Source organism: Macaca thibetana, chromosome 8, assembly GCF_024542745.1.
Source record: "Macaca thibetana thibetana isolate TM-01 chromosome 8, ASM2454274v1, whole genome shotgun sequence".
Lineage (NCBI taxonomy): Eukaryota > Metazoa > Chordata > Mammalia > Primates > Cercopithecidae > Macaca > Macaca thibetana.
Window position 1 is genome coordinate 51,381,069 of NC_065585.1, and position 144,179 is coordinate 51,525,247.

General features: G+C 40.0%; 2 protein-coding genes and 1 pseudogene across 7 annotated transcripts; 1 reads left to right on the forward strand and 2 right to left on the reverse strand.

The window, feature by feature from the left end:
• Positions 1–13,767: 13,767 nt before the first annotated feature.
• Positions 13,768–21,998, forward strand: RBM12B (RNA binding motif protein 12B). Of its 5 annotated transcripts, XM_050800474.1 has the most exons (4): positions 13,768–13,947; positions 14,132–14,199; positions 17,428–17,476; positions 18,338–21,998. In XM_050800474.1, exon 4 carries the CDS (start codon positions 18,366–18,368, stop codon positions 21,369–21,371), a length of 3,006 nt encoding a protein of 1,001 aa, XP_050656431.1. In that variant the 5' UTR covers positions 13,768–13,947; positions 14,132–14,199; positions 17,428–17,476; positions 18,338–18,365; the 3' UTR covers positions 21,372–21,998. The 5 variants fall into 5 exon arrangements, with proteins under 5 accessions (XP_050656431.1, XP_050656432.1, XP_050656433.1 ...); XM_050800475.1 differs by lacking the exon at positions 14,132–14,199; XM_050800476.1 differs by lacking the exon at positions 13,768–13,947 and having other exon boundaries at positions 13,983–16,332.
• Positions 21,999–25,476: 3,478 nt separating this feature from the next.
• Positions 25,477–56,004, reverse strand: CIBAR1 (CBY1 interacting BAR domain containing 1). Of its 2 annotated transcripts, XM_050800622.1 has the most exons (9): positions 55,747–55,907; positions 54,959–55,193; positions 52,395–52,463; positions 51,069–51,170; positions 48,228–48,233; positions 45,849–45,953; positions 36,500–36,613; positions 28,504–28,623; positions 25,477–26,518 (listed from the first exon to the last, which is right to left on the reverse strand). In XM_050800622.1, the coding sequence occupies exons 1-9, from the start codon at positions 55,770–55,772 to the stop codon at positions 26,426–26,428; spliced, it is 870 nt and encodes a 289-aa protein (XP_050656579.1). In that variant the 5' UTR covers positions 55,773–55,907; the 3' UTR covers positions 25,477–26,425. The 2 variants fall into 2 exon arrangements, with proteins under 2 accessions (XP_050656579.1, XP_050656580.1); XM_050800623.1 differs by lacking the exon at positions 36,500–36,613 and having other exon boundaries at positions 55,747–56,004.
• Positions 56,005–104,666: 48,662 nt separating this feature from the next.
• On the reverse strand, positions 104,667–105,829 carry LOC126960656 (zinc finger protein 317-like; annotated as a pseudogene).
• Between the last annotated feature and the right edge of the window lie 38,350 nt (positions 105,830–144,179).

Below are 144,179 nucleotides of genomic sequence, written 5' to 3' on the forward strand. Positions count from 1 at the left end.
TCGTAAGTTGAAAATATCATAATTTGTCGAGTTATATTTACATCAGAATTTATTCAGACTAGGTAATTTTCACGTTAAAGGAAACATGACTTGTAGTTTAACAATTTGATGTCAAAAAAACCCACTGACTTAAAACCTAGTGAAGGATTACTATAGCTTAAGCACTGAAAAAATAAAAAATTTTTCCTGCCAGGTCTGAGCATAGGAAATCATGTATGTGAGACAAAGTAGGAAACGGAAGAAACCATGTTTGCTCATTCTGTTGCCAGCGGAATTTCACAAAGCCCCTGATTCAGTGACTGAACACAGTCCTCCAGAAGAATGCCCTGAAGACAGTAAGAGGATAGAGCACAGGTTTCCACAACTGTTGCTTGAATCACTTCATTTTCTAAAAAAACACGTTCAGTGATCCTAGCTCTTGCCTCTTTCTGTACGTAAGATAACGTCTGACAGGATTAAAGATTATGCCTCTGTAACCTATAATCAGATGTACTCTCCAACCAAAACTTTGATGAGATTTTGCTCCAGTGTAACTTCTGAGCATGTTTAGTGTAACTTTTGAGCACATGCAGAGCTCCATCCCTTGATAATAGAAACTGTGGGCAGAACCGCTGCTTTGGAGCAGTATAACATAAACTCTTTGAACGACTCCCCAGTGTTGCATTCCTCAGTAAGACTCCAAATAAAACTAACTTTGAGTCTTTAAAAGCCTTATTTTTTTCTTTAGTTGACATGTATATAAAATGAGATCACCTTTACACCTCTTGTGAATAAAAGAATCTAAGCCTGGTGCTGTGGCTCACGCCTCTAACCCTAACATTTTGGGAGGCCACCGCAGAAGGATTGTCTGAGCCCAGGAATTCAAGACCAGCCTGGGCAACATAGTGGGACTCCACCTCTACGAATAAAATTTATTTTAATTAGCTGGGTGGGTGGCACATGCCTATGGTCCAGGCTACTTGGAAGGCTGAGGCGGGAGAACCATTTCAGCCCAGGAGGTCAATGAGCCCAAAGGCTGCAATAAGCTGTGATCGTGCCACTGCACTCCAGCCTGGATGTCAGAGACCCTGTATCAAAAAAAAAAAAAAAAAAAAAAAAACTTGGACAAATATATGGAAACTTTTAGAGTTAGAGACCACTTGCGAGGCTAAGGTAGAAATCTAGAGTCTAAATTGGAGCCATGGAGGAAAGGAGAGGCAGGAGAGGATGAATAAAGGAGCTATTCAGGAAGAAGAATTATGAGAATTTTATGATTTGGACATAGGAAGTAAAGAAACAGAATCAAGGATAACTTACAGGTTTCTGATTTGGGTGGCTGGGTAGATGGCTGTGATATTAAAGGAAGATACCTGTGGCAGATAGCTTCTAAGCGAAAACTTATTGGATAAATAAAATTTTAAGGTAGAAATGAAAGTTATAGGAATATTTAACATGGTGGGGCGCTGGGGGGTGAAAAATAATAGAAATAATAGGTATTAATAGCTTGTTTTTGTTATCAAGCAAATGAGCTCTGTATCCAATGTGCGCACAGAAGCTAATACTATGTGGCACAAGCTTTTGAGGAAAAAAAGGCTTTATTTGCACAACTATTCAGCAAGGATATAGGAGTGCATTCAAATCTGTCTCCCTGATTTGGCGTCTGGGGTAAACTCATGGGCTTGGAAAGCCAAGGGAAAGGATTTATGAATGTGTCCTGGCAGGCTGATTGGAGGATTTAAATTTGACCATTTAGAAAAAGGTATGTAGAGGCCGATTTTAGGCCCGATCCTCCAGTCAAATGGACCCATCACTTTTGAAAGAGTTCCAAGTTCAGGTTCCAGTCACGTCCTGGTCTTCTTGGTTCCAAGGAAAGGATTCATTGGTTTTGGGTGCTGTTAGAGGTCCAAGCTTTTTCTATTGTACACGCCTGGGCTACATGACTTGCAGTTTTTGGCTCTGTTATATCTAAAAGGTAACACGATATTTTGTTATCAACAGGGTAGGCCCAGTTTGGGCTAGTCCCATGGAGACACTTTTAATGTGTCCGGTATTGCAATATCTCATTTGATCCTAAATTGGGACTGTTATCATCACCTTTAATTTACATGAAATAACCAAGGCTTTGAAAGTATAAGTGACTCTCTAAGGTCACACTTAATTCATGGTTCTAACCCTGTTAATTTGACACCAGAGCCCATACTTTTCTTCAGTTTGTTGTTGTTGTTGTTTTAAACTTTAATTTAGGTTCAGAAGTACATGTGCAGGTTTGTTATACAGGTAAATTGAGTGTCTCGGGGGCTTGGGGTACAGATTATTTCCTTACCCATGTGATAAGCATAGTACCCAATAGGTAGTTTTTTGATCTGTACTCTCCTTTCACCCTGCATCCTCGAGTAGCACCCAGTATCTATTGTTCCCTTCTTTGTGTCCATCTGTACCCAATGTTTAGCTCCAACTTATAAGTGAGAACACACAGTATTTTATTTTCTTTCCTGTGTTAGTTTGAGATAGGAGGTTGGCAGGACCGATTTCACAGGATAAGGTCATAAAGACCTGGCTGATAAAACAGGATAGGTAAAGAAGAGGACTGAAACCTGCTAAAACCAAGATGGTGACCAAAGCGACCTCTGGTCATCCTCACTGTTCATTATATGCTAATTATAATGTATTAGCATGCTAAAAGACACTCCCACCAGCACCATGACAGTTTGCCCATGCCATGCCCACTTAGAGAAGTTACCCTATATGGTCTAACAAGGGAGGACACTCTGTTCCAGGAACTCTCCACCTTTTTCCTGGAAAACTCATGAATAATCCATCCCTTGTTTAGCATATGATCAAGGAATAACCATAAATATACTCAGTCTAGCAGCCCATACCATTGCTCTGCCTATGAAATAGCCACTCTTTATTCCTTTACTTTCTTAACAAACTTGCTTTCACTTTATTCTGTCAGATTGCTCTTGAATTCCTTCCTGCACGAAGCTGAGAACCTACATGGCCACTCAGGCTGAACCCTAATTTTGAAGTTTGTTCTGTGACAAGTTCGCTTTGGATAATGCAGAGCCCACACTCTTAAGTCCTGTTTTTTATTGTTGCCTTTGAATCTCTGGATGTGCTTTTCTGGGCAGGAATAAAGAAAAGCTAAAGGCAAGTAAGTTCAAGACGAGATTAATGAATTAAAATATTACAAAGAAGGTGAAAAACAGAAGTGGAGGTTGTGCAGAAAGGGGAATTAGTGAGGTTCAGATCTTACAGCTGGGGTACTTTGTGTGGTGAACCCTGGGCTTATTCCCAATCTCCAGACACTTAGTGCCCTTTTGATTTGTTAACCTTTTGTGTGTAACTTGTTTTTTACTCACTTGAAGTCTTCAGGATGTTCCTCTCTGTGCCCCACCTTCTCATTTTTCTTAATTTTACAGTGATATATCTGGGCATGTTTCATTGTCATCTTTTGTGTGGAACACGTGTTGTAACGTTGCAATCCAGCAAAGAAACTCATGACCTTTAAGACTGGGAAATGATTTCTTCTATTAACTATTCCTTTGAAGACTTTCTCTCCATTTTTTTTTGCCTTTCAGACACCCTATTTTTCAGATACTAGACCTCATGGACTGTTCCTCTAATTTTCTCAGATTATTTTTCCATTTTTCTTTTTTCTTTTCTTTTTTTTGAGACGGAGTCTCACTCTGTTGCCCAGGCTGGAGTGCAGTGGCGTGATCTCGGCTCATTGCAAGCTCCGCCTCCTGGGTTCATACCATTCTTCTGCCTCAGCCTCCCGAGTAGCTGGGACTACAGGCACCTGTCACCACGCCCAGCTAATTTTTTTTTTTTTTGTATTTTTAGTAGAGATGGGGTTTCACTGTATTAGCCAGATGGTCTCGATCTCCTGACCTCGTGATCTGCCTGCCTCGGCCTCCCAAAGTGTTGGGATTACACGCATGAGCCACTGCGCCCAGCCTCTGTGTGTGTGTGTGTGTGTGTGTGTGTGTGTGTGTGTGTGTGTGAGAGAGAGAGAGAGAGAGAGAGAGAGAGAGAGAGACGGAGTTTTTTTGCTCTTGTTGCCCAGGCTGGAGTGCAATGGCACTATCTCGGCTCACCACAACCTCCGCCTCCTGGGTTCAAGTGATTCTCCTGCCTCAGCCTCCCGAGTAGCTGGGATTACAAGCATGTGCCACCATGCCCGGCTAATTTTGTTATTTTTAGTAGACACAGAGCTTCTCCATGTTTGTCAGGCTGGTCTCGAACTCCTGACCTCTGGTGATCCGCCCACCTCGGCCTCCCAAAGTGCAGGGATTACAGGCGTGAGCCACCAAGCTCAGGCTTCATTTTTCATTTTATTTTGTTTGATTCTACTTTCTGGAAGATTTTCATGAGCTTATCTGTCAAACATTGCATTGAACTTTTCATTTCTTCTATTATAAATTTAATTTCTAAGAGCTCTCATTTGTTTTCTGGCTATATCTTAATTATGGTATTTTTGAATTCTTCCATGCTGCAATATTTTATTTCCCGGAGTACATTACAAGTAGTGTTTTAAAGTTTTCCTCTGTTGTATAATCTGTTTCTTCAAAGTTCTGTTTTGTATAAAAGGCTTTCCTCCTAAATCTGGTGATCTTTTGCCATTTACACACGTACAAAAGTGGGTGGCCAGGCACAGTGGCTCATGCCTGTAATCCAGCACTTTGGGAGGCTGAAGCAGGTGGATCATCTGAGGCCAGGAGTTCGAGACAAGCCTGGCCAAAATGGTGAAACTCCGTCTCTACTAAAAATACGAAAATTAGCTGGGCGTGGTGGTGCATGCCTGTAATTCCAGCTACTCAGAAGGCTGAGGAAGGAGAATTGCTTGAACCCAGGAGGTGAGGGTCGCAGTGAACTGAGACTGCGCCATTGCACTTTAGAACCGGCAACAAGAGCGAAACTTTGTCTCAAAAAAAAAAAAAAAAAAGCTCTACAAAGACAGGAAGGGCTTGTTGACCAGGCTACAATGTGTAGAGTGACTTGCCTGGGTTGTTTCTTAGGGCACTCCCTCATTCTTCCTGTCCCCTTTCCCTATTCTATTGAGATGATCAAATTTCTCAGAAAGATTCTTCTCCTTGGAGATTTTAATCCTGGGTGTAATATTTAGAGGGTGTGAGTTTCACCGTTCACATGATGCCCTTCTTTTACATATATTAAATAGAATCCCCGTTTGCAAATGCACTGAGAATAAACTTTCAATCTTTTGTTGGAGTGGGAGAGAGACAGGTTTCTAGGTATTGGAAGGAAAGTGCTTTGAAAGTTGATGTTCAGTCACTTCTGTTTTCACTCCCCTCCACAAACAGAAGGTGTTATTGTCTCCTAAGCCTTTGAGGACTTCTCTGGTGCATGTAAGATAGCTTCTTAGCTCTTCCCACTGTTAATTTAGGATTCAGCTCTCTTGGATCCACAGAAGAAATGATCACCTATCCACTTGCTTCCTGCTTGCAAAGTTTTATTGCTGTTCCTCTTACCCTATTCTCTTTATTCTTGTTAGTTTTTGTCTTTTTAAAAGTTTCTTCTCTGTTATTTTATTAGAATTTCCGGAAGGAGTGGAGATAAATACCTGTGTTTAAACTGTCACATTAAACTGGAAGCCAAAATAACCTGTTAACCCCTCTTCATGAACATACTCTTACCACTCTCTAATCTATTCTCCATACCTCAGCTGGAGTACTCTTTTGAAATGCAAGTCCTAATATATCCTCTGCCTGCTGTTTTTCCAATGGAAAGATCAAAGTCCTTAACATGAACCCTAACCCTCAGCATGGTCTGACTTCTTCTTGCAGCCCTGCATTGTCCTGTGTGCCCCTGTGCTCTGTACCTGCACTGACCTTCTTTTCCTTCCCTGGATGCTGCCAAGCCTTTTCACTTCTCTGCCTGGACCACTCCCTCCCCTTCCCAGCAATTTCCTTTTATCTTTTTAACTCCTCCTTTCCAAGCAGCTCATTCATTACTTCTTCAGGGAACATCTCCCACCCTTCCTGACCAGGCCAGGCTCTCCTGTGAAATTCTTTCAGAGTACCATGGACTTCTCATCCATAGCACTTATCCCTGTAGTAAATTCACATTTAGTTGGGTAATTCTTTCATTAGTTTTACTTTTCGGAACTGTAGGCTTTGTGAAAGCAAGGATCGTGTGTGTGTGTGTGTATATGTGTGTGTTTTGGTCACCACTGCCTCCTCAGCATAGCACTGTGCTTGGCATATTGTAAGCATTTATTTCTGTCATTATTTTATTTTTATTTATTTTTGTATTTATTTTGAGAAAGGGTCTCTGTCACTCAGGCTGGAGTGCAGTGGCATGGACATAGCTCACTGTAGCCTCGGCCCCCTGGGCTCAAGCAATCCTCCCACTTCAGTCTCCTGGGTAGCTGAGACCACAGACAGGCACTAGCATGCCCACCTAATTTGTGTATTGTTTGTAGAGATGAGGTTTTGGCGCATTGCCTAGGCCTCAAACTCCTGGACTCAAGTGGTCCTCCTACCTCAGCCTCCCAAAGTGCTGGGATTACAAATGTGAGCCACCACCCCTGGCCAATTTTATTTTGTTTTCCTATTTTTTCTTAGAGATTGGGTCTCAGACTGTCACCCCGGATGGAGTACAGTGGTGCTGTCATAGCCTACTGAAGCCTTGAACATCTGGGCTCAAGCAATCTTCTGGCCCCAGCCTCCCAAGTAGTTGAGACTACATGTGTGCACCACCACACCTGGCTTTTTTATTTTTAAAATTTTTTGAGAAGCAGGGTTGGGGGTGTCTCACTATGTTGCCCAGGGCTCACCTAAAACTCTTGGGCTCAAACAAACCTCCTGCCTTAGCCTCCTAAGTAGTTGGGATTATTGGTGCAAGCCATCACACCTGTTTTACATTGTAAGCATTTAATACACATTTTTTGTAGTGGAAAAAATAAAATGTGTCTCATTTCTTTCCTTTAGTTTATTGTTGGCTTCCAAACCATGAGGGGAACTTGATGTTTTCTCCTCTCATTTCATCACAAGGAAGAGGATAGAGGGCCAATGTTGGTTTGGGTCCAGGACAACAGAGCCTCTGAAACTGCCTTTGCAAAGATTATGACAGTGAGAGAAATCTAACGTGGCTTCACCCCATCTTGCTTCTAGCCTCACAGGCTAGGGGTGCTCATTCCTGGGTGAAGGCCAAGCTAACTATGGGAGGAATTAGTTTCTAGTTTAACTTGAAAGCAAGGATGATAATAGCCCTTTCCTAAAACTAACCCCTCTTGCTCAGGGCCCAAAAATTGCCCTTGTGAAACTAATGAAAGGGCACAAGATTAAGATTATGGGAGGGGCCTGAATTTTGCTAAACTGTAGATGTAGTTTCTACAATCCCTTATTGCTCAGGAGTCATGTGGCCAGAGGTCACAAGATTTGTGACTTCCTCAATTGCTCCCATAGAAAACATCACTATTGTAAAACCTAAGATTGTTCTTTTGAGATATTTTTCAGACTGACCCCACCTGGATTCATGACTTATGACTCAATTGGTCCTATGCCTGCCCCCGCAACCCCTCCCCCACATAGAGGTGTACTCAGTGCAAGAGGATTGTTTTCCAGCCCTCTATGATTTCATCCCCAACCAATCAGCTGCACCCATTCCCTAATCCCCTGTCCACCAAACTATCCTTGAAAAACCCTAACCTCCAAACCTTTGGGGTGACTGATTTGAATAATAACTCCATCTCCCATATGGCCAGTCTTGCATAATAAACTCTTTCTTTACTGCAATCCCATGGTGTCAGTGAATTGGTTTCATCTGTGCAGTGGGCAGTAGAAACTTCTCAGGCGACCACATCTCTGACCACTGTCCTAAAGGACAGAAGATTTTTTGTGTCCATATGACTGGTCTTTGTGAGACAGAGTAGGAACAGGGCACAGTTTCAGCTCACCGTCACTTAGAGTACTCTTTCATGCATTCCCACTGATCACAAAATCCATACCACTATCACACTGCTAAGAGTCCTTTTACTTAAAGAATTCAAGGAACTGGCCTTAGGAGATAAGCAAGGTTGTGGAGTGCCCTACCTTGGGAAGGAATATTAAACAAATTATTTATAGCCTTGTTGCCTCAGGCCAATCTACCAGGTGGCCCATTACTCAAGCATTGCAACCAGTAATGCTGACCTGCATACCCTAATCCTGAAGACAATTCCCATGCTTTGCCTAATAAAAAAGCCCAACTGACTCTTTTCTTTGGAGAGTCGGTCAGGGAATTCTCTCCCTCTTATGCCTTGGCATAAGCTGTCCCTCTTATGCCTTGGCATAAGCTCCAATGAAACCTTGCCTGGGAAAACGTTTTTGGCCTCATATCAATCTCTATTGGATTGAGAGCCCAAGAACCTATTGCTGTTAACATTTGAGTTTACACTTTTTGGTTTTCTCCTTAAATTCTCTCTCTCTGTAGAGTTTGTTTTTAGAGCTTTAGGTCTTCCTCTTACTGCTTTCTTCTGTTTTATACACCTGGGATTGGATGGTACCCAGGCGGAAAGGAAGGCTAAGCAGAAGGACATCCTGTTTTACATGGGGTCTTGCCCTATTCACTAAATGGATTCACCTGAGATTTGTGATCCAAAGCTCCAGAAGTAAATCAAGAGATTTTATCCAGTATCCTTTCTACATACCTCCTTTCTGAACCTATAACATTGATAGAGTGTCAGTCAAGACCCCAGAGACAAGACTCCCATTTAACTCAGGCAAAAAATTACCCAAGTTGGAATTTGGAGGTCCTGTTCAGTTCTATCTACCACAAATCATTTGTTAATTCTGTTGAGTCTCTTGAATCTAACTTCTGTCACACACAACTGACCAGACCAAGCTCCTTTATTTGATCAGCAGTGTCCAAATCATGCTCCAATAATCCCTAGGAGTTTTGTAGTTGCATCTCTGAGGACCACTGCAGGGGACAAGTTGGCAAAGAGCATGAGGGACATCAGAGAAACATGCTATGTGACTTTCTTGGTGCTTTACTACGTGTCTTGCTTAATGTTTATATGTGTATGTGTGAGTGTGTGTATATGTGTGTATGTATGTGTGTACTAATTTTATCTACACAACAACCCTACTATTTTCATCTTCCTTTGATACATGAAGAAATTAAGGCACAGAGAGATTCAGCAACTAAAGTGATATAGCTGGCAAGTAGCAGAGTTAGGCTTGGAACTATGATATTCTGATTTCTGAGCCAGCTTTCTTGATTTCTACTTTATACTGGAGTTTACTGTGTACTGGGGATTGTGCTGAATGTTAATGATTTCATTCATTTTTCATGACTGCTCTGTACAGTGGGTACTATTGTCTTTACTCTTTCTCTTTTTGCTTTTTTTGTTTTTGTTTTTGAGACAGAGTCTTGCTCTGTCACCCAGGCTGGAGTGCAGTGGCATGATCTCGGCTCACCGCATCCTCTGCCTCCCGGGTTCAAGCAATTCTCCTGTCTCAGCCTCCTGAGTAGCCGGGACTGCAGACACGTGCCACCATGCCTGGCTAATTTTTTGTAGTTTTAGTAGAGACTGGGTTTCACCATATTAGCCAGGATGGTCTTCATCTCCTGACCTCATGATTCGCCCGCCTTGGCCTCCCAAAGTGCTGGGATTACAGGCATGAACCACTAAGCCTGGCCTTATCTTTACTCTTTCAATGAAGAAATATAAGGAATTTGTTCACAGTCATGGAGTGGCAGAGCTCTATTCACACTTGGGTCTGCCTGCCCTGAGAGCCCACTGTCTTAATCCCATTACACACACATCTTCCTGTGTGTAATGACTAGTGGATTGTGTGTGCTTTCTCCTCTGCTAGAATGTGAGCTCTTTGAGGAAAGAGGACAATACCTTTTTTATCTTTGTCTTTCGGGAGACTTAGCAAGGTTCTTCTTCTTCTATCTTTGTCTTTCAGGAGCCTTAGCAAGGTGGCGGTTGTTTTTGTTGTTCTTTCTTCTTCTCCTTCTCCTTCTTCCTCTCCTTCTCCCTCTCCCCCTCCCCCTCCTTCTTCTACCTCTTCTCCTCCTCCTCCTTCTTCTTCTTCTCCTCCTCCCCCTCCTCCTCTCCTCCTCCTCCCCCTCCTCCTCTCCTCCTCCTCCTCCTTCTTCTTCTTCTTCTGGAACTGTGGTACAGAGGACTTAGCAAGGTTCTTGACTCATAGTCAATGATGCTTAATAAATGCTAGATTTGTTACCTACACAGTGGGTGGATTTGTTAGCTTGGAAGGTGACAGTCCAATGACCACAACCAAGGAGGATTTAATGAGGGGATTTCATTACTTGCAACAAGTAAGGAGGACACTGGGGATAGTTCCTAAAGCAGTGCTTCTCCAAGCAACACTGAAAACAGTGCTTCTATTGGGCTGGTTAGCTCAGTCATTGTATGTACAGGTGGAGTAAAGGCAGCAAAGACACAATTGTCAATCATGCTTCTACATAAGTTGCATGTATAGAAAATGGTGAATAAGCTCTTCCCTGGGCGGGGATTTTAGCAGGGTAGTAAAGGGAGTTCACCAAAGTTCATCTTCAACTCAGGCATTTCTGGATCCGAACGGTTTTGGTTTTTGTTTTTCTGGGGCTGAGCTTCTTCCTAGAACTTTTTTGAAACAAAGAATGCAAGGTGAAACAGTTATAAGTGGGTACTTTTTCACAGTGCATACTCAAAACCCAGGACCTTGGGTTACAAATTGACTGGAAGTCAAGGTATGGAGGCTCTCAGAGTAGAAATCAAGGAATTAGTTGAGAAGATAAAGGTCCCAGAAGTTGAGAAGATTAAGGAACTCTGAGACCAAGTGATAAAAGGCTCTTCGTGTGGATGCTAAAGACCGAGGAAAGGCAACTGAAAACTCTCTGACACCAAAATTGTCCATGAAGGGTGGGTGGTGGTGCAGTGTGGCGAAACACCCGGAAGGCTAATTATCCAAGCAGAGTCACAGAATGGCCACAGCTCAGGGTGGTCACCATGTTTGGGGTCTAGTCTTCTGTTTTTCCATTTGAGAAACTTCATTTTCTCTCGATTCCCCAAAATGATTAGGTTTTCATGCTGACACACCAAAGGCATAAGAAACTGTTCAATAACCAGAATATCATGTGACTATGCTCAAATTACCTTGACCAGAATTTTCTTGTTCTGATTATAATGGTATGATCATCTAAGAAAGGCAAGGGGCAGACTAGAAAAGGCATTCAGGTGGAGTATGGTGGCTCACGCCTATAATCCCAGCATTTTGGGAGACAGAGGCAGGCAGATCACTTGAGGTCAGGAGTTCAAGACCAGCCTGGGCTACATGGCGAAACCTCGTCTCTACTGAAAATAGAGAAAAACTTAGCCAGGCATGGTGGCACATGCCTGTAATCTCAGATACTAATGAAGCTGAGGCACAAGAATCCTTTGAACCCAGTGTGCCAGGATTGTACCATTGTTCTCCAGCCTGGGTGACAGAGTGAGACTCTGTCTCAAAAACACCCAAAATGGACAGACATTCAATATAGTGTCCTCACTGGAGAAAGTCTGTGTGAATAGAAGGAGAGTGGTCAGCCCAGAACAATGAAGGAGGTCATGGGAGGCTGGCAACGCCTCTCAGAGCTTGCTCAGGGGACAGAGTCTGATCTGAGCACCCTTGCTCAGGTGAGTCCTGTAGTAAGTGGTCATTAAATGACAGCTGTTATTTTTGTTAAGATGAGTGAGGATGTCTCCAGGGAGTCTTAACTGAGAATCACCTTTTGAGATTAGGTAACTCATGTTCTATTTCTTAGAGTATTGCTTCTGTATTCTTGTTTGAAGGAGTCTGCCTCTGAGGACAGAGTCCTCTTTCTGTGCAATACAGAATAATGGCTTCTGCAGGCAAACAAGTAGGGTTCAATTTTGCCTGGCTTTTTGTGCAAGCTATGTAATCCTCCATGCCTCAGTTTCCCTTATCTGTAAAACAGGAATAATAATAGTACCTACCTCCAAAAGTAGTTGTAAGAATAAATTGAGATCATGCATATGTCCTGCAACATAATAAACTCTCAATAAATGTTAACTTTTTTTTTTTCTTTTTGAGACAGAGCTTTGCTCTTGTCACCCAGGCTGAAGTGCAGTGGCATGGTCTCAGCTCACTGCAACCTCCTCCTCCTGGGTTCAAGAGATTCTCCTTCCTCAGCCTCCTGAGTAGCTGGGATTACAGGTGCCCGCCACCATACCCAGCTAATTTTTGTAATGTTAGTAGAGACAGGGTTTCACCATGTTGGCCAGGCTGGTCTCGAACTCCTGAACTCAAGTGATTCGCCTACCTCTGCCTCCCAAAATGCTGGGATTACAGGCGTGAGTCACCATGCCTGGCCAATAAATGTTAACTTTTAAGGTCATGTTCCTGAGACTGCAAGGCCAGGACCAAACTATGGATTACCAAAGTAAATGATATCTAGTCAATGAGCCTAGCTCTTCAGAGTGACATCCTCTGCTTCTCTATAGATCACCTTGACATTTCAAACAAGTCACAAATACTTATAATAGTCTCACTTATTTACATATATCTGAGACATACATATTTACTGAACGTTTCCCACAACCCTACTAGTAGTATCCCCATTTTACAGATGAGGAAACTGAGGCACAGAGAGGATAATTTGTCCAGTGAGTAAAAGATGGCTCTCATTTGTGTTAACCATCTTTTTATTTTCTTATTAAACTACCTCTTCTTTCTTATAATCTTATCATTCAAGAATGGGTATTTTGCAGTGAGAAAGGGATCCACAACTCATTTTTTCTGTCATCTGTAACAATGTTTTTAAAATGTACTTTCTGCTTAACGAGCTTTGAATCCACCCACAAACGCACCAAGTAGCTATATAACGTGGTGGACAACTTTGTTATTTGCAATTGATAAAACCAAACACAAGGTTGTTCACCAGCTATTACGTAGCAGGCATCACAGAGTATACCTGTAATAGTGATTTTTCATTACTGAAATTTCAGTACTGGCTCATCTGTTCTCTTGTTTCAAAAATCCAGAAGATGGGAACACATTTATAAAGACACTTTACAAGGTTATTAATATCTATAAAACCGACTAAGCATGCATTTATTAAGCCCCCAGGTGTTGGGATTGTACTTGGCGAACATCTAAGGCAGTAAAATTACCTTTTCTGTGGTATTCTACGGTCTACAGGAGCTTTTTTATTTTTATGTTTTGAGATGGAGTCTCACTCTTTTGACCAGGCTGGAGTGCAGCGGTGCGATCTCGGCTCACTGCAGCCTCCATCTCTCGGGTTCAAGGGATTCTCCTGCCTCAGCCTCCCGGGCAGCTGGGATTACAGGCGCCCGCCACCATGCCAGGCTAATTTTTTTTTTTTTTTTAATTTTTAGTAGAGACGGGGGTTTCGCCCTGTTGGCCAGGCTGGTCTCGAACTACCGACCGCAAGTAATCCGCCCGCTTCGGCCTCCCAAAGTGCTGGGATTACGGACGTGAGCCACCGCGCCCGGCCACAGGAGCTTTTTAGAAGATGCTTTACGCCACACAGTAATGCAACACTGAAAAGACAAGTCGCCTTTTCTCTGCTTTTGCATCTCTTTCCTTAACTTCTGGAAATCTTGAATTTCCACAGTTGTCTACCGAAGATTCTCAGTACATCTACCATCTGAGCCTTGACTGTGTCTCCGAATTTCTCCTGTTGCAAATCGAGGTCCCTGGACTGGGCACAATCTGGGCATGCGCAGAAGCTCAGCCAACTCGGGGCTCCGCCTCCCCTCCTCTAGCAAGGGGAAGCGGGTGAGCGGCAGCGCGCGTGCGCAAGCGTGGTGGTGGGATACGCCTGGAGAGCGCATGGGCAGAGAAACCTTACGTCCGTTTGTCCGGACCGGAGGGGCAGTGGGCGCCATCTTCTTCTAGGCTCACTGAGGGCTCTACGTGTTCTGGGGAGGCTGCTGCGACGAGGAGTGCCCTCAGCCTCCGGCCTTGTGTGTCCGACTCGGCAGCAGTGGTGTGTGTTTATTGCCAAGTGCGAAGCAGTTCCCCTCGGGGCGCCGGGGGTGGGGAGGGCTGGGCGACCAAGCCGGAAGAACCGGGAAAGGCGGGACCGGCGGCCGCGCCAGTATCTAGCGTAGCTCCTGCCGTTAGGGCACCCTCTTTTCTTGCTAAAACACCGACTCTCCCTTTCCCGTCAGCTTCCATGTGGTGGTGTATGTGCGCTTCCCAGGGATCTTGAGAGTGAAGATCTCGAAGGATTTCATAGGTATTTCTTTTTCTTTGCTATGTCATCGTAGTTAGTAGTGGCAGAAAAGCGCTGCAGGCCCGGCTCGTTAGGCTTGAGAAGGGCAAGTGTTTTCAGTTAGATTTGGGGGCAGTTCACCCTCTGGCGAGGTAGGGTGGAATGTTTGCCCTTGAGACGGCGTAACGGAAAGGCACAGAGGTTGGGCGGTCCAGGTTAATTTGAAGGCTGATTTTGGCTGAAAGTCTGGCAACAACATCGGATCCCACGTAGCAACTTTGGCCTGGCGCGAAAGAAGGAAGCTCTGACCCCTGGGAGTTATGGACAAAGGCTTTGGGCTGTAGAATCGATGCCTTCGGATGATTCCCGTTTGAGGATGTTGGGAGAAATCCTGTGCCGTGTGGATTCGTCTTCATTTACAGTTCTTCTTAGGGACTATGGCTCTCATTGGTCATTCCTTTGGTTTTTATTTTAAACATCTACATTATAAAAGGTGGATCATCATAAAGAATAATTGTGGGTTGGTGTAGATTATTTTCTCCAGGGGAAACTCACGTTTAGAGTGCGAATATGCTACATCATGACTTTGGGCTTTACGAATTAGTCGCAAAGAGTTAAAAAAATTCTCTCTCTCACCATATCTGGAAAATGACTTTTTCTTCGCTAGTTAAAAATCAAATGGATCTAATGAGATATTACTTATTCAAATTCTGCCTCCCTCCCCTTTCCCTCTCTGTATCCCGTTAAATCTTGATTAGAAGATACACATTACATATTGTTTAGCTATAATGATGATTAAGTGGGATGAATCGTATAAAAATAGAAGTTATTTAAAATGCGCTTTTAATTTCACTGACTTAAGTGACCTTTTAGGGACCCACTTTCTTTTCATAGAAATTTTAACAGATTATTGTCTTCAAATGAACACAAAGGCACGAAAATACTTTTTGCATTCATAACTAGAAAAATGCAAAATTTTAATTGCAGACTAGGGTAATTTTCGTGTTTTGCTTTCTGTAATTTAGTGTGTTAAGAGCTGAATTTCTGGAGAATTTGCTTAAGGAAATAGCATGTTGGAACCACAGAAGTGCCCATTTTGAGAGCTGGTCTTTTATAGTTGGTCTCCAAGGTGTGATACTGTGGAGGCATAAATGGTACATTACCCTACTGTCTCGGGGCAGAGAAGTTTAAGCATTAGTTGTGTTTAACTGTGGCAAATGAGAGTAAGCTTTTTAAATAGTCTGCTTGAATTGGAATTCATGAGATTTGTGCTCATGAAACTACTTAGTTAAAAGATCTTACTAGAGATTTTTTTGAATTTGAGATATAATTATTCCTTGAAATGTCTCTAATTTCTCTTGTAGATGAATTTATGTTCCCAGGGTAAATCCCTTTAAATTTTTTTAAAAAGCTTAGGAGAGACAAGAATATGTATATCTTACGGTGCTTTCTAAAATATCTTAACAGTAAAAGAGTAGCTAAGCCAATTTGCATAGGAGGGAGTCTTGGGACTTTAATATGGATAAGCATTCCAGAAGCCATTTATAGTTTTTGTTGAAGTGTTTGTATGGATATTGGTTTGTTGAAGAAAATAGGCTTTTTTTGGGTTGTTACTGTGCAAATACTTGAATAGCAAACCTCATTAATATTTTTCAGATGTAGAATGTGTGAAGTAATTTGATGTCTTTGCTAGTTTAGCTTCTAGTTAATCTATGGACCCTTTTTAAAGGAAAACAAACAGACCTCAGTGAATGTATCTTCAGACCCCCACTTTGGGGAACAGTGGTACTTAAGTGTAAGTACTGGATTCTTGATTAATGCAACATTTATTTGTACATTAAAAACATGTAAATTACGCCAGGCGCAGTGGATCATACCTGTAAATCCTAGCACTGTGGGAGGCTGAGGCAAGCTAGTTGCTTGAGCCCATGAGTTCCCTACCAGCCTGGGCAACATGGTGAAACCCTGGCTCTACAAAAAATACAAAAATTAGCCGGGTGTGGTGGTGCACACCTGTAGTCCCAGCTACTTGGGAGGCTGAGGTGGGAGGATTGCCTGAGCCTGGGTAAGTCTAGGCTGTAGTGAGCCAAGATCGCACCACTGCACTCCAGCCTGGGTAGCAGAGCGAGAGAGACCCTGTCTCCTCCACCAAAAAAAGTGAGTGTAAATTATAATTATTATTTTGGCAAGTCTTCGTGAAATAGTTTGGGTATCCCTGAAAGTATTAAACACAGACTTCTTTAAAAAAAAATACATTGAGATTTTCAGTAAACTGGTAATCCCAGTATTCCAGGTAATTTTTACTTTTACTTTCTACATCATCATTTGGGTTTCCTTAGTAGAGTGAAGAATAGTTGTTTGAAATGGAAATCTGCTATTGGCATTACTAATAAGATAAATAGCATTTTCTGTTTGGCTGAGAAGAATTTTACCAGTTAACTATTTTTGCAGCATAAGGAGTGCTATTGAGATTTTTAACTTTAGGGATATTGTAGTATTTGCCTTAATTATACTGGTATTATGAAATTTGGTTCTGTGCTCAGACGTGTGAGCTGTTTATGTAGACCTTTAAATTGTATCCAAACAGTAGCCCATAGGTTTGGATTTATTGTTATAAAAATTGATTTTTGAATTTCAGGCTTTGCTGTTTTATTCATTTATTGTATAATTTTGAATGGTTGCCTTAATTTGATTTGGTCTTATGTTTTGAAAGGAAGGAGAACAGCACGAGAGTTGGATATAAATATGTACTAGGTATTTGAATTTTCATGTGGCAAAATGATTGAAGGTCTTTTTTTTTTAACTTTTGGTATTGAGATTTTACTTGTAGAACAGTTTTTTGAAGTAGATGTAAAACTTGTGTACAGCAAAATGTATAGACCATAAGGATAGAATTCAGTAAACCTTGATAAATTTATACACCCATGTAACTACTACTGCATTCAAAATATATAACATTTCCATCACTCCTTTTTTTCATGCTACTTCCAATCAAGGAGCAGTTGTTCAATTTTCAGCAAGTTTTAAATTTTTAAATAATTTTTATGTCTATTTGAATATTGTATCTCCTTTTTGCAGAAGGATGATTAATTTCCCCTTGGAACAAAATACCATTTTGTAACACCTGTAATTGTGGTTCCTTATACTGCTTCACTTTTGATAGGTAATTCTGAAATGGATATCCTAATCTGGCGTTGTTTAAGATAAATTACAGGGTTCGAGGATTAATTATATTTCATTTTCTTTCCACAGTTAAGTTGCTTTTACAGAATTAACAGGTCTCCAAGAAATTGTAAAAAAGGTAAGATATCCAGAGTTTAAGGCTTTTTACAGAGGCTTGACAAAAAACATGTGAAGTAGAATAGTACATCTAGGTACCCATGGCTTCTGTTCCCTTTTTTTTTTTAAAGACAGGGCCTCACTCTGTCACCCAGGCTGGAGTGCAGTGGCACAGTTGCAACCCATTGTATCCTGAAAATTTCAAATTGGGCTCAGGCAGTCTTCCTGCCTCAGCCTCCTGAGTAGCTGGGACTACAGGTGCATGCCACCCTGCCTGGCTAATTTTTTCTTTTTAGAGACAGGCTCTCGCTCTGTTGCCGAGGCTGGTCTTGAACTCCTGGCCTCAAGCGATCCTCTTGCCTTGGCCTTCCAAAGCCTGGAATTATAGGCGTGAGCCATCATGCTGGCCCTGGCTGTTGTTCTCTGTGTCTGGCCAGTGGTAGGCAATTTATTATCATGAGCAGAAATTACATACTAACCATAGATGACTTCTAAATATGTAAAATTCATTGCAGTTGATAAAATAATCTACAAAGCTGTCATGTTTCAGTAGAAGATAAGATTCTAAATGAGTCTGAAAGTAGTTTGGTCTTCTTGTGAAGCAGCATTTGGCAGACTTACAAAGGAAGATTTGATATTTTTGATGTTCCTATTGTATAGAATAGGTGATACGAAATGTTTCTTCAAGGTAGTTGGTTTATTTGTATTTTTAGATGGGAGAAAGTTTTCTTTAATAATTAGATATCAGTATTTTTGTGAACTTGTATCTTGTTTTCATTTATAAATGTTGAAGGAAGCAGGAGCCAGGTAATTACTAAGCTTAGTTTGGGCTAAGGTACTTCAAAAATAAGACTTGCTATTATGTGTACCTTTTTGTCTGCAGGTCATTATTGCTGTGGTTTGAACTCAGCATGGCTGTAGTCATCCGTTTACTGGGGCTTCCTTTTATTGCGGGGCCTGTGGATATTCGTCACTTCTTCACGGGATTGACTATTCCTGATGGAGGAGTGCATATAATTGGAGGGGAAATTGGGGAGGCTTTTATTATTTTTGCAACAGATGAAGATGCAAGACGTGCCATAAGTCGTTCAGGAGGGTTTATCAAGGATTCATCTGTAGAGCTCTTTCTTAGTAGCAAGGCAGAAATGCAGAAGACTATAGAAATGAAAAGAACTGATCGTGTAGGAAGAGGGCGTCCAGGATCTGGGACTTCAGGGGTTGGCAGCCTATCTAATTTTATTGAGTCTGTTAAGGAAGAAGCAAGTAATTCTGGATATGGCTCTTCAATTAATCAAGATGCTGGGTTTCATACTAATGGTACAGGACATGGTAATTTAAGGCCAAGAAAGACAAGGCCATTGAAGGCCGAGAATCCTTTCTTGTTTCTACGAGGTTTGCCTTACCTAGTAAATGAAGATGATGTACGTGTCTTTTTCTCTGGTTTGTGCGTGGATGGAGTAATTTTCTTAAAACATCATGATGGCCGAAATAATGGTGATGCCATAGTAAAATTTGCTTCATGTGTTGATGCTTCAGGAGGTCTTAAATGTCATAGAAGTTTTATGGGTTCAAGATTTATAGAAGTAATGCAAGGATCAGAACAACAGTGGATTGAGTTTGGTGGTAATGCAGTTAAGGAGGGTGACATTCTTAGGAGATCTGAAGAACATTCTCCACCAAGAGGAATTAATGATAGACATTTTCGAAAACGGTCTCATTCAAAATCTCCCAGAAGAACACGTTCTCGTTCCCCTCTTGGATTTTATGTACACCTAAAAAATCTGTCCCTCAGTATTGATGAAAGAGATTTAAGAAATTTCTTTAGAGGTACTGATCTGACTGATGAACAGATTAGGTTTTTATATAAAGATGAAAACAGAACAAGATATGCCTTTGTGATGTTCAAGACTCTGAAAGACTATAATACTGCTCTGAGTTTACATAAAACTGTTTTACAGTATCGTCCAGTTCATATTGATCCAATTTCTAGAAAACAAATGTTGAAGTTCATTGCACGTTATGAAAAGAAGAGATCAGGGTCACTAGAGAGAGATAGGCCTGGACATGTTTCACAAAAATACTCTCAAGAAGGTAACTCTGGCCAGAAGCTGTGCATCTATATAAGAAATTTTCCATTTGATGTTACAAAAGTTGAAGTGCAGAAGTTCTTTGCAGACTTTCTTCTTGCTGAGGATGACATTTACTTGCTTTATGATGACAAAGGTGTTGGTCTGGGAGAAGCATTAGTGAAATTTAAATCAGAAGAACAGGCCATGAAAGCTGAACGTTTAAACCGACGAAGATTCTTAGGGACAGAGGTATTATTAAGACTTATATCTGAGGCACAAATGCAGGAGTTTGGTGTAAATTTTTCCTTGATGTCCAGTGAAAAAATGCAAGCTCGCTCAGAGTCACGTGAGCGAGGTGACCATTCTCATTTATTTGACTCAAAAGACCCACCAATATACTCAGTTGGTGCCTTTGAAAACTTTAGACATCAGCTAGAGGACTTGAGGCAACTGGATAACTTCAAGCATCCCCAGAGGGATTTCCGGCAGCCTGACAGGCACCCTCCAGAAGACTTCCGACACTCCTCAGAGGACTTTAGGTTCCCCCCAGAGGACTTCAGGCACTCCCCAGAGGACTTCAGGCGACCTCGGGAGGAAGACTTCAGGCGGCCTTCTGAGGAGGACTTCAGGCGTCCTTGGGAGGAAGATTTCAGGCGCCCTCCGGAGGATGACTTCAGGCACCCTAGGGAGGAGGACTGGAGGAGGCCCCTTGAGGAGGATTGGAGGCGGCCGCCGGAGGAGGATTTCAGGCGGTCTCCCACGGAGGACTTCAGGCAGCTTCCCGAGGAGGACTTCAGGCAACCCCCTGAGGAGGACTTCAGGTGGCTCCCAGAGGAAGATTTCAGGCAGCCACCTGAGGAGGACTGGAGACGGCCCCCAGAGGAGGACTTTAGGCGGCCTCTTCAGGGAGAATGGAGGCGACCACCCGAGGATGACTTCAGGCGGCCCCCAGAGGAGGATTTCAGGCATTCCCCTGAGGAGGACTTCAGGCAGTCACCCCAGGAGCATTTCCGGAGGCCACCTCAGGAGCATTTCCGTCGGCCACCCGCAGAGCATTTCCGGAGACCACCTCCAGAGCATTTTAGGCGGCCTCCCCCAGAGCACTTCCGGCGGCCACCCCCAGAGCATTTCAGGCGCCCACCCCCAGAACATTTCAGGCGCCCACCCCCAGAGCACTTCCGGAGACCGCCCCAGGAGCATTTCAGGCGGCCGCCTCAGGAGCATTTCAGGCGCTCCCGAGAGGAAGATTTCAGGCACCCACCAGATGAAGACTTCAGGGGCCCTCCTGATGAAGACTTTAGGCACCCTCCTGATGAGGACTTCAGGAGCCCCCAGGAGGAAGATTTTAGATGCCCTTCTGATGAAGACTTCAGGCAGCTCCCAGAGGAAGACCTTAGGGAAGCTCCGGAGGAGGACCCTAGACTTCCTGACAATTTTAGACCTCCTGGTGAGGATTTTAGGAGCCCGCCTGATGATTTTAGAAGTCACCGCCCTTTTGTGAATTTTGGTCGTCCAGAAGGTGGCAAGTTTGATTTTGGAAAGCATAATATGGGAAGTTTTCCTGAGGGGAGATTTATGCCTGATCCAAAGATAAACTGTGGTTCAGGTAGAGTAACTCCTATTAAGATAATGAATCTTCCATTTAAAGCTAATGTTAATGAAATTTTAGACTTTTTCCATGGTTACAGAATCATACCTGATTCAGTTTCAATACAGTATAATGAGCAAGGCTTACCTACAGGGGAAGCCATTGTTGCTATGATAAACTATAACGAAGCTATGGCTGCTATTAAAGATCTAAACGATAGGCCAGTTGGGCCCCGAAAAGTTAAGTTAACTTTGCTGTAGAGAGAGAGCATTTCTAAATTCAGTTATCTTCCTTGCAGTATTGATGGAGTAAAATACATTTGTTTTAAAAAGTGTGGTTTTTTTTTTATAAATTATCTAATGAAATATTTTATTTTTGACCTGTGAATAGAACAAATGTAAATAGTAGAATGTGAATCTGGTTTTCTTTTGCTTGCAAATTGCCATTAATTTTTTTTTCTAATTTAAAATTACATATGCTGTTTTTTCCTTTGATGGGGAGAAAGAACTAATTCCCTGAGTTCATTCATTTTTGTTGATGTCATGGGTAAGCTTCAAGACTTATTGAAGTAGAGTTGTATTTGGGGAAGATACATTTTATATTCACTTTTTTTTCCCCATTCTGTAGTCTACATCGTTTACTCAAACTGTATAAGGAAATAGTGACTGTTCAGGTTTGGCATTTTCATTGCTACTTGCCTGCAGAATTAATGCCCTCTTCCTTGTCTGAGATATTACTGTGTTAAGTGTCCTGTTAATTATAAATAGTTCAAAATGGATAGACTGTCAACTTGAAATTTACTTATGTAAAAAGCTTAGGTGATTCTTAGGGTTTCCATGTTCATAACTTTACAAAGTTTTATAACAATAAAATTGCAACTTAATAGAACAACTAATTAACTTGTATTTGTATAAAAAGAAAAAAGAATTGCAGCTTGATACTGTGAAGTTTTTCAGTAACTTCATTAAACCATATTTATGATGGGAGGGACCAGACATTCTATAGTAATAATGTATAGTGCTGTGTATAATTCCATGGTTTCTTCAACATCTTATCAACCAAATACGATTAATACAACATACGCAAAAGACAGTAAAATAAGAATCTAATTATAGGTGCAAGAGGACTCAGGCTTATGCTGGGAAGAATCTGACAAATGGTATAGTTTTCCTAGGAAGAATTTACTGATGAGTCACATAACTTGCATGTAATATTAGGTTCTCATTTTTTAGCTTCAAAACTTTGTGTCCATGCAAAGACTCCGTAACTGTTAAGACTTGTGTGGTTGAATTTTGACTTCTTTGATATTCAGCATTTAGTGCATACATTTTGCAAATAGGGAATTTGATTTTCTGTACCCATAATATTATTTATGGCTAACATTTATTAGGCACTTACTATGTGCTAGGCACTGTAAGCACTTTACATGCATAATCTCAGTATTCCCTATGAGTACAGGGTTAATTATTTACCTCTGTTTCACAAATGAGATAATGAAGTGGGAGGTTAAGCAACTTGTTTGAAGTCACAGGTAATAAATCATGGGGCCAGTTTTAACCCAGACAGACCACTGACTCCAGTTCATGCTTTTACTGCCTCACTTTTTTAAGTGGTATTTTTAATTAGGAAGACCATGCTAAAGATACTTTCAAGGATAAGTGATATATTTTCTCACTTCAGTTGTTGGTTTAAAATTAGCATAAAAAGGTAAAACCAGCATGCTCAAACATTGAGCTCAAACATTGACATTATTAATAAAACCCGAGTGACTTTAAAAGTTTCTTTCTATCCAGGGTTTCTCTTGGGATACGCACATTGTATATTACTGGCTTATATTTCACAATTGCTCATTTTATTCAACATGATTGACTCTGGTTGGCCTTTTATAATTTTCATGAAACATAATTTTCCTCAGTTCTGTAATCCAGATTTTCCCCATTGAGTAAATAAGAATACAATTGAATTTGCATAGGGTAATTTAGACATTTAATAGGATATTGCATAGGTAGAATACTTTGTCAGTACTTAGTTACTACCTATATGTATTTTTGTGTTACTTTTCAGTGATTTAAATCTAACAAATCTGCTTAAATTTGTTTTAGTGAATATCCTGCTCACTATGGAATGAATAAACAGGTAAATTTGATACAAAAAAGCACCGCAGTATGATTCTTTAAGCTTGTAAGTAGCTAAGATAACATTAAATTGTTTGGAATATCCAAACCAAGCACAATAAAGAAAGTAGAAAGAAATATTTTTAATTGAGCAGAGATTGTATAGATGGTTCATTTGGTCACCCATCTTGAATATATGGAAAGTTAAAAAGTACTTCTCAAATACAAAGGAATAAAGCTAAGATGAAGCTTAACGTGAGGAATTACTTACTGTGGAACTGCTTTTCAAACTAGGCTGAGGTGGGATGGTGGTGGTAGTTAAGAGGCCAGCTATAGTAAACATAAGCTTTGTAGTTTTATTATTTTAAGAGCCAGAGTCTTGTTGTGTTGGCCAGGCTGGAGTGCAGTGGTCTGATAATGGTTCACTGCAGCTTCCAACTCCTGGGCTCAAGCTGTCTTCCTGCCTCAGCCTCCTGAGAGCTGGGACTACAGGTGTGTGCCATCTTGTCTGGCTAACTTTTTTTTTATTTGTAGAGACGGTCTCACTGTGTTGCCCAGGCTGTTCTCAAATTTCTGGCCTCCTGGCCTCAAGTAATCCTCCCTCCTTGGTCTCCCAGAATGTGTTGGGATTACAGGTGTGAGCCACTGTGCCCAGCCTTGTATTTTGATTTTTAAATTATGTGAATATTTCATTTTACTCCATAATATATCCGGGCTTAATATTTTTAAACTTCATTATAAAACGTTTATTACAGAAGTGGTGTCTTCTAGTTAGGAGCCATCTTTGCACATCTCTCTCCAACTCTGCCTTTAGTGATATGTCGATAACAAATTGGCCATGACAGGAGTATTTTACACCATGGAAATTGATAAATGCAGCAAATCAAGGAATTCCCCTTCCGTTGTCCCCTCAGAGAGCCAGCTTCCCAGCACCTCATCAATTTCAAATATAAAAAAAGAACAGTAAATTTTCATGTACACATCACTCAGCTTCAGTAATTGTCATCTCATAGCCAGTTTTTCCTCTCCTATCCTCAAGGTATACCAGGTACACTGGAGGTGTATTCTCTAGTCTGATATCCAGTGGCATTTGTCTTAAACATTTTTGTCTAGAAAGTATCTAAAAAAATGTAGATCATGTCTAGAAAGTCAATCCAACAACCAAGAGATAGGTAAAAATCATATTAGGAATGCATTTCTATTAATTTACTGATATCACTGTTAAGAGCAGTGGTTCTTGATCCATATGTCACCTGTTAAGTAGTGACCTTGCTGCCTCTGTTTTTGCAGTAAATAATAGCTGTTGTTTATTGAGGTGTATTAGAAACTATATGATGTATAATTATGTATGAATTAACTATCATTTAATTCTGATAATCCTAGTAAATGTACTACAGGTCGAGTATTCCTGATCTGGAAATTTGAAATTTCAAATGCTCCAAAAATTGCAAGCTTTTTGAGCGCCAACATGATGTTCAAAGAAAATGCTCATTGCAGCATTTAAGATTTCAGATTTTTGGGTTAGGAATGTTGAGCTGGTATAATGCAAATACTCCAAAATCTGAAGAAATCCAAAGTCTTAAATACTTCTGGTCCCAAGCACTTCAGATAAAGGATACTCAATTTGTATTCCTATTTTGGAGATAAGAGATGGAGACTTACAGGCTGGGTTGGTTGGATTGGTTGCCTGTTTTTTGTTGTTGTTGCAGTGGGAAGCTAGGAATGGTTTTTTACATTTTTAAGTGTACTTAAGTCTTAAATGGTTACATAAGTACCCGTATAATAGTCTTGAATTTGCCTCAACCCACCAAGAGTAAAAATGTTTACTATCTGGCCCTTTAAGAAGTTTGCCAACCTAGGTCTGGTCTAAATAATGAAAATTTTACATTAATGAAGGTATTTTCATGGATAGTATTCCTTTTGTTCTTAGAATATTTCTCTGAGGTAGGCAGAATGTATGTTTTATTCTAGAATTATTGGTTTATGCAGTTTTAACTTTACAAATAAAGCAAATCATGCTCAAGAGAAGTTGCTATTTAGTAAACAGCAAAATAAATATAATAACTGTTTTCCCCCGAACTACAACCAAATTTAAATACTAAGTGAGGAAGCAGTAAATATCCAATGATAATCTTGAGTTTCTTAATATCAATTTATTTAGGGTTTTAAAAAAAGTACTGAAATAACTTTGTCACTTAGGACTATTCTCAGGAAAGAGTGCTTTGTTAAGAGCCATGAATGACAAAGTCAAAAGCTTTCTAGAAATCTTTATTTTTCTGTTATGAATAATTGCATTTTCTAATTATCCCAAATGATTTTATAAATTCCCTTTTATATGCCTGCCTGGGATCCATGAAATAAAAGTATAATTCCTTACCAAAAGAGAAGCATCAGAGACACTGAAAGGCTCCAATTGTTTTATATTTTCAGAAATAAAAGTGATTGTATACCCTTTTATTAACTGCATGGTAGCTTGGCAAAATTTTTATAGAATTTTTAATGATTTATGGTGTTCTGTGATGAGGCAACATTCCACTAAATTAGCCTTCCAAAAGTTGCAGTATCATGTATAAGTATGACAGTTTTGTTTTAAAACCAGAGTCAGATTGAATGTGGCTTTTTTTACAGCTGAAATGTATGCCTTATGTGTATTCATAACACATTGATATCTTAGTGTCACATTATCTTTATTCTTTGATTATACTCTTGAAAAGTAAATTTACTTATCAAATGATAAAGTTTTAAGGGAAAGTAAAAAAAAAATATTTTTTCTTAAGGCTTCATGGAATAGAATTACATGTAATCAGAATGACTACATAGGACCCTTTTCTGGTAATGAAAGCATGGAGTCTTAACCAAAAAGCTAAGCAGAATTGTTAGATCTTTTGGTTTCTGTCATAATGTACTATTGGAACTTCAAGTAGATATAGTACATTAATATGAAATACTTTGAAATACACCATCTTTGAAAAAAAAGGTACTTACACAAAAATCACCTAACACTAGTTAGGATGTTGAAATGACTGGTATGTAATATTTTTAAAGCCTTCATTTTTGGTCAGCATAAGTTTCCTTTAATTATTTTTCTGTTTCCAGTTGGACTTCACTTTGAGGCTTAGCATATCAAAGTGAGTATAAAGTTCTATAGTTTAGTCATTGTGGATTCCATGTCATTTATGATGAAAATGGAAATGTGTAGTTTACTTAAGAAAATTTTCTTCTTCTGTAACATCTAACTCTTCATCCTCATCATCATCTGCTTGTTGATCCTTTCTTAGTCGACAAGTGGATACCTGTTAAAAGTCAACACACTTTTTAAAATAAAAATACTAACTTAAAAAAATTTTACATGCTTGGTATCTTTTTATGCTATTAAAGGGCACACAACAAATATTTCAAAAAAAAGTCCATGTCATAATTTTTAGTAGTGACAATTCCCTATGAATTTTAAGGTCAGAGGCCAGTTTTTTCATTCATATTTTTTTTTGAATAAAAATGTGTAATTAGCCATTTGATTTTAGTTGGATAGCCATCAATACTTCAGAAACACTACTTTAAAAGTATAGACTTAGTATATTATGAATGTTAAAAATAAATTTTGGGTCACAAAAACAGCATTTGAGAATCATAAAATGGATGGCAAAAATAGAAGGATATTTCAGCTAGGCAGTGGGACAGAAATACTGATGTAAAAGTAGTGTGATTTAAATGGAATGAGTTGAGAATCTGAACTCACCAGTTTTAAGTTGCCTGACTGCTGCCACATAGGGCATGTTGCTTAAAACTTCTCTGAGAGTGATTGTATCTAACCCAGAGGACATTTGGGAATGTCTAGAGACACTGTTGTTTGTCACTACTGGGGCTGTGTGTTTATGTGTGCTGCTGGCATGTTGTGGGTAGAGGCTGGGATGCTAATATCTGCCTAATATTGTCACAATATACAGGACAGTATTCCATCCCCTTCTTCCTTCCTGGTGGGCCCAATTATTTGTCCCAAAGTCAGCAGTGTTGAGGTTGAGAAACCTGGGATAATGCATTCTAAAGTGCTATACAAGTGTTAGCTAAGGTAACATTATTAGTTGTAGTCAAAACCTTTTTTTTTTTTTTTTTGAGACGGAGTCTCGCTCTGTTGCTTAGGCTGGAGTGCAGTGGCCCAATCTCGGCTCACTGCAACCTCCGCCTCCCAGGTTCACGCCCTTCTCTCGCCTCAGCCTCCCGAGTAGCTGGGACTACAGGTGCCTGTCATCATGCCCAGCTAATTTTTTTTTTGCATTTTTAATAGAGATGGGGTTTCACTGTGTTAGCCAGGATTGTCTCGATCTCCTGACCTCGTGATCCAGCCACCTCGGCTTCCCAAAGTGCTGGGATTGCAGGCGTGAGCCACTGTGCCCGGCAAAACTTTATATGGACTATAAAAGTAAATTTATAGAATTTATGTTCAAAGCACTTAATGCTGGAATAATAAAAATATAATTGGGTTGGGGGAGAGATACATATAAAACAAAATAAATGCTTAGAGGAGAATCAAATGAAAATAGAAGGTATGAAATTTACCTAAAAGTTGTATTTTGAAAATAGTTTGTTGAGTTGCATATTCTGAAAGCTAGATATGAAAAGGGCATAGCTCTCTAGATGAGGGTTTGGCAAGTTGTGGCCCAGCCAGCCTCCTGCTTTTGTAAATAGAATTTTATTAGAACACAGTCATACTGCTTTATGTGTTACTTATAGTTGTTATTTATAGTTGTTGGGGTAGAAACCATATGGCCCACAAAGCCTAAGATACTTAGTCTCCACATCTTACAGAAAAAGTTTGTCAGCCCCTGCTCTAGATACTGGGAAACTCAGGCTTTCTGGATGTAGACAAAAATGATTTCTGTGTTCAGTAAAAGCCATTTTTTGGTATAATTTGGTATTTAACTTTATAATTTAATCAGATCCACTAAGTCTTGATAGTGAGATTTAAACCTAAGTTTGACTTCAGAATCTATGCTCTTCATATTATAGAAGATAACACATCTGCATGAGCATTCTTCTGTCTTTTCCACTTCTGCTCTGAAGTGTTACGTTTTAGAGAGTAATATGTAATTACAGTATAAAAGATACTTAAGAAATAACAGAGCTGCAACTTAGTGCAATCTTCTGTCATTATAGAAGAGGAAATAGGTCCAGGGGAAGGTAAATTACCTGAGGTGGTATGACTGAGGGGAAACATTTTTAGAACTCAACAATTCCAAAGGCAGCAGCTCAAATTCCTTTAAGAGTATGGTTTCTTGCTCACCTGTCCTGTTCCAGATACACACTTAGCTGACAGTGATCTCTGAAGAGGTGACTTTGAATTTGCTCGTACAATATCTAAACGAGATGAATAATCTGGTGCATACAGAGAATTTCGGAAAACCTATTATAATGATAAAATAGCATTATAAAGTAGATGCTAAACAAAAGACAGTCAAATTAAGTTCCTTAGTTTTTTGTTTTTTTTTAAAACAACTGCCCCCAAATGGACAAAATTCCAATTATTGTAAATGTAAAAGAAAAAACAAAAATAAGCTAGAAAGATAAAAGCTAAAAATTCTATTTGAACTATGCAAGATGATGATAGATATTAAACAGTAATTAGTCATGAAACAAGCATTTAAATGCTTTTGCCAGGAGAACTGCAAAAGTTGAGACCTTCCAAGAGCATGCAGGCTAGTAGGGAGGCTGCGACTCATACCTTTGAATCCTTCTGTTCTGCATATGGTCAACTCCTACCAATTTAACTCTGCAGTACTGCTATGAAAATTACATAAGACTAAATTGGAACCACTATAATGTATGGATTCCAACCTTACTAGGGTCTGGAATGCCATGACTTGTCAGTTCTCTTTCCTTAAGGCACTATTTCCAAATGTTACCACTCTCAAGCCTTTCTAGCTCCATCTTTTCTACCCTATCCCCACTACTACTCTAATAGACTAATTAGGTAAGGTTATCAGATATGAATCTCTTCAACTTTCCTCCTTTCCCTTCTCTCTTTTTAAAAATACCATTCTCATTTATTTCCAATGTGCATTTTTTCCTTTAACCAAAACTTCAAACCCAACCAGCAAACAAAAGCTTCTGTTGTCCACAGGTTCCCTCTCCTAGAAAACAAGCTCAAAACCAGTCTCTCTTTTTTTTTTTTTTTTAAGTTATCTCAAGGTATAACTTCTTAAACTTTCTAGAATATTCGACTTCATCTCCATTTTTTTTTTAATTTCTATTTATTTATCAACAAACTACAATTGAGCTTTTCACCTTCCACTAAAATTGCTCTTGCTCACATCACCAAGGTCTTTTTTTCCTTTTCATCCTCACTGACCCCTTCCTGAAACTTAAATGCTACCAAGCTCTTTCATTGTCCTAGTTTCTCTATTTCTTTACATCTCTTTTTCTACTACTTACACCTAAAATATTTTTAAAGGGTTTCCGTTAGGCCACTTTTTATATATAAAAACAATGCTGCTGTGCACAGTGGCTCATGCCTATAATCCCAGCGCTTTGGGAGGCCAAGGCAGGAGGATCACTTGAGCCTAGGAGTTTGAGACCAGCCTGAGCAACATGGCGAAACTCCATCTCTCCAAACAATTAAAAAAGCAGTCAGCCAGGGGTGGTGGTGCATGCCTGTAGTCCCAGCTACTTGGGAGGCTGAGGCAGGAGAATCACTTGAGCCTGGGAGGCAGAGGTTGCAGTGAGCCAAGATCACACCACTGCACTCCAGCCTGGGCAACAGAGCGAGACCCTGTCTCAAAGTTTCTCTGCAAGATCTTATCTACACTGTTAATGACTACCCTTCAACTAATCCCCTGACAAGCACACCCTGTGATAGCTGTATTCATGCTCCCAATTATCTCCTGCTCTAGACCAGCACTGTCCAGTAGAACTTTCTGAGATGATGGAAATGCTTGCTGTTCTGTACTGTACAAAAACGTAGCCACTGGCCATGTGTGGCTACTAAGTACTTGAAATGTGGTTCATATGGCTGAGGAGCTGAATTTTTAAATTGAACTTTAAATAGTTATATATGCCTAATGGCTACTGAACAGTGTAGCTCTAGATTAGCTATTACAATAAAAGACATTATCTTTTACCTAGAAGACCAAGCTATAAGCCTGGGCATTCTCTCTAAAATTCTCACCTGACACTTTGGGAGGCTGACGCAGGTGGATCGCTTGAGCCCTAGGAGTTCAAGACCAGCCTGGGCAACGTGGCGAAATTCCATCTCTACAAAAAATACGAAAATTAGCCAGGCATAGTGGGACGTGCCTGTAATTCCAGCTACTTGGGAAGCCGAGGTGGGAGGATCACCTAAGCTCAGAGGTCAAGGCTGCAGTGAGCCATGATTGTGCCACTGCACGCCAGCATGGGCAATAGGATGAGACCCTGTCTCAAAAAAAAAATTTATATAAAACTTACAGATTTTCTCACCTGAGGCACTTCTCTTTTATTGACTCTACATACCATGCCTTTATAGCTTACTTTTTATTTAAGGCCAAAATATGTTATTGCTGTCTTTTTTTAGACAGGGACCCCTCTGTCACTCAGGCTGAAATGCAGTAGTGCAGTCATAGCTCACTGTAGCCTCGAACTCCTGGGCTCAAGTGATTCTCCTGCTTCAGCTTCCTGAGTAGTTGGGGCCACAGGTGTACTTTGGCTAATTTTTTCATTTTTTGTGCAGACAGTGTCTTGCTATGTTGCCCAGGCTGTCTCAAACTCCTGGCCACAAACCTCCTGCTTCAGCCTCCTGTAATGCTGAGATTACAAGTGTGAGCCACCATGCTTGGCCTCTTTCTCTATTCTAAAACTTTCTGTGACTCTTGACTGTAAATGCAGAACCTAAGTTATACTATGCCTTTGCAATGCTGGTTCCTTAGCCTAGAATTACAGCAAACTGTCCTTCAAGAATTACTTGTCCTTCAAGAACAATGTAAAACGCCATCTTTCTTCTACATTCCCCTATTGTCTGAGTAGCTCCTACTGTTCATACTCTCAAGTATGGCTTTTAACTCAGTGTTTTGTAATCGATTATGTATCTGTCTCAAGTTCTCTCTTAAGCAAGGGAGCCCTGTTTTATCTATGCATCTCCCCCCTGGCAAATAGAAGATGTTAATTAAATTCACTTTTGCCAAATGAATGATGTTAACCGTTAAGTTGCAAACATAGTTAACATCATTCATTTGGCAAAAGTGAATTTAATTAACATCTTCTATGGGGGGGAAAAGGAGACCCAAATTAGGGGATGGCTATACATTCCTTTAAATCTCAGAGAACTGCAGGACACGGAAGGAATCAAGGATAAAACATAGGAGGTAAGACTTGTGTTTTAAAGTAATTCAGGGATGCTAATTAGGTAAACAGGTTACCAAGGACCAAATTCAATTTTGGTGCCAGACATGGACCACTGACATCCTGGTATGATATAAAAATGCAATGACTTGGGCCAGGTGCGGTGGCTCACGCCTGCAGTCCCAGCACTTTGGGAGGCTGAGGCGGGCGGATCATGAGGTCAGGAGATCGAGACCATCTTGGCTAACATGTTGAAACCCTGTCTCTACTAAAAATACAAAAAATTAGCTGGGCGAGATGGTGGGTGCCTGTAGTCCCAGCTACTTGGGAGGCTGAAGCAGGAGAATGGCGTGCACCCGGGAGGCGGAGGTTGCAGTGAGCCGAGATCATGCCACTGCACTCCAACCTGGGCAACAGAGTGAGACTCCATCTCCAAAAAAAAACAAAAAAGCAAAGACTCATTAAACAACTGGTATTTGGAGGAGAAACATTTTTCTTAAAAACATTCCTTTAACTTTTCTAGCAAAGATGGAATTTAAAGTGGGAAATGGAAAACAGTATGTAACCCTTGGAATACAAGTCTATACCAGTTAAATATTTATTAAAATTAACATTTTACTCCAATTTATTGGCAATAATGCATTTTCCAACATGGTCCAGTATTTCTTCTAAGAGCAGTTCTCAAGATCTGAATGTGCTCTGAAGTTAATACAGAGGTGACCTGACAATACTTTTTTTTTTTTTTTTTTTTTTTTTTTTCCGTGAGATGGAGTCTCACCCTTTCACCCAGGCTGGAGTGCAATGGCGCGATCTTGGCTCACTGCAACCTCTGCCTCCCAGGGTCAAGTGATTCTTCGGTCTCAGCCTCCCAAGTAGTTGGGATCACAGGCACGTGCCACCATGCCTGGCTAATTTTTTATATCTTTAGTAGAGACAGAGTTTCACCATGTTGGCCAGGATGGTCTCGAACTCCTGACCTCATGATCCGCCTGCCTCAGCCTCCCAAAGTGCTGGGATTACAGGCCTGAGCCACCGCACCTGGCCGACAGTATTTTTTTGTGAAAAACAATTAAGATGGTTTGTGATACAACTAGAGGAGCCTAACTACAAAACACTGGCTGCAGCTGGAATACATCTCAGCAGTTCTCACAAAGCATGGACTATCTGGAAGAATAGCAAGTTATTTCTCAGTCTTTTTCTGCATGTTTTCTTTGCTTCTTTCCAAGAAACCTTGTATTTACAGGATCCTTCCTCTTGGTAGGTACCTGTTTGATACTGTATCAGTTACATGAATTAGTTACTTCCCCTGGTCCCACAATTCTCTCCAGACTGTTCTCTCCACAATTGCTATATGGCATAATAATAAATAGTTTATGCCCGTGGTTCATTGAACATGTGCTCGTGCCCTATACTGTGCTGTTTTGCTTTTGTTTTTTTCCATGACATGCCATGATTCTCAACTGTATTGTTTTAAATACACTGTTCTTTCTTCACAACAGTCCTGCCTCAGGACCTTTGTATATCTATCTATGCCCTCTCCCTGAAAGTTTTTGCCAGGTACCCTCCCATGCATCTCTCAAGATTCTAAGAGATCACTCTGATTCTCCAGACTATTTGTAACCCTCCATTACACACAGCACACTTTTTTTTTCCCCTTTATAGGACTGGTCATATTATTAAAAAATCGTTAGTTATTTTTTTGCATGTCGAATTCCCTGGTAGATTTAAAGTTACTGCTTTGACAACTTGGACTGTTTCTAACTTAGAATGCTAAATCCTTCACACTTAGAATGGTGCTTGGCGCATATGAGGTGCTCAATAAATAGTTGTTGAACAAACACGACATGAGGTAAGTACTACAGTATCTCCATTTTAGAAAGGAGGAAGCTGAAGAGCGAGTAAGTTAACTTGCTCAGTATTACTTCACTAGAAAGTAGGGGAGTTGATATTAAAAAAAAAATCTACCACATATTCCTGAGACCTTTAGTTTTACATAGAGCTCTTTTCCCACAAACTACTTAGATGGCTGATTAAGAGTAGTGGTAAGTTATAAAGGAAGTGGTGTAACAAAAAAATACCTAGGGCCTCTGGGATAAGAAGGAAAACCTTGGGGACTGAAGGGCTTGAAGGAACTTTAAGGTCAGTTAACAAATGGCATGTCAAAGGTATTATACAAAGAAGAATGAAAATACTTATAAAGTGGACTACAGTCTTGAAGAAGAATTGGGGGATCACTTTTGAACCTGCCACTAAATGCAGTGTTATTTCTTGCAGGAAATGATTAATGTTACTCAGCAAGAACCATACTTCTGGAAGTCTAATGTAGAGAGGATTAAAGCATAATGGGCCTTGTAGTCAGACTTCCGGATCAGACTTTCAGCTCTGCTACTTAGTAGCTATGAGATCTCTGGGAAGTTTCTTAACTTCACTATGCTTCCGTTTTCTCATCCACAGAAATCAGAAATAAGTACTTTCATCAAAGTTGTTGAGAGGATTAAAATAATATAGTTAAAATGCAAAGATCAATAGCTGACTCAATGTAATATGTAAACATTTGCTATTTTATTATTTTATAAATGACAGATGAAAGCTTGATAGTCAATTTTTTTTGGGGGGGGGATGGAGTTTCTGTTGCCAGGCTGGAGTGCAATGGCGTGATCTTGGCTCACTGCAACCTCCGACTCTTGGATTCAAGCGATTCTCTTGCCTCAGCCTCCCAAGTAGCTGGGATTACAGGCGTGTGCCACCAAGCCTGGCTAATTTTTGAGACGGGGTTTCACCACGTTGACCAGGATGGTCTCAATATCATGACCACGTGATCCGCCTGCCTCGGCCTCCCAAAGTATTGGGATTACAGGCATGAGCCACCGTGCCCGCCCTTTTTATTTTTGGAGATGGAGTCTCACTCTGTCACCCAGGCTGGAGTGCAGTGGCACAATATGAGCTAACTGCAACCTCCGCCTCCCGGGTTCAAGTGATTCTCTTGCCTCAGCCTCCCAAGTAGCTGGGATTATAGGTGCCCACCACCATGCCCAGCTAATTTTTGTATTTTTAGTAGAGACGGGGTTTCAGCATGGTGGCCAGACTGGTCTTGAACTCCTGACTTCAGGTGATCCACCCGCCTTGGGCTCCCCAAGTGCTGGGATTGCAGGCGTGAGCCACTGCGCCTGGCCTTCATAATCAAGTTTTAAAAGCAGGACATGAAAAGGCGTGAAAGTTAAGAAACCTTAGCTGTAGTGTTTGGAAGTAACACTTGGGAAGTCATTACTGACAAATAGAGAAATATAAATATGTATATATAACTGATATAAAACAAATTAGATTTTGACATTAGAAACATATATACACATACTGTAATATGTACTTTCTTCATTTTATTTAACCTATATTCTGGTTTTAAGTTTCCTGAAGCCCATGGAGTAATGGGACGGGAAAGCTCAGAGGATCTCTTTATTGATAGTTAAGATACAAATAAAAATTAGGCCAGGCGCAGTGACTCACGCCTGTGATCCCAGCACTTTGGGAGGCCAAGGCGGGCAGATTACGAGGTCAGGAGTTCGAAAGCAGCCTGGCCAATATGGTGAAACCCCATCTCTACTAAAAATAGAAAAATTAGCCGGGCGTGGTGGCAGGCACCTGTAATCCCGGCTACTAGGGAGGCTGAGGCAGAAGAATCACTTGAACCTGGGAGGTGGAGGTTGCAGTGAGCCGAGATCGCACCACTGCACTCCAGACTAGGTGACAGAGCAAGACTCCGTCTTGGAGGCAGGGGGAAGATACAAAAAAAAATTGGGGGGAATCTTCAAATTTGTTAAGTGGTAGACACTTCCATATTTTATTAATACAGAATTCTTGGTATATGTTGGGATTACATGGCTTTTTTCACTTCTGTATTAGAGATGAGATGGGGAAAGTATGTCTTGAACAGTTTACTTCAGCATAAATACTTTCGTACCTTTATTTTTTCCTTTTGGAAGGTAAGAGGGTTGGATATTTACAGAATTGCTCATTGAGGACCAGGCTTTGATATTTACTTGCTCTAATGTTAGTTGGCCAATCAGAATTATCTGCATTTAACTAAAACCATCAGCATAAAGCAAGCTTACATAACCTACATTTATTTCATAGCTTAGTGATTACATTACATAGTCAGAATCCTGATTCTGCTATTTACTAGCTAAGTGGCCACAAATAAGTTATTTAAATCCTCTTGGCCTGTTTCTGTAGTTGTAAAATGAGAGTTACAGCAGCACCTACCACCTAAGATTTTGAGGTTTGAATGAGAAAATGCATGTAAAGCTTTGGGTATTGTGCATGATGTAAACACTCAAATGTTACTGAAGTCACTAAATGTTAGTTATTTTTTAGCACACTTCAGTGGGCTTATATCACCAGTCAAAATGATACACAGTATTTTATTTAATGGCTTTATGTAAATTGTATTTTACTAGCTATTAATAAATTAACTCCTGGAACTTTTGCCATGGTTAATTTGAAAAGTTGAAAATAAATGGAAAATCATAAAAATTCATCTGTTTTGGATTATACATAATAACCACTGTAGTGTTCAAATTTAAGATATTAATCATGGCTGGGCGTGGTGGTTCATGCCTGTAATCCCAGCACTTTGGGAGGCCGAGGTGGGCGCATCACTTGAGATCAGGAGTTCAAGACCAGCCTGGCCAACATGGTGAAACCCCATCTCTACTAAAAATACAAAAATTAGCTGGGCATGGTGGTGGGCACCTGTAACCCAAGCTAGTTGGGAGGCTGAGGCAGGAGAATTGCTTAAACCCACAAGGCGGAAGTTGCAGTGAGCTGAGATCACACTACTGCACTCCTACCTGGGCAACAGAGTGAGACTCTGTCTCAAAAAAAAAAATATACTAATCACATACAAACTAATGTTCTTTTTTAAATATTTCCACATTAAAAGAAGAACTGAGCTTAGATAGATATAGTCCTACCTCTAAATCTTCATCTTCATCAATGTTTTGTATATTCTGGTAGGCAGCAGTGTAGACCTCTAAAGCTTTGCCGTGAAATAACATTTCGATTGTGATAAATTCAGAAAATATAGTCTAAAAAAAAACAAAGAATTGAATTTAAACAATGATTTAAATTTCTTTATGAATATAGTAACTTTATTCCTCACTATAGTCTTGGTACTTTATAAAATACAGAAGTATCTGTTTTTCTACAGGGCAAATAAAGTACAAAAGATAACTGAAAGAGAAACAGTTGTGAAGACCTTTTGCTGCCAAACCTTCAAATTATACAAAGTATTTCCTTTATCACCATTCACTTCCATCTTATTTTTTATTTTAGTTAGTTCTCTTTATACTTAGTAACTGACATTTATAATAACAGAAGATCTGACTAAAATGTATGCTACTGTATACTTTTAATACCATATGCTTATTATTAGAGCAGTTCAGTTATGAAGCTGGTGTTTTAGCAATTCCAACTGATGTTTAAACAGTAGAACATTTTTTCAACAGGAATTATGTTCCACACTATATGCTACTTGTATTCTCTAAACATAAAGGAGTTACTTGGTAGTAATGACACTCCTGCCACTGATGATAATACCATATATTTGCATAGAGCGTTCCAGTTTACAGATATTGACTTGCCCAGTGTTGCTCACAGATAAGACTCTTTAGACACAGATCTGATTCTAAGGCTATAAGGTTATAGCTCATTTAAGGTTTTTCTGCTATTGCCCACTGAACTGTGCTGTTCTTGCCGGAATCAATAATTTCCTTCACAGATAAACTGTGCAGGTAACCTCTATATAAGCATGATGGAAACTTATGACAAGGAAGATCATGAACAAAAAGTATGAGTGAAGATGTGCATGTTGATCTAAGCAGGGGGTGAGGTAATCAGTGGATAGGGAAAAGATGGAAACCAGGCAAGTTTTTAATAAACATGATCGTATCATCTTGTTAATTATAACAAAATAAGCAATGTAGAGAGAACTGGGCTGAATAAGAACAAGGCAGAAAATACTCAAGCATGGATTATATTAGAAGGCTAGTCAAATACACATTTCCCTTCATCCCTGCTCTCCTAAGATAACCCAGAAAAGAGTGGTCATATACTTTGGAGACAGCCATATAGATAATTATCAGTGGCCTGTGATTCTTCCCTCCAGCCCCATTCTTTCCTAGATGATTAGAAAAACACTTAAGGGAGCATTAAGAGGCTTTGATTGCTACTCAGTGATATATGTCATTCTAACTGAGAGGAAAGGGCCTAGGTTAAAAAAGAGACTTGTAACTATAATTCACAATCACCCTTATTGTCACTTCATGTAAGTTAGAGAGGGCTCAGGTATACCAGGCTGGCAACTGACTGATAAACGGCCTTATGCTAAAATACAATTTTGGATTTCATATTAAAGTATCTCCAGATACCCAGGAATACTTTAGAGGAGGAATGGCTTCTGACCAGGGCTGGGATCTACTCTTAGTTGTTAGTGTCCTTATGATAGTTGCAAACCAGAAAGGAGTCAGGTTTTCTTGAGTGTGGAAACTCCTAGAGGGAAAACTGAACTAAGAGTTGATGACAAGCCAAAACACCCATTTTTAATGCTCAAGAAATAAACTAGTCAGGCACAATGGCATGTGCCTATAATCCCAGCTACTTGGCAGGCTGAGGCAGGAGGTTCCCTTGGGTCCAGGTGCCCCAGACTAGCTTGGCAACATTTGGAGACTTCTGTCTCAACAAGAACAACAAAGTCAACTAGCTAAATTGGATGTAGTGACTAACAGTAAAGCCTCTATCTTGTTTGATTAACAAAGATCTTTGACGAAAAGGTTTTAAGAACATTTTGGCAAAGAGGAAATGACAGCTCTCCAGAGTATAGGATATAAAGGATGTCAGGAGAACTGTCTACCCATTTGAAAATTAAAGTTATATATCCATGTCATAACACTGCAAAACACAGCTGCCAGCTCAATATTTAATGTTTAAAATATGTTAAAAATCAAGAAAGTATAAGCAATACTTATATAACCTAGGGGATGAAAACCTTTCTAAGCATGACACCAAGGAAGAAACCAAAAATAAGACAGATAGATCTGGCAATAAAAAGAAAAGAGGTGGCAAAAACACTGTAAGCAGTAAAATGAGAAAAGACATTTGCAACATACTTTCTCTTTCATTTGAAGGGCTAATTGTCTCAATATAAATAATTTTTAGAAATTAGTAAGAAATTCCAACATCCAACAGAAATATAGGTTAAGGAAAAATATAATTTACTAAAGAAATGTATTGCTAAATATATTTAAAAAGCTCAGCAGTAATAATGCAAATGATACTGATTTTTTACCTATCGTCCTATTAAAAATACTGCAACTTATGGTGTCAACACTGTCATATAAAACAAACAAAAAACACATCAGGTGCAGTGGCTCATGCCTGTAATCCCAGCACTTTGGGAGGCCGAGGCAGGTGGATCACCTGAGGTCAGCAGTTCTAGACTACCCTGGCCAACATGGTGAAACCCCATCTACTAAAAATACAAAAATTAGCTGGGCATGGTGGTACACGCCTGTAATCCCAGCTACTCGGGAGGCTGAGGCAGGAGAATCACTTGAATCCAGGAGGCAGAGGTTGCAGTAAGCCAAGATCATGCCACCATACTACAGCCTGTGTGACAGAGCGAGACTCCGTCTCAAAACAACAACAAAAAAACCAAACAAACTCATCATTGTACCTGTGCTTATGCAAGGTTTAGTAGGAATGTAAACTGGTTTAACCTTTGTGGACAGAAGTTTTAAAAATATATATTAACATTAAAAGTGTATGCTCTGAAGGAGGAGCTCCACATCTGGTAATTTATCTCAAGAGAATAACTGGGCTAGCAGTTAAGGCTGCTGTTTAACGATGTGTAATGATGCAGTGACAACTACAATTGCAAAAATAACCTAGACATTCACCAATGAGGACTGGTTAAATGAACTAGTATAACCATACTGCAGAGTATCATAAAGATAACAAAAAATAATATGGATCTGTTTCTTGGCATAAATATATCCATAAGTTTTAAGAAGAGATGCTATATATACGGTGGTCCCATTAATGTATAACTGTCAGGGCTAAAAATAGTACCTTCCTCATAATGATGTTTTGAGGAATTAATGAGTTTATTCATGCAAAATGCTTAGAATGGTACCTGGCACACAGTGTTTAAGAAATGTTTGTTATTGTTATTACCATGTCTCTGTATATATGCATAGGAAAAATCTGGAAGGGTAAAATAAAAAATGGTGAATATTTTTGGGTGGTAAGACTAAATTTTTCTCTATAATTTTATGGATAAGTTTTACGATTTATATTTATAATAAAAATAAAGCTATAAAAAATTAATTATGATGTTTCTTGCTTATGTCAGCTACTTCACTACATACTGAGTTCCTATCCCCATTTGTTACAGGAGTAACTCCTGGTTAAGTACCTTTTTTGTAATTGTGAAATTCCCTTGACATTCATCATGTACTGATGACTTTTCCTAATACATGGAAACAAATGGGATTGTGATTTTTCTCTCATTTTGTACACTAAGTTCTATAACAGCCCATTTCAGAGAGACACTCTGCAAAGTTCCTATGAAAAGTCTGTCAAAAATGTATTACTTTGCTGTTTAATTCCAATACCAAAATTCAAATGGACTTATCAATTAAACTCACCTCAAACACAGTAATGCACACGGAGTTATGAGTAGTGCTCACTACTGCCAATCATTTCTGCTTCCAGAGTGGTTAAAGGAGCCACAAACTCTGCCCCTTACCAGAAGCAGTAGCCTGGTAACAGGTAAGAATAGGAATGTTCTGTCTGTTTCTCCCCAAATTAAGAGTGGTACCAATAATCTGGCTTTTCCAAGTATTCTTCTCACAGAAATGTTTATGAGACATGCTAAGATCAACATGGCAATATGTGAATATTGTTATTAGAAATAAGGGGGCCAGCCAGGCATGGTAGCTCACGCCTGTAATCCCAGCACCTGGGGAGGTCAAGGTGGGAGGATTGCTTGAGCCCAGGAGTTCGAGACCAGCCTGGGCAACATAGGGAGACACCAGCTCTTTAAAAAAAAACAAAAACAAAAAAAGGAGCTGTAATGTAACCCTTTTGACTGATCTTTGAGGCAACCTTGTGAGATTTCTACATCCCTCTTTATCATAAAAGATCCCAAATGTGGCCTTACTTGGAAAGGAAGCAATTTGACAGTAATGAGGAATGATGTGCAGAATGGAGACTGAGAACCCTAACAGACTCTGGTATTGATAATCTGGTGCTCATGTTTCTGGGAGTTTGCTAGGGTTATGGGAGGTTGCATTTAAATTGTAGGTTGTTGCAGAAAACAAAATTTATATGTGGAAAATCCAATTTATCTCAATTTATTAAATTTATCTCAATTTAACGAATCTACTAAAAAACTATTAGAACTAATAATCAAGTTTGGCAAGGTTGTAAGACATAAGTCAGTATGCAAAAATCAACTGTCTTTCTATACATTTGTGACAAGCAATCTGAAAATGAAATTAGGAAAACAAACCCATTTACGATAGCAACAGGAAGTATAAAATAGGAAGAAGTTTAACAAAAGATATGCACAATTTATATTCTGAAAACTACAAATAGTGCTTAAAGAAATTAAAGAATATTAAAATAAATGGAAAAACATCCCATGTTCATGGACAGGAAGAATTACTCTTAAGATGTCAATACTCCTCAAATTAATCTACATATTTGATATAATCCTTTTTTTTTTTTTTTTGAGGCGGAGTTTCACTCTTGTTGCCCAGGCTGGAGTGCAATGGCACGATCTCGGCTCACCACAACCTCCGCCTCCCAGGCTCAAGCAATTCTCCTGCCTCGGCCTCCCCAGTAAGCTGGGATTATAGGCATGCGCCACCACGCCCAGCTAATTTTTTGTATTTTTGGTAGAGACGAGGTTTCTCCATGTTGGTCAGGCTGGTCTCGAACTCCTGACCTCAGGTGATCCACCCGCCTCGGCCTCCCAAAGTGCTGGGATTACAGGCGTGAGCCACTGCGCCCGGCCTCGATATAATCCTTATAAGAACCCGAACTGACTTCTTTGTAGAAATTGACAAACTGATTCTAAGATTCATACAGGATTGCAACAGATCCACAATAGCCATATCAATTTTAAAAAATCTGAAGAAAGTACGAAGACTCACATTACCTGATTTAAAAACATACCATAAAGCAATGTTAGGACAGTGTGGTACTGGCATAAGGATAGACACATAGATTAATGAAAAGGAACAGGAGCCCAGAAGTAAAACCACGTCAACTGATTTTCAACAAAGATGCCATGACCATTCAATTGAGGAAAGAATAGTCTCTTCAACAAATGGTGCTGCAACAACTAGACAGTCACATGCAAAATAATGATATTTAACGTTTACAAAATTTAACCATATATAAAAATTAATTCAAATGGATCAAAGACATATAAGAGCTGCAACTATAAAACTGTTAGAGAACATAGGAATAAATATTCATGACCTTGGATTTGGCAGTGGATTCTTAGTTATAACATCAAAGCACAAGTAAGAAGAGAGAGAAATTGGATTTCATCAAAATTAAAAACTTGTGCTTCAAAGACACTATCAAGAAAGTGACAAAGCAACCCACAGAATGGGAAAAACTGCAGATTATCTGATAAGGGACTTCTATCTAGAATATATAAAAATCTCTCACAACTCAGAAATAAGACAATCCAGTTAAAATAAGGGTAAAGGAGCCGGGCATGGTGGCTCACGCCTGTAATCGCAGAGCTTTGGGAGGTGGAGGTGCACAGATCACCTGAGATCAGGAGTTCACGACCAGCCTGGCCAACATGGCAAAACCCCATCTCTACTAAAAATACAAAAATTAGCCAGGCGTGGTGGTACATGCCTGTAATCCCAGCTACTTGGGAGGCTGAGGCAGCAGAATCACTTGAATCTGGGAGGTGGCGGTTGCAGTGACCTGAGATCGCGCCACTGCACTCCAGCCTGGGCGACAGAGTGAGACTCCGTCTCAAAAAAAAAAAAAAAAAAAAAAAAGAGAAAAAAAGGGTAAAGGATCTCAATAGCCATTTGTTCAAGGCAGATATACACAGATGGCCAAAAAGCATCATCAGGCAAGGCACAGTGACTCACGCCTGTAAATGCCAGCACTTTGGGAGGCTGAAGTGGGAGGATCACTTGAGACCAGGAGTTCAAAACCAGCCTGGGCAACATAGTGAGATCTTGTCTCTATTTTAAAAAAAGAAAAAAAAAGCATCATCATGGAATGCAAGTCAAAACTATAATGAGATGACTATTACAATGAAACTACTACTTCAAACCCACTAGGAGGGCTGATGAATAGCAAGTACTGAGGATGCAGAGAAGTTGTAACCCTCATATACTGCTGGTGGGCAAACACAATGGTGCGTTCACTTTAGAAAATAGTCTGGCACTTCCTCAAATGCTTAAGCATCAAGTTACCAATAATTCAGCAATTCCACTCCTGGGTATATATCCAAAAGAAATGAAAATGTATGTTTACATAAAGACTTGTACGTAAATGTTTATATTAGTATTCACAATAGCCAAAAGGTGGAAACAACTGAAATGTCCTTGAAATGAGTAAACAAAATGTAGTATATCCATACAATGGAATATCAGTTGGTCAAAAAAAGGAATGAAGTACTGATACATCCTACAACATGGATATGCCTTGAAAGCAGGCTAAGTGAAAGAAGCCAGTCACAGAAGTCAATGTATTTGATGATTCCATTCTATGAAATGTGCAGAATAGCTCGATCCATAGAGATGAAGATTAGTGGTGGTTGCTCAGGGTTGGGAAGCAGATGGGGGCAAAAGCTAAACTGTACAAGGTTGAAGTGATGACAATGTTCTAACATGGAGTGGAGAGACATACATACATACATACTATATCTATCTATCTATCTATCTATCTATCTATCTATCTATCTATCTATCTATCTGTAGATATATATATATCTGTGTATACACTCAAAACCAGAGTTGCACAGTGAATTATAGCTCAGTGTTTTTAAAGTGTAGGTTTCTTCCTGTCTTTTTAAAATTTTCTTCTGTGACCAAGAGACTTCCTGAAATCAAGAGACTTCCCTCTTTTGGGGGCGTAATAGAGAAAAGCTTAGAAGCTCTTTTCTTCTCTGTGCACCCTCCACCGTACAGCACCTTACTACCATCTCCTATTGCTTCAGGAAATCCCAGGTAGCAGGAATTGTAGCTGGGAATGCTGCACTTTCTCTGTGGGGTTTGGTACTCTGTAATGCTCAGGGAATTAAAACCAGCATCCAGGCAGAACACAGAAGTGAGCCCAAAGATCAGAGTAGAGACAAATTTCCATGTGTAAATGAAAAATTTGCAGGTCTGAGGAACAGTGATGGAGCAAGGAATCAGTTTCCCATCACTAAAGAAGCCTTTACCCAACAGTGGAATCAGGCATAGCTCACAAGTCTCCATTCCCATTTTTCAGGTTAAGGTTAATTAATTATCTTAATAATTCTCCTTCCTCCCTCAGTTTAAGAGGGGATGTCAGCAATTATAAAACTTTATACCCCGACCATACTCTCCTAGCTTGGTAAAGGAATTTGTCTCGGGACAGCCCCCTGAGATGTTCTTCTGTGGGTAGCAATCTACTATTACACAGAAGAGTACAGAGCCTGTGACTAAATTGAGAAGCTCAGAGATCCTTTGAAACTATGACAGGAAATTAAAGAAAATAAAAGATGTAAATGAATACTGTTTCATGGATTTCAGAGATAAATAATATAATTAAGTGGCAGATAATGCTTATTTTATTGAAAGAATATAGCTTATGAAGGAAGATTTGTCAATAGTAGCAAAACAAATATTTAAAGCTTGTTACAGGAAAATCTTCAGTGAGCCAAAAAGAGCCTTAGATGAGTTTTAAAGTCTGTAAGATGGTCATAAGAGGTCCTTCAAGTGTTTCCATGATGGTTATCAAAAAGACCTGCTGAATTTCATGATCCCCAAGAAGTTTCAAATCTACAAATGTGTTAGAATAAGGCAATTCTTGTGATTTTGTTGACTAAGATACCATATCATAGTAGATGCAAATTTATGTGGTTGGCTACTATTACCCTGTTTACTTACTTGATAATATGTAGTTACTACAAAGTATTAAGCTATAAAAATTAATGACTGTATTATAACAGAAATCACACATAAAAAATTGGTTTATAGCTCCTATTTCTGGCTATTGTACTTTGGGTAAAATATTTATGTCTCTGCTTAATTTCTTTTTTTTTTTGAGTCAGAGTCTCACTCTGTCACCCAGGCTGGAATGCAGTGGCATGCTCTTCTTAGCTCACTGCAACCTCCACCTCCTGGGTTCAAGCGATTCTCCTGCCTCAGCCTCCTGGGTAGCTGGGATTACAGGTGCATGCCATCATGCCTAATTTTTTTATTTTTAGTAGAGATGGAGTTTCGCCATGTTGGCCAGGCTGGTCTCAAACTCCTGACCTGAAGTGATCTGCCCGCCTTAGCTTCCCAAAGTGCTGGGATTACAGGTGTGAGCCACTGTGCCTGGCTGCTTAATTTTTTAATAACACCACCTCATCCTCACGGAGTTGCTGTGAAGACTGCAAGAATTTATGTCAAGTGCCTGTTGTAGCGCCTGGTATATAAAAACACAATAAATGTTAGTTCCCCTTGATTAAATAGTATTTGTTATAAAAAGCTGAATATCTGGCTACTGTTTGGAAATGTTGGTCTTTTATATACCACTGTTTCCATTTTTTTAAAAAAAAACCCACGATATATTTTATTTATAATATTTTTTGCTTTTTCTGTTTTCTTTTTGTTGTTGTTGGGGGGTGGGGTGGGCAGGGTCTGACTCTGTTGCCCAGGCTGGAACGCAGGGAGTGCAGTGGCGCAGTCATGGTTCACTGCTGCTTTAACCTCCCCAGGCTCAGTTGATCCTCCTGCCTCAGCCCCCTAAGAAGCTGGGTCTACAAGCATGTGCCACCACACCTGGCTAGTTTTTTGTAGAGATGCGGTTTTTCCATGTTGCCCAGGCTCGTCCCAAACTCCTGGCCTCCATTGATCCACCCGCCTAGGCTCCCAAAGTGCTAGGATTACAGGCATGAGCCACTGTGCTTGGCCCCTTATTTATCATATTTTCTTTATAAGGGGTATTTATGGGCTAAAAAATTTAGAGTAATTTAAATTTTTCATGAGTTTAAAGTAAAAAATAAGGTTAAAAACACATTTTGAACCCTAACAGTTACTTTATTACCTTTATATCCTTCATTTTCTGCCTTTCAAAGTTGTTAATAGTTTCCTCCAGATGACGACTTGTTCGGCTAGCATCCATTGCAGCTCTCTGTAATTCCGTTTCTGCCTACAAAAGTATTCCCCAACCAAAGATATAAAAAAATCAAATGAGAATTCATTCAGTTGAGCTTACTGGTAAATTCTACCATTGTGCAGTACTGGCTTTTTGGCATAACAGTGTAAATTGTTAATATTATATTTTACCATATATAATAAAATGATCTATGTAAGCACATGCAGAATAAAAAACTTTATTTAGTGACATGATTCACGATCTAGAAAAAAAAACCCCAAGGACAAAAACTACCCCCAAATCCTTCCCTTTCTGTCTACAAAATCATTTTTTTTTCCCAGACATCCTTGGATAACCTACTGTAAAACCATGTCCCATATTTTCTACTGCTTCCCTATTTCACTACCTGTGCCATTTATCAAAAATTATTTTTCTTTTGTCTCTCTCTCCCCGTTAGCCATTTCTCCCCTGAAAAGGACTTATGACTTAGTAAAGATTATTTCAATTCTCTCAATTACAGATTATCTCTTATTTTTTTTTTTGAGATAGAGTTTTGCTCTTGTTGCCCAGGCTAGAGTGCAGTGGCGCAATCTCGGCTCACTGCAACCTCCGCCTCCTGGATTCAAGCAATTCTTCTTACTCAGCCTCCTGAGTAGCTAGGATTATAGGCGCATGCCACCATGCCCAGCTAATTTTGTGTATTTTTAGAAGAGATGGGGTTTCATCACGTTGAACTCCTGACCTCAGATGATCCACCTGCCTCAGCCTCCCAAAGTGCAGGGATTACAAGTGTAAGCCACCGTGCCCAGCCTATTATCTCTTACTCTTTATGCTTATCTCATAGGACTATTGTATGGATTACATGAAATCATCTTTGGAAAGGACTAAGGAGAGTGGCACACAGCAGAGAGACCTACAGCTATGACAAGTTCTACCACTGAGAGTTTGATTTTTAAAATGTACAACATTGAGGTATTTTGGGTTAGCAGGTATATAACCAAGACTCTTTCTACCTTGCTTGCTTCTACTTGTTCTCCAAATGCGTTAATATTCCTAACTCTATAATATCCTCATCAGGTGGAATATAATATACACTACAAAATATTTCAGCATGGGATTTCTACTTGTAGATTCTTCTTTACAAGACAACCATGTTACACTGCTTCTATTTAGTTAATGCTTATTACAAAAAAAAATACACTAGTAACTAATGAATTAGATGGCAAGTCTAACACATTTGGACATGTACTCATAATATCTGATCTGTACTGTCCAATCAGTATGGTGGCCACTAGCCATATGGGGCTATTTTCATTAAAACTAATTAAAATTAAATAAAAAATTAAAAACTAGCTCCAAAGTTACTCTAGTTGTATTTCAAGAACTCAATAGCCATATACAGCCAGTGGCTATAGTACTGTCAAGTGCAGAATATTTCTAATCTAATTGTGTATCTCTCTTTAAGCACCTCCTCTGCTAGAACAAAAGTTGCCCAAAAATATTTAAGATTTTTTCTTAAACAGTAACACAGAAATTTAAAAAGGCACAGCCCAATTTTCGGATTAAATTCTTCCTAACAAAGTTTTGTTTCTTGTGCTAATATTATATTTACTCAAAAGTCACATATATCATCATTTAATAATTAATCATAGAAAAAGTTTGCATTTGTTGTCAAAGTTCTGTGATAAGTAATACCGTGACATTTAGCTTTTGCTTTCTTTTTCAAGAAAATGTATAAATTGAAACAAGTAAAAGGGTTTACTATAAGGATCCATTTCTTGACACACCACTCTATTACCCACCTGTGACTGAAATTTTTCATAAAGGAAAAAATACATTTCAAAGAGAGTGTAACAATTCTTTCAATAAATTTATATACCCATAGAATTATAAACACTTACAATTAGGTTATATATTAATTGTAACCATATATCAATTATGGTTACTTTTGTAATTAGGTTCATTCAACTACACATTTTCAAGATACTAAGTACTTAAAATTATATTCATTTATACCTCTCTGTATTTGTATATACATTTACCATATGGCTGCAGAGTTTTTAAAAATCATACAAACTTTCAACTTATTCATAACCAGGAATCAAAAACAATTCTCTATATTTCTGTGTTTGAGATTCTTTAAACTACAACTTCATTACAGGAAATTCAAAGATAAAATAGAGCTCCTCTGAAGACTTACTACTATGAAAAAAAATTTATTATGAGTAAAACAGTTACTTGATACACGTTATCCTTGTGCTAGTGAGAATATTCAAGCAGACTAATTCCTAATACTGTTTATTACACCTGACTGATGCAGCTCTTTACTTGTGACTACTTCCTTTTGACTCATGTCTTTACCCTCCTCATTTATTGATATTTTCATTTTAAAATTTAGAAGGCTAAGTAGAGTTGGCTAAATCAGGAAAGCATGGGGAAACAGAAGCCATAGCTGGGATATGTGTAGCTTCACCTTCTATCACCCTCCAGCAACTACTATTTATTTCTGAAAGTCTCAAATCCCTTTACTTGAGCATAGCAACTCACCCAAAGTAACACATCCATTTTTAGCAAAGAGAATATAGATTTCTAATATTTCTTCTTTTCACTGAAAATTCTTCAAAATTCTATAATTCAAAATTCCAACTTGAATAGGAAATGCTTTGGATTAAAATACTAAGACACAACTCCATGAATAAAGATACTGGTATATTAAATAGAATTAGTTAACAGTTTAAAATGATTTTTAAAAGGGTAAGCCAGATTGGTATTTGTCACACTGCATTACAGGAAGCTCGTTTAGAAGTCACCCGGAGTCCTACTTTGGGGGTGAGCAGGCAGAGCCCTGGAATTCTTCTTTTCCCTATCCTCTCTATCAGAGTGACTCTATCTTTTCTTACATACCAAACTTAAACATACTTCTACATAGATGAATTTTAAGAGTTTATCCTGGGAAATATTCCATGATACTATGATTGAATATTTGTATATTTATATTGACTACATTTGTATGTGGATTGTCCTTCATGTTTTGGTCTCAGGTTGTCAAAATACACAAGTTGCAGATCTTACCCAGTGAGCACATTGATTCACCTGTGGCAATAACCTCTTAGGTAGTATTTATTTCCCCACCATGTGAACCCACAGACCTGCTTCATCTGTGCTCTAAGATTATCTCCCTTCCCCAGCAGTTTACAGCACAGCATCCAAGTCAGAAAAATGTTTGTCTTAGGAATAGATTCGTTTCTGTGTTTAGTGTAGATACCAGTACTCCTGATTCAATCTTGCCAACTACTCAGGATTCCAGATGTCTTCATATATCACCACCTCCCCCACTCCAGGCCACAAAGAACAAAACAAAACAAAAAATTTTGATCCCTAGCTTAATTCTTAAACACTGGTGAATCCCCCCGCCCCACCCCACAGCCTCTGCCTTGATCTCTAGTTATCAGTCATAAATTTTCCAGCATTCTCTGGTTTGTCTGACTTGCTTAAAAAACAGATTCTATCATCTCCGTTTGCAGATCTTATGCCACTATGACCATCTAGATGTTTCTGTCCCAGTCTCCAGTAGGCACTCCACTCCCAGCCCTATGGCTGCCCATTTTTGTTTAGTACAAAGTTGGGCTTCTGTACCTTTGGTCCAAAGGAAGAAGGACCAAGCAATTGGTGCAGCCCCAAATCGCTGCTCAAGGGACTCCCCTCAGGAATGGAGGTGTTCTGGAACCTCAAATGCTCTCAAAGAGCCACTCCTCATGTGGTTTCTGGCTGAGCTGGGCAGTAACAACCTTAAGGAAGTAGGAAGGAGACACATAGAAGAAGGAATGGAAAAAAGAGGCAGTAGGGATGTTAGTGCTTTCTTTTTCTGTTTTTCTTTTTTTTTTTTTTTGAGACAGAGTCTCGCTTTGTTTTCCAGGCTGCAGTGCAGTGGTGTGATCTCAGCTCACCACAACCTCCATCTCCCAGTTCAAGTGATTCTCTTGCCTCAGCCTCCCAAGTAGCTGGGACTACAGGCACATGCTACCATGCCTGGCTAATTTTTGTATTTTTAGTAGAGACGGGGTTTCACTATGTTGGCCAGGATGGTCTCGGAACTCCTGACCTCATGATCTGCCCGCCTCGGCCTCCCAAAGTGCTGGGATTACAAGCGTAAGCCAATGCGCTCGGCCAGATGTTAGTGCTTTCTACACAGTCCTACCTATCTTAGTTGCTGGCAGTTAGGCACTATTTTGTATGCTTTTGTTTAGTAATGAACAAGGCACATTGTAGTTTAAGAAATAGTCATGTTTAACAGAAGAAACTTATTACAGTAGACAGTCGTATCTAGGTTTGTGTCCAACTTGGATCTTAATTTTACTCTTAAGTCTCCCTCCTGAGGTTAACTGGCTAGAAGTCATGATTTCACATAGTTGTTTTATTTCTTTTTTTTTTTTTTTTTTTTTTTGAGATGAGTCTGGCTCTGTCGCCCAGGCTGGAGTGCAGTGGCGCAATCTCGGCTCACTGCAAGCTCTGCCTCCTGGGTTCACGCCATTCTCCTGCCTCAGCCTCCCGAGTAGTTATGACTACAGGCGCCCGCCACCTAGCCCGGCTAATTTTTTGTATTTTTAGCAGAGATGGCGTTTCACTGTGTTAGCCAGGATAGTCTCGATCTCCTGACCTTGTGATCTGCCTGCCTCGGCCTCCCAAAGTGCTGGGATTACAGGGGTGAGCCACCATGCCTGGCCCACATAATTGTTTTATTTCTAAAAGATGAAGGAAATTAAATGGGAAAATTTTCTTTCCTTTTCTCAAAACAGGGCATAGAGGACACTGATATATTAGGATTAATGATAGATCTTTAAGTTAATTGTAGAATTAATATTTAGTCATCACCATGTGAAAATAAAATTCAGAAATCTGAATTTACTCTTTATACAAACATCTGAATTTTTTGTTTGTTCGTTTGCAAAGTCTACTGTGTAAAACAATATAAGGGGATTTGAATTAGGTGGTGTAACCTCTTTAAAATTAGCCAATTTCTATACTGAGAATTCCTAAATGCATTTCTTTTCAATCTTTATATTCAAATTCTCTACTCATTTAAAAGTAAAAATGCACAATTTCTATATACATTTACTTTTGTACTCCATACCTTAAACATTTTTTTAAAGACCCAAATTCAAAGGATACAATAACATGTCGATCAGATGGGTTTCGCTGACGTGTTCTTTCTAACTGAGTTAATTGCTTAGCTTCTCGATTCCTTGCTGTGAATGTTGCCTTGAGGTCATCCTGCAAATTGACATTTTTTTGTTAGTAAAAATGTCTGACTTAAGAAAATTCACACACTCTGTTTTAAGAATGGAAGAATACTTCTTGTGTGATCCTGGTACCATTACCACAGGAATTACAAGTATTACATAATTAGTGTCTATGTATATGAGAATGTGTTTAATATTCTCTCAAAATAATGACACAATTTCAGTGCAAAACTATTAACCATAATAGATATACGTATATAAATGTGTAATTTTGATGATGGTAGTGGTTACATGGGTATAAACATTTGTCAAAACTCAATGATCACTTAAAATGGAAGAATTTTATTGCACATAAATCAGGGGCTCCCAACTCCCAGGTGTATTAGGAACTGGGCCAGCACAGCAGGTGAGCGGTGGGCGAGCTAGTATTAAGGCCTGAGCTCTGCCTCTTGTTAGATCGGGGCAGCATTAGATGCTCATAGGAGTGCAAACCCTATTGTGAACTAAAGAAAAATTGTCTTCCACAAAACCGGTCCCTGGTGCCAAAAAGGTTGGGGACTGCTGATGTAAATTACACTTCAATAAAGTTAGTTTTAAAAATAGAACTCTCTCACACATTTTAAAAGTCTAAATGCTATCACCTGCTTTAAACAAAAACTTATATTCATATAGTAAAGCAATTTCTGTCCATATATTTTTCATGATTATAATTATTTTAAAGTTTCCATAATAATGTCTGTTGTCTATGTTGCTACAGTATACTTAATAAGCTCACTAAAAATATTTCATTATTCTTAAAGAGCTAAGGGATCTTTCAGAGTAAAAAGAATGACTATATACTAGTTTGTATTTTTTTTTTTTTTTTTTTTTTTTTTTGAGACAGTCTCGCACTGTCGCCAGGCAGTGCTAAGATAGTGCAGTGGCACTATCTTAGCTCACTGCAACCTCTGCCTCCCGGGTTCAAGCGATTTTCTTGCCTCAGCCTCCTGAGTAGCCAGGATTACAGGTGCACGTCACCATGCCCAGCTAATTTTTTGGTATTTTTAGTAGAGACAGGGTTCCACTATGTTGGCCAGGATGGTCTCAAACTCCTGACCTCATGATCCGCCCTCCTCGGCCTCCCCAAGTGCTGAGATTACAGGTGTGAGTCACCACTCCTGGCCACTACTTTGTATTTCTTATTAAAAAAACAATTGGAAACCTCATACTCTTTGCCAGAGTAACTCATAGTAAGTGAGAAAATGGATTTACTTACCCGTTTCATTTTCACAATGGTCCCATAAGCTTTTAAGGGTTCAACCACTTTGGCTTCAAGTCTTTCAACCTATTGAAAATTATTAAAATTTTAAATTAGAATGTTTAACCTTTTAGCCTATAAATAAAAGGCTAATCACTAGAAATTAATAAGACTCAGAATCTAAACTCAAACACATTAAAAACTGTTAAGCTGCACAGTAATAGTAAAAGTAGAAAAGCATCTGATAAGCAAAATGACAAGAAAATGTCTCAGGTTTCCCAGGAGCTCATCCTGGCCACATCATCATCTTAGGATTACTTTGTTACCTTAAAGTAGTAGTTTAAGTGTGTTAAGAAAGCTCAAATTTTAATACAGCTAACATTTTCAGTGTGTTCAGCACAGTACTGGATACTTTAGGTATATTATCTCTGAACTATAATAGCTCAACTTTTCAGAAAAGAAAATCAAAGCTGAAAGACAGAGCATCTTGGAAACATTTAAAGCAATATAACCTTCAAAAGCAAAAAAGCTTAGAGATCACTGTATTTGCTGCATTTTTTTTTTCTGAGAAGCCATTTGTGAATTATCAAAGCCTACAGAACAAGATAAATGGTCTGAGTTGCTGAGCTGTCAAACTGTATGTCTCATCTCTGTTTCATTTAGAATTAAATAGTGTTTCTTAAATGTTATAGTTATGTTTTTAAATCACATTTTGAGTAATTACTTCTTTTACAAGTAGCACTAGTGGAAGGCACTGAAGAGACAGATTTGTTTTTAAGTTAAGTATTTAAATACAGCATAAGAAAAATAACTCTTGGACATTAAAATTTTTTCTCTCAAGATAGGTGACATGTATTCAATTGCTTAAAATGAACATGTAATATTTTAATCGCAGGAAAAGGGCTTTTTAATGATACATATTTATATAATTGACAAATACACTTAATTTCATATTGATTTTTCTTTAGTTTCTGTAAACAAAATGTATATGACTGTTTCATTTTAAAATGTTAGGAAAATAAAAATCAACTTCCCATTAAGTATTCAAATATTAGAAATCCTAAAATCATGGATATTCAGGACAGTTTGGTTTACACCATTTCTTATAATCCATACTGATTATTCAGCTTAAGGATTACCTAAGTCTTATTTCTGTTCTCCTTTTTGTTGCCTACCTTTTTGTCATTGTTCATTAGGACCTCCACCATTTGGTAAGCAAGGGAAATAAAAGGAGAACAAATGCAAATCAATTCACTTTGCTATTTGATAAATAGCATAAAGGTTTTCTACAAAGGGGCACTGAAATTATTGGCTAAAATAAGATTTTAGGATTACCTGTGAATATAAATTATCTTTGAAACATTAAGTTCCCAGTTAGATGTAACTGAGAGTTACTTGTTTATAACAGAAGAAGTTTCATGACAAGAACTCAACATTTTTCTAAAAGTACCTCCAAACATTACTCTTCAAATTTGTATGGATAGCAATGATGAGTTCAATTTTTTTTTATACTCATTCTATTTTTTGAAAATTGAAATTTCCATTTTAGGTTCTGATGAGAAAAGTACAAAAAAGCAACGCATTTCTAAATGGGCAACTTCTGATAAGTTCACCTATGTTGTGAAACTGAAAATAAATACAAGTAAAAGAGCTCATTAAGTATTTAAAGGAAAAAAATGGGCTTTTAGAAAGAAAACAATCACAAGGATACCTCTCCTGCTACCCAGAGCAAAAAGTCCACACGGTGTCTCAGTATTGGTTTGCTTTCATGATACAATTCATAGCATTTTGTTGTTGTTGTTAGTAAACCATTGGTCAATTTTCCAGTTGGATGCAGCAATGATCTCTTGCCCATTTATTAATAATTTATCCATCCACATTACCATTCCCAACATTTCTATCTCTAGTCATTCTTTAATATGTACTTACGTGCCACACAAGACATTAAGTTATGCTTATTTTCCTCCCCCTGCGTACTATTCCCACTACCCCCAGTAAACAGCCACCCCTTGGCCAAAAGTTGGCAAATAAAGTGGGGAAATTCAAGACTTCAAGATTCCCTAAAATTTAGCTTGAAAACGGTAAAATAAAACACAGAAAGCTTTTTTTTTTTTTTTTTTTTTTTTGAGACAGAGTCTTGCTCTGCCGCCCAGGCTGGAGTGCAGTGGCCTGATCTCGGCTCACTGCGAGCTCTGCCTCCCGGGTTCACGCCATTCTCCTGCTTCAGCCTCCCAAGTAGCTGGGACTACAGGAGCCCCGCAACCTCGCCCGGCTAATTTTTTTGTAGTTTTAGTAGAGACAGGGTTTCATCGTGTTAGCCAGGATGGTCTCGATCTTCTGACCTCGTGATCTGCCCGCCTCGGCCTCCCAAAGTGCTGGGATTACAGGCGTGAACCACCGCGCCCGGCCGAAAGCTTCTCTTTAATAGATTCACACAGTGTTATAGACATGAAAATGTAGGTTTTATCAAGTTTGTATCCACCTCTGCAGTTAGGTAGATTACAAGTGAAAGTTCCCACGGTTCCTTCATCCACTACTTCATGGCTCATTCATAACAATGACACTGTGATCTCACGCCATACCTCTGCTTGTCGATAATCCTGAAGTTTGGCAAACTCATCAGCAAAGTTCATCAGGCCCAGCTTTAAATGTGGGGTCTCTGTAGCAGCATACGCGTTGATTTCATTCACCAGGAGGTCGGCTTTGTCTCTCAGCCTGGCAGTTTTCCGCACATAGGCAGCGAAGATTTGGCACAGTTCTCCAAAATGCTTCTCCACATTTGAGACAGCTGTTTGCAGTTGTTTCGTTTGAGCGTTCCTAGAGAAAAAGGTGACACAAAAGGCAAAACACTCTGGTTAGAGATGAGAAGGCTTCACGTTAACGTAACATGCAAACATTCCCCGGGCATTCTGCAGCTTTGAAGGCACAAACCCACCAACGATCCACCGTCTCCCGGCGCGGACTGCTCTCCATGGGGTCCTGACCTCACTATCCGGACAGTGTAGGCACAGGAAGAGGCACAGGAAGAGGCCCAGGCCGGGTGGGCCTGGCCTTAACTGGGGAGGTGGCAGCTCCGCGCAGCGCGGCCTGGGAGCCCGGCTGCCTCCAAGGCTTCTGCACTGCCCGCGGCAGTGTGGGGACCCGAGACCCGGAGGCGTGGGTGGGTGGCAGCCGGCCGGGCCCCGGGCTCCCCTTCGCCGCCGGCGCTCGCTGCAGCCCAGGGAATTAGGCCCCAGGCCACAGCGGGGACCGTGCAGCCTGCCGCCCAGGGTCGGAATTCGGCGCAGAGGCCCCACGGACAGAGGCTCCACTTCCCTCACCCCAGCCCTCCAGTGTGGGCGGCCCTGGGCAGCTGGGCTCGGGCTGTTACCGGTTTTCCAGGGTGCGCCTCATCATGCTGCCTCGCGCACGGCAGGGGACCTTGCGGGGGCCCAAGGACGGGGACTCCAAGGCGCCTGGGCGCGCGCTGGGGCGCAAGCAGCCGCCGGGAGCCGGAGAGCCCGCCCCTTGCGCCGCCGCGCCAGCCCGGGCGTTTCTATGGAAACGGGGTGCGCGCCCCCGCGGTCAATGCCCGAGGCAGCCTGAGCGCTGCTGGGGCTCGGAAAGCGCAAAGCAGCGAGGGACCGAGAGGGGTGATGGCGCGCCCACCCCTGGGACCGAGAGGGGTGATGGCGCGCCCACCCCTGCAGAGCCGCCTGCGCGGTCGTCCCGCGCGTCCCTGCCGGCGAAGCCTGTGGGAAGCACCGCGGGGCTGCGGCTCCTCCATCCTCTCTAACAGCCGCGCTTACCAGACACCCAGCCTCCTCCGAGCAGGGGAGAAAAGACGCCGGTCCGCCGGGAACTAGGAGGGAGACGTGAAACCAGAGGCCCGGGGGCCCCGTCTCCGCCTGTGCGACTTGTAGTCTCGTACCAGACGCGTCCACTTCGCTGTTTAATCTGAAAACGTGGGCTCTTGAGAGCTGCCCTTGGAAGGAGCGGTGCTTACTGCCTCACCTTTAACTTTTCATTTATTCAGCAAATACGTATCAAGTTCCGACTTCGCGGAAGAGATTGTGTTAGACACTGGGAATAACAGAAACATAATTAAGAAGCAGGGGTCCCGGACCTGAAGGGCCTGAGCGTCGGATGAGGAGGCAACGCTTACACCGAACCTGTGCTGAGATAAATAACGAACAGTTCTGGCTCTCAGGGTTGGCCTGGGGCAACAAAAATTCAAAAAGACTAAAACCCCAAACAAACAGGACGCTCTCCTTTGTCCTTTGAACGCCTCTGTCCTTTTGACCCTCCCGGCCTTCTCGTGTGCTGCTTTTCCCAGTAAACACTGCAAGGACTCCATTCAGACTTTATTTATTTATATATATTTTTGAGATGGAGTCTCGCTCTTTTGACCAGACTGGAGTGTAGTGGCACAATCTTGGCTCACTGGAACCTCCACCTCCTGGGTTCAAGCGATTCTGCTGCCTCAGCCTCCCGAATAGCTGGGATTACAGGCGTGCACCACTATGCTGGCCTAATTTTTTGTATTTTTGGTAGATACGGGGTTGCGCCATGTTAGCCAGGCAGGTCTTGAACTCTTGGCTTCAAGTGATCTGCCCCCCTTCAGCCTCCCAAAGTGCTGGGATTACAGGCGTGAGCCTCAATTCAGACTTTATCTGCTTCGAGAAACCTCTCTGGGATCCTCCCACACTTCGCTTTTTCAGGCAACGTTAGGGCCTGGTCCTAACGCTTTGGGACGGGGCCCTAATACTGTCTGGAGGAGCGAAGTGCAAAGTGTTGGAATGCTAAAACAGTACACTTTGTTGATTTTGTACTGTCTCCTATACTCTAGACTTTGAGCCCTTTGAGACAGAGGAAATGTGATTTTGGTCTCGTATTCCTCACTGCCGTGTGCTGCTGATTAAAAGTTTTTATTTTGGACAAATAGATGTCCGCCGTCCTTTGTTTTCAACTTCCCCTATTCGCTTGTGTTACAATGTGTACCTCTCTTTGCTCCTTGCCTTCACTCAGCATGTTATTGGTTGGATGCCTGGTGTGTTCCAGGTATTATGCTCGGCTTTGAGGTTGGCACAGTAACCTAAGATCAGAATAGTCTATGCTTTTAGAGAGCTCACAGTCATGTGGCAGGGATAGAAGCTAATCAAACAAAGATGTGTAAAATTGCCACTGAGGTATGTGCTACTGTATCCACTTCTGCGGTGTAACAAATCACCACAAAACTTAGTGACTTTTTACGATTGTTTGGCTAGCTTGGGATTCTTAGTGGGCTGGGTGGTTCTTTTACCTTGGTTCTGCTCAGCAGGGCTCTTACTCACCTTTCTGGTCAGCTGGCGGGTGGATGATCTAGGGGGACTGACTCCTGTGTCATGGCATTGGCAGGTCGTCAGCAGGGGCCACATGTTTCTCATTGTCTAGCATGTCAGTCAAGCTTCTTTCCATGTTTTCAGAGTTCCAAAACAGTGGAGCAGGACAAGTCAACTGCCCAAGTGCCTTTCAAGTCTCTGCCTGTGTTATGTTTGCTGATACCCTATTGGCAGATGCAAGCCACGTGGCCTAGACTGGCGGGATCAGAGTAAGAGGGAAGTGGAAATGCTATGGATGGTGTGGTTGCTAGAGGAATTGGTGGCTACTTTTCCAGGCTACTATTAGGGGAAACTACATGGCAGCAATTGAGCGTATACTTAATATAGAGCTTTAGTTTGAACTTGTCAGGGAAGGACTTCATTGAGAAAGTGACATTTGAGCTGAGATCCAAATAGGAAGGAGTCAACTAGGTGAAGAGGGAATGAAAAACAGTCCCAAGAGAAGGACAGTATGGGCAGTTTGCCCGCTTGCCTCTCCCAGCCCCATTCCCATCCCTACCCAGAATTTCATATCTCAGAAAATGGTACTATTGTCCAGCTGATTGTTAAGTCAAAAACCTAGGAGTTACCCTTTCTTTTCTCCAGCCACATGGGCAATTCCTATCTGTTCCATCTCCAAAATATATCCTGAATCATTCCTTCTTCATTTTTTTCTACATCCCCATAATCCAAGCTACGACCACCAGTCATCCTTACTGCAATCCTCCCTTACTAGTCTCCCCATGTCCACTGTTAAACATTGCAGTGTGAAATCAAACGTGTAAATCAGATGATGTCAACCCTCCAAAGCCTCTCAGTGTGCTTCAAATAAAAATTTAAATCTTATTCTGGCTGTTAAGGCTTTATCTCATTTCTGTTTACCCATCTACCTTCTCTTGCTGCCCCACTGTCCCATAGACACATGTCATATATATGTATATATATATCTACACACGCACACATATATATGTGTGTATATATACACATACATATATATACACATATATATACACACATATATATAAGCTTCTCTCTCTGTGTCTATCTGTAGATGAACTTATCTCAGAGTTAGTTCTGTGTTTGTAATTCTCTCTGCCTGGAATGCTCCTTCTTCAAGTCTTCACATGGATGGCCCCTTTGTATAAAATGGTGCTTAAAAAGCACCTATGAGTGGAGCTTTCTCTGATGATCAAATGATTCTATCACCCTGTTTTGTTTCCTTTGAAGCACATGTCACGTCCTGAACTTAACCTATTTATTTACATGCTATTTCTGTCTTCTCCCATCCATGTACTAACCAGGTTGGACCCCACTTAGCTTCCAAGATCAGGCATGTTCAGGTATGGCCGTAGATCTATTTCTGTCTTCTGTGACTAGAATATATTCTCCATGAAACTAGCCATGTTGTTACCTGTTCACTTTATATTCCCAGTACCACCCCAGTGCTTGACTCATAGTAGAAATTCAATAATTAGTTGAGTTTATCAAAGAATAAATACATAAATGAGTGAAAACCCCATGACAGGGAACACAGTATGTGTGAGGACATGGAAGAAAGCTGATCAGGGTGGAGTGGAGGAGATGGCATCATGTTCTGTCTGAGATTTAGTTGGAGGGGTAGTTGGGGACCAGGTCGTATAGGGTATTTTGGCCATGCTAAGGAATTTAGAGATTGGTTCTTTTATTAGTCAAGGTTCTTTAGAGAAACAGAACCAATAGTCTGTGTTTGTAAATATAATATGATATAATATAATAATATATAATATATTGTATAATTTTATTATATAATAAAATTACATTGTGTAATATAATATACAATTATATAATATATATAATTACTCCATAATTACTTGAGTAATTATGGAGGCTGAGAAGTCCCCAAATCTGCAGTTCACAAGCTGGAGACCCAGGGGAGCCAATATGTCATTTCAGTTCAAGTCCAAAGGCTGGAGAACCAGAAGAGCTGATGTTTTATTTCCCATCTGAAAGCAAGCAGGGTGGAGACCCAAGGAGAACAGGTGACTGAGTCCTACAGGGAAGGCTAGAAAAGATGACAAGTAGCAGTCTGTCATCAAGCAGTCTGGTGGGAGCTGTTTCCTCCTACTGAGACTTTTTCCTATTCAGGCCTTCGATTGACTGGATGAGGCCTGCCAACATTAGGGAGGGCATTCTCCTTTATGCAAATGTTAGTGTCATCCATAAACACCCTCACAGACACATGCAGAATTATGTTTGGTGGAATGCCTGGGCACCTGTGGCTCAGTCATAATCACACATAAAATTAACCATCACAGTCATTGTCTGTGTATCAATGTGAAGCTATTGATGTGTTAAAGCAAGTTATTTATTGTGTAGCTTTTTTTTTTTTTTTTTGAGATGGAGTTTCGCTCTTGTTGCCCAGGTTGGAGTGCAATGATGCAATCTCAGCTCACTGCAGCGTCCTTCTCCTGGGTTCAAGCAATTCTCCTGCCTCAGCCCCCTGAGTAGCTGGGATTACAGGCATGTGCCACCATGCCCGGCTAATTTGTATTTTTAGTGGAGATGGGTTTCTCCATGTTGGTCAGGCTGGTGAGAAGCTCCTGACCTCAGGTGGGAGGTCTATTGTGTAACTCTTAAAGGTGTTAGCAAATGCTTGGTAAATGGTGTCATAATTGTTGAACAGACGCATATTGAATTATCCCTCTTCAATCTGCACTCAATATATGGAAATGAAAGTGCTCAAGGAAACTTCCTCCTGAGATATGGGCTGTTGATCTTACTCTTCTGTCAGCAGATACCTAAAAAACATGCATTAACACAATTGTTCTCAATTCTTTTTACTACTTGGAGGCATGCTCTTTCTTACAGGCTACACTTTTTCCAGGGACACATTATCTCATCAAATAGGAGCTGGGGGCCTGGGAGGACAAGTGCCTTGGCCAGGGTTGTGAGATTAGATAGCAGAAGAGCTGGAACTGAATCTTTGTCTTCTTTCTTCAGTGTTTTTTCCAGAGTACCAGGATCTCTTTCTCTCTTAAAAGTGATTTATTTTTATTTTTTATTTTTGCAAATCAAAGCCACAATGCAATACCACCTTACTCCTGCAAGAATGGCCATAATAAAAAAAAAATCGAAAAATAATAGATGTTGGCGTGGATGTGGTGAAGAGAGAACACTTTTACACTGCTGATGGGAATGTAAACTAGTACAACCACTGTGGAAAACAGTGTGGAGGTTCCTTAAAGAACTAGAGGTAGATCTACCACTTGATCCAGCAATCCCACTCCTGGTTATCTACCCAGAGGAAAAGAAGTCATTATACAAAAAAGATACTTGAACATACATGTTTATAGCAGCACAATTCACAATTGCAAAAATATGGAACCAGCCCAAATGTCCATCAGTCAATGAGTGGATAAAGAAAATGTGTATATATACCATGGAATATGAGTGAATTATACTTAGCCATAGAAAGGAACAAAATAATGGCATTTGCAGCAACCTGGATGGAATTGGAGACCATTATTCTAAGTGAAGTAACTCAGCAATAGAAATCCAAACATCAGATGTTCTCACTCACATGTAGCAGCTACGCTATGAGGTCACAAAAGCATAATAATGATACAATGGACTTTGGGGACTCGGGGGAAAAATTGGGAGGGGGAGGCGAGGAATAAAAGACTACACATTGGGCACAGTGTACATTGCTCAGATGATGGGTGCACCAGAATCTTAGAAATTACCACTAAAGAACTTATTCATGTAACCAAACACTGCCTGTTCCCCAAACACCTATTGAAATAGAAAATTAAATAAAATACAAAAAAGTGATTTTTTTTTTTGCAAAGATCGTAAACACATTGAAACATTTGAATGTCATTCCATATTTGGAAGAAGGAGAGTGTGTGTCATAGGATCCATCTATCACTGATTATAGCATTTCAAAATCTCTGGAAATTGTTGTTCCAGGTTAGAAGCATTATAAGGTCTGACTTTTCTGAACTACTATGTGATATTTATTTATTGTGAAAACAGCATAGTATTATTTTGTATAACATTGAATGAACTCCAATTTATTTAGCATGTTTTAAGGGGGGTCTAGTGGAGGCAGAGAGTTGCATTAGCTTTATTTACATATTTATTCAGCATTACTTGCTGAGAACTTGCCACGTACTAGGTGCTGAATTTAACATTTCTGAACTCATTTCTCAGAGCAATGTGGAAGGAGACACTATAAAGGCAACTGGCTAATTTTGTTGAATTCGTTTTCCAGTCTTATTTCATCAGCAATTTAGAGATGATGATGTAGTTTAAACTAGATTATTTTTATTTAAAGTATATTGTTATTTTGCTAATTGGAGTTTCCTCCTTCCCTTCTCCAGTTCTGTTTTAGAAAGAAGAAAGATGTTAAGTGACCAATCATGGTATATTGTATTTATTTGTTAAAAGTAGATTTGTGCCTAACAATATAGCTCCAGATGCAGCTGTTCCATGTTAAGTAGCTTAAACAAATTGTTTTAACGATGATATATATAAATCAAATTTTTTTTTTCCAACAAAAGATTGAGTGTGTATTTATTTACATGCTCTTAAAAGGTTCAGCATTTGAGGAATGTCGGGACTCCCTCTAGTGGTAAATTTAATACTTAAAGTTACTTGGTCAAGCACTGGAAGACAAAGGGAATAGAGTGAAATTGCCCTGGACTACCATCTCTTTTATGACCAGTTTTTAAGTAGAAATCACCTATTACTGGTTTTCTTCTTAGTATAATAGGGAGGGAGTACAATTAAGTAATTAAGCACAAGGGCTTTGATGGGCTCTGATGTCTAATATCTGGATTTAAAGTCTGACTCCACCACTCTCTCAAGCATTAGCAAGAATTACTTGCAGGACATGTTAAAACACAGTTTTCAAGGCCCCAGCCCTGGAGTTTCTCATTCAGGAGGTCTGAGGTGAGGATCAAGAACATGCCTTTATAACAAATTCTCAGTTGATACTGAACCTGCTGGTCCCTACCACACCTTGGGAACCACTGACCTAGACTCCTGGAGTGCCTCACATTCCTCAGGGGTTAGCTCTGGGGTTGTGAAGATTAAGCGGAGTATTAGATGTTAAGTGCTTAGTATGGTACCTGAAATAGTAAGTGGTCCACAAAGGTTAGCACCTACTAATACCACAGATTTGTCAGTCTTTCTCTAAGTTGGAGAATTCAAAAAGGGAGAACTTTGTAATAATATTGTTGTTGAGCTAACATTGTTAGCTAAGTTATATCAGCAGTCTTATCATTAAAGTCTTTGTGCCTAACACTACATAAGCACCGTTAATATACCTATTGCATCAGTCTAATTATTAATATATTCATCTTTTTGTGAATTGATTAGAAAAATTGATACAAAACAAAAGAAAAAACACACATGGGAGGGTATGTTAAGGAGACATAGGAGTCAATTAAAAGAGCTCTGGATGGCCAAAGCTCCAACAATTTGAACAAGAAAATAAAGTAGTAATGGATAGTAACCCAAAGTAAAAAATTTAATATTCTTGAGTCCATGCTGAGATTAAATTAATGAATGAATGGAGAAGAAGAGACAAATCTCCCACAGAATAATTCCAAATAATTTATGTAGCTTCTCCATCCTCAAGGAGGTGGAGTAAAAGTCCTGTCTCCTTAAGTGTGGGCTGCACATAGTGACCTCTTTCCAAACAGCACAGTATGGAAGGAGGAAAAAAAAGTAATTTTCCTGTAGAGAAACATGACAAACACTACCTCAGCCAGGTGATCAAGGTCAGTATCAACAGCTATGGGTTATGTTCCTAGTATGTACCCTTTTTATGACATGATGGAAATAGTGTCTTACACCTGTGGTTTTCCACCTCCAAATCCATGACCCCAGTGTAATTTTGAGAAAAATGTCAGATAAATTCCAATAGGGTGAGATTTTACAAAATACTTGACTAGTACACCTCAAAACTGTCAAGGTCATCAAAAACAAGGATAATTTGAGAGACCATTATAGTTAAGAGGAACCTAAGGAGACATAAACTTCTATTAAGTGTAATGTGGCAACCCAGAACAGAAAATGAGCATCAGGTAAAAACTAAAGAAATCCGAATAAAATATGGAGAAAAATAAAGTAAAACCTTTTTTCTTTTAATTAATTAATTGATTTCGAGACAGGGTCTCATTCTGTCACCCAGGCTGGTGTGTAGTGGCATGGTCATGGCTCATTGCAGCCTCTACCTCCTGGCCCCAAGTGATCCTCCCACCTCAACCCTCCAAGTACTAGGACCACAGGCAAGTATCACCACACCTGGCTAATTTTTTGTTTAATTTTTTAATTTTTTTGAGACACAGTCTTACTCTGTTGCCCAGGCTGGAGTGAAGTGGCACCATCTCAGCTCACTGTGACCTCTGCCTCCTGGGTTCAAGCAATTCTTGTGCCTCAGCCTCCTGAGTAGCTGAGACTACAGGTGCACACCACCATGCCTGGCTAATTTTTGTATTTTTAGTAGAGACAGGGTTTCACCATGTTGGCCAGGCTGGTCTCGAACTCCTGACCTCAGGAGATCTGCCAGCCTCGGCCTCCCAAAGTGTTGGGATTACAGACGTGAGCCACCATGCCCGGTAATTTTAAAAAATTTTTATAGAGATATCTCCCTATGTTGCCCAGGCTGGTCTCAAACTCCGCAGCTCAAGTGATCCTCCTGTGTCGGCCCCCCCAGAGTGCTGGGATTATAGGTGTGAGCTACAGCACCTAGCCTTTTTGTCTTTTAGAAAAAATATTGATACATGATCATTATTAGAAGTTTCGTTAACTAGCCGGGCGAGGTGGCGGGCTCCTGTAGTCCCAGCTACTCGGGAGGCTGAGGCAGGAGAATGGCGGGAACCCGGGAGGCGGAGCTTGCAGTGAGCTGAGATCTGGCCACTGCACTCCAGCCTGGGTGACAGAATGAGACTCCGTCTCAAAAAAAAAAAAAAAAAAGAAGTTTCGTTAATACTGAGAAGCATAATATAGGAAAAAATACCAATATTTTCATTATAAAATGTCAATATTAGGTGAACATTTTTCTAGATCTATCTATTTATCTGGAAGGTCTTTACCTTATAAGGTAGAACTTATATATACATAAGTTATATGTATGTTATATACGTGTATTTATAATGAGAGGAGTATATAAATAAATAAAAAGACAAAAAGCTTTACTTTTTTGTTTCTCCATATTTTATTCAAATTTCCGTATATATATATGGAAATCTGAATACAATTCAGATAAAATTCTGATAAGATATATCTTCCCATGAAGATCACTTGAGCCCAGGAGTTTGAGACCAGCCTAGGCAACATAGGGAGATCTCATCTCTACAAAATAAAAGAGACAGCCAGGTGTGGTGGCACTTGCGTGTTTTCCTAGCTACGTGGAGGGCTGAGGTGGGAGGCTCACTTGGGCCCAGGAGGTCAAGGCTGCAATGAGCCATGATTGTGCAGTAAGTTAGATATATGTAAGTTACACACACATATGTATACATATAAAACATGTATAGATATGTTATATATAATATATATGTTACACACATATTTCTTCCCATCTACTTTACATATATATAACTTATATCTATATAAGTTATATAGTTATATATAGGTTATACAAGTTATGTAGTTATATTTAGAGTAGACAGGAAGATCTTATAAAAATAGGATTATAAAAATAGAATTTTTGTGTTTGATTTCTAAATTTACTTTGGGGTTTTAAAATGTTTTCACATTATGAAATATATCAAACATACAGAAAATAACAGACACCTATACATTCACTGGGGAGATTTTACTGTATTTGTTTCAGAATTTTAATAATCAAAAGTTCTCATGATAAAAAGTAGTCTTCGGACCAGTAGATTTTTCTCATGATAATCACTATCTTCAAGATGGTGTGTATTCTTTCCATGTCTACTTTTATACTTCTCCTTTATATATATGTATGCATTCATGATGTATACATATATATTTGTTTTTAAACTTTATATAATTGGTATAATATTTCATATATCTTTTTGAAATTTACTTTCTTAACACAACATTATATCTTAGAGATTGATCCATGTTGTTACATTTAGTGTTGTATAGATTTCTGTCCTATGAATAATTCACAATTTCTTCTGATGGGTATCAGTTGTTTCCAATTTTTTCTATTGTCAAATATGCTGCAATGCATATGTGCTTGATTTTCTCTAGAGAATCTATATAGAAATGGCTGGTCTTTTCATGTTGTTTGTAATAAGTTTTGCAGAACAGGAGTTTTCGTTTTTCTTTTTTATCTTTTGAGATGGAGTTTCACTCTTTTTGCCCAGGCTGGAGTGCAATGGCACCATCTCAGCTCACTGCAACCTCTGCCTCCCAATTTCAAGTGATTCTTCTGCCTCAGCCTCCCGAGTAGCTGGGATTACAGGTGCATGCCACCATGCCCAGCTAATTTTGTATCTTTTTTTTTTTTTTTTTCAGTATCAACAGGGTTTCGCTATGTTGGCCAGGCTGGTCTTGAACTCCTGATCTCAGGTGATCCACCTGCCTCGGCCTCCCAAAGTGCTGGGATTACAGGCATGAGTCACTGCGACCAGCCTAGGAGTTTTCAATTTTGGATTTTTAATCTAGCTGGAAATTTATTTTTGTATATACTGCGAGGTAAGGGTCTAACTTTATCTTTTTCCATATGGGTAGTCATTTGTGCCAAATTTGTTTATTGAATTATTTATTCCCATACCAACTAATTTTTATTACTACTATTGTGATATACCAAATTTCTAGACATAGGTTGACCTTTTTCTAGGCATTCTTTTACTGGCCTATTTGTCTATTGCTGTGCCAATAATGACCCATTTTAAGTAGGGATATTCTGAATAGATCAAGTTACTTGAAACCATGAGAAACTTGTTTATAGATTTGTAAGATAAATCACTTTGGCTTTAACTTGAATAAATCTTTTAATGGATGCAAACATAATTTATTTTCCTAATCTACTTTTTTGTATAGCTTTATTGAGACATAATTACCTACTACATATTTCACATTTAAAATGTACAATTTAATCATTTTTTGTATATTCACAGAATTGTGCAACCATCACCACAATCAATTTTAGAATGTTTTCAACACCCCAAAAAGAAACTGCGCCCGTTAGCAGTCACTTCCTATTTCCCTCCAGACCTCCCAGTTCTAGGCAATCAGTAATCTCCTTTCTGTCTTTGTAGATTTACCTCTTCTGCATGTCACACAAGTGGAATCATAAAATATGTGGTCACTTGTGATTGATATCTTTTTCTGAGCATAATGTTTTGAAGGTTCATTCATGTCATAATGTGTTTTAATACTTCATTCTTATCACTGAATAATATTCTGTTGTATGAATATTCTGGATTTGATTTATCCATTCATCAGTTGATAGATATTTGGCTTTTTTATATTTTTTAGCTATTATGAATAATGCTGCTATGAGTATTTGTGTATCACACGTTTTTGTATGGACATATGTTTGCATTTCTCTTGGATATACACTTAAGAGTGAAATTACTTTGGTTGGTTATTTACTATTGGGGGAGAAAAACAAAAAAAAAATAAAAAAGTAAAATTGCTGTATCTTATGGTAATACTATGTTTAATCTTTTGAGGAACTTCTAGACTGTGAAGTGGTGCAGCCACTTCACTTTTCTTTTTCTTTCTTTTCTTTTTTTTTTTTTGAGATGGAGTCTCACGCTGTCTCCCAGGCTGGAGTGCAGTGGCGTGACCTTGGCTCACTGCAATCTCCGCCTCCCAGGTTCAAATGATTCTCCTTCCTCAGCCTCCTGAGTAGCTGGGATTACAGGTGCCCACCACCACACCCGGCTAATTTTTTTATTTTTATTAGAAACGGGGTTTCGCCATGTTGGTCAGGCTGGTCTCGAACTCCTGACCTCAGGGTATCTGCCTGCCTCAGCCTCCCAAAGTGCTGGTATTACAGGCGTGAGTCACCGCACCTGGCTACCACTTCACTTTTCAAAATAGCTGTACCATTTTACATTACAGTGCTCTAATAGCAGCAATATATCAGAGTTCCAATTTCCTTTTTTCCTGTTACTTTTATCTATGTTTTTATATAGAAACTATATAGTTATGTATTGTTTTATATAGAAACATACAGTTATGTATTGTTTCTGTATCCAGTTTGATAATCTTTGCCTTTAATTGGTGTGTTTAGGCCATTTACCTTTTTGTTTGTTTGTTTGTTTGTTTTTTGAGACAGGGTCTTGTTATGTTGCTCAGGCTGGTCTCAAAACTCTTGGTCTCAAGTGATCCTCCTGCCTCAGCCTCCCAAAGTGTTGGGATTACAAGCATTAGCCACCACACCCAGCCTAGACCATTTATATTTAATGTAATAATGGATCTAGTAATATTAAAATCTACCGTCTTTCTAGTTGTTTTTAAAATTATATTCCATGTATAATTTGTTGAAAGACCTAGGTCTTACTGCCTCTTGATGTTTTTGTTAATGTCCTGCGTCAGGCTTACTCTGTGTAATTGGAATTTATTCTATGCCTATAATGGGAGATGTCTTCTGGCTCCAATTCAGCATGTGCCCATGGGAAATGATTACCACAAGGGATTGCTCTATCATAGTGGCAGTCAACTCTGAATGCATATTCATTATCTGAAGGGCTTTTAAAAAATGCCAATGCCTGTATCCTACCAATAAAAATTATACTTTATCTGGATTGTATCCTAGCAATTGATAATTTTAAAAGCTTCCCAGATGATTCTAGTGTGCAACTAGATTGTAGCCTCTGGGCAGATCATGAGTGAGAAGCAGAAAATTCTACTGTCATGGGTTTTCCTTGCTGTTTCTCTGAGCTGCTTACTTACTACTTTTTCTCACTTCTCTCAAAGTTTGGGGGAATTCCTGGGATTTAGTTGAACTTAAGATTTTCTTCATAACCATTCCTTGGAAGAAGGTATGGGGATTATGATCCTGTCTTGGCTGAAACTTTTCAGTCTATGACATAATTTAGTATCTCTTACTGTGTTGATTTTTTATTGTGGTTTTTGGTTAGTTTTTTACAACCTTTATTTTGTTAGATGTTGGAAGGAAAGGATTCTGTGATCTAACTTTATTCTATCATCTTTATCTGAAATTCTTTAAACTTTTTATTGTGTTATACTCCTTTCTCTAATCCTCACAATAACCTGATGAAGTTGCTGCTACAACTACTATTATTATTGTTATTATTATTTTTTTGAGACGGAGTCTCGCTCTGTCGCCCGGGCTGGAGTGCAGTGGCACAATCTCGGCTCACTGCAAGCTCTGCCTCCCGGGTTCACGCCATTCTCTTGCCTCAGCCTCCCGAGTAGCTGGGACTATGCGCCCGCCACCATGCCCGGCTCATTTTTTTTTTTTTTTTTTTTTTTTGTATTTTTAGTAGAGACGAGGTTTCACCATGTTAGCCACGATGGTCTCGATTTCCTGACCTCGTGATCCGCCCGCCTGGGCCTCCCAAAGTGCTGGGATTACAGGCGTCAGCCACCGGGCCCAGCCACAGCTGCTACTATTACTAGTAGTTACGGATTTTTCATTGTACAGATTCCTGTTTTCTCATTTGCAAAAAGGAGACAGTAATGGTGCCTGTCTCATGTGTGGATGTGAAGATGAAATGAAATAATGTGTGTAAGACATTTTTCATAATGCCTAGAACATAACCAGTGCTCAGTGAATGTTAACTAAGTAATTCTTCCATGTAAGGGCAGAGTATCTGTGTTCTACACATGGCCCATTAGTTTTATGTACTGGTCACACTAATTTTAAAAAAGGATAAAATTAGATATAAAAATTATTTTTTTCTGAGAAAAACGTAAAAATAAGCTACTCTATTTTGGTTCATTTTATAAGTTTTTTTTTTTTTTTCTGTGCTTTGGACTAGAAGATTATTTTTCTCAATTAGAAAAACATGTATTAGCAATCAACTGTATTTTACATTTTAGCTTCATTGTTCTACCCACATTTGTTTTTTCTTTATTTTCAATGTTGGTATGAGTTTTCTCTTTTTCTGAGTTTTTAGAGATTTTCAAGTGAGCAGTTGAATTTTTACTTAATCAGTGTATGACAACCAATTGCAATGATTATTCTTTCCGATGCTCCAATTATCCAACAGTTGGCTGGTGGGAGCCCATCGAGCTGGCACTGGTGTTGACACATTTCCAGTTTTCTTAAATTTGTCCTGTGTTCTGGTACAAGATGTGTCAGGCTCACCTTGTAACTTTTCTGCTCAAGAATTGAAATCAGCCAGTTCTCTAAGGAACAGCTAGACATCATTTTAAACTGAAAACTCCAAATTCCTTATTGATCTATTCTCTCAAGATTATTTTGGGAATAGCTAGCTTGCTGAGTAGCGTTGAAAGCATCCATTTTGACTGCTAGCTGCACTGGTCACTGAAACAATATGTGTATCTTTTTCGCAATAGAATATCACAGTAAGAAAAAACTGAGATAAATCTATAGCTCATTGGGCCGTTATACTTTTGACCTAAGGTAGCGAAATTCTGAAATTGTCTTTGTGAGATAATACATTTTTCTTCTGCTGGAGACACTTTCATGCACTTTAACATATAGAATTAGCCTAATGAGAAGAAGGCAATGTTTCTTCATATCACCAGTTTTTACAAATACTTCTCATTCTGGTAGTTAGAGAATCTAATAAATACAGTGTTTACAAATACCGTGAAGTAAGAAGTTTAGTAATTTATTGGAATATGTCTAGATCCGCTAACTGAAGCATTTACATAATTTTCAGAAACATTTCCTTTTTAATCCAGATGATGTTATATAAAAATATATTTCCTCATTTTTAAAAATGACAGTGTACTTCAAACTTTTATTTTCTTAAAAAATTTTCCCACATATCTGTTGCTTTGTAATTACTATAAAAGTTATAATACTTAGACCGGGTGCAGTGGCTCACACCTGTAATCGCAGCCCTTTGGGAGGCTGAGGCGCGTGGATCACCTGAGGTCAGGAGTTCGAGACCAGCCTGGCCAACATGGCGAAACCCAGTCTCAACTGCAAACACAAAAATTAGCTAGGCGTGATGGCAGGTGCCCATAATCCCAGCTACTCCAGGGGTCGAGGCAGGAGAATCTCCTGAACCTAGGAGGTGGAGATTGCAGTGAGCTGAGATTGCACCATTGGACTCCAGCCTGAGGGACAAGAGTGAGACTTCATCTCAAAAAAAAAAAAGTTGTAATATTTAAAAAAAAACCCTGAGAGGTGTAGAACCAGTGTTCTACATAATTCTCCTCTGTAGCACTGATCACAATTCTAAGTAAATACTTGATTGGTAATGAGCACTGCTTGTGCCTGTCACTCTCTAAGATTGTAGATTGCATCTCTGCATATGTGACTGCACTGTTCACCACCAGATGCCCAGGACTTAGGACACTTTTTTTTCCCCCTTTATCAACTTTTAGTTAGATTCTGGAGGTACATGTGCAGGTTTGTTACAATGTTATATCGCATGATGCTGAGGTTTGGAGTATGACTGAACCCCTTACCCAGGTAGCTAGTATAGTACCCAATAAGTAGTTTTTCAACCCTTTTCTCTCCTCCCTCCTTCCTTCTTCCTTCTTGTAGTCTCCAGTGTCTTTTTTTTTTTTTTTTTTTTTTTGAGACAGGGTCTTGCTTTTTTGTCCAGGGTGGAGTGCAGTTGTGCGATTATAGCTCATTGCAGTCTTGAACTCCTGGGCTCAACCAATCCTACCGCCTCAACTTCCCCAGTAGCTGGGACTGTAGGCTGGTGCTTCCAAACCTAGCTAATTTTTGTATTCTTTGTGGAGATGGGGTCTTATTATGTTGCTCAGGCTGGTCTCAAACTCCTGACCTCAAGTAATCCTTCTGTCTCAGCTTTGCAAAGTGTTGGGATTACAGGCATGAGCCACTGTGCCCAGGACTGGGCAGTTCTTATATGTAATAGATGGTCAATAAATTTTTGCTGAATACATAATATTTGCTAAAATATAAAAACTCAGAAAAAGAGAAAACTCATACCAACATTGAAAATCAAGAAAAAATGAATGTGGGTAGAACGATGAAGCTAAAATGTAAAATACAGTTGATTGCTAATACAGTTTTTCTAGTTGAGAAAGATAATCTTCTAGTCCAATCCAATTTGTAATTTGCCTCTTAAATTTATGCTTTCAAACTAGCAGATAATTAAATTGATGCAGTCCATTTTAGTGGTAATATTTGTTGTTGTAATTTGCCTTTTACATTTTGAAAACACTGTTCCAAATTGATATCGGTTAAATGTTCACTTTTTCCTCCCCTGTAGCATTTGTAAGGTTTGGTTTTATGCAATTAACTTTTAAAACCATCCAAAAGTTATTTTATTGTAAGTTGGGAGGGAACACTGTTATATGATATCTCTAAATGGTAATTTCCCCCAGTACCGTTGGTTTAGTAATATATCCCTTCCCTGATAATTCGGGGCCCCATGTATAATTTCTTTCCATCCCATTAGTCTCACAGATGGGTCTCTAAAGTATAGACCTAGAAATAAGATGAAAATCCTCAATCACAAAAGTGTTTTTGACTCTATCCTGATCTTCATTTTTGCACACTTTGCTCCAGGAATGCTGGAGTTGTTAGAAACAGTGGAAATAGGCACTGAACTTCTGGTCACTTTGGACACCCAGCTAGCTCTGTGTTGTCAGGTCTGCCTTGAGAAAAGTTTTCATTTTTTAAATAGATACTATTCTGGCATTCCTTCTCTGGGAATTGCATTCAACAGCAGATAACAGGGATGCAAGTGCCTTAGACAAGATCAAAATTTATTTTTCTCTCACATCAAAGATTTACAGAGGTAGGCATTGCCTCTTTTACGGAGTCTCCACAGAGTTATCTAGAATGTAGACTTCTTTCTGTTTTGCAGTGAGATACCATTACATATAGAATTCTGGTTTCCACCAATTTTTGGAAAAGCTAAGAGCAAAAAGGGTGTTCCCTAAAGGTCTGTCCCATTTTAAAGGAGACTTTTAAAAGTCTCACACAACCTCAGCTTACATATCCTTGGCCAAAATTAGCCACGTGGTCACACTTGGCTGCAAGGAAAGCTAGGAAATGTGGTCTTTTATCAGAGAACATTGTTTATCTGAATAAAATTGGGGTCCTATTAATAAAGAAGAAGAGGAGAATGAATCTGACATGGACAATAGTATTTTCTGGTGCACCTACCAATTTGTAGATTCCTTAAACAGGCTTCCTGCTTCTCGAAGTATGGTAAATGCCATGATGGGGGTGTCTTCGTCTGTCTTCTGTTGTTGTAATATAGTATCTGATGCTGGGTATTTTATAATGAAGAGAAACTTATTTCTCACCGTTCTGGAGGCTAAGAAGTTCAAGAGCAAGTGCTGGCATCTGATAAGGGCCTTCTTGCTGTATCATCCTATGGTGGAAGGTGAGAGAATGGTAGAGAAAGAGAAAAAGGGACTGAACTTGCCCTCTTGTAATGAACCCACTCCTGTGATAACGAACCCAATCCTGACATAATGACATCAATCCATTCATAAGCATCGTGCTCCCTCCATGTCCCAAACACTTCCCATCAAGCCCCACCTCCCAACACCATCATATTGGAGATCAAGTTTTTAACACATGAACTTTGAGGGACACATTCAAACCATAGCAAGGGCACAGAAAGATGGCAGGTAACTGAAAGTGGATACACTGAAAGATATGGGAAATCAGCAAATCCACTTTCAGCTAGCAGGCTGTTGGATTCTGTATCCTGTCCTTGTGTACAAAATATCCAAGAGTCTTCATTATGTAGACTCAAACTCAGCCACTATGACATGGATTCTTCGGCTCTGTCGTTATTGCTGTTTGATGATAAAAGACATCTAGAGAATTAGTACACCTTCCTATTTGTGTGATAGACATTGGTGAATTCTGAATTCATGCTCCTATAAGCTCTTACAATGGATACATACCCCACTGTCAGCAACGAGCTAGTCAGTGCCTACATGGACATTTTTAAAAGAAGTATTGAACAATTTTATTTAAGTTTCTTTACAGAATGTATACACATAAAATGAGATTGTGTATAATAGACAAGGCTACTTAGAGATCATATTCTTTTTTTTTTTTTCTTTGAGACAGGGTCTCACTGTGTCTCCCAGGTTGGAGTGTAGTGGAGATCATGGCTCACTGCAGCCCTGACCTCCTGGGCTCAAGCGGTCTTCACACCTCAGCCTCCCCAGTAGCTGATCCTACAGGTGTACACCACCACCACTCCCAGCTAATTTTTGTAGAGATGGGATTTTGCCATGTTGCCCAGGCTGGCTTTGAACTTCTGCACTCAAGGGATCCACCCACCTTGGCCTCCCAAAGTGTTAGGATTATAGGTCTGAGCCACCTTGCCAGGTCAGAGATCATATATTGAAGGTCAGCATGAAACGAATTCTTCCACCATCACATCCCCTTTCCACAACTTTGGAGGAGTCTCCTCTGCTTGACTTTCCCAAAGTTGCCTATTGTCAACGTCCTTGATCTTCTGGACTTCACGCCCAGATTATTTCATTGTGAGTCATTCCACTGACCACTGCTATGTGGCTTACCAGCTCTGGCTCTTTGGTCTGCCCTGTTAACACTCTCTTCTGCACAATATCCTGGTACCTCAAAGAACTGCCAAATGGGCAACTTGGCTACTCTACCAGCCACTGTGTTATTATGATCATTTTTTTACATTAATATTTCATTTCTATTGGCTAGAATTTTTTAAAAAATTTTTAAATTAAATTATTTTTTTTTTGAGATAGGATCTCACTCTGTCATCTAGACTGGAGTGCAGTGGTGCCATCACAGTTTGCTACAGGCTTGACCTCCCAGGCTCAATCAATTCTCTCATCTCAGCCTCCTGAGTGACTGGGACTACAGGCACTTGCCACTATGCCCAGCTAATTTTTGTATATATGTGTTTTTCTTTGGAGGGATGTGGTTTTACCATATGTGTGTGTGTGTGTGTATGTATGTATGTGTCTGTCTATCTATGTATCTATGTATCTATCTATGTATCTATGTATCTATCTATCTATCTATCTATCTATTATCTATCTATCTATCTATCTATCTATCTATCTATCTATCTATTTATTTTTAGAGATGGGGTCTCACTATATTACCAGGCTGTTCTTGAACTCCTGAGTTCAAGTGATCCTCTGCCTCCCAAAGCTCTGGGATTACAGGTGTGAGCCACCTTGCTTTACCCGCTCTCTCATATTTTAATTCACATTTCTTTGAATCGTAGTGAAGTTGAGCATCTTTTAAAATACGTGATTTCTGGTTCCTTTTAAAAACATTTTATTTGGAAATAATTTCAAACTTAGCAAAAGCTGCAAGTATAAAAAACAGTACAAGGAACATACACCCTTTACCATGGTTCCTGAATTGCTAATATTTTACCCCACTTGCTTTATCATTTGCTCTCTCTGTGTATGCATGCATAGCTCTGTGTGTGTGTGTGTGTGTGTGTGTGTGTGTGTGTGGTGTGTATAATTTTTACTGAACCATTTGAAGGTTACAAATATTATAGTCCTTTACTCCTAAGTATTTCCATGTGTATTTTATAAGAAAAGGAATATTCTTGTATAACCTCAATGAAGCTATCAATTTTATAAGTTTACATTGGTATAAGACTTTTAAAATATACTTTTTCTTTTTTTGGATGAATATATCTCATCTAAAATGCAATACTTTAATCTACCGTTCATATCCCAATTTTGTTCACTGACCTAATAATGTTCTTGATAGCATTTTTCCCCTCCAGCAAAAAATCCAGTCTAGGGTAAGTTATTGCATTTGTCATGTCTCTTCAGCCTCTTTTAATATGAAACATTTTCATAGCCTTCCTTTGTCTTTTATGTTGTTGATATTTTATAAAAATATAGTTTGTATCCTCCCCAACTGACTTTCTAATAAATAAATTTCTGTGGTAGAATTTTCATCATTTTGTCCTTGTCTGATGTTTTCTCACAACAAGTTGGAGTTACGCATTCTTGGCCAGCATTCTGCATAGTTAATGTTGTGCCATTCTCAGGATATCACATCTGGAGGCACGTGTTGTCCATCTCTCCATTATTGGTAATGGTAATCATTCTTTTTTTTTTTTTTCTTGAGACAGAGTCTTGCTCTTTTGCCTAGGATGGAGTGCAGTGGTGCGATCTTGGCTCACTGCAACCTCCATCTCCTGGGTTCAAACAATCCTCCCACCTCAGCCACCCAAGTAGCTGGGATTACAAGCATGTGCCACCCCACCTTGCTAATTTTTGTATCTTTTTAGTAGAGGTGGGATTTCACCATGTTGGCCAGGCTCGTCTCAAACTCCTGGCTTCAAGTGATCCTCCCGCCTTGACCTCCCAAAGTGCTGGGATTACAGGGGTGAGTCACCATACCTGGTCCTGGCCAATAGTTCTATTGATGATTGTAACAGTCTTATGTCAAGTTTCTAATGAGCTTGTCCTAAATGGCAGATATATGTGAAGTTCTAGGTTGAAAGATGAGTAAGATAATTTCTATGTTAATGAGATTATAGCCCAGAGATGAAGCAAAAATGTAACAGAAAAATGACAATAGCATTGTTGAGTGCTGTAATAGAAGCACGGACAATGAAGTAACTAAATCTACCCTCAGGAGTAACTCTAGCCAGGGATGTTGAGGAAGCTTCACAGGAACAAATCATTCATGAATAGGGACCATGTTTATAGATGTTTTATCCTACATGGCACTTTGCCTTATGCTCATTAACTAAGCATTGAATAAATGAATGAAAATAAAAGTCTATGTGCCCCAAATAAAACTGATGTCAAAATATGGCATGTAGATTATTTAATTTTATCTCTCTTTTTGGCTTACCATTGATGACAGAATCTTACTCCTTTAAATGTTTTGAACACTAAGAAAATATATTTACATGCTGAGAGAAAATGCTCATAGTAAATTATGTATATAAATGTGGTATATAAGTTTATGATATAAGCTTTTCTAATACAGTTTTATATTCATTAGAGACCTTGATTATGAAATTGAAGTACGTACAGAATCATAGATCTTAATGTAGAAAACAATTTCAGGAGTGCATCCACTCCAATTCCTTCTCTTGGAGCAGAGGCCAATTTTACAGATGAGGCCTTGAGGCTCAGAAAAGTTTAATGCCTCAACCAGATCAAGGCTATGTGGTCATCTAGGACTCTATAACCCTGATTCAATGCCAAGCCTCTTCCTGGCAATAATTGGTACTCAATCCGTATTTGCGGAGTGAATGATACTCTTTCCTCCTAGTGTATTGTGATTTCCACTATCCATGCTGAACTTTTAGGAAGCTTTAGGAACTTTTAGGAAGTCACAGCTAATCCTCTAAGCCATATACTGAAGTTCCAATTTCTATTGCTGTGAATCATGTAAAATAGCTCTGTCTGAGATGCTGGCAAGGTTGTGGAGAAAGGGAACACTTATACACTGCTGGTGGGAATGTAAATTAGCTCAGCCACTGTGGAAAGCAGTCTGGAGATTTCTCAAAGAACTTAAAATGGAACTACCATTTGACTCAGCAATCCCATTACTGGGTGTACACCCAAAGGAATGGAAATCATTCTACCATAAAGACACACGCACACGAATGTTCATTGCAGCACTATTCACAATAGCAAAGACATAGAATCAACCTAGATGCCCATCAGTGGTGGACTGGATAAAGAAACTGTGGTACATATACACCACGGAATACTACACAGCCATAAAAACGAATGAAATAATGTCTTTTTCAGCAACACGGATGGTGGTGGAGGTCATTATCCTAAGCAAATTAATGCAGAAACTAAAAACCAAATGCTTCATGTTCTCGCTTATAAGTGGGAGCTAAACATGGACACAAAGAAAGGGACAATAGACACCAGGGCCTACCTGAGGATGGAGAATAGGAGGAGGGTAAGGATGGAAAACCAGCTATTGGGTACTATGCTGATTACCTGGCTGATAAAATTATCTGTACCCCAAACCTCTGTAACACACAATTTACCCATGTAACAAACCTGCACATGTACCTGCTGAACCTACAATAAAACTTGAAAAGAAAAAAAACAATAACTGTCTGAGAGAACTATAACATGAACCATGATTGTAGTTATACATTTTATAGTAGTCATATTACAAAAAAGAGTCAAATTAATTTTGCTAATACATTTTAGCTAATAAATATATCAAAAATGTTAGCATTTCAAAATGTAAGCAATATAAAATTATCGAGATATTTTATATTATTTTTTCATACTGTCTTATGAATTTCGTGTGTATTTTACAGCCCATTTCAATTTTGACTATCCAAATTTCAAGTGCTAATATCTGCACGTGGCTACTGGCTACTGCATGGTCCAATATTCAGCATGTATAATGGACAGTGCAGATACAGAATGACCCTTGATAATCCGTCATCTTTGTGCTTGTCATTATTCAATATCAAATACCATAAGGCAAATGACCCAGAGAAGGGTTTCCTCTCTCCACCTGACTGTGACATAATCTCAGGGATGTGGGTACAAATCTTTACTTCGAACTGCAGAATTTTGGAGATGGATGAGACAACATAGTAGTACTTTAATAAAAACATGCACATATAACTACTTGCTTCTCATGCTTATGGCATCAACAACTAGTTGTGATGTTTTCAAAATTAGATCATGGATAATATGTTTATCTGAATTGACTTCCATATCTCTTATATAGATTGATATAATACAACTTCAAAATAAAATTGCTCACTCCTAGATTTGAGTAGGGGAAGAAGAAAGGTAGCTTTGGTGAAAATGACATTCAGATTTTTTTTTTTTTTTTTTTGAGACGGAGTGTCACATTGTCCCCCAGGCTACAGTGCAATGGCGTGATCTCAGCTCACCGCAACCTCCACCTTCCAGGTTCATGCGATTCTCCTGCCTCAGCCTCCCGAGTAGCTGGGATTACAGGTGCATGCCACCATGCCCAGCTAATTTTTTGTAGTTTTAGTAGAGACGGGGTTTCCCTATGTTGGCCAGACTGGTCTCGAACTCCTGACCTTGTGATCCGCCCACCTTGGCCTCCCAAAGTGCTGGGATTACAAGTGTGAGCCATCACACCCAGCCTGACATTCAGAGTGTAAATTCTTTTTAAATATGTCAATAGGGAACATTTTTCTTGGCTGCTATAAAAGGTAGAAGCCTTTAATAAGATAACGTTTTAAATTAGTGGGTAAAGACAATATAATTAAGAAATTATCTTGGGACAACTGAGCACTCATATGTGGAACTGTAAAATAATAAAATTGGATCTTACATTTTCTTCTATACCAACATAGTGCCATGTGGAACTAGAACATTTTTTCTCATACATTGTTGGAGGGGTATGCAAAATTGGAGGGAATCTTGGCAATATTGATGAGACTTGTATGCTTGCAATTTTATGAATTTATTCAACATGCATATTTGACTGACTCATGCCTGTAATCCTAAGACTTTAGGAGGCTGAGGTGGGCGGATCGCTTGGGGCCAGAAGTTTGAGACCAGACTGGGTAACATAGTGTGACCTTTTCTCCACAGAAAAAAAAAAAAAAAAAAAAAAAGCCAGGCATGGTGGTGCCCATTGAGCACTATCCAAATTTGAAGTGTTCAATATCCGTGTGTGGCTATTGTATGGTTCAATATTCAGGAGACTGAGGTAGGAGGATCACTTGAGTCCAGGGATTCAAGGATGAAGTGAATTGTGATTGCCTCACTGCACTTCAGCCTGGGTGACGGAAGGAGACCCCATCTCTTTTTTCGTTTTTTGTGATGGGGTCTCCCTCTTTCACCTAGGCTGGAGTGCAGTGGCACGATCTTGGCTCCCTGCAATCTCTGCCTCCTGGGCTCTAGAAATCCTCCCACCTCAGCCTCCTGAGTAGCTGGGACTACAGGTGCGAGCCACCATGCCCTGCTAATTTTTATATTTTCAGTAGAGACAGGGTTTCACCATGTTGGCCAGGCTGGTCTGGAACTCCTGGACTCAAGTAATCTGCACACTTCGGCCTCTCGAAGTGTTGGGATTACACGCATAAGGCACCGTGCCCTGCCAAGACCCCATCTCTGAAAAAAACAATAAAACATATATATTCATACATGTGAACACAGAAATATGTAAAATGTAATTCACTGTAGCAAATAGTTACAATAATAAAAAACTGGAAAACAATGAAAACGTCTGTCATTATAGGATTGGCTAAATAAATCATGATACATCCATATAGTATCTTACTATATATTCCTTTAAAAATGAGACCTCTCTAATGTCCTGACATAAAATTTACTTTAAGATATATTGTTAAGACAGGCTGGGCGCGGTGGCTCACGCCTGTAATCCCAGCACTTTGGGAGGCCCAGGTGGGCGGATCACGAGGTCAGGAGATTAAGACATAATCTCAGGGTTGTGGGTACAAACCTTTACATAGAACTGCAGAATTTTGCAGATGGATGGGACAACATAGTAGTACTTTAATGAAAACATATGCATATAACTACTTGCTTCTCATGTTTATGGTATCAACAACTAGTTGTGATGTTTTCAAAATTAGATCATGGATAATACGTTTATCTAAATTGATTTCCATATCCCTTATGTGCCACCCCTGGATAACACGGTGAAACCCCGTCTCTACTAAAAATAAAAAAAAATTAGCCATGCCTGATGGCGGGCACCTGTAGTCCCAGTACTCGGGAGGCTGAGGCAGGAGAAGAGTGTGAACCCAGGAGGCGGAGCTTGCAGTGAGCTGACATCGTGCCACTGCACTCTAGCCTGGGCAACAGAGCGAAACTCCGTCTCAAAAAAAAAAAAAAAAGATATATTGTTAAGACAGAAAAACATGACACATGATCTAGATTAGGAGTTGGCAAACAATCCAACTGCTGCCTGTTTTTGTAAATAAAGGTTTATTGGAACACAGCCTCTTCTCTGACATATTGTCCATGGTTGATTTTGTGTATGATGGCTGAGTTGAGTAGTCGCTGTAGAGATCATACGGGCTGAAAACCAGAAAATAGTTACTATTAGGCCCTTTACAAGATATTGTGCTTGGCCCTGTATGCTACTATCTGCGTTATACAACTTTTACTAGTTTTAGAAGAATAGGAAATAATTGCAAACTACATACACCATTTTGCAATTGTAAACGTGAAAATATTCTTAATGGTGTGTTTGTTGAAATGCCCTGCCTTTAAGAAACTTGGCATAAAGATCATCAAGGATAAATATAAACATGATTTTTAATATGATCCATTCCATTTTCCTATGAAAATGATCATATTATAGATTCATTCTTGCCAAGAAAAGCAATTATGAAGATGGAAAAATTAATCAACCAATTCATTATTTTGTATACAAAGTACTGATTTGAAGTTTGAAGTTTTAAAAATTTTTTTTGTTTTCCTGAACTCACTAAAACAACTGCCTGGTCTTGCTCGAGACAAGGTGGCAGTGTAGTAAGAGTTACTAGTTAGCTGGGTAATGAACATCACAAGGTCTCAGAGTGTGAAGGCTGGACACAATGCTCATTAAAGCCCAGTGCTAGCCTACCATTGGATTATTCTGTGGATTCAATAAACTCTGGCCTTCTTGTTACTGTGTTGTCAGCAGACTCACTTGGCTTTCAGTGCATTGCCGGGCCTTTGAAGGGGATGGTACTGCGCCTAGTCAGGGATAGTCTGAAGTTTGCCGGTTGCTCTCTCTGGACACTAAGATGGTGACTGCAATGACAAGTTCACTCAGTTCAGGCTCCCCTTTTTAATAATAGACTGTTTTACCTGAGATTTCAGAGATGTCAAAATGATTTATTGAGAAAAATTGTATTCACATTGTGGAAATGAGTTATACTTAGATAACTAGGTGATGTAAGTATTAAAAAATATAAAACAAGGTTATGTTAATATCCAGCCATACAGTGGGGGTGGTGCTGGATTAACAGGAAAAATCCTCTTCAATGTGGTTGCTCTTGTGGGGCTACTTAGCTAGGTTCTCCTCTGGCCCAAGGCTCCTCTGCTTTTCTTCTGAAGTTATCCCAGCTTTGGCCAGTCTGGTTGTTCTGACAGACCCATAAACATTTTCTTTCTTCTTCCATAAAACACTTTTATATTTCTTTGGACCCCCACACAAAAGAGAGCCATTGTCATCTCCCTGATATCTTACCCAGGATTTCCTCTGACTCTCATTTCTTTGTATTTGCTGAGTTCTGATCTTGCGTACCTGCTGCTGACAGTCTGGCCTCTGTTTGCATGGTCCCAGCCCCTCATTGATATCCCATCTCTCAGTGTTTAGTCATGCCTGGTTGAAACCAAACCAAACCAATCTTTGTTAATGCCTATAATCACAAACATGGTCCTTGCAGAACTGAGGACATCTCAGCCAATAATCACGCTAATAAATCTTCCCCATCATGAGCTCCCTACACTGCTCTATGTCTCCGAGACACACTGTGTTGTTTCTTGGTTCTGCTTCATGCTGTTGCCATGCTTGACTGTACCCTGCACTCTCTACCTGGGAACACCTCTTATCCCAGCTCAGTTGTCTCTGACTCTCCTGGAGAGATTTACACTCTGTCCTTTTCAATCCTCGTTTTGTTCTTAAATCTATTACTGTTCATTGTATTGAAAGGCTTCATTTTTGAGCTTGGCTTGCTCCTTGATTACAAATTGTGCATTAGTCATTTTGTATACCAGGTGCCTTGTACACCAGTCACAGAATACGTCTTTGACACGAGGTTGTTGAATGAATGTGCTGTCCTTTAAAATTTCTGGCAATCTGAAGAGTTGAAGTTTCTACAAATGTCAAGGAAATTATGACAGCAAATTTATTCTCTACCAAATATTTGTTAAGTACCTACTATGTGCCAGACTCTGATAAACTGCTTGGCACACGTCCGTGAATAAAACAAAGATCTCTGTACTCTTGGAGTGATGAATGCAGGCAAAGAATAATAGATATAATAAATAATTCAATTCTATAGTATATTAGAAGGAAAGAGGTGCTACAACAAAAGGAAAATAATGAGGAGCGCTGTATCATGGTGGGCAATTTTGAGTCCCCCCATTGTTGCTTTCTAAGTACAGTATCCAGTAAAATCCAACAGTTGAGCCAAACAGTGTAAGCACTTTCTGAGCTCATTTAATTCTCATACTAGTCATAATAGCCACACGGGATAGATATTAATCGTACTGTTCTCATTATACAGATTAGGAAATGAAGAGAAGAGAGATTCAGCAACTTGACCAAGGTCACATATGGTACAACTGGGATTTGAACCCAGGCAGTCTGATCTAAAAGTTCAGGTTCTTAATTAGTGTTAATCGGCACCCGAATATCTATGGGAGGTGATAAATTCCCCAAATTCTTCACATCACTTAAAAAATTTAATGAAAAAATTAATGAAATATCACCTTGATATTTACAATATCCAGTGAAAACACACTGTGATATTAATGAAATATCACTCGATATTTATAATACCCAGTGTTCACAATTTGTGATATTGACAACATGTCGCTCTGATATACACACGGTGATATTGGCGATACATTGCTCCCTTGCTCTGATATTTGTAATTATGCACAGTGTTTACATGCAGTGATATTGATGGTATTATCGCTCTGGTATTTGTAACTACATGCAGTGTTTACACACCGTGATATTGCTGACATATCGCTCTGATATTTGAATTACACGCAGTGTTTACACACTGTGATACTGACGATATATTGCTCTGATATTTGTAATTACATGCAGTGTTTACACACTGTGATACTGACAATATATTGCTCTGATACTTGTAATTACACACAGTGTTTACACATTGCGGTGCAGTGTTTACACACTGTGATACTGACGATATATTGCTCTGATATTTGTAATTACACGCAGTGTTTATACACTGTGATACTGACAATATATTGCTCTGATACTTGTAATTACACACAGTGTTTACACATTGCGGTACTGACAACATATCGCTCTGATATTTGTAATTTCTCACAGTGTGTAAACACTGTGATACTGATGACATATTGCTCTGATATTTGTAAATACACGCAGTGTTTACACACTGTGATACTGATGACATATCGCTCCGATATTTGTAATTATTCACAGTGTTTACACACTGTGATACTGGTGATATATCGCTCTGATATTTGTAGTTATGTGCAGTGTTTACACACTGTGATATTGGTGACATATTGCTCTGATACTTGTAATTATGTGCAGTGCTTACACACTGTGATATTGCTGACGTATTGCTCTGATATTTGTAATTACACGCAGTGTTTACACACTGTGATATTGGTGATGTATCGCTCTATTTGTAATTATGTGCAGCATTTACACACTGTGATATTCAAGACATATCTCTCTGATATTTGTAATTATGCACAGTGTTTACACACTATGATATTCACGACATATCGCTCTGATATTTGTAATATGCAGTGTTTGCACACTGATATTCATGACATATCGCTATATTTGAAATTACATGCAGTGTTTACACACTGTGATACTGACGACATATCGCTCCGATATTTGTAATTATGCACGGTGTCTACACACTGTGATATTCACGACATATTGCTCTGATACTTGTAATTATGCGCAGTGTTTACACACTGTGATATTCATGACATATCACTCTGATATTTGTAATTACGTGCAGTGTTTACACACTGCGATACTGGCGATGTATCGCTTTGATATTTGTAATTACGTGCAGTGTTTACACACTGTGATACTGATGACATATCGCTCCGATATTTGTAATTACGCGCAGTGTTTACGCACTATGATACTGATGATATATCGCTCTGATATTTGTAATTTGCGCAGTGTTTATGCACTGTAATACTGGCGATATATTGCTCTGATATTTGTAATTACGTGCAGTGTTTACACACTGTGATACTGACAACATATCGCTCTGATATATGTAATCATGCACAGTGTTTACACACTGTGATACTGGCGATATATAGCTCTGATATTTGTAATTACATGCAGTAACACTGCGATACGACATATCGCTCTGATATTTGTAATCACGCACAGTGTTTACACACTGTGATACTGATGACATATCGCTCTGATATTTGTAATTTGTGCAGTGTTTATGCACTGTGATACTAGCGATATCTTGCTCTGATATTTGTAATTAAGCACAGTGTTTACACACTGATATTTTTGACATATAGCTCTGATATTTATAATATACAATGTTTACACACTGTGATATTGATGACATATCGCTCTGATATTTGTAATTACACGTAGTGTTTACACACTGTGATATAAATGAAATATCACTCTGATATTTATAATATCCAGTGCTTATGCACAGTATTTACAGACTGTGATATTAATGGAATATTGCTCTAATATTTATAATTTCCAGGGTTTACACACAGAGTTTACACACTGTGATATTAATGGAATATCACTCTGTTATTTATAATATCCAGGGTTGACACGCAGTGTTGACACACTGTGATGTTAATTAAATATCGCTCTGATAATTATAATAGCCAGAGTTTACACACAGTGTTTACACAATGTGATATTAATGAAATATCACTCAGATAATTATAATATCGAGTGTTTACACACTGTGACATTAACGAACTATCTCTCTAATGATAGTTATCATATCACAGTGTTTACAAAGAGTGTTTACTCACTGTGATATTAATGAATTATCTGTCTGATGATGGTAATGATATCACAGTGTTTACACAGAGAGTTGACACACTGTGATATGATAAATATCAGAGCGATATTTCATAAATATCACAGTGTTTACACAGAGAGTTTACACACGGTGATATTAACACAATATTGCTGTGATATTTATCATATCACAGTGTGTACACTGTATATTTGTATGTACATATCACAGTGTGTATACACTGTGATATTAATGAAATATTGCTCCAATAGCACAGTGTGTACACATTGTGATATTAATGAAATATCACTCTGATATTCATTATTTCACACGGGTTACACAGAGTGTACACACTGTGATAATAATTAATGAAATATAACTGATAATCATCATCTGTCTACATGCTGGGATATGAATGAAATGTCGCTATGATATTCATCATATCACAGTGTGCACACAGAGTGTACACAGACTCAAAATATCAGTCTGATAATCATCACATCACAGTGTGTACACAGACTCAAAATATTGCTCTGATAATCATCATATCACAGTGTGCACACAGAGTGTACACAGACTCAGAATATCAGTCTGATAATCATCATGTCAAAGTGTGTACACATCGTGATATTAATGAAGTATCACAGCGTGTACACACAGTGTGAATGAAATATCGCTCAAATATTCATCATATCATAGTGTTTACACACTGTGATATTAAAGAAATATCGCTCTGATATTCATCATATCATAGTGTGTACAGCGAGTGTGTACACACTGTGATATTAATGAAACATGACTCGTATATTCATCATATCACAGTGTTTTTATACTGTGATATTAATAAAATATCCTTCTGATATTCATGTCATGTCACAGTGTTTATGCACTGTGATACTAATGAAATGTTGCTCCAATAGTCATATCATCTCACAGTGTTAACACGGAGTGTTTACAAACTGTGATATGAATGAAAGAAATTCTCTTGGATGTTTATCAATCATCTCACGGTGTTTACACAGAGTGTTTACTCACTGTGATATGAATGAAAGAAGTATCGCTTGGATGTTTATCAATCATCTCACAGTATTTACACAGAGTGTTTACTCACTGTGATATGAAAGAAAGAAATATCACTTGGATGTTCATCAGTCATCTCACAGTGTTTACACGGAGTGTTTACTCACTGTGATATGAATGAAAGAAATATTGGTCGGGTGCTTATCAATTATCTCACAGTGATATTAGCAGGAATATAAAAGATATGCTAAATAATATCACAGTGGGTGTACACCCTGTATCTATCCAAGATACTCTGGATAATATCACCAGGTTTACACACAGGGTGGGCACCCACTGTGATATTAGCAAAAGTATCTATTCAGTATATTCTGACAAATATCACACACTCTGTGTGTACACCCACTGTGATATTAGCAGGAGTATCTATCCGAGATATTCTGACTGATATCACCAGGTGTACACACAGGGTGGACACTCACTGTGTTATTAGCAGGAGTATCAGTGCAAGATATTCTGAATAATATCACCCAGTTTAAACCCAGGGTGAACACCCACTGTGATATTAGCAGGAGTATCTATCCAAGATATTCTGACTAATATCAGTGGGTGTACACCTTGTGTGTACACACTGTGTGATGTTAGCAAAAATATCTATCCAAGATATTCTGAATAATATCACAGGGTTTACACACAGGGTTTACACCAACTGTGGTATTAGCAGGAATATCAAAGATATTCTAAATAATATCACAGGGTGTACACCCACTGTGTTATGAGCAGGAATGTCAAAGATATATCCTGCATAATATCATAGGGTGTGCAACCACTACGATATTAGCAGGAATATCAGTTTTCTGCATAATATCACAGTGGGTGTGCAAACGCTGTGATATTAGCAGGAATATAGACTCTATATTCTGCATAATATCATCTGGTGTACACACAGGGTGTACACCCTTTGTGATATTAGCAGGAATATTGAAGATATATTCTTTACACACTGGGTGTGCACAACCAATGTGATATTAACAGAAGTATCAAATATATATTCTGCATAATATCACAGAATGTACACCCACAGTGATATTAGCAGGAATATTGAACGTATATTCTGTGTAATACCACCCAGTGTACAACCACTGTGACATTAGCAGAAATATCGAAGATATATTCTGCATAAAATCATGGGGTGTACATCCACTGTGACATCAGCAGGAATATCGAAGATATATTCTGAATAATACCACATGCTATACACCCACTGCGATATTAGCAGGAATATGGATGATACATTCTGCACAATATCACAGGGTGTACATCCACTATGATATTAGCAAGAATATTGAAAATATATTCTACATAATACCACCGGGTGTACACACAGGGTGTACATCCACTGTCCTATTAGCAGGAATATCAAAGACATGTTCTGCCTAATATCAAAGGGTGTACACCCACTGTAATATAAGCAGGAATATCAGAAATATATTCTGCATAATATCATGGGGTGTACACCCACTGTGATGTTAACAGGAATATCAGAGATGTATTCTGCATAATATCACAGGGTGTGCACCCACTATAATCTTAGCAGGAATATCGAAGATACATTCTGCATGATATCACAAGGTGTACACACAGGGTGTATACCTACTCTGCTATTAGCAGGAATATTGAAGATATATTCTGCATAACATCACAGGGTGTACACAAGCTGTGATATTAGCAGGAATATGGAAAATACATTCTGCATAATATCATAGGGTGCACACACAGGATGTACACCGACTGTGATATCAGCAGGAATATCAAAGATACATTCTGCATAATATCACATGGTGTACACCCACTATAATACTGGCAGGAATACTGAAGACATATTCTGGATAACATCACAGGGGGTACACCCAAGGTGATGTTAGCATGAATATCGAAGAGATATTCTGCATAATATCATAGGGTGCACACACACTGTGTACACTCACTGTGATATTAGCAGGAATATCAAAGATATATTCTGTAAACTCACTGTGATATTAGCAGAAATATCAAAAATATATTCTGCAAATATCACAGGATGTACATCCATTGTGATATTAGCAGGAATATTGAAGATCTATCCTTCATAATATCACAGGGTATACACCCACTGTGATATTAGCAGGAATATCAGAGATGTATTCTGCATAATATCATAGGGCGCACACCCACTGTGATGTTAGCAGGAATATTGAAGATATATTCCAAAGAGAGGAGGGTATAATGAATTCCAAAGGGAGGAGGGATAATGAGTCATGTTTGACCCCCACTTTTCATCATGGCCTGAACTAGTTTTTCAGGTTAACTTTGGAACGCCCTTGGCCAAAAGGAGGGGTTCATTTAGATGGTTGGGGTGCTTAGAGTTTTACTGTTTGTTTACATTGGCTAGCGTGTTTCTTGACTATTCAATTTGTTCCAAGAGGCACATCTATTGGCAGGTTCTTTCAACCTGAGAAAGCTCATTAAAAAAAAATGCGAAGATCTGTTGGCAGGATCCTGAACCCCTGGAAGATCTGTCTGGATGCATTCTTCTCCAGGAGGTGAGTAAAGGTGAGATACAAACTGATTGCTCTTGGGAGAGGGAAAAAAGGTTTTATTTACTGCAATAAGGTCTTAGTTTCCAACCACTCTATGGAACCCCTGGTCCTGGTGGCCTGGGCATAACTAGATGGGAACAGGAAGAGTATCATCCTATGAGCCTTAAGGAGTAGCTGACTACCCTCCATCTTTCCCTTAGTTCCTGGTCCAGAAACTGTTTGTCTATCACAAAGTTCCTCAACCTGGGAACTGTTGACAGTTCAGATAATTCTTCGTGGGGCCTGCTATTCTATATATTGTAAGACATTGGCTGGGTGCACCTTTAATCCCAGCATTTTGGGAGGCTAAAGTAGGAGTATTACTTGAGCCCAGGAGTTTGAGATCAACCTGGGCACCATAGCAAGACCCTGTCTCTGTTAAATAGTAAAATGATACATTATAAAATTATAAAACTGTACATTGTAGGACATTTAGCAGCACCTGTGGCCTCAACCCATTAGCAATCCCCTTTTACCTCCCCAGTGTCAGGTCGTGGATACCAAAGAAGTCTCCAGACATTGCCAATGTCCCCCCTTGGGGCAAAGTTGGCCACGGATGAGAGCCACTGATCTACCATGACCCAGAACAGTCAAGGAAAGGAAAATGCAGGGAGAAGTGAGGGGAAGACCCTGGCTGTCTTACAGCCCAGAACAGAGTGGACCTAAGATACTGGCCTCTAGTTAAGAGAGTTTTTTCATGAAGAATGAGGCCTTAGGTCCAGAGTAGAAGAAACACCAAAGCACATTTGCTGAATAAACAGATAAACATTTTTAGGTTGATCTCAAAACTCCAGAAGACAAGAAACCTTGTCTGTTCTTTATTATTTTTTAAGGATGGAGTCTCGCTCTGTTGCCCAGACTGGGGTGCAGTGGCATGATCTCAGCTCATTGCAGGCTCTGCCTCCTGGGTTCAAGCAATACTCCTGCCTCAGTCTCCCACGTGGCTGGGATTACAGGCACACACCACCACACCCAATTAAGTTTTGCATTTTTAGTAGAGATGGGGTTTCACCATGTTGGCCCGGCTGGTCTCAAGCTGCTGAGCTCAAGTGATCCACCCGCCTCAGTCTCCCAAAGTGCTGGGATTACAGGCATGAGCCACCATACCTGGCTGAAACCTTGTTTGTTCTTGATATCTGCTTTTGTCCCTGATGCTACTGTGTGGAAGATTTTAAGTAAATATTTGCTAAATTGAATATTCATTCTGTGTTCAGTATGTTAGGCCATTACCCTAAGCATTTTACACGTGTTAACTCTGTTAATCTTCACAACCACCTGTGTGGCATTGTATTAGGCCATTCTTGCTATGAATAAATATCTGAAACAAAGTAATTTATAAGAAAAGAGGTTTAATTGGTGCATGGTTCTGCAGACTTGGTGGGAATCCTGGTGCTGGCATCTGCTTGGATTCTGGGGAGACCACAGGAAGCTTTTATTCATGGCAGAAGGTGAAGGGGGAGCAGGCACGGCTCCTGGTGAAAGCAGGAACAAAAGAGGGTTGGGGGAGGTGCCACACATTTTCAAACAACCAGATCTTGAGACTCACTATTGTAAGGACAGCACCAAACCATAAGGGACCATCTGCCCCCATGACCTAAACGCCTCTCACCAGGTCCCACCTCCAACATTGGGGATTACATTTCAACATGAGATTTAGAAGGGACACAAATCTAAACTGGATGGGGTGGGTCCCACTATTATCTCCATTTTGCAAAAAGGGAAATAGCAACACAGAATGATTCATGGAAATCACTGACTTGTCACTATATTATCTAAAAAATGTCCACTTACTGATTTTTAAGGTAAGACTGTCCCATAAATTCTGCTTTGTGGACTGTTTGATGGAAAGATACGTGTCTTTCCTCCTGCTGACCTCCCATCTTCTTGGAGGAGTTCTGTACTCCTTAGGTCTGGTGCAGAAAGTAAGTTCCAGCAGCATGTAGGGTGCAATTCCTTCTACCAGCTGAAACACTGAGGAATATGTCTGCATGAAGTTGGCTGAGTCTCCGTGGCCTTTATTTAGGGATGTGGAGTCTCCCACTCCCTAGTTGTATCAACTGACCAAACTCAACTCTATCCAGGATAGTGTATTAGCCCGTTCCCACACTGCTAATAAAGACATACCCATGACTGGGTAATTTATAAAGAAAAAGAGGTTTAATGGACTCATAGTTCCACATGGCAGGGGAGGCTTCACAATCATGGTAGAAAGCAAAGGAGGAGCAAAGCCACATCTTACATGACTGCAGGGAAGAGAGTGTGTGCAGAGGAACCGCCCTTTATAAAACTATCAGATCTCTTGAGACTTATTTACTATCACAAGGACAACATGGGAAAAACTCACCCTCAAGATTCAATTACCTCCCACTTGGTCCCTTCCACTACACATGGGGATTATGGAACCTACAGTTCAAGATGAGATTTGAGTGGGGACACAGCCAAATCATATCAGACAGGACCATCTCCTAACCACCGTAAATCCCACTCCAAATATGGAAGACCAGCCCAAGAAGAGAAACACAGGAACAAAGGCTACTGTCCTCCAATTCTGGGTCATACTATTCTGCAGAAAAGAGGAGACTTCTGTCAATCAACCAGATAGGATACCATCTGTGGACAACTCCTATCTCCAACACTTCCAAGCAAATATCTGCTTAGGATCTTCCACACAGTAGCATCTGCCAAAAGATATATATAAAATAGAAGGTCTAATGTCTCTAAAAACAAATGGATGGTGGCCCTCAGGTGTCTTGAAAATGCTGTGCTTTCACCTGCATGCCTTGACACCTGAAGGGGCAGAAGCCTGGGGCTGCTGAGTAGCGCTGGCAGGGTTTGCTCTGTACCAGTCATAAAGAGAAACAGAGATAATCAGTGAGATTTATGGTTTCGAGGCCTTTTAAACATGAGCTGTTTATTCCTAGGATCTGAGTATCTTTATAAAGAATTTCAATCTCATGAAAGAAGGTGCTTTGGTCTGCTGGCATGATTTCGTGTTCAGCATCCCAGAATCATAAACCAAATTTTCTTCCACCTGTGTGCAATGTGCAATGTTCTGTTTCCATCTCTAGAATGCTCCATGTGGCTCTTTCCATGTGTAGTTTCCAGTGAAACATGAAGGACTCTAATTGAGCGCCTGCCCACATCTCTGCAGCTCTACACCTTCCACTAAGGACACAATAAGACCTCCGCAGTGAGAGGCTCCACAGAGTACTACGTTGGTGGTGAGAAAAGGATTGGGGGAGAGGGGAGGAGAAGAGCAGGGAAGGGAAACCAGTGGTTGGAAATCAGGCTTTGATTCTTTACAGGAAAACATGGTTATGGCTGTTCAATAATGGAATGAGCCACTGGGAGAAGTGTGATCCTCTCCCATTGGTTGCCTGGAGAAGGATTGGGAAAAATTATTATTATTATTTATATTAATTGTTAACATAAAGGTGCATGAGGAAATTTTGGGGGGTTCACTATTTTATTTTCAGATGGAGTCTTTTTATGTTGCCCAGGCTGGTCTTGAGTTCATGAGCTCAAGTGATCCTCCCACTTCAGCCTCCTGAGTAGCTGGGATTATAGGCACACACTATTGTGCCTGGCTAATGGTTCACAATCTTGATTTTCGTAATGGCTTCATGGGTGTATACATAGGCTGAAATTTATCAGGTTGTATACTTAAAAAATGTGAATTTCCCACATGTTAATCACATCTCAATAAAGCTGTTCCCCTTACTTAGATTCTTGCAATAATACACTGGCCTTGTGGCCAACTGTAGAAAAGAATGGCCACTGTGTCTTTTCTTAACTGTATCCAAGCCCCATCCATGTAACTGAGGGCCCTTTCACCTTGGGCTCACCCATGATTGCACTGGCTGATGGGGTGTAGGCAAACCCAATACAAGCTCTGTTGGAACTCTCCAGCAATGTGTTAACAGGTCTTACCTGGATGGCTGGGGGATGAGACCTTGAGTGAAGAACAATAAACTCCATCCTACCTAGAAACTGACTGCAGAAGCCAGTCAAGAGAACTCTCAGGCCAAGCACAGCATAAAATATCAACCAACAAACCCTAAATAAATGGTGGTGGGGTGTTGTTGTTATCTGAGAGACAGGGTTTTGCCATGTTGCCCAGGCTGGTCTTGAACTTCTGGACTCAAGTGATCCTCACGCCTGGCCTCCAAAAGTGGTGGGATTATAGGCATGAGCCACTGAGTCCAGTCTGTTTTAAACCACTATGTTTAGAGTGGCTGTGAAACAAAAGCTCATAGAAACAGGACCCTTCATCCCATTCCCCAATTGGGAACCAGTTACTTTGGTCAACTGCAAATTTCATCAAATGTCAATTGATTTCCATCAACTTCCAACTAACACTTACATTGAAACTGACAGACTAACATATTGATATATGTGTGTGGGCTGGGCACAGTGGCCCAGCACTTTGGGAGGCTGAGGTGGGAGGATTGCTTGAGCCCAGGAGTTTGAAACTAGCCTGGGCAACATAACAAGACCCTATCTCTATAAAAGTAAAACACAGAATTAGTCAGGCATGGTGGCGTGTGCCTATAGTCCAAGTACTTGAAAGGCTGAGGTTGGAGGATTGCTTAAGCCCAGGAGGTTGAGGTTGCAGAGAGCTATGATCATGCCACTACACTCCAATCTGAGTGACAGAATGAGACTGTCTTTAAAAAAAAAAAAGAAAAAGGATATGTGTGTGTTCTACAATCTGTCCCATATTACCCTTCAAGCCTGCCTCCTACTCCAAAGATTGTCTTTTATCTGCAGAATGTAACATACTGTCATTTTTTTCTGTGCCTTTGCACTCTGGATTAGCATGCTTATTTGATTCTACTCCTGAACTCTTAGTAAGCCTTCTACACTTAGCTTGCATCATCTCTTCTATTTAGATTTTCTTTATGGTCCAAGTTCAACATCCTCCCCATTTGGGGCCTCCCAAATGGATTCACCTGCCATACTAGGAGTCCTATCTACTGTTGATATCCCACTTCTCCTACACCTTTACTCCCTTAAAGGCAGGACTATGTCTTATTGATCTTTCTTCCCAAAACCTAATTAAAAGTGGAGGTCAGTTAGCTGATATTCACTGGGTGTATATAGTAGGTTCCCTAGGAGGGAAGAATTCCTGAGTGGATTGGATGTTACCTAAATGTTACACAAGACAGAGATGGTCCCTGCTGGAGAGGCTCCAAGAACTGAAAATAAGACTCAGACAAGAAGACTGTGTTCCTGTAATTAGAAGTTCCCTCCAGAGACTGTGTGATACTCTGTCTATTCTGAGAATTGGCAGGGAAGTGCAGTGAGATCCAACAGTCATGGGTCACTTAGGTTGTCCATGGAATTCATTATTTTGATGGAGAAATTGGGCATAGAGGGAATAGTTATGCTGGATTCCCAAGGCTCATTTAAGAAATGGCCGACTTTACTCAATGCTGAGAGAAATTTTACTCAGTGCATTTTATTCAGTGCTGAGAGAAATTTTACTCAATGCATTTTACTCAATGCTGAGAGAAAGGATGCTTTTCCCTTTGGGCCTGGCCTCTAGGGTACACATTCTTTTTTTTTTTCATACCCATCTACACCCAGGGAGTAATTGCTGTTTCTTCACTAATGAGCCTAGGAAAACTTTTGACCAAGACTCGCTGAACATTCAGCATTTTCACTCAGGGATGTAAATTGCCCTTACTACATACCCAAAGTCCTGCATGGAAGCACTGCAAGGGGGAAAGGAAGGGATTTCAGGAAGCCAAATGCAACACCGTGAGCCCCTCTGTCATGCGCTCTGCACCCAACAGAACCACTGGTTGATGCAGGCATGAAAAGGGTCAAGAGGTGAAGCGAGGGCTGAATGTCAGGGTAAGAACTTGTTACTGGTCCCAGTTTCCAGCTGGTAAGTTAACTCTTTGCACCTGTCTCTTTCTCTGTAGAAAATAAATGACTACCCCGCAGTGCTGGTGGGAAGATTGGTGAAGCTATGTAAAAAGAGCTCCAATCCGCCATCTTCTTGGATGAGGTAGAGAAAAATTATCACCAATGTTAGGTCAAAATAACTGTCAAGGTCCAAGGCTGGAAATTCTGTCTCTAGGAAGCAAACTGATTGATTTAGATTCTTGAGGAGTAGCTAGATCGGGTTAACAATCAGTTGTTAAGCTTGGCATGGTGGCTCACGCCTATAATCCCAGCACTCTGGGAGGTCAAAGCGGGTGGATCACTTAAGTCCAGAAGTTTGAGACCAGCCTGGCCAACATGGCAAAACACCATCTCTACTAAACATACAAAAATTAGCCGGGTGTGGTGGTGTACGCCTATAATTCCAGCTACTCAGTAAGCTGAGGCGGGAGAATCGCTTGAGCCCAGGAGGCAGAGGTTGCAGTGGGCTAGGATAATGCTACTGCACTCCAGCCTGGATGACAGAGCAGAACTCTGTCTCAAAATAATAACAATTAATAATAATAATAATAATAATAATAAACTTTTATTCTGAACTCAGAAAAGTAGCAGTGGGCTAGTTAAAGACAAATCAAAGAACTCATGTTGCTTAAACGGAAGGATTTTCTTGGGCAAAAGATTAAGATCTTGGAGGCCAAACCTGTCTCTACTAAAAATACAAAAATTAGCTTGGTATGCTGGTACACACCTGTAATTCCAGCTGCTTTGGAGGCTGAGGCAAGAGAATCACTTGATTCTGAGAGAAACAGGGTCTCATAGAGCAAACTGGAATTGCTCTTGTTGTGACAGAAAGAAATGCTTGGGTGATTCCTCAATAAGGATTCCAAGCTCTCTTCTGTTTTAGGAGAAACTGAAATGTACAGGAAAGCTGCCTCTTGAGGATTTCTGTGATGATTTTGCTCCCTAAAAAGTTAAAGTGACCAAAAATGAGTGTATGCTGTGCACTGTACAAATTTAATGGGTCAGTCCCATCTGTCTATACTCCTATTCGAGTTTACTCTTCCTCATAGCATTTATTCTTACCAGTATGTACTTTTTTCCTAGTGTTTATATATTTGCTTGCACTCTGGCTCCAAAGTTTAATGTCAAGAATCCTATGAATGTGACCTGTTTTGTGTACTGCTGCCTTGCCAAAACCTATGAATACCTGGACGAGAAAGTCATCAGTTAATTCCCAGTATTTATGAGAAGGTAGCATGACACCAGTGGCATTTTAGTGTAGCTAATAAAAGTTGTTGTTTCGTAAGTGATGGAGGCAAAATGGGTTATCCATTCTGACGAGGTCTCTAAGTACAACAGACACTGCAACCACACTGATAGCAACTCTTAGACCTTCTCAAGAAACACAATACCCTTACACTCACAGCTTCAAAGGGACTAGCAGTGAGCTGAGATCATGCCACTGCACTCCAGCCTAGGCAACACAGCCAGACCCTATCTCCAAAAAATGTAAAACCACTTAGCTACAGAAGCTCAAAAATGAAAACGTGAAAATGGGAGACGGCAGAAGGCTGTTGGAGAGGCAGTCTGAGGCCCTCAGAAGAACCAGTCATATAAGGAAGAACGTTAAGAAATAAACCTGTTCTTAAAGTCAGAGTCCACCACTCGCATGCTCCCACCCTGGAGGCACACTACATCTTCTGTTTGTGCTGAACCACAGCAGCTGCCTCTCCATGTGTCAGAAAGAGGGCTGAGCACATGTGAGGACATGGACAGCATCTCCAGCAACACAGGAGTCCAGGGTCTTCACAGTCATGAGGTCCCCACCGGCCCTCCAGACTCAATCTCAGCCTCTCTATTGTGGAGCTCGGATTCCTATGTGATTGGGTTCTGCTTGCAGCAGAAGGTGGTTTGAAGACAACCTTTTAATGACACCAGACTCACTTGTCATCATGTCATGGCTGCTGATGGGTACCTGAGACATCTTCTTTGTAGGATTTCCTTGTTCCTTAGACAGGGTTCTTGGTGGAATAATGGGAGGTAGAGAGGAGGGCATGTGTGGGGGTGTCAGTTACTGCATATTGAATAAATCAGGCTTGGGGATGGGAGCAGAAAAACATATTGCCTTTTCTAGTTGTTACACAAGGCTGTGCACAGCTAGGCTTATTACCACTACACCTATCTCTCCCTTCACTCCTTCCTGGGTGGCCAGGGAAGGCCAGGAGGCAGTGTGTTATTGGCTTAGGGGACCGCCACATTCAGAGCAAATCCAAGCTACACTGGGGAGAAGCACCTGTTTTCCTAAGGACCTCAGACATCTAAATTTTAACAAGTCACTAAATGGATTCAACAGATGAAAAGGATAGAAGAGTTACTGAACTTTAAGATATATCAGTAGAAGTCATACAAACTGGAAAACAAACACATTAGAAGAATGAAACAGGAATCTCAGAGTCCTGTGGCACAACTGGAGTCCCAAAAAGAGAAAATGAGGAAGAAAACAATTTATGAAAATTCATGAGAATTTAAAGCAGGAACTCAAACAGATACTTGCAAACTAATGTCCATATTGTAGGGGCAACAAAATTTCACCTACATCATCTTAGGATCCCAGCTGGGCCCAAGAATTAAACTGACATATGATTAGGTTAACAAGATAAAAGCATATACATTTATGTGTTGTTTGTCACTGGCTTCTCTTTAGATAATTATCTTGAGTTTTCAACAGTTTGACAAACAACACATTATATACAGGGGCGTATTGTTAAGAATAACGCCAACTTTTAGTCAGAAACAATGGGGGCCAGAAGACAAAGAAATGACCTCTTTGAAGCATACCCAGGCCGGGTGCAGTGGCTTATCCCTGTAACCCCAGCATTTTGGGAGTCCAAGGCAGGCAGATCATCTGGGGTCAGGAGTTTGAGACCAGCCTGGCTAACATGGTGAAACCCCATCTCTACTAAAAATACAAACATTTGCTGGGCGTGGTGGTGCATGCCTGTAATCCTAGCTACTCAGGTGGCTTGAGGCACAAGATTCATTTGAACCTGGGAGGTGGAGGTTGCAGTGAACCGAGATCATGCAATGGCACTCCAGCCTGTGTGATGGAGACTCTGTCTCAAAAAATAAAATAAAATAAAATAAAATAAAATAAAATAAAATAAAAGTCAAAGTATTTTCAAAAACTAAGGTGAGGAGACTTCCAGGTAACTAAAAACAATGGCCACTGAGTGGTAGGCAACCTCCCCAAATCTCCTCTCAAATGCTATGAAGTAACTCCACAACTATGAATCTTCTACAGAAAACTATACCTTCAACACTGCCTTTAAGACAGAGAGAATGCCAAAATTGCAAAATAGCTATGAGTAAAATGAGATAAAACATGAAATCTTAGCACCATGTTTCCACACATGCCCACCTCAAGGCTCTGTGAGGTAAACTGCAAGAAAGAGGGACAGCTGGTGGGGGCCTGAGACAGAGCTTGAGTGAGACCCTCAAACTTATCTACCCTTAATTTGAAAATGCAAAAAACAAAACAAAAAAACCCTGGCCAATCATAGGAGAACTGAGGAAACGGACTTAAAACTATGTGTCATTTACAGGACGGAGCAACTGTGTGTCTCACACGGCTAATAAACACATGCCCAAGACTTTATAAAGAGGCTTAATGGATTCACAGTTCCACATGGCTTGGGAGGCCTCACAATCACGGTGGAAGGCGAATGAGGAGCAAAGTTATGTCTTACATGGCAGCAGGTGAATGAGGAGCAAAGTTATGTCTTACATGGTGGCAGGCAAGAGAGCTTGTGCAGGGGAACTCCCCTTTTTAAACCATCAGATCTGGTTAGACTTACTCACTTATCACAAGAACAGCACAGGAAAGACCCGCCCCCATGATTCAATGACCTCCCACTGGGTCCCTCCCACAACACATGGGAGCTATGAGAGCTCAATTCAAGATGAGATTTGGGTGGGGACACAGCCAAACCATATCAAAGAGTCTTCTAAGAACAAGGCTTCTGGAAGACAGACGCAAAGGGAGAGGGATCCTTTGGCAATTGGGTGGTGAAGGGAAAAGAAAATTTGACAGTCTTCCAAGACAAACGCCAAATTGAAAGACTCACAACCTCTCTCCTACCTTTGTTGAATTTTCCCTTCAGGAGCCCAACTAGGTTCTTACTGTGAAGATTGACCTGGGGTAGGAAAGAGTATTTCTGATTTATACCCAGAGCATTCTGTTCTCGGTAAGGTCTGCCCTCAAGGGAAACTATGTTGCTAGAGACTAAACTACTGGGGTTTTAACAAAACCTAACTGACCTAGGGGAAGAGAAATATCCAACTCAGGCTCACTAAAGACTGAGACCTACTCCTGGCATTATAGACACTTCACTCTCTGCACGGTAACCACCACATCAGTAGGGCTCCTGTATAGTAATAGGACTACAGTTAGAAGCATTGCAAGGCTTAGCTCCTATTTCAAGTCTCTAGGAAAACTGAAAGACAACAGAGGGGATAAGAATAAAGACACTAGAGGAAATTTTAGCCTCTGACACCATCACTACAGCAAGCAGTAAACAGAGACTAACTTCTAGCCAGAACAACCACGGTGAAGGCATTTTTTACTGCTGTTCCTATCACTGAATGCACCATGCCTGGCTTTCAATAACAAGCTACAAGGCACATTAAAAGGCAAGGAAACACGTAAGTCTAAGCCAACAGAGAAAGCATTAGAACCAGCCTCAGATATGGCAGAGACTGTGCAATCATCAGATTGGGAGTTTAAAATAACTGTGGTTAATATACTAAGGGTTCTAACAGAAAAAGTGGACAATACGCAAGAACAGATGGGTAATCTAAGTGTGATAGGAGACAGGCAGGGCTTATTTCCTAGTCTAGACAGAATGAAATAAAGTGGCGGAACCAGCAAATGGTGCTGAAGGCACTCCAGGTGCGCTCACTGCCCATCAGCATAAGACACTCACACCAGCGCCATGACAGTTTACAACTGCCATGGCAATACCCGGAAGTTACCACTCCTTTTCTAGAGCTATCTGAATACCCCATCCCTTAATTTGCATGTAATTAAAAGTGGGTATAAATACTGCTAGCCAACAGCCCATATGCTGCTACTCTGGGCACACTGCCTATGAGTAACTGCTGCTCCACAAGGGGCAGCTACTCTGCTGTGCCCTGCTGTTTCAATAAACCCAATTTCTTTTACCACCACCAGCTCTTGAATTCTTTCCTGAGCAAAGCTGAGAACCACCTGGGTGAATCCCCAGTTTGGGGGCTCATCTGCCCTGCATTATCAGCAGAAAAATGGAAACTCAAAGAATCAGAAGGAAATATTAGAAATCAAAGCCACCATAAGAGAAATGGAAGAATGCCTTTGATAGGCTAATCATCTGAACATGGCCAAAGAATCAGTGAACCTGAAGAGACATACCACAGAGTGGGGGAAAATATCTACAAAACATATATCTACCCAGTGGGCTCACATGTATATAAATCAATAAGATAACGTGAGTATCTTCTTGTCTAACTCCACAAAATAGTTTGTGGGAACATAAACTGTAGAAAACCATATCATAGAGTCTTCTAAGAACAAGGCTTCTGGAAGACAGACGCAAAGGGAGAGGGATCCTTTGGCAATTGGGTGGTGAAGGAAAAAGAAAATTTGACAGTCTTCCAAGACAAACGCCAAATTGAAAGACTCACAACCTCTCTCCTACCTTTGTTGAATTTTCCCTCCAGGAGCCCAACTAGGTTCTTACTGTGAAGATTGACCTGGGGTAAGAAAAAGTATTTCTGATTTCAGTGGCAGCATCCACTGAAAATGAACAAATGCGTCTCATATGACCCAACAATTTCTGTCCAAGGTATGCACCCAAGACAAGTACACACACCATGCACAACCAGAAATATTAACATGTACTCATAGCAGTATTAATCACAATAACCCCAAACTGCAAAGTTCAATGGTCATCAGTACAAGATGCTTAAATGAATTGTGGACGATTCAAACAAAGGAACAGAGTAAAATGTACTAGTTAGAGATACAGGAAACAATATGTATCATTTCACAAAAATATTGGGAAAATTAAGATGGACAGAAGGAAAAAAGAAAGAATGCATACTGTATGGCTGCATTTGCACAGGGCTCAAAACAAAAAGTCAAACCATACTGTCAGAGTCAGAATACTGGTTACCTACAGAGTAGAGAAGAGTGTAATTTGGAGGGAAAAAGAGGAGGTGTCTGGAATACTGGGAATATTCTTCCTTGACCTGGTGGTTATGTAGAAGTGTTCATGTGATAACTGGTTTGTATACTTATGAATTAAGCACATTTCTATATGTATGTTACATTTCAATAAAACCTGTGTTAACACACACACACACACACACACACACACACACAGGGTATTATTACACAACCACTGTAGAAATGACGTTGGCATTATACTGATAAGATGAACATGCACAGACCTTACAACCCAGCAACGTCGCACTCCTTGAAAAAGTTACCAGTGCTCCAGAAGGCATGTACACCTTACAGCACCACTGTTCATAATTGGGAAAAATGGGAAAAACCAACTGTTCATTAGCATTACAAAGCATAATAGTGGGATAACGATAAAATTATCACTGCCTGGAAGTGAAAATGAAACTCTGACTATATTCATCAATGTCGTTCTCAAACCACTCCTCCCACTACTTAATCTGTCCGCCATTACATTTCACTTGAATTCTGCAATGACCTTCTAACTGGTTTCTGTTCATGTCTCACCCCTCTTTAGCCTTTCAATCCAGAAACCACTGTGATCCTTTTGAAAACTGAAATTGGATAGTTGTCATTCTTCTGTTCAAGATCTAGTTAACCAGCCAGATGCCCTTGTGAACAGTCTCTGATACAGCTTTGACCTCATCATCCTCTTATGATGCCCAGGCTTGCCTCACTCCCACACACCAGCCCCTCTGCTGTTGCAGGGCTTCCCCAGGCACAGTTCTTCTTCGTGGCCTTTGAGTTGCCAAGGGCGATCTTCCTGAGATTAAGGACACATGCTTGCAGTTCCCTGACATCTCTGCTTAAATGCAAGGCTTTCCCTACCCACCTTATAGCTTCCTTCAACCTATGTGCTCCCTCCATAGTTATTTCCATTGCATTTACCACCACCTGATACACAACATGTTTAGTGGTTTGTTTATCAGGTGCCCCACACCCAAGTACCACTAGGGCAAAAATTTGGAGCCACTGCTATAGACCCTGGACACCACAGAGCAGTGCCTGTGCCTGGCATAAAGGAGGTATAAGCTCCAGAACCAGACACCAGGGTTCAAAGGCAAACACTGCTACCAGCTAGCAGGTTGATCTCAGACAAGTAAACCTCAGCTTTCGTGCTTCAGATTCCCTGTATGGAAAACAGAGACGCTGATGATACCTGTCTCCTTGAACTTTTGTGAAAACTGATACACATGTTATGTATATTGTATACATGTTATGCCCACACATTTAGGTACTAGTTATAAAACTCACCAATGACCAGGTGTATGGGCTCCAGGCAGCATCCAGCTGGGTGTAGAGCCCCCCTCCCATCAATAAATAAATTAAATAGAAAAACAAGCCAGGTGTGGTGGCACATGCCTGTATTCTCAGCTATTTAGGAGACTGAGGCAGGAAGATTCTTTGAGCCCAGGAGTTTGAGTCTAGCCTAGGCAACATAGTGAGACCCTCAATTATTTCATTTTTTAAAATAAATAAATTTAAAAGGAAAACAAATATCCATAGCAGCTTAAACCAATAATCAGTTTTATTTTTTCTCATGTGATAGAAGTCTGGAAGTAACAAGTCCAGGGCTGGTGCAGACACTCAAAGAAGCCACAGGGTAGGCCAGGGTCACTGTGGGCTTTCTGCAGTCACTTCCTTATACTGTGGCTTTCATCCACATGGTCATAAGGTGGATCTTCCAATACTAGGTACTGGATGTCCTTATAAGGTGAGAAGTAGGGGATAAAGTAAAGAGCAAAACATACAGGGAAGAATTCAGGTTTAAGAACAACCCCTGTTCAAGAGCTTTCTCAGAAGCCCATGCGGTGACATCCGCTGATTTGTCAGTGGTCAGGGTTGTGGGACATGGATGGTCGTAGTTGCAAGAAAACCTGTAAGAGATTTTAAAAAATAGCACACCTTACTAATCTGACAGAACCTGGATTTTCTTCATATGGGAAGAAGATGAGAGTGGACACCAGGGAAGCCACTAGAAGTATCTGCCACTCTTGGCTGGACAGCAGGCTGCAAACATACCACCACTTCATGGGGACGTCATGCTCTGGTCACAACGCATGTGAATGAGGTGCCAGTAACAAACCAGTACTGAGAAATACCCACATGTAACACAGATGTAAATACGTGATTGGTCAAGTAGGTTGTCCAAAAGGCAATTAGGACGTTATCAAGGATGAAGCTACAGTAAAAATACTATATACAAACCTTTTGTGATGAGGCTTTAGGGCTATTTAGAGGAGTGTAACCTTAAAAATAAAGATGAAAAACGTATAAGTGGGGTCTGTTTTCATGATGAGAGATTAAGTGCAATCCTGAATTCACACAAAAATCCTGTTGGGGTTCTCCCCCAGTGAGAATATTCACATGCACAAGTGAGGGGACCATGGCTGGAATCATTTCCACATAGGAATTGTCAGCACTGATTGTGTTTTAAAGGTTTTGTAAAAGAAATTTCTCCTAGCGTAAGTGCTCAGAAGATTCAGAAAACTGAATAATTGTTGTAGGTAATAATTGAGGAACCTGACTGCATGATTGTTTTCAACCTCAGCAACAGTGACGTTTGGGGGCACATAACTCTTTGTTGTGGGGGGCTCCTGTGCACTGGAGGGTACTCAGCAGCATCCCTGATGTCTTCCTACTACAAGTCAGGAGCACCTTCCCCCAGTTCTAACACCAAAAATGTCTCCAGACATTGTCAAATGACACCTGGACAGAAAAATTGCGGCTTGGCTGAGAACCCCTGCTGCAGACAAATGGTCAGTCAAGTTTCTCTGGAAAGGGACAGATGACAGGAAGTATTTCAGACTTCGTTGGCCATATATGTTCTCTATTACACATTCTTCCCCTTTAAAGATGGACCAACTATTGTTAGCTTGCAAGCCATACGATAGACAGCCAGTCATGGTTTGTGGACCTCTTCATGACCTTCCCACATTCCTTACTTCACTGATTTCTCTCTTCAGTGTGATTTCTGTCCTGAGGAATCCATTGAGACCAGGAAGGGTTTCCCCAGTCACTGCATTTACAGAGATTCTCCCTAGTGTGCTTATTACTCATGGGCCCAGAGGCTATAAGTGGTGCTGAAGTCATTTTGACATTAAATGCCATCCTGGGGTTTCTCGCTGTAAGTCCTTCTGTGATTGTTAAGAGCTGAATGTACCCTGAAGGCTTCTCCATGCTACAGATGTACATTTTCACCCCCAGCGTGAGTTCTCACAAATCTCCTATGGGATGAGAACACCTCGTCTTCCCACAGTTTTTACAGGAATTGGACTTCTCCCAAGTTACATGGATTCTTTTGCACCCAGCAAGGTGCGGGCTGAAAGAGGCTTCCTCTTACACTCGTGAGATCTGTTTTTGATCTGAGTAATCCTGTTTCTTTAAAGCAGGCGTGCTCACTGGAGCCTTTTCCACACGAACGACACAAAGAGATTCTCTCCCCGGTGAGTTTTCACGTGGCTCCTGAAGGAATAATGATCGCTGAAGGCTTTCCCGCAGACAAGGCATTCACAGGGCTTCTCCCCGGTGTGGATCCTCCTGTGCATGTTCAGGTTGGAGCTGATGCTGGAGGCTTTTCCATAGTGATCACATTCCTACGGTTTCTCCCTCCTGTGGCTTTGCATGTGCGTCTTCAGCGTTGACTGGTTCCTGAAGGCTCTGCCACACTGCCTACACTCAGCGTGTTTCTTTACAAGGTGAATGCTCCTGTGCCTCTGCTGGGATAAATAATCACTGAAGACTTTCCTGCAGGTGGCGCATTCGTAACGCCTCTCTTGTGTGTGTATCTTCCTGTGTGCAGTGAGGTTTGAGCTCCCTCTGAAGGCTTTCCCGCAGAGATCGCACCCATACAGCTTCTCTCCAGCGTGAGTTCATGTGAGTCTTAAGGCTGGACTGGTTTCGGAAGGTTTTTCCCACACTGCTGACATTCCACGGGTTTCTTGACGATGTTAATTCTCATGTGTTTCCTCCGGGAGGCGAGATCGCCAAAGGATTTCCCACATTCTTTACATGCATAGGTCTTCTCCACAATGAGGTTCTTCTTGTGCAAATTAAAAGTTCGGCTTCCAGCGGAAGGCTTTGCCGCGCTGCGTGCATGCGCAGGGCTTCTCCCGGTTGTGATTCGTCACGTGCTCTTTGAGGTGGGAGGGGTGCCGGAAAGCTTTCCCACAGTCGTGACACTCATAGGGCCTCTCTCCGGTGTGCGTTCTTTTGTGTGCAGTGAGATGGCAGCTCCGGCCATACGCCTTCCTGCACTGATCACTCTTGTAAGGGCTCTCACCAGTGTGAACGCTCATGTGGATTTTCAGGGCTGAGAGGGTCCAGAATGCATTTCCACACTGACTGCAGTCAAAGGGCTTCTCTTTGAGGTGAGTTCTTGCGTGGTCCTAAGGGCTGAATGGTCGTTGAAGGCTTTCCCGCCGTCGCTGCACTCGTAACGCTTCTCCCTGGTGTGTATTCTCCTAAACCGTTCATGAGAAATCCGCCCCCACAATCCAATCACCTCCCACCAGGCCCCATCTCCAACATTGGGAATGACATTTCCGTGTGAGATTTGCATGGGGATACACATCCAAACTATATCAGAGGGTCTCAAAGAACTGGTGGCCCTGAATACAAATGCAAGAGATTTTAGCATCTAAGTGACTCTGACAGGATGTGGAGCAGGGAGTCTAGAACAGCTGTAGGATCCATGAACTCAGAGACGTTCTGCCCCGTTTCTATGTGATACGTGAAACAAAACCAGGATAATTAAAATGCTGTCACCCTGGATGAGTTAGTACAGATAGGTTAATTTTTCAGAGCTGTTAAGGCTGCTTAATTTCTCTTTTAATTTTCTTTACAGCATGGCAAAAGCAGTTCTATTTTTCTATTTCTACAAATCTTACTCTACTCTTATTGGGATCTGTTTTTCTTCTCACCAGGGCCAAGACTGGGATGAGGCAACCCAGGCTGGTAGATAAGTGTGCAGTATTTAAGGAGGGGCTTCCAGTGCCAGTCAGACAAGCACAGGGCTGGCTCAGAGTGAGTGGCAGCTGACACTGCACTCACAGACCTCACCTCGACCTAGCCCTGCTCCTCAGTTTTAGATCTTCCTCCTGCATCAGGTTTGTGGTCCAAAACAAATGTTGCTCCAAACTGTTCCATTATGAGCTCTCTTGTGACCATAATTCTCCCAATATTTGATTTTATCCCCATATTCAACTTAATCATAGTGTCCCAGGATATTCAGAATTTGCAGATGTAAATATTACAGAGAGAATAATTCTTTTGTTACTTTTACTGACTGGTATTTCTTTCTGTGCGTACTAGGACTATTTCTACTACTGTTATTCATGTAAATATAGGCCCAGCATGGTGGCTCATGCCTGTAATCCCAGCACTTTGCGGGGCTGAGGCGGGAAGGTCACTTAAGGTCAGGAGTTCAAGATCAGCCTGGCCAACATGGTAAAACCCTGTCTCTACTAAAAATACAAAACAATTAGCCAAACGTGGTGGTGCATGCCTGTAGTCCCAGCTATTTGGGAGGCTGAGGTGGGAGGATCACTTGAACCTGCGATGTGGAGGTTGCAGTGAGCCAAGATCATGCTACTGCACTTCCAGGCTGGGTGACAGAATAAGACCCTGTCTCAAAAAACCCCTTTTTTATATATATATAAAATTATATATACAAAATATATAAATATATATAAAAATATAAATTAAGAATTTATGATTTCTAAAGGACAATTACAATTGCTAAAATAAAAGCAAAATGGAAACCCACAACAAAAGACCTAAGTAAATAGCTTTTAGATTACACACAGCCAAAAAAAAGAATTTGTTTCTTAAATACAGTCTGCTGCATAAATGTCCCCTGGAGCACTTTAAGTAATTCTGATACCCAGATCATATCGAAATTCAATTAAGACTCTTTGGGGTGGGCTGATGAATTAGTACTTTAACAAACTCTACATGAAATTTTTATGAAGGCTGAAGTTTAAAAGCTACTTGTAGCAATAAATGCAAGGTAAGCAGAAAAAGAGTTGAGAAACATAAATACAGCTAAGAACCATGAGGGCAGAAGATAAAGAACTGAACCATTTCCAACTGGAGTTACCTATGAGAGACAGAGAAGGAGCCCAGGCAATAACTGCAAAATATAGTGGCTGTAGATTTTTCATTTCAGGAGGAAAATATAAACAGATTGAAGAGATGAAAAGAAATCTTAGGCACAAGGAACCAGAGAATACCAATGGTAAAAAGATTATCTTAGCAGCAACCAGAGGAAAAAAGACAGGTTATCTTTTGAGCAATAGTTTTCAAAATTTAAGTTACATCAGAGTCACCTGGAGGTCTTGTTAAAACAGACTGTAAATATCTCTCTATTAAGAAACAAACCAATCCTGGGCATGGTGGCTCACACCCATAATCCCAGCATGTTGGGAGGCCAAGATGGGTGGATCACTTGCATGCAGGAGTTTGAGACCAGCCTGGGCAACATAGCAAGACCCTGTTTCAAACCAAAACAAAAACTTCACATTTCTAGGCCCCATCCCCAGGTTTCTGATTCAGAAGATCTGGGGTGTGGGGTCAAAGAGTATGTATTTCTAACAAGTTCCCAGGTGATGCTGATGCTGCTGGTCAGGAGACCAGACCCCAAGAACCACTGCTTTAAAGAAACAAACATTAGACCAACATCTGACTTCTCATTAGCAACCGTGGAAGCCAGAAGATAGTGGAACATCTTCATAGTTCTGAAATAAAATATAAAATCTTATAACCACCAAAAATGTCCATGAGAAAGAGGGAAAAATAGTATCTTTGGGCTTGCAACCCACAGAAAAGAGACATTATGAAAGACGTACTTCAGGGAGAAAGAAGTAATCCTTTGATTACTTAACCAAAGAGTGTAAGAATTACATCAGAGTATAAGAATCAAGTAAAGCACTCAAAATGGCAAATGTGAAAGTATAATGAAACAAGAAATGACGGTATGCAGCAACAATAAAAATTTCTTCTGATATTTAAAAAAAGAACTAAATATGTGCAAGTATGATTTATCAATAAAGAAACCTGAAAATGCGTGGTAAGAAAACTATGTAAATCAGGAGAGTAACAAATATCTAAATCTAGATTTAATGAACAAGCATGGGTAAGAATTGTTTAGAACAACCACTGAAATAATAGAGTAAATAATTTCAAAATGTACAGAAAATAAAGCAAAATAACAAAAATACTCAAACGAAGCTAGAGAAAAGAAAAAATAGAAGACAAATGTAACATTCAAATATGCTAATACAGAAGATGTTAATGGAGTTAATGCTTTAACTAAAATATTAATATTCACAGAATAGATCAATCCAATTTTGTGCTATGTACAAGAGACATCTAAAATAGAATACAGTAAGAATGTAAATAAAAGGATATATAAGGTAAGTAAAAAGAAAAGAAAGCTGCTTTGAATTTTAGTATTAAACAATAGATTAAGGCAATAAGGCTCATAGAGAAAAATGAAGTATTACATAATAAAAAGAGTTATAAATCAAGAAAGAAGTGTGTGTGTGTTTTTAAAACATAGCCTCAAAAGAATGAAAATAAATAAATAAATAAAGGGACAGAACTCTGAGGAGAACTGATGAAGCCACCACCAGAGCTCTCACAAATCCAGTTCAAGCAGGCAATTCAATAACTCCATGCAGACTGAACATGATGAAACAGCATTTCCTAACTATAACATCCAGCTACACACGGGGCCATGTATGTCTCAGAAAATGCTTGACCACAGAACAATGAAGTTAGCAAACAATGACCAAAAGGTAACCAGAAAAAAAGTCGTAGAAATGAAAATTAAAGGAAAAAATTCTAAATCTGCATGCCGAAGAAGCCATGATATTCGATATTTAAACTTAAAATACAATAAAATATGATACTGCAATTGTTTGCCAAAGTAATTTTTTTCTTTTAAAGTCAGTTTGATTGAAAGATAAGGAATCTCTTTACAGCAGGGGGCAGCAAACGATTGCTTTTGAACTATGTATAGGGCAAATGAAAATTGTAGCAGTAGCTTTTCTGTTTAATTGTAAGTAATAAGCCCCCAAATAAGACAATGGAAATCTTCCTTGGTCTTTTCTTTTTTCTTTTAGAATAAAACTACTTTCAAGCTAAAAGTAAAACTTAAAAGTATTACTTTAAAATATTAAATTTACAAAAAGAATATGTGATACCATCTTGATCTGAATCTTAATATAAATGTCTAAAAGTAAAACTTAAAAGTATTGCTTTAAAATATTAAATTTACAAAAAGAATATGTGATATAATCTTGATCTGAATCTTAATATAAATGTCAGCATCACTAATATTTTTTCATTTTGATTTCATAATGTGTTCATATGCCAGGTCTTGGGTATTATTTAAAAATATTTTAATTGCTTTTATCACAACTAGAGAATGGAATAAAATGGGTATGTATTTATGCTGATATATTTTTAATTAGCAATGCAATTTAAAATTCATGGCCTGATACTATGGCTCATGCCTGTAATTGCAGCACTTTGGGAGGCTGAGGCAGGAGGATCCCTTGAGGCCAGGAGTTCGAGACTGGTCTGGGCAACATAGCAAGACCCTGTCTCTACAAAAATAAAAATAAAAATTAGCTGGGCATGGTGGCACATGCCTGTAGTCGCAGCTATGCAAGAGGCTGAGGTAGGAAGATCCTTTGAGCCAAGTAGTTTGAGGTTGCAGTGAGATATGATCTTATCACTGCACTCCAGCCTGTGACAGAGCAAGACCTTGTCTCTTAAAAAAAAAAAAAATCCATGTATTGGCTGAGAATAGTGATTCATGCCTGTAATCCCAGCACTTTGGGGAGGCTGAAGTGGGAGGATCACTTGAGTCCAGGTGTTCAAAACTAGCCTGGGCAATACGGCGAGACCCCTGTCTCCCTCTATAAAAAAATTCATGTATGTAAAAATATTTTTTTCAAATATTAAAGAAGTATAAAAAATGACAACCAACTTAAGTATTAATTTAGGTTCTCTAGGTTGTAAAAAAGTATGTTTGCACATACTATAAATAAAGAGTTAGGGGGTACCTTTAGAGTATTTTAAAAGAGATAATATATAGAATAGTACTATCTCTGTTTTGTCTTTAAAGAACTTAAAATAGCAATAAATAGCAACTTATTTTTTTTTTTTTTACAATTTTTTACTTTATTTTTATTTTTTGCGGGTGCATAGTAGGTGTATATATTCATGGGGTACATGAGACATTTTGATATGGGCATGCAATGCATAATGATCGCATCAACGTAAGGTATTCATCCTCTTAAGCATTTATTCTTTCTTGTGTTACAAACAATCCAGTTGTACTTTTAGTTACTTAAAAATGTACAATAAATTACTGTTGACTGTAGTCACCCTGTTGTGCTATCAATTACTAGATTTTATCACTAATTCTTAGATAACCTTATGGGCAAACTGAGGCTTAAATCTAATTTCCTTAAATCAAATGGAAGAATTGGAAATGAGACACAAGATCCCTAGCATTCTAAAGGACATGAATTTTAAAGTTGAGGAAATCCATAGTTCTCTATTAACCACTGTGCAGACACTAACCCAAAGTGAGGAGGGTAGGCATTACTCATGAAGAAGAGTAGGGGTGCCTGAGCCAGGACAGTCGGTGCTACAGGAAGGGTGGAGGGGGGCCTTAGATGAATTTTACCCTCCAGGCTGCTGGGTGATGGGAGAGGTCCAACTCCTGTAGAGGTTCTTTTTCGGGCTGGGTTATCGATGGCACGGGCATGACTAAGGCAGACTTAGGCCAGGAGGCGGTCTTCTGGTACTCTCTAAAGACCTTCTTCCAAAATGTCTCCTCTCATGGGGCCACCACCCGGGGTCCATTTCTTTTACTTGGAATAACTCTCATACTAGCTGTTTTTCATGATTTTAAAAGAGTAGCTACTACTCTTTAAAAATAAGAAATGTACAAAACACCAGAAAGGAAGTCGAGAGAGCCCCACTCTTGACTATCCCAGCCAAATCATTTGCCTTGAAAAAGAAAAGAGGCCACGTGCAGTGGCTCACGCCTGTAATCCCAGCACTTTGGGAGGCCGAGGTGGGTGGATTACCTGAGGTCAGGAGTTCGAGACCAGCCTGGCCAATATGGTGAAGCCCAGTGTCTATTAAAAATACAAAAATTAGCCAGGCGTAGTGGTAGGCGCCTGTAATACCAGCTACTCGGGAGGCTGAGGCAGGAGAATCGCTTGAACCCAGGAGGAGGATGTTGCAGTGAGCCGAGATTACGCCATTGCACTCCAACCTGGGTGACAAGAGTGAGACTGATTCTAAAAAAAAAAAGAAAAAAGGAAACATGCCCAAAGGAAAATGCATTATCCTACCATTCATTATTAACACTTTAGGAGGCTTATTTTCTTTGCCAGGCTTCTTCAGATTAGGGAAGAAGAGTTAGCCTTTCTTCCAAGGCTCATTCCCCAAGTCTTAGCTTGTAAACCCCTTGCTCCCGGGGTCTTCCTCTCTCCTCTACTATACTTCCACAGCCCCTTAGGTGGCATCGTTGTAGTTCTGTATTGTCATTACTGTCACACCATGTTGCAGTTGCCTGTTTACTTGTCTTAGCCCCCACCTCCTTGAGGCCAATAATTATTTCTTGTTCGTAATTAAATTCCCTAGACCGTAGCAAACGCCTGGCACAGACCGATAACTGAAGGGAAAGGAGTCCACAAGGGTGAGGAGGAAGAGAGGTTTTCCTGTCAAGGGAGGGAAGGTGTTGATTGTGGACATAGGGAGAGGATGATTGTGGTAAAGTCAGAGGTCTAGAGTTGGTATGGAGGGAGCTATGAAAGGAGGTATAAATTTCCTGATATTGCTCAATAGTTGTCTTTGGCCAAAGGGAGAGAAAATAATTATCTGGACCCTTTTGGGTTCCAAATTAAGAGCTGGATTCCATTTTCTCTCCCCCCTTTCACTTTCCACTTATAGGACTTTATTGTTTTATTTTTACGAGACAGAGTTTTACCCTGTCACCCAGGCTGGAATGCAGTGGCGCAATCTCGGCTCACTGCAACCTCCACCTCCCAGGTTCAAGTGGTTCTTGTGTCTCAGCCTCCTGAGTAGCTGGGATTTTAGGCGTGCACCACCGCACCCGGCTAATTTCTGTGTTTTTAATCTTGCCATGTTGGCGAGGCTGGTCTCAAACTCCTGGCCTGAAGTGATCTGCCTGCCTTGGCCTCCCAATGTGCTGGGATTACAGGTGTAAGCCACTGCACTCAGTGAGGACTTTATCTTTGACAAATAACTTTCCACCTCTTTTTCTCAATTAACAAATATAGGTAGAAGCCCTACTCATAACACATTTGAGGTACCAAGGAAAGTTCTATGCATGGGGAAATAGTGTATATTTAATATATGGCCAAATTTTATATATTACATAATATTTGTATTATATATAATATTTGTATATTTTATATGTAATATAACATTTTATATGTACAATAAATATATATTACAACATTATATATGTACAATACATATTACATATTTATATTACATATATTTGTACATTTATATATCTGCATAATATTTCATATTTATATGTTTTTCCCTTTTTTGGTCCTGACTCTAATTGACCCCGGGTCCCACTTCATTGACTGACATGCTTTGTAAAGACTCCTCTCAAACTTAAGCTCCTATGGAGTGTTGAAAAAACATTAATTTTATTTTTTAACTTTTTTTTTTGAGACAGTCTTGCTCTGTTGCAGGATGTGATTATATTTCACTGCGGCCTCAGCCTCCTGGGCTCAGGTGATCCTCCCACCTCAGTCTCCCAAGTTGCTGGGACTACAGTTATGGGTCACCAAGCCTGGCTAATTTTTACTTTTTTTGTAGAGATGGGATCTCGCATCTCACTGTGTTGCTCAGGCTGGTCTTAACCTCCTGGGCTCAAGCGATCCTTTTGTCTCAGCCTTCCAAAGTGTTGGGATTACAGGTGTGAACCACTGTGCCAGGCCCCTCTCTGGAGTGTTTTTAACTCCAAACCCCACCTTGCCCTACCAGCTGAGCCTTCTCAACAATATGAGTGCTTCCTTTCCTGAACTGCTATGGAGTCATGTTTACATCTTTCTTTTAACTCTTAAAAGGTCTACATGGTGTTAGTTTCAGGATTTTGTGTGCTAACCTTCTCGACTGGAAGTTAAGCTCTTGGAGCTGATTTCTCTTTCTATCCTCTGCGGTGTTCAGCACTGTGGGTAGCAGAGTTTCTACCTCTAGGCCTTTGCGCTTGCTGCTTCCTTGGCCAGGAGTGTTGCCCCCACATACTGGCATGGCTAGTTTTTTCCCTTCATTGAGTTCTTGACTGAAAAATCACCTTTTTGACCAGGTTCAGCGGCTCACAGTTGTAATCTCAGCACTTTGGGAGGCAGAGATGTGTGGATCTCTAGAGACCAGCCTGGACAAGGTGACGAAACCTCATCTCTATAAAAAATACAAGTTAGCCAGGCACAGTGGCAGGAGCCTGTAGACCTAGCTACTTGAGAGGCTGAGGCCAGGGGACTGCTTGAGCCCAGGAGGTTGAGGCTGCAGTGAGCCATGATTGCTCCACTGCACTCAGCCTGGGTGACAAAGTGAGACCCTGTCTCAAAAAAAAAAAAAAAAAAAATCATCCTGTGCCACAACATTTTGTAGCTCCTTTTTCTGCTTCATTACTATTTTTTCTTAGCACAACATACATCTAGCATTCTATATTTTAAAAACTCATTTGGTTTATTTCCTGTCTAGATTGCAAGTTCCATGAGGATAGAGATTTTTGTCTATTTTGTTCATAACTGCATCCCTAGTGCTTAGCACACAGTAGGAGGCCTATAAATATTTAATAAATAAAGGAATAAATAGATCACAGCATTAAATAAATACAGTAGAAATGAATCAGAGTATATAGGAGTTGGATCTGAGCCTAGAACTAATGTCAAGGGAAATGAATGATTCCTTCCAACATGTGTAGAAAGGCACTAGCTAAATTAATTCACATTTACCTAGATCAGTTAAGTTTATGAAAAGCCAACTAATTGTCTCATTGGTGTTTGCAATCTTTTTTTTTTTTTTTTTAATAAAGAGTGAGTGTATAAAGATTTCCAACTTATTTCAGCAGACCAAGGGGTCTTTGTCTCCTGTATTGCCAGAGAAATGATTATGTTTCAAAGACATCTGTTCAGCTCATCATTTTTGTTTCCTCCTGTGGTTTATACAATTGAGCCCATTGGTACATATTTGTTTACATAATGTGGCATATGGTATTGGTCAGTTCTGGCCATAGAAGTGTCCTGAAGATTTGCGGTAGCAGTAGGCCTCACAATGTGGTTTTTGTCATTGAAAAATGAGATTTCTTTTCTGGTAAACAACTGAGAACTAAGCCTGTTGACAGGAATTTTGAATGGAAACATTTAGATTTCTCACTCTATTGCAAAATAGTGAGTTGCAAGAAGATCTAGTGAGCTTATACTAAAGAAGCAGTTCTTTCATTAATTGAAGGTGAACTTGCATCTGGGCAAATTTGGGTAACTTCATATGCCAGGACGAGACTTGGAAAATACTTAGAATTTGTAAAATAAAAATTAATTTTACCTTTCATTCATGTGAATGCAAATATTTCCCATAAATCCTTGCCCTTGAAAAGCTTTGCAATTTTGTTTTGGAGGAAAGAAAAAAAATAAGAGAAATAGGAATACTCTTAGGAACATTATAGAGTTTTGCTTCTAGAGCAAGAGGGCTTTATCTTATTAAACTCTGATTTATTTAGTCGATTAACCTCAGCTTAAATTGGAATACTTGGTTTTGTCAAATAAAAAACAAATCCAGGCTTACTAAGGAGACAGTTTATTCAAAAGGATTATGGCAAGGAGGGGAAGAGACTATTGCAGTAGGGAGAGGGAAACTGTTGCAATAAGGAGAATGCTGAGACCATAAAATCTTCTGGTATTTCAAGAATTAGGTTAAAAGGTTGTTTTTCCTGCTCACTGCACTCTCTACCTCCCAGGTTCAGTAGATTATTCTGTCTTAGCCTCCCTAGTAGCTGGGATTACAGGCACCTGGCACCATGCCTGGCTAATTTTTGTATTTTTAGTAGAGACGAGGTTTCACCATGTTGGCCAGGCTGGTCTCGAACTCCTGACGTCAGGTGATCCGCCTGCCTCAGCCTCCCAAAGTGCTGGGATTACAAGCGTAAGCCACCATACCCAGCCCTAAAAAGTTTTTTTTTTTTTTTTTAAATGAATGAATGAGGCAAGAAAGACCTGGTGTGAGGAAGTGGAATGAACGCAGTGTATAGGACCGTGGAACAGGGAGCGTTTTATCCTGATCCAGCCTATTTTCCAGTAGACAGCCATAAATAAGGGTGAGACGCTGGCTTAGGCAGAGGGTGGGCTAAAGTTCAGGGACCCGGAGGAAGGATCAGTTTGGCTAACAAATCATTTTGTTCCTATTGATCAGTAGGGACAAGAAGTTCATTTATTGTAAGCTAATCATTTATGAGCCAAAAAAAGATACTTTAGAGGGTCTGTGTCTGATCTTGTCATAGGTGAAAAAGAGGTGGCCATAAGTCTTACCTCTGTCCTGTAGAAAGGGTGGTTCTTTGCAGGAAACAGTTTTATGGAGCACAGAAAGGTGGGGGCATTAATCATTTAACCTTTGATATCTTCTGGGAGGACAGGGGTCAGGTAAAATTCAACACTGCTAGCTTCTAAACCCAGAATGGATTAGAATAATACCCTGGCCTTGTTATCTCTTGTTTATAGAAGGACCACAATGAAAACAACTGGATAGTTTTTAAATTTTGACATTAAAAATTTCCTCTCCAGGGTGTTTCTGGAAAAAAAAGGGGAATAAAGTCTTCCTTTCTTTCTTCACATGTGCAGAATGTGCAGGTTTGTTACATAGGTATACGCGTGCCATGGTGGTTTGCTGCATCCATCAACGTCATCTACATTAGGTATTTCTCCTAATGCTATCCTTCCCCTAGCCCCTCACCCCCTGACAGGCCCCGGTGTGTGATGTTCCCCTCCCTGTGTCCGTGTGTTCTCGTTGTTCAACACCCACTCATGAGTGAGAACATGCAGTGTTTGGTTTTCTGTTCCTGTGTTAGTTTGCTGAGAATGGTGGTTTCCAGCTTCATCCATGTCTCTGCAAAGGACATGAACTCATCCTTTTTTATGGCTGCATAGTATTCCATGGTGTATATGTGCCACATTTTCTTAATCCAGTTTATCACTGATGGGCATTTGGGTTGGTTCCAAGTCTTTGCTATGTGTGAATAGTGATGCAATAAATATGTGTCATGTGTCTTTACAGTAGAATGATTTATAATCCTTTGGGTATATACCCAGTAATGGGATTGCTGGGTCAAATGGCATTTCTGGCTCTAGATCCTTGAGGAATCGCCACCTTGGCTTCCACAGTGGTTGAATTAATTTACAATAAAAGAGTGTTAAAAAGGAAAAAGGTTTGTTTAGAGCTTTACACATGCAGATAAATTACATATTAGGGGATACATCATCTTTAGAACACTGATTAATTAAAATTATCATTCAGAAACTTTACCATAAAGCCAAGCAACCAGCCCATCTTAAGCTACTTGCTTTAAAAAAAAAGACTTATTTCCAGATCATCTAGGAAATTTCATCATTCCACAATGAGTGACAGTGTTAGGACAGAAAGTTGTATAAAGATAGAAGGAATTAAACATAAAAAGCTAGGTGTTTCCTTTTGTTGAGTGTGTTAAAAAAAGACCATAAAAACTTAAAATTTAGATTTATTATTTTCATAAATATATCATATTAGATACATTGACTTAGAGATAATTGCCCGTTTTATTTTCTTTCTAAGCTATGTATTCATATTAAATTCTGATTTTCCTCAAAATAGTTCAAAGAAAATGAGGAAAGTTTGTATGAGGAAAATGTATAATTCTACTGAGCTTCTGAAATTCCAAGCATACACAAAAGTAATAGAAACAGAGTAGGGGTGGGGAAACTTTTGAGGACTCTTTTGTAGGTATGGCCATCTTACAGGGAAATTTATTCTTACTGGGCCAAATCCGTGAGGAAATCTGGTATCCAGATTGGGTTTTGTCACTCACCAGTGGGGTGACCCCAACATCACCCAAATTTTCTTAGCTTGTTTCTTCATCTGTTAAATACAGAGTAGATGGCCTGCAAGGGTGGGTCTAGCTGTAAATGTTCACTGTATTATCTTAAAGCTAGAAATTCCTTGATTTATGAAGCAATTTATAAAACTTCAGATCATCAATAGTTTTCAGTTCAAAAAGGTTTGCAGGAGTTGCAGTTAGGGAGGAGAGTGGGAAAGGAGAGATCAGAAAGATATAAAGTAGATGGCACAGGAGAGAGATATTCTCTGAAAAGAGCTAAGTGCTCAGAGACAAAAATAATTCTTGCTGGTGACACTCTCCCCAGCACCCTGCCTTCCTCCCTCCTTGCTTGGTATCTGCAGGTTCACTGCTTACGCTAAGTAACTCCCCTCTTCCTATTTTTCTTCTCTTCCTCCTCTTCAGTCTGCAGAGTACTCAACCTCTCACCAGCCAGACTCACTTTGCTTCGTGTCTTAGCTGCACCTGTGACAACGCACCGCCTTTTCCCAGGGCCTCATGCATACAGTGTAGGAAATGCCTTCCATTGCTATTTCCATTTCCAGACAGTAGATGTTGCTGGTTTACTGTCAAAAAGGCCTTCCTGATTGTCCATTTATAAATGTTCTGATGTCTCGTATAACAGATTTGATGTTGAACTGCCTGAGAGTTAGATGTGCTAGATTTTTACTTGTTTGTAATCACATCTTCTAGGTAGTAACTTCACAAATGTACGTAGAATTTGCAAATAGTCCCTCCACATTTTGGACATTTCTATAGAAGAGTTGTTTTCTGATTCTGATGCCAAGTGATAGGGAGAACTAGCTCTCTGCCTTAGAGATCTTCATTAAATTGTGCCATCCCCATGAGTTACCTTTTGGAGTTGTTGTTGTTGTTTTTTTTTTTTAATTTGTATAATTGACAATATCTTCCAGCTAAAATTTTGCAACTCTGGTTCCAACAATAGTTTTTAAAGAAACTTTAAGTTGTATCACCCATTTGATTTTTTTTGTCTGTGTATATTTCCCTTCCTTTTTAAGCCAGAAAACATCCTTTAGTCTTTTTTTTTTTTTTTGAGACGGAGTCTCACTGTGTCGCCCAGGCTGGAGTATAGTGGCCGGATCTCAGCTCACTGCAAGCTCCGTCTCCTGGGTTTACACCATTCTCCCGCCTCAGCCTCCCGAGTAGCCGGGACTACAGGTGCCCGCCACCTCGCCCGGCTAGTTTTTTTGTATTTTTTAGTAGAGACGGGGTTTCACCGTGTTAGCCAGGATGGTCTCGATCTCTTGACCACGTGATCTGCCCGTCTCGGCCTCCCAAAGTGCTGGATTACAGGTTTGAGCCACCCTGCCCGGCCCAAACATCCTTTAGTCTTAAAGGATGCAGTTGAGAATCAGTTTTCTGGAAACAGCTTGCCATTTTCTTTTTAATGCTGTGGCAATAAGCTAAAGAGAGTGTTATAGAGTAGAGATATATATCTGCACAATAGATAAATAAAATGATATGCCACCATTAGAAATATCTGCCTACCTTTTGTAAAAATTCCAGAGATGACTTCATGAGGAGTATCTTAAGCATTTTCATGAAAAACAAAATTGTGAAGAAAATTTATCATTACAAAACTTGTAATTTTTGTAACTCTAGTGACTGATGATTCTAATATACAATTTTATTTATTTTGCTAAATGTAGGTTTAAGTATAAATTAAATCTACACTAGTGATTTTTTTCTTAGTTAGGTATAAATGTATTAGATTTATATGAATGTGAATCTGTGTATTTCAAATATAAGTTATTTTTCTAGGGGCGGTGGTATTTGACCAAATGATATTTATAGCCCCAAACCTAAATGCATAAATTAGAATAAGGAGGGTTTAACTTCCATTAGAAGTTTAAAAAAATTCATTGTTTTTCACAAAACCTTGAATCTTATTAGTTTTTCTTTTTTCTTTTTTTTTTTTTTTGAGACGGAGTCTCGCTCTGTCGCCCAGGCTGGAGTGCACTGGCCGGATCTCAGTTCACTGCAAGCTCCGCCTCCCGGGTTTACGCCATTCTCCTGCCTCAGCCTCCCGAGTAGCTGGGACTACAGGCGCCCGCCACCTCGCCCGGCTAAGTTTTTGTATTTTTTTTTAGTAGAGACGGGGTTTCACCGTGTCAGCCAGGATGGTCTCGATCTCCTGACCTCGTGATCCGCCCGTCTCGGCCTCCCAAAGTGCTGGGATTACAGGCTTGAGCCACCGTGCCCGGCCTAGTTTTTCTTAAAAATGTCTAATTAAAAAAAATCAATCAATCAGTTCTTGATGCTGTTGTTTAAGAGGGTAACCTAACTAAATTTTAGGAGCTAAGTTGAATTTTTGATGAGTTCTGCTATTAGCATTAAAAACACTTAAAAGTGTCCCATATATTCTCAAATCCAGTGCTTTCAAATAGATTATAATCTAAAAGTGATCTCTGACATCTCTCCTAACAGTGGAGAGGCTATTCCTGTTCCCCTCCTAGTTTCTAGTTACCTGACTGCCTGAGCACCAAACACAATGCCTCCCTGACTTATGATGGAATTGTGGAGCTGTCAATTCTAGATTTATTGCTTAGTTTGGGAATGAGCCGTTTCAGTAGCGCATGCGCTGCAAATCCTTCAAAACGAGCAAACACTGTTCATCTGAGACAAAATATTAGTCTACACCTCACATGCCTGCAATTGTAAGATTATGCAGGATTTTTTTTTTTCTGAATAAAGTTAAAAATCCAAAATGACGACACAATTTTTTAAACTTCATCCTAACTCTGCGATATTGCTGTCTGGCAACAGCCTCAGCCAAACCCATGATTTAGATTTCAATCTTAGTGAGCGAGAAATCATCTTCAAGAGCCAGAATACACAAAGCAGCAGTTGCAACAATATCCTTCTACAACACAAGTTAGAAAGAACGTCAAAAACACATTGCCAAAATTATTAATTTTCTAGAGAAAAATCACATGAAGCAAATCTGCTCGTAGAACCAATACAGTTGCATGCCTTGAAAAGTGCTTTAACTAGCAATAATACACAGTTATTGAATTATATGTTCAAGACATTGGAATTCTTGTTAATTTATACTTTAACGGTTTCATAACTCAACTTACTTGAAGAAACCAAATATCTTTAAAAGCTGAAGTTTGGAGGACTCAGAATATTTTCTGGAGCCAGACTCAGTGCCTCATACCTAAGAATGAGACAAGGAAGGGTAAGGATGCAGGTATTATATTATTTCCTCTTCCTCCCTTCCGCTTCTCAGAACCAGTCACTATTGGATAGAACAGTTTTGCTCAGAAGTTCTGTTTTCAATTTCAGTATCGGAGACATAAACCAACCTTTCTCTCTTCCAAACAATAGTATTTTTAATAAAACTTATTTCTGTTTCTTCCATCAGGTTCAAAAATCAGTGGCTATTTGAAATCTTTCCTCTCCTTTGATCCTCCTGTAAACCTTCTCTACATTCTTTCTCTAAAATGTTTCCTCTTTGGGATCATTAAAATAAATGTCACTCTCTCCTTCTCACACTGGATTTGACAGGTCAGATTCAAATTAGTCTATCTACAACATTGCTTTTTATCTTTTCCCTCATCTTTTCTAGAACTTAGAGTTTAGACCCTATTGCTGGTAAGAGCAAATACTGACTTTTTTGGTAATTTTTTTGTTTTTTTGAGACAGGGTCTCACTCTGTTGCATACGCTGGAATGCAGTGGCATGATCATAGCTCACTGCAGCCTCGACCTCCCAGGCTCAAGTGATCCTCCTACCTTGGCCTCCTGCATAGCTGGGACCACAGGCCTGCACCAACATGTCTGGCTAATTTCTTGTGTTTTTTGTAGAGATGGGGTTTTGCCATGTTGTTCAAACTGGTATCGAACTTCTGGTCGCAAGTGATCTGCCTGCCTCAGCCTCCCAAAGTGCTGGGATTACAGGTGTGAGTGAGCCACTGAGCCCACCCATTGCTTGTATAGTTTGAAGACCCTGACTTGACTGTCATGGTTCTTACTCTTCCCCCCACAATGGTAAGGCTGCTCTGACACCACACCTCCTCCCTGCCTTGTACCTCTTTCTGTGATTGTTCCACCTCTTGGCCATAGTTCATGCCCTCTCTGCCCAAGTTTTCTTTTTGCCTATTCAAATTCATTATATTCTCTATTCCCATCACATTGCAAGTTCCAGTGCTGCAGTGTTCCCCCAGAAGTGCCCAACTGGCCCTTTTCCTGTTGGAAGTTCTTTGCTAGCATCTCTAATGGACATTCCATGGATTTCCTTGCATTCTTCCTATGGTCTGCCATGACTGCTGCTGTATCTCCAAGAATATTTCAAACTTGTGAAGGCTGAGACTACTGATAATCTTTCAAGTCGCCCACCATGTTTTTGTTGTGGTTGTTGATGGCATTTGTTTTCTCCCTTAGGATTCCAAGGACTGCTCCCTAGAACACTCTTCACACAGGAGAAGGTGGTGGCTGTTCGTTTGCAGGTTCCTTTCTTTTGAAGAAAGAAAGAGGATGGTGTGTGATTGGAAACATAGCTTCTACTGATTGACTTTTCTCAACAGCTTTGTTGAGAATGTAATTGACATATCATTAAATGCACCTGTTTTAAGTATACAAGTCAATGAAATTTAGTCTATCTACAGAGTTATGTAACCTACACTACAATCTAATTTAAGAATATTTCCATCACCTCCAAAAGAAATGTTATTCCCATGTTCAGTCATTCCCCTATCGACTGGCATTTAACACACCAATATTTTAAAACAGTGAGTGATTCACAAAGTCTCCATTCAATAGTATGGCTACTGATGAGAGGGAACACTATTAAGCAATTTGCTTTTTCTTTTCTTTCCTTTTCTTTTTTAAAATTTACATCCAGAAGTCTAGACCTCACAACTATTAACCAATTTTTGATGGATCTTTCACTCTATTATATATTTTCCCACCACTTATGAATGCCTCAATCTATTGTTTGGGTATTCCAGTTTTAGAAATTTTGTTTGCTTTTTGATACATCAAACTCCAGTATGTAAGAACATTCACTTCTTATGCAATTGTAAATTTTTTTTTTAATGAGAAACTTTTGTCAATAGGACAAGTAATTCAAGTCATCTTGATTGAACAGGTAAGTCCATTCGATTTTTACAACACTGAAAAAAGGGATTATTTGTTTTCTAGAATCTGCTGGTTACAAAACCTTCTTAAGTGATACTTATGGGAGTAAATTAAGCCTGATCTTAGGATGAAAAATGGTAGATGAAGGTCTGTGTAGCATTTCTTCAAAGAACTGTAATGGCCCTGGGTCAAAAATGCTTCCAGATAGTTTTAGTGTCAACCTGATAATAAGTCTTCATATGCTTACATGTATTTGTTGATTAGACATTTTCCAGTGTGAAAGTCAGACAACTGATAATGATTGTTATTATTATAACTATCATTTCATCATGTATCAGGCACTTACTCTAAGCCAGCCTCTGTACAAGGCACTTCACATTTATTATATTTAAACATTCTATCAACAAATGTAGAAGAAATTATTAATCTCACTGTACATCCAGGGAGACTGAATTTTACATCCAGGAGACATTTTATATTCTGGGTCTCAGAAACATGAAGTAAGTTGCCCAAAGTTACACAGCTATAGGCTGGATAGCTAGGATTCAATCCAGTGACATTGAGCTCGAAAGCCCATGTCTTTTCCACTAAGGCTCAGTGACTCCTGGAAAGGCAACTTTTGGAAGAATGAGTCACAAAGTAATTGCAAGTAAAGAAGTGGAGTGAGCAAGCCGCAGTCAGGCACCTCTTAGAGAGGACAAGCCTTGAAGTAATAGGTCATGAGCAAGGTTGGGGTGAAGTGGGTGTCCTTGGGGAGAGGAAGGGGCCTTCCTTCAGCTGTGAAGAGGACCCTAGGAAGGGAGCTGCAGGACTGCTAAAGACACCGCTCTCAGGCCCTGAGATTGCAGGCGACTGGCTCTGATAGGAAATGTCCTGGTGCTTACTACTCATCACGTGAACTAGGAAAAACTACGAATTGATGAATCCTTCCCCTGCCCCTAATTCCCCTCACATTTCCCCCAGGAAGCAATGAAAAACGCGGAAAAGAAAGAATTTAAAGCACAAGAAGGAAAAGTATGTACAGATTGGCAAGGATATAAGGATAAAGGGTTAAGAAATAATTATAACAGAGTTGGGACTGACCACTAGATACTTTTCTATGCAAACATGTCAGGTCCTCTTGAAGAAATTGTTCCTCTCCAAAATATTTTGGGGGCTAAATTATATATGCCACACATTATTTTTCAAGAAAATCTGTTTGGCTTCATCTTAGCTTCAGTATTTAAAAGACCTCAATCATCATTCTATTTTATACTTTATGATTTTTTTCAGATTCCATTTTCTCAACATTTAATCAAATTATTGAAACAGAAATGGGAAAACATGGATTTCTTCCAAATGGCCTGAGCATTACTTTATAATTTGGTCAGCTTGTGGATGTGAAGGAAGGTTCTATAGTTTTGTCATAAAATCTGGGTGTGGACTTTCAATTTTAAAATGAACATCTTTTGTGAAAGTTACTATATCATTTGGCACTAGAATTTTTACAATAAATATTTTTCTTCATTCTTTTTTCTACTGAGCTGAAACTTTCTGGTAGGTGAGTTTCTGTCCAATATGAATGATGGCAGACTTGAATTAACAATCTTTTCGAAATTGAAAAAATAGTGTATTGATAAATTGTGTGTGAGGAAAAACCTTGACATTGCATGGTGAATTGCAATTTAAAATAACTTAATTTTCATAATATGTATGTATATTCTCATAAGTTACACTTGTTGATAGAATGTTTAAATATAATAAATGTGAAGTGCCTTGTACAGAGGCTGGCCTAGAGTAAGTGCCTGATACATGATGAAATGATAGGTATAATAATAACAATCATTATCAGTTGTCTAATCACATGCCCTTGTCTCTAACTACATATATATGTAAAATAGCCCATTTAAAAATAGTCTATTTTAAAACGAGACAAAACTACAAAATTGACTCAGAGGAAAATTGAACAATGGGGAAGATGAACTTCCTTTGACCTGGGATAAATGAAAAAGTGATTTCAACCAAAAATAACATTTCTCCCTGCAGAGCAGGAGGGTAATATATGGAGATACCTTTGCAGCATCCAGACGTGTGATTTCAGGATGCTGCCAGATGTTATATGTGTTCCAGGAGACCTCACAGAGTTGGGTAAGAATATGCTGCCTGAGCCACACACAAGGAGGGACCATGGGCCAATAAGGAAAGATTGCTGCATAAATCAAGCCTGCCGAAAGCTGCTGTAGGAGGAGGCTCAGGAGCCCCCCAGATGCTTGTGTTAGTTTGTCCCATGAAATAGGAGGCAAGGCTACTCAGGGTGTGCTGAACCAGATCCAGAGCTTACTCCCAATTCCATTCAATGTCCTCTTCTCTGAGGATGTGGAAGGAAAGGACATGGAAGGAAAGGACATGCAAGGAAATCATTCAGATTATGGGGAATTCAGTTCAATTTTAAATTTCAGGCCCCAATGACATCACTGAAATAGTGAGGCCTGCCTGTTATATGTGGCATCCTTTTTATTTTATTTATTTATTTATTTATTTATTTATTTATTTATAGAGACAGGGTCTCACTGTGTTGCCCTGGCTAAAGTGCAGTGGTGCTATCATAGCTCACTGCAGCTTCAAACTCCTGGGCTCAAGCAATGCCCCTGCCTCAGCCTCCTGGGTAGCTAGGACTATAGGCATGCACCATCATGCCCAGCTAATTCAAAACAGTTTTTTTTTTTTTGTAGTGACAAGACCTCAATATGTTGCCCAGGCTAGGCTCCAACTCTTGGCCTCAAGTGCTTCTTCCACTTCCACCTCTTAAAGTGCTGGGATTACAGGTGTGAGCTACCACACCCAGCCTATGTCCTCCTTTTTAGCATTCATTACAAATGGGCTGATTGATTCATTCATTTCTTAATTTCTTCCTTTCTTCATTCATTCAGCTGTCAAATGTTAATTGCATTATCATTTTGCTAGGAGCTAAGGATTAAAAAAGGCGGTGGTCCAGCCCATGAGGGACTTGTAAATAGGAGTTAATATCCATGGTTTCAAATGTCCATGGTGATCAGGGACAGCCTCTTTGAGGACAGGACATGGAGGCTCAACCTGAAGATGGGGAGAAGCCAGCCATGCAGAGGAGGAAGAACACATTCCAGGCAGAGGCAATACCAGGGGCAAAAGCCTTGAGCTCTAAAATCTTTGGGGTACAAAGGAACTTGATACTTTCAAGGCACAGAAAATGACTTTCTTACACAGAGCTTTTTTTGTGAGTAAGGGAGAGTGACACAGACAGGGAAGATGGGTGGGTGCATGCAGACCATATAGGGTCTTTTTTTTTTTTTTTTTGAGACAGTGTCACTCTGTTGCCCAGGCTGGAGTACAGTGATGCCATCTTGGCTCACTGCAACCTCTGCCTTCCGGGTTCAAGCGATTCTCCTGCCTCCCAGGTAGCTGAGATTACAGGTGCCCGCCATGATGCCCGGCTATTTTTTGTATTTTTAGTAGAGACGGGGTTTCACCATGTTGGCCAGGCTGGTCTCCAACTCTTGACCTCAAGTGATCCGCCCACCTCAGCCTCCCTAGGAATGGAAACTACAGGTGTTCACCCCTACCCCTGACTAATTTAAACACTTTTTTTTTTTTTTTGGAGAGATGGGGTCTTAGTATGTTGCCTAGGCTTGTCTTGAACTCCTGGCTTTAACAATCCTCCCACCTCAGCCCCACAAAGTGCTGGGATTACAGGTGTAAGCCACTGCACCCAGGACTGTAGGGTCTTTCAAGGTGAGGCAAGGAGTTTGGAGTTCCTTTGAAATGAATTTGGAGGTGGTTCAAGGAGCTTGGGCAGGATGAGAAATGTAAGCTAATTTATATTTTAAAAAGAATATGGGGTTACTGTGTGAAGAACAGATGGAGGCAGCAAAAGAAGAGGCAAGGAGAGTGGTAAAGAGGCTCCTGTACTGGTCTGCATGAAAGGACAGTGGCTTGTGTTGGGGGGTGAGAGGACAGAGTGGGGACGTGGCTGACTGTGCCCATAGAATCCGCATGGCTGAGTGTGGGGGTGGTTCTCTGCTTGTTCTTATGGTTCACCACTGCAGAGCCCTTTGCTCTGGGAATATAGTTTGAAAATCATTGATTCATAGCATGCAAAAGAGGTTGACTGCAAACTTCAGACATGTAACAATCATTTGACTGAACTGATCACATTACCTAGTGGTTAGATATGCAGTTCTAAAGCTAAAATTCTAGTTTGTCATATTCAAAAGTTACAAGACAATTTTTGATGATGGAAGTGTATTTTCTGAGGCACAAAATAACTGTTTACCACATGTTTTAGAAATAATTTCTAAATCCTTACTTTCGACCTCATGATTGACATCTTGTGATTGAAAGTCAAGATCACGGCAGCAGCATAAACAAGGGAAAAGGCCATCAGGAGGAAAAAAAGAGCAGAGATTGTTGGAGCCAATGATTTAATGGCACAAAGAAAAATAAAACCTAATCATGTTGCTGTGCTTGATCTCATTTTTTTTTAAAACGCTGCTCCTTCTTTCGATAAACGGTATTTGGAAGGTTAAAACAACGGCTTTGTTTTTTAGGCCTCAGGCAGGGTGTGCTCCTGTATTTAATTTTGCTGCAGTAACGCATGCCCTGATGGCGCGCAGGCTTGATTATTGTAATTCTCTTTTAGTAGGACCTCCAGCAGGGCTTTTCTGTCACTTGCTGCTCATGCAGAATGCAGCGGCACATCTGCTGGCTGATTTGAGAATGGGCAATCACATTACCCCATCCTGTATAATTTGATATGTGTGGGTCACTGAGGACTCCGGCAACGTTTCTTTGTTTCTTTTCCTCTCTCTCTTTATCTCCCTTTAAAAAAAAGAGAAAAATTACATTTCCTCTGTATCCACGCCTTTCTATTTCCACAGTCATTTATCTTTTCTTAGGGAGAATTGTGTGACATTTTACCTACTCCCAAGTCATGCCATTTTAGGCTAAAGATATCTATGCTGTTTGTAACATAAATGACAAGAAAAAAAAAGAATATATGACAAGATTATGAGACATTGTTTCAATATAGTTTTAATATATTTTATTTCTACTTAATAAAAGAGGTTTATATGTCTGGAAGGGTGAAAATGTTCTGTTCTATTCTGTTCTGTTCTGTTCTGTTCCGTTCCGTTCCGTTCCGTTCCGTTCTGTTCTATTCCATTCCATTCTTCATTCCATTCTATTTCATTCTTCTGCTCACCAATTTTTAAGCCTGGCAGTGGCCTGCAGGAGAGGGGCAGCCACTCCTGATGTTGCAGCTTTGCCTGGAGTTGGTAATGTGGCTTTTGACCCACATGGTTAGTGAATGCTAAAAAAGCTGTGGATGCAGAAACAGGGAAGTCAGGAATCATGACCCTGCAGGCCCCCCTGGGCCATCGGTAGTTTCTGTTTATTTTCCCATGAGCATCCTAGTTTAAGATTGTTCAGAATGGTGGGAAATTGGATTTGAAGAAAGATCAGCAATTTGTGTGCACCACTCTGGGTTTCTATCCCATGGGGAAATGCATGACGAGGCATACAGGTAGGGGACATACATGCTGCCTTCAAAGCAGGCATTGGGTGTCTGATTCCCTTCTCTGATGTTCTCTTCTCTGATGTTAAGCACATCTCTTAACATCTGATGTTAAGAGATATCAAGGGCATGAGGGAAAAGGAAGAGGCTAAAATAGGTGGTAGGCAGCTCAAATAGAGTATTCCACCTGCCTCCGCTACCCCAGGAGACAGAGGTGGGCTGATCCTAGAAAAAGTATCTAAGTGGCTCTGGTCATAACTAACCATTTCTTGGTAATACCCAATCTTTCTTAATGGTCTTCTACAACATTTGCTGCATTTATTCTTTCGATATTCTTAGACATTAAGTCAATACTAGTCTATTCAAAAAACAAGAACAAACTTGAGGAAGAAGAGACCATGTGCAAACTGTAATTGCTATTATTAGACACTGGTGTAATTTACTCAAGGTGATGACTGAAGTGTCCCCAGGATGACATAGTTGGAGGCTGGGGTGAAAACCCTAGCTTTTGAGTCACTATTCTAGTTCTCATTAGTGTCTCTGTAGGCAGGTGATTTACATATCTGCTCCTCACTTTCTTCATGTGTAAAATGTGGATAAGTGTATCATCTTTGAAGTGTTGGTATGAGGATTAAGTGAGATAAGGGTCGTGTAGCTCCTACCAGCGCCTTTTTTTGGCTCCTTCAAGGTTAATCTTGAGTTCTGTCTACGTTGGAGAGCACTTCCTGACTAATCACATCTACAGTGTGGCACATGTTTACTTTATGTTGCTATGTACTACTAGTTAAGTATGTATCTTATGTTCCTAACTTGTGCAGGTGGTTTCTAATGTCTTTGAGAACACAGCCCATGCCTTGTATTTTTTTTGGTGTAGGCTATTGACTCTAGTATGGTGAGTTATATATGAGCCACACTTAACAGAGATTGTCCACTGATAACTGGAGTGACTTGCTGACTTTGTAAATTCAGTAGCATCCCCAGTGATATTCTTAGGGAGCACTATATGAATCACTGTGTCATGTCTACAGACATTCTCCCAAGGATTCGGCACTTCTCTTTGAAACAGGTACCAACCTATATACTTGGAGAATTTATCTGTCTCAAGACAGGGTAGCAGAGAGCAGGAAGCCATGGAGAAGAATTTCCCTGGAGCATTTTTCTCAAACACACCACTCTCTTTGGTAGTCTAGGTTCTAACTGTAGCCTGATGATGATGACAATGATGGTGATAACAGTAACAGCAATGATGATGATGATGGCTAGCACTTAATAAAATCTTAACTACATGCCAGCACTGGGCCAGCATTATCTCATATGATCCTCACAATGACTCATGAGCTGGGAATAACTATAATCTTTTTTTTTTTTTTAAAGAGGCAGAATCTTGCTCTGTCACCCAGGCTGGAGTATAGTAGAATGATCACAGCTCGCTGTAATCTTGAAATCCTGGGCTCAAGCGATCCTCCCACCTTGGCCTTCTGAATAGCTGGGACCACAGACATGTACTACTGTGCCAGGATAATTTTTTTTAATAGATAAGGAAACTGAAGTTCAGAGATACTAAGTTACTGTTAAGGCCACAAATAACTTACTCAAAGTCACAGAACTAGTAGATCTTAGTAGGTATGAAATATGAAGAATAACTCCAATGTTTTGCTTTGGAATCTGACTATAGCATAGAGAAAAGTGGACTGTGTGCATACATGCACATGTGCACACATACATACATATACATATATATATATTTTGTGTACTGTTACTTGGAATAAACTAGATGGAAAGAAACTCCTCATTAATTCTGATTGATATATTTAATTCTATCTATAGAATGACTTTTAACTCAGTGCAGTAGTTTTTCTTCTATTGTATAGGTTTGACTTTCCTGTTTTGTGACATATTTTTGTCTTGGGAAAATAACTTTATTCCAGCAGGTTCCTCCTTCCCTCCCTCCCTTCTTTCCTTCCTTCAGCCAACAGACACATGAAAAAATGCTCATCATCACTCGCCATCAGAGAAATGCAAATCAAAACCATAATGAGATACCATCTCACACCGGTTAGAAGGGCAATCATTAAAAACTCAGGAAACAACAGGTGCTGGAGAGGATGTGGAGAAATAGGAACACTTTTACACTGTTGGTGGGACTGTAAACTAGTTCAACCATTGTGGAAAACAGTGTGGCAATTCCTCAAGCATCTAGAACTAGAAATACCATTTGACCAAGCCATCCCATTACTGGGGATATACCCAAAGGATTGTAAGTCATGCTACTATAAAGACACATGCACACATATGTTTATTGCGGCACTATTCACAATAACAAAGACTTGGAATCAACCCAAATGTCCATCAGTGACAGACTGGATTAAGAAAATGTGGCACATATACACCATGGAATACTATGCAGCCATAAAAAAGGATGAATTCGTGTCCTTTGTAGGGACATGGATGCAGCTGGAAACCATCATTCTCAGCAAACTATCGCAAGAACAGAAAACCAAATACCGCATGTTCTCACTCATAGGTGGGAATTGAACAATGAGATCACTTGGACACAGGAAGGGGAGCATCACACACCGGGTCCTATTGTGGGGAGGGGGTTGGGGGGAGGGATAGCGTTAGGAGATACACCTAATGTAAATAATGAGTTAATGGGTGCAGCACACCAACATGGCACATGTATATATATGTAACAAACCTGCACATTGTGCACATATACCCTAGAACTTAAAGTATAATAATAAAAAAAAGGAGCACTACATGAAAAAGGTAAAAGTTGTCATTATTAATATACTTAATCTTCAGACAATTGGATAAACAATATATGCTTTATTTAGTGTTAGATAAATACATGGGAAAAAACATAATATGCCTAACTTACAATATCCTAGATTGAGCAGGTCCATAAGATCTTTCAAGTGACTGTCAGAATCTTTTAGATATAGCTAGACTCATAGTTTTTGCTTTGGGATTTTACAGATATTTTCATGAATGTTTGCGATTACTTTCATTTTTTTCCATCTTTTAAAAAAGTGTGTATGTTTGTGTTTTCATTTGGGGAAATAGCCAAAGATCTTATTGAAAAACAGAGAGTACAAGATGGCTTAGGTTTTAGGTCAGCTTTGACCTGACCTTCTTGTGGCCATGGGTAATTCAGTTGACTTCCCTCATCCTCAGTTGCTTCATTCTTAAAATGAGAGAGCTGACATAGGTGCTTGGATTTGTATGGATACATAAAAATACATTATGCTTTTTGCATGTAAATATGCTTTCAATGTACATAGACTGTTGCATATCTTTTCCATTCATCACTATGAAGTGGATACTTACATGGGTGAATGGAATAGAGTGTGGATCAGGACTTAAACGCGGATGAGTGGAATAGAGTGTGGATCAGAGATGAAGGGGAAATATAATACAGGAGAGGGAGCATTGTGTTCACTGATGACAACAGAGCGCTGTGGGCCCAGGAGTGTTACTAGCTCAACTCTCTTTACTCAGGGACCCCCTTTTTTTTTGAGGAAGGGTCTCCATCCTTGACCCAGGCTGGAGCGCAGTGGTGTGATCATGGGTCACTGCAGCCTCGACCTTCTGGGCTCAAGTGATCCTCCCACCTCAGCACTACAGGTATGCACCACCATGCCAGCCAATTTATTTATTTGTAGAGGTGGAGTCTCACTATGTTGCCCTGGCTGGCCCCCAAATTTTTTTAAAAATGAAGAAATAAAAAAAGAGAGCTGGACAAAACAAGTGGTTCCCAGTCTTTTAAATCTCACCAACTAGTCACACGCAAGAGCAATGTTTGAATTGACAAATTGTATTTGGTAAGGACATAAACAATCTAGTGTATTACCTTCATTTTATACATAAAATGACATTCAAATACCTAAAATATGAGAAGCATATATTATCAGAAAAAAGATGGTCCTTTGAATTCAAAAAGTCTACCTTCTGGAAAACTCATCACATTGTCCTTATTTTTCTTGCTTTTTCTTGGGCTGATAAAAAGAGTCATTTTATATAGTCATGGGTCCTAGGACTGGCATTTGGAAACCAATGAGTCTTTTCCAGAATTACATTCTAAGAGTCTTGTTTGTATTTTCTGGGAGAGAGCAATTGGGCAATGCTCTCCTAGGCTTGTGTAAAGTCCTGAGGCTAATGTCTAGGCTGTTATTAATCCAGGGCAGGGAGGGGAAGAAGCCCTCTGTGTTTGTTGTCTTCTAGGGAGACTAGCTGAGCTGCTCTTTGTGTGTGGAGGGAATGCGTGTATGAGCACATGTGCCTTTGGACACAGTGGGGAGCACTGAGATGGAACCTTTGTAACCCTGCTGGGATTATCATCTTTAGATCGGGTTTTGCAATTAGAATGGTATGAATAACATAAATAAACTGATGGTGATTTACCTTGCCTTTTTATTTCATTTCCTGGAGTTTTATGACTTGAATTTTGCGAAAATCTCTATTATCAGTCGGCGGGTAGCCCACCCATCTAAAATTATATGTTGATTGTCTGAGAAATAATTTTTCCCCAAGGAAGACTGACATTGACATAGCACTGATTTAATTGTTAAACCATTCTGCTTATTTTCCCATAGCTTTGTGACCACGGGTAGGTATCCTTTCTGTGTTCTGAGGGCACTCAATAACATTGAACTAGTAGTACTGTCTGTGGGAATCAGGCTACACTTCAGTGTGAAAACCTGCTGAATGTTCAGGGCTCAGTTTTCTCCCTTGTGTCTGGGAGGATGATAACAACCAGGCAGTTATCTCCTGGCGGCATGGATGAGAGCCTCCTTAAGCCCCATCAGGATTCTCTGACATGACTGAGCTCCCTACCAATGTATATTTACTGCAGGAGTTTCCCATCAGCTGAAGCCAAAATTTCTCCTCAAAGTCGTAGTATGTATAGTGGTATAATAATAAATGTTCCTTAAGAGAAACTAGAAAGCACCTTGGATTATTGCTGTTAGCATATATTAGTCCTCTGAGCTTTGGACTTTTTCTGGTCAGTCCAGTTTCAGCGGCAAAAGGCCAAAGTTAGTCTTGATCCATAGGCACAGTGCAGTGGGGAAAAGTTAGGTAAGAGACATGTCTCCCTTTGTTTAAAGTTACACAGGGGTCTTAAAAGTCATGCTTCTGATGTTTATACTAGGTTACTCTTTCCCTCAAAGAAAGACGTTAAGTTCATTAAGTGGAAATTTCAGTCACTTTCCTCCAATTGAGTGTTGTATATAATTAAGCTTATTGTCTTTTTTTTTTTCTTTTTTTAAAGTTTTGTCTTGGTAATGGATTAGCTGTGAAAAATAGCCTCTTTGTTTGGTGAAGTCAGGACCCTTCACAGGTGGGAAAACAAAGAAAAGGGGCATGTAATAGATTGAGAGAGTGGTAGCCTAGAAAATGATGTGTGTTTGTTCAGCCAAGACCTCCAACCTCTGCTCTTGTGTTGTGTACTTCCTTCTTTCTAGAAACAGAAGCCAAGTTTCACTCAAACTAGAACTGTTATCAATCTTTATCCTGCAAATTCTTAGACCTTAAATGATGAGACCATCTAATTTCAGCCACCCACAGCACACATTTTACTCCATTAAAAAATCTATCCCTGCTATCAACTTTTCACAATCATTTACTAAGTGTAGGAGGCTTCTATCTAAATATTTATCTGCATTCTCAGCATAATTACATAATCTAGGTCCTCATAACTTCTTGACTGGACTCAGGCATGATCCTCCTAATTTGCTTCCTCAACCTCAGTCTCTTTCCCTTCCAGTTCACTCTAAGTATTTGTTTTTGGATTTATCTTTCCTCCAACCCCATCATATAATCATCTTCCCTAAATTAACTGGTATCCAGTGCATCAAGTCTCAACTCTAATATTTGGCTTCTCCATGATGCGTCTCTTCCATATGCACTTACTGAGAATCAACAATGCATCAGGCATCGTGGATGCGAATATAGGATACAAGCCTTGGCTGGGTGCGGTGGCTCACGCCTGTGATCCCAGTACTTTGGGAGGCTGAGGCGGGTGGATCATCTGAGCTCAGGAGTTCGAGACCAGCCTGGCCAACATGATCAAACTCCATCTCTAGTAAAAGACAAAAATTGGCTGGGTGTGGTGGTGGGTACCTGTAATCCAAGCTACTCGGGATGCTGAAGCAGGAGAATTGCTTGAACCCGGGAGGTGGAGGTTGCAGTGAGCTGAGATCGCAACATTGCACTCCAACCTGGGTGACAGAGCAAGGCTCTGTCTCAAAAAAAAAAAAAAAAAAAGCCTCACTTTTTTTACTTTCTTTTTTTTTTTTTGAGAGGGAGTCTTGCTATGTTGTATAGGCTGGTGTGCGATGGCGTGATCACAGCTTGTTGCAGCTTTGACCTCCCAGGCTCAAGTGATCCTCCCGCCTCAGCCACCAAAGTAGCTGGGACTACAGGTGCATGCCACCACGCCCGGCTAATTTTTGTATTTTTGGTAGAGACAGGGTTTCACCAAGTTGCCCAGGTTGGTTTCTAACTCCTGGCCTCAGGTGATCACCCACCCGCCTCAGCTTTCCAAAGTGCTGGGATAACAGGCATGAGCCACCGTGCCTGGCTACAAGCCTCACTTTTGATGAACATCGATTTTTGTTGAGAAAAGAGATAAGTAATATGGGAGGAAGTTCCAGAATCAGGGAAGGCTTTGCAAAGGAGGTGCCCTTAGAACCTTGTCTTGAGGGAGTGGAATTCATCAGATAAAGGGGATTTTTCCAAGAAAAAGGAAGTACATGAAGAGAGATAAAAGGCCACTGAATAGAGAGCTGGCATGATTTATAGGTTAGCTCAGGATGACTTGAATAGGAGGGGCTGCAAGTGAGAACTGTGAGAAAGGGGTGGCTGGAGCCTGGCTGGGCAGACCATGGTTCTTATCTTCCCAGCAGAGGACCTCAGCTCCCACCAGGCCCACCTTTTGCCATCTTGCTCCTTCTGGCACCTGGGCCCTCAGTCAGGTTTCCCTCAATAGGAATGTGCCTTTTTCCCAGATCTTCCAGTCTTTTAAGGTGTGATTCTCAAGCCACCTGCTCTAAACAGCCTGCCTAAATTTCCATGATCCTCTTTACAGTACTTCTGTTTCTAAAATTTGTTTTGGATAATAAAATTTATATAAGATAAAAGATATTATTGTAATCGTTTTAAGGTGTACAGTTCAGTGGCATCAAGTACAGCCACAATGTTGTACAACCTTGACCACTGTCCGTATCAAGCACTTCTTTATCTTCCGCAACTGAAGCTCTATACCGTTTAAAAAAGAACTTGCTGTTTCCCCCTTCTCCCAGTCCCTGGCAACCACGGTTCTACTTTCTGTCTCTATGACTGCTCTAGGTACCTCCTGTGAGTGGAAACATATATTTGCTATTTTGTGACTGGCTTCTTTCACTTAGCATAATGTCTTCAAGGTTCATCTATGTTAATAACATAGCAAGGTTCATCTATGTTGCAGAATTTCCTTCATTTTCAAGACTGAATAATATTTCATTGTACGTACCACCATTTATTTATCTATTCATCTGTAAACATAGGTGTACACATACCTGTTTGAGTCCCTGCCTTCACTTTTTTGGGGGGTGTTTTTAAGCTTTTGAAATATTTTTCAAGCCAGAAGTGATGGCTTACAGCTGTAATCCCAGCACTTTGGGAGGGCAAAGCAGAAGGATCGCTTGAGCCCAGGAGTTTGAGACCAGCCTGAGCAACAAAGCAAGACCTCATCTCTGCTAAGAATTTGGTATGAAATCATTAATTGTCTCATTTATTGCTGATATTATTTTATAATGCTATTGGACACCTACTAAGTGCTAAAGAATAGGCACTTAATGTACAGCAACAACCAAAGCCACTAACACTGATTGAGCACTTACTGTGTACTAGGCACTGTTCTCAAGGCTTTACATGTAGTAACACATCCAATCCTCAGAATAACCTCTTGAGACGAACACTTATTATCTGCAGAGGAGAAAGTGGATACACTGAGGAGTTGTGCAATGCTCCCAAGGACACATAGCTAGTAAGAGGCATGTTTCATCAACTCTCACTGCAACCCAGAAAGACAAATGTTACTGTTTTCATTTATTCAGATGAGAAAATCACTATCAGAGAAACTAAGTGGCATATCTGATACAACGCAGTTCAGAAACAGCAGAAATCAAATGCACCCTTGCTTCACCTAACTCCAATTCTCATGCTGTTTCCCCTGCCAAGTATCTTTATTTCATTTTATTTCTTCTACTAGATCGCACACTCTTGAGAGAAGAAAACTTCCTTCTGATTACTGCACATTTCTAAGCACGTAGCCAATGATCATTAAATATTTGATTTCTCATAGTTAGGTTAATAAGTGGATAAATGTGTAGAGTTCAGGGAAAGGATAGAATTGTTCCGAATGGAGACTTGAGGACTTTGAGGACAGGGGAATGGAAAGAAATGATTTAAAATAATACTTTAACAAAGAAATCAGTGCTCAATTCTCATTGTTTTTCCAAGTCTGTGTGTCATAATACATGGCATGTTAAGTAGGCTGCATTCCATGCAAAAAGCTATTGATTATTCACAAGAATTACATTGCTCTCGTGAATTATTAAAATTTGCTAATGAGATGACAAGCAGACCAAAACTCCCATCAGGCTGCTGTTTCTGTCCTGCCATGGAGGGACCTTTTCTGTTCAGAGGGGAGAGCTTTGCAGTGAGTCAGGCTGGGAGGGGATGGCTGACAGGGCAAGTCAGTGTGCGGATGGATGGCCCCCGTGGGAGGAAGGCACGTGTGAATTGAGAAGTAGGATCCATCCATTATATAAAAATAAACAATAAGCAACTTTTGAATCACGGTGCTGTATTTCCTTCTGGGATTCAAATGACTACACAAACCACTTGAGCTTCATTTTTATGGTTTATGAAGCCCAAGGGAGTTATACACTCATAATTTATAGTTGCTGGTTCCACATACTGTTTATGGCTCCGTATGCTATGTATGATGATATCGTGTACATGCCTGTACACAGGGTTTAATTAATGACCTAGAGATTATCCTTGGCCTGACTTATTGATGTCTGTGTGTTGGAAAACACGTGCTCATATGCTGAAGAGTAAGAGCAGTTCAGGGCTGAGAGCAGCAGCCTTGGAATTGCAGAGCTGATCTTTGGGATTCTGCATATGTCGTCACCTTTCCAGCTCATCCTCTAAGCTTTTGCAAAAAGTGAAGCAATTAAAAATTAGATTAGATTTTGAATCCCTTTGATTCTGTTTCTTTCTGTATTTTTTTGGAAAGCACAATGGACATAAAAGTTGCAATTGATTTTTTTTTGAGCTACTCTTTCTTTCAGAAGCAATTAGCCTTCTTCTTTTCTGCAGCTGGGGGTGAGTCTCCTGTAGTGGACCCTTGCAGGGTTGTGTTTTGGGATGTGAAGAGAAGAGAGAAGGTCAGGGATGCGGGTTGTAATTTCATTAAATTTTTTCTTTAGAGTAGCTCTTGTTAGAAGGAGATTTTAGAATGAAAGATGGAAAGTGACTTAATTAGATTGAGTTCAGTAGTTTTCATACTTTTGAAAATCCATATATTCCTTCTTTACAGAAACGTGTATGTAGAAGCCAACATACAAAACAGATAAAATGGTAGCCATTTTAGTCTCTCTGGGCAGTTGAGAGGCAGTGTGGTGCAATGGTTAAAAGAATAAATTGTGGTGTCAGACTGCTTGGGTTTGGGTCCCAAGTGTTTCCTCCGTATGGAACTGGGCAAGTCATTTAACCTCTTTGTGGCTCAGTTTATCCATCTTATGTTGGGGATGATAACAATAGAAGCTACCTCATAGGGTTTTCCTGAGCATTAAAGGAAGGACTTAATATAAGTTAAGCTTAGAATAATGTTTTGCATTTGGTACTTTCTATCAGCTACTGCTATTATTATTTGACCTACTTAAGGACTCAGTGAAGCAGCTTGAAAACCTCTGAATTATTCAAATATTTATTGAATATCTACTATGTGACAGGCACAGTTCTAAGTGCTGGGGACATGGTGGTGAACAAAACACAGTCTCTATTTTTTTGGCTCTTATATTCCTGTGGTCTAGAGGGTTGGCAAATTTTTTCTGTAAAGGGCCAGATGGTAAATATTTCAGGCTTTGTGAACCACAGGGGGCTCTATCATCACTACCCAACTCTGCTGTGGTAGCACTTAAGCAGCTGTAAACAATATGGAAATGAGTGGACATGATTGTGTTGTAACAAAACTTTATTTATAAAACCAGGAAGTGGTGGGGATTTGGCCTGAGTGCAGAGGTTTGCCTCTTGGTCTAACCTAACCATTCCTCTTATAAATAAGACAAGCGAGGCTTAGGTCACATAATAGTGGCAAAATCAACATGGGAATCCTGTTTCAGACATCCATTGTAGTACTGTCTCCATTCATGCTGTCTAATGTGCTGGCTTTGCTAGGGCCTTGGCCTTTTCCCCTCTTGTTTTTCAAGTTGTACAGTGAGTGAACTGGGTGGAGGAGGGAGTGTTGAGGAGTCCTTTCAGCAGGTCCCATGATCTGGTTGCTTTCTTATTCTAATTCCCCAGTGTCCTAGTGAGAGTAGTGTGTATGTGTGGAGCAGAAGATGAGGTGAGGGGCTGGGCCCGGTGGCTCATGCCTGTAATCCCAGCACTTTGGGAGGCCGAGGCTGGTGAATCACAAGGTCAGGAGTTCGAGACCAGCCTGGTCAACATGATGAAACTCCATCTCTACTAAAAAAATACAAAAATTAGCCAGGCATGGTGGTGTGCGCCGGTAATCCCAGCTACTCAGGAGGTTGAGGAGGGAGAGTTGTTTGAACCTGGGAGGCAGAGGTTGCAGTGAGCCAAGATCATGCCACTGCACTCCAGCCTGGGGGACAGAACAAGATTCCATCAAAAAAAAAAAAAAAAAAAAAAAAAAAAAAAGAAGAAAAGAAGAAGAAGAAGAAGAAGAAGAAGAAGAAGAAAAGATGAGGTGAGGATGGGAGAGAGATCATGCATAGTTCGTTTAGCGCAAGTGCAATGGGGAGCCATTGTCGTATTCTGAACAGATCAACACCATGCTCAAGAGAATAGAGTTGTTCTAGCTGCTCTTGATAATGGAGTGCAGAAGCAGACTTGTTAGGAGCCCACTGTATGGATCCAGATGAGAGGTGATGTTGGCTCAGGCTGCACCATGGTGATAGTGATGGATGGAAAAAGGGATAGAGGACAGATCCTGGATATATATTTTGAAAGTAGCACCAATAGGTATTTCTGACAGATCGAAGGTGAAGTATGAAGAATGAGAGAAGTCAAGGATGACTGTCTGCTCATAGGGTTCATAGAGTTCCCAGGCTAATCACACAGCCAAAGAACCTTCTTTGAAGTATGGGCGAAGTAAGAGGAGTGACTTATTCCAGGTCCCAGGAGCAAGGAATGGCTGCACCTGGTCTAGAAGACACAGCTCTATCTGTCTCCCTTTTCCATTTACCTTCCTTTGCTTTTTTGAGTTAATCTTCTTGCTTCTGTGAGTCCACAGAGCTAGGTGCCTGCCATAGTTTGAATGTGTGCTCCCAAAAGCATGTGCTGAAAACTGAATCCCCAATGCAACACTGTTGGGATGTGGGGTCTCATGGGAGGTGTTTAGGCCATGAGGGTTCTGCCTTCAGGAATGAATTAATGCTGATCATAAAAGGGCTTGAGGCTGGGAGTTTGATCTCTTGCTCTCTCTTCCCCTTTTGCCTTCTGCCGTGGGATGACGCAACAGACGCCCCCACCAGATGCTGGCCCCTTGATCTTGGACTTCACATCCTCCAGAACTGTGAGTCAATACATTTCTGTTCATTATCAATTACCCAGTCTGTGCCATTCTATTATAGCAATACAAAATGGGTTTGACAGTGTTCCTCCACCCCTGACCCTTTCTACATCATCCTGTTTTTACTTATCCTTCTCACAAAATTTCCCTTTCTGTTTTGTAATTGCCTGTTTTCTGTCTCCTCCACTAGGTGAGCTCTTTCAGGACTCCTAGCGTAGTGCTTGACACATAGTACATGTTTAATAAATGTTTGTTTTATGAAGAAATAACCAAGGTTTTTCAAATTGCCTTTCTTCTCTCAATTACAGCCATTCTATAAAATCTCATTGTTGTTTCCTTACAGTTTTTCTTCTTTCACTGAACTTTGGTTTGGTGTTTTCTTCATATCTTTTTTCTCTTAGGCTCTTTACGTGGGTTTGCTTCATGTTTTCTATTTAAGAATTTCCCCAGAGCCTGTCATAGTGAAGGGAAAAGTCTTTTGATTTTCATTTTAAATTACATCTGTTAAACAGTAACACAACAAGTAGTAAGGCATTTGATATTTTAAATCTCGCTTTTAACTTCCTTTTAGTTTCTCAACAGGTCTCTCGGGGGGCATGTAAGTTCAGAGCATCTTGAACTTATATGCCCCCTGAGGACTGGACGGAGTTGCAGTGGTGTGGGTACTTCTTGAACGTGTGTTGTGCAGCTCGAAAATGTGGGGTCTATGCATGCCCACAGTGTAATGCATCTGCCTAACCCCAGTCTTCTCTTTTGGCATTACTCTAGTTGGAAATTTGCTGTAATAAACACCAGGTGTCAACAATCTAGACAACCATGCCCTGACTAAATCTTCTCAGGATGAGGGTGCACCTGCTGGAAGCATCTTCCAGAACTGCTAGTCGCTGAAGCTGCAAATTCACATAATCCTTGCTTTTAACTAAATCATTGCTCTGTGTCCTGCAAGCTATAAAAAGACAGAATCAGGTTAGAGGACATAATGGGTAAAATGCCTGTTTCTTTATTTTTATTTTTTATTATACTTTAAGTTCTGGGATACATGTGCAGAACATGCAGGTTTGTTACATAGGTATACGCGTGCCATGGTGGTTTGCTGCACCCATTAACCCATCATCTACATGAGGTATTTTTCCTAATGCTATCCCTCTCCTGGCCCCCCAACCCTCCGACAGGCCCCAGTGCGTGATGTTCCCTCCCTGTGCCCATATGTTCTCATTGTTCAACTCCCACTTAGGAGTGAGAACATGGTGGTGTTTGGTTTTCTGTTCTTGTGTTAGTTTGCTGAGAATGATGGTTTCTAGCTTAATCTGTGTCCCTGCAAAGGACATGAACTCATCCTTTTTTATGGCTGCATAGTATTGCATGTTGTGTATGTGCCACATTTTCTTTATTCAGTCTATCATTGATGGGCATTTGGGTTGGTTCCAAGTCTTTGCTATTGTGAACAGTGCTGCAATAAACATATGTGTGCATGTGTCTTTATAGTAGAATGATTTATAATCCTTCAGATATATGCCCACTGATGGGATTGCTGGGTCAAATAGTTAAAATACCTCTTACTGTGACCTGAACAATATATTTTTATTCTTATTTATTCTCTTGCACATTAGCTTTTGGGAGACATGAGTCTTTTCATTGTCTTAAGAAGGGCTGTGAGCTAGAAGTAGATGATTTGTTGTCGTATTTTTGGCCTTATGATCATAACATAATTCTTCTCAATTCAATGATAAAATAATAGATAATGTTTATCAGCCTGGCATTTTGAGTATTCCACATATACTCTTATTTAATCCTCACAATAATTTTAAGGTAGGTGCCATTATTATTCCCATTTTACAGATGAGGAATGAACTTAAGTAACTGACCCTGTGATGGTTAATTTTATGTGTCAGCTTGACTGTGCTGAGGAATACTCAGATATCAGGTAAAATTTATTTCTGAGTGTGTTTGAGAGGATCTCTCTGGAAGAGATTAGCGTTTGCATTGCTAGACTGAGTACAGATCACCCTCACCAATGTGGGCAGGCATTCTCCAGTCCATTGAAGGCTCCAACAGAAAAGGCAGAGGAAGGGGGAATTTGCTCTCTGCTTGAACTGGGACAGCCATCTTCTCCTGCTCTTGGATATCCTGGTTCTTGGGCCTTTGGGCGTGGACACTGGGAGTTTCACCATTGACTCCCCTTGTCCTCAGGCCTTCGGGCTTGGAATTACACTACTGGCTTTTCTGGTTCTCCAGACTGCACACAGCAGATCATGGAACTTCTCTGTCTCCATCATCAGGTGAGCCAATCCCTCATCATAAATCTCCTTCTTTAAATTTATGTGTATCCTATTGATTCCATTTCTCTGGAGAACCCTGATTACTTCAGGCCCCATGACAATATTTGTACAGCCCAGGGCATAATCATTGTCATCAAATGGTATTTGGATATCTATAGGCTCTATGGTATTGTGCTAGCTTACATTCCGTTTTTACTTATAAATATTTTAAATCATGAGTTTTTTTGTGGGTACAGACTAAATTTCAAAAAGCCTAAAGGTTGGCCAGGTGCAGTGGCTCACACCTGTAAAGCTAGCACTTTGGGAGGCTGAGGTGGGTGGGATTTCTTGAGCTCAGGAGTTTGAGAACAGCTTGGGCAACATAGTGAAACATTGTCTCTACTAAAAATTAAAAAAAATCAGCCAGATGTGGTAGTGTGTGCCTGTAGTCCCAGCTACTCAAGACATTGTGGTGGGAAGATTTGCTTGAACCTGAGAGATTGAGGCTGCAGTCAACCATGATCGTGCCACTGCACTCCAGCCTGGGTTACAAAGTAAGAGCCTGTTTCAGAAAAAAAAAAAAGCCTTATGGTTAATTTGTGTTTAATATGGCATATAATATTTTATAAAAATTCTCAACAGTTATATGCTACTGTAGTATTCATGAAGTGCTTTTATAGGCAATATCTCTCTTAATTTTAGTGTTCTGTTGACACTCAACCTATTCTATTATCAGAATCATACTGGTCATCTTAAGTGCAGAGAAATGTCTTGTCCCTCCTTTTCTTTTTTAATTTCTCCCAGTTCCCACCTTCCCCCACATCTATTGCTTTAGAATATTCAAATACTTTCATATCAATTACTCCATGTAATTCTCAAACCAGTTGTCTGAGGTAGATGTTTATTCTTTCCATTTTGTTGTTGAAGAAGTTGAGACTTAGAGAAATGATGTGACCATTGGTGGGATGAGGTAGAAGGAGAAGTCAGAGAGGTTCAAAGTGTAGGAAGGGTTCAATCCACTGCCGCTGGCTTTGAAGATAAAGGGGCCACAAGTCAGGGAACATGGCTTCTAGAAGCTAAGAACAACCCCTGAATTCTGCCAACCACCTGGATGAACCTAGAAGCACATTCTCTCCTAGAACCTCTAGAAAGGAACCACCCCTGCTGACAGCTTGATTTCAACCCTCTAAGACTCTTGCCAGAGGATCATCTGAGCCAGGTGGTACCTGGACTTTTGATCCATGGGCATTGTGAGATAATAAATTTATTGTTTTAAGCCACTAAGTTTGTGGTATTTGTAAGAGTAGAAATAGAAAGAGTGTAATCGCAAAGTTGTTCAGTGGTGATGCAGGTGATGCCAAATCCCACACTGTTTCCACTGGCTGCCTGGGACAACATCCAGTGCTGTGGTCTTCTAAGGGAGGCAGGGGCATCCACCCCAGGGTATGCACAAGATGATCCGTTGAGGTAAAGAAAAAATATATATCATCTCAACTTTTAAATGTATAGTTCTTTTAAGGTTTCATAATGTAATTAATGTGTTAGTATAATAGAATATTATATAATTTGCACATAGCATGTTTCCCTTTTTTTTTTTTTGTTTTACTAATAGGATTGCATGATCAAAGTGACTGTTCACAGTGACCTACAGGAGAGCAGAACACTGAGTCAGCATGCTGTAGTGGAAAGCTCACTGTGTTTGGAGTTGGAATCACAGATTTTATTTCTGTATGTGATGATAATTGGTACGGTGGCTTTGGCTAAGCCACTTGATATCTTTGGCTTGCATTTCCTTGTGGAGCTCGAGGTAGGCATCAGGTATGTTCCCTGAGCTTTCCTTGAGAATGTGGAGATGCCACATGGACCTCTAAATCAGTAACTACCATCTCCGAACCATGTCTCTGTTCTGAACCTCTGTTCACGTCTTTGCTATTCCCCCAGCATCCTGACTTAGAAACCTCACACCCATATTCAAACAATTGCCAAGCTCTGTTGGGTCTACCTCTATAAAGTCAATAGAATTCATCTTGCTCTCTGTTTTCTTATGGCTGAGGATTTAGTT

Bases quoted from the DNA above. Each gene is read 5' to 3' on its own strand.
- RBM12B (XM_050800474.1), top strand. From the start codon at position 18,366: ATGGCTGTAGTCATCCGTTTACTGGGGCTTCCTTTTATTGCGGGGCCT.
- CIBAR1 (XM_050800622.1), bottom strand. From the start codon at position 55,772: ATGATGAGGCGCACCCTGGAAAACCG. The intron at 52,464-54,958 runs GTATGGCGTGAG...AATTTTCAATAG, and splicing joins AGGATTATCGACAAGCAGAG to GTTGAAAGACTTGAAGCCAA. The intron at 36,614-45,848 runs GTAATAAAGTAA...GTTTTTTTTTAG, and splicing joins AGAAAATGAAGGATATAAAG to ACTATATTTTCTGAATTTAT.